The sequence below is a fragment of the Melitaea cinxia genome, chromosome 3 (assembly GCF_905220565.1).
Source record: "Melitaea cinxia chromosome 3, ilMelCinx1.1, whole genome shotgun sequence".
NCBI lineage: Eukaryota > Metazoa > Arthropoda > Insecta > Lepidoptera > Nymphalidae > Melitaea > Melitaea cinxia.
Genome location: NC_059396.1, coordinates 16686606 through 16790404, shown reverse-complemented (window position 1 = coordinate 16790404; position 103799 = coordinate 16686606). Strand labels below are relative to the sequence as shown.

The following is a 103799-nucleotide window of genomic DNA, read 5'->3' as shown; positions in this document are numbered from 1 at the left end:
TTTATTGAAATGAGTTAAAATTATATTAAATTTAATAAAAACGAAAAAAAACCGACTTCGATTACATCGACGAGTAGTACAACGTAGATCGACGAAAAAATAGTCAAGTCACTGCGCGTTATCAAAGATTACTCAAAAAGTGGTTATCAGATCTCAATTAAATTTATATGTGACCACATGACAAACATCAGCTTTCGATTAAATTAAAAATTATTAAAATCGGTACACCCAGTAAAAAGTTATTGCAGATTTTCAAGAAGTTTCCTCGATTTCTCTGGGATCCCATCATCAGATCCTAGTATCCTTATCATGGTACCAAACCAGGGATATCCCCTTTCCAACAAAAAAAAAAAATTATCAACATCGGTACATCCAGTAAAAAGTTATTGCGGATTTTCAAATATTTCCATCAATTTCTCTGGGATCCCATCATCAGATCCTAGTTTCCTTATCATGGTGCTAAACTTGGGATATCTCCTTTCCAACAAAAAAAAGAATTATCAAAATCGGCATATCCAGTAGAAAGTTATGTGGTATAATACAACGTAGGTCGACGAAAAAAGCGTCGAGTAAAAACGCATTATTAGATATAGCTCGAAAAGTAGTTGTTAGATCTCAAATAAATTTAAATGGGACCAATTGGCACACACCACCTTTCGATTAAAAGAAAAATTGTCGAAATCGGTCCACCCAGTCAAAAGTTCTGATGTAACATACATTAAAAAAAAAAAAAAAAAATACAGTCGAATTGAGAACCTCCTCCTTTTTTGGAAGTCGGTTAAAAAATAACACTATTTTTTTATTAAAATATCGATTAAAACATTTTTTTTATAACATTAGGGCCTGAATACTAATTTTCCGTACCTTGATTTTATAAGAAGCTAAAAAAATATGCTGGATTTAACCCAAGATCACATTGTGACTCTGGTACCAAGCAGCTGTTACATTGATGACCAAATAACATTTTTTTTTGTCTGTACTGAACTCTTTAAATGGCAGTTCGACTTGTCATATAATTTTTTTTTTATCATATTATATGAAATATTACCTAAATAAAAAAATGAATGTATAAAATGACTGAAGAACGCATGACTTCCAAACGAAAGAACAAAATCCGATAATTCTTTTTTTTTGTTTCTTATTGTCTGGACAAGGATTGTATAAAAGAAAGTTAAAAAAATAACTTTATAAACACGACAAATAAATTTGGTGTACGCCTAGTTTGGCAGGTCAGCTCATCAGATAGCTATGTCCTGTGGTTCCACCCTCGTTAATACGAGGAATACCGTTCTAAAATATTATATAGTCTTCCAATAGACTATCCAACACAAAAATAATGTTTCAATTTGAATTACTAGCGATATAAAACTACCAAACAAATTCTTCAGCTTTATCTATAGATCTATACAAATAAATAAAATTGGAGTGTCTGTTTGTAATATTAAAGAAACCGCTTTTTACTAAATGCATATGGATTTATACACGGTACATATACCAAAATAACATTTTTTATAATGTAGTTTGTCTGTCTGTTTGTTCCGGCTAATCTCTGAAACGGCTGGACCGATCTTGAGGGGAATTTCACTGGTAGATAGCTGATGTAATAAGGGGTAACTTCGGCTACTCTTATTTTACAAATTTATTCGCCTTATAACACTGCGAATTAAACAATAACTTTTTTGTTTAAATTTCACGCGGACGAAGTCGCGGGCACAGCTAGTATGTAATATAAGTATAGATAGTTTAGTTAGTATAGTTTATCTATGGACATCTTATATTTGTATAGATTGTTTATTTACAAGTATTAATGAATAAAAGTCGTAGATTCTTTGAATAATCATAACGATGAAAATCGAGTTTAAGAACCGGCGCAAGGTCGACGGGCTGCGATTACAAGCGTTTAAAATTATAAACGCACTTTGTATAGTGATCGTTTGCGGAAATATTTATCTATATACGTATAAACGATGTTAATATATTCATTTTAATGTCAGGTCTCTTCCGTTCGTAGTTATTTGTCATACTATTTACACAACTTTCTGAATATGCATGTTTACTTGTGTCAATATTAATGGTTATTTGTATTGTGTATTTTAAATTTCATATTTGCATCGTTATACAACACAAAAAAAAGCTGAAACTAAAAATTAAAAATAAAATATCGTCAAGAATTAAGAACGTTGAAGAAATTACCCACTTGAAAATATATATATACCTACAATAGATATACATAGACAAGCATATCATATATTAAAACTTATAAAAATAAATATTACAATATAATTTATATAGCATAGTGAATTCTGCTTGCATATAAAGTTTCAACTGACTTCAAAAGAGGAAGAGGTTTTCAATTGGACACTATTTTTTATCTGTGTTACATCTTAACTTTTTACTGGGCGCATCAATTTTGATCATTCTTTTTTTAATCTAAAGTTAGTGTTTGTGATGTGGTTCCATTTAAATTTAGAACAATTAATATATAATAATAAAGTAAAATTGAAGTCGTTTTTTTTTTATTGAGAGTAAACACAATTCTTACACTTACTTTAGTTACAAGATCCGTTGTCTTCACGAGACTGATGTGAAGCGATGTGTCAATAAAATTGTCAGCAGTCACTTGCAGTATCTCTATTCCGTTTATTTCTTTGTAGGCTTACCTTACTATTTATATCACATGTACTATATAAGTATTTAATTTTCTATTCCATTTTTTATTCATTTAAATTTTCCTTTTCTCTTTTAGTTTATTAATTTAAAATCACCTATAAAGAGAAATGATGTTAATTTTTTTTCTGTTACAAAATTCATAACATAGGTGCAGAAAAAATTATAAGTAAAAATAAATATTTCATTTGTAATTAATAAAAAAAGTTACACTTCTTCAAAAATATACCTGCGTTCCTTCAAAGTTGCTACACTAATCTGGTTTGAGGTATGTGAACAAAAGCTTTCGTTTCTAACACAAATTTCAAAGCTTTAAGCTAGCTATGAGAGTAACAAAATTTGTAAGCTCACAACCAGCTTTGAGTTCGAAAAAGGAAAGAATTGGAAATTTTCATTTTGAAATGTAATCTTCCTTAGTCAAAAGGAATTCTTCTCTTTGAATTTCTTCACATTTTAAAAAGTTACCCTTTATACTACTTCTCGTGTACAGTTTTACCTTTGTGCTCAAAAACAAAACAACTTAAGGGAATTATTTTCCCAGTTATATTTATGCTTTAACTTTAGGTCTATAGCCTTAATAAAAAAAAATCAATTATAATAGAAACAATCCTGAAAATATTAAATATAATAAGTTTGCAAATAATATTGGTCCAAATCAGAGTAGAAACGAATAAAAAAATAAAAAAATGTCGCTCCACTAGTTACCCAACTAGCTGATAGACCAATCCTCGATCGCCTAGTTGCCCGATTAATTGATGGTCTTCATGTTATTCTAGTTGTTTAAAAATTTTCTCAAACTGATGTAAATAGAAAATATAAGTAGTTTGACTAATTAAGTGACTGGTTGTCTGATAAGTTGTCCGACTAGTTGGCCTACTATTTGACTCACTGGATGTTTGACAATTCGTCATTGTCGGACAAATTGCTTACATATGTCGGATACCAATATTGACCTACGTACCATCAATTTCGATTCGAAATTTTACACAAACAATTTCTCATATCGATTTGGTAACTTCTTAACCAAGCTCTATGAAACAAACAAATTGTGTCTTTTCTAATGTTCTTTATCGTGCGCTAAGTATGTATTAATTTTTTATCACAATAGACAAAATTACAGTCGTACATACCTTATTTTTATAATTTTAACGTTTTTTAAGTATTTAGAATGCATCGCTGCTTTAGCTACGTTTATTGCACGGTCGGACAAGAAAGTGGTGTACCAGTAAGAGCAACCGTCACGTTACAAACAGTAATAATCGTTATCAATAATAAGATAAAGACGGCAATAGAAGTTGTTAGATTGATCTGCAAGCGAAACTAATCTTTATCACCTATGAATCTCCAAGCGGTATTCAACCATACACCATTTTTACAACACACACCATTGTACACCACTTTCTTGACCGACGGTACGAGGCGTATTTGATAGGTTTTGCTAAAAGTAAGATTTAAGATACCGAAGTTCCGGAACTATTGGACGAGAGTTTTAAAGTTGAAACCGTAATTTTAGTACGTGGTATAAAAATATCACATAGGTAAATTATTACAGGATTAAGAACTAATAGAATGACATAAATCTATGTAGAATGTATTCGCTAACGTATTTTTTTGTGGAAAATATTATTTAAAAGCAAACAAAATTTTAATAAAAGTAAATAGAATGTCATACTCACGTATCTTTACAAAAATAAAATTCAAACATACATGGCTGACAAATTCCAGCATCATATATATTAATAGGCTAAGGTTAAGATGTTTGCCTCCCTTTTTAGAAAATAACCTCACAATCACTTCACATAAATTATATATTATTTTAATGATAATTTCTTGCTCTACCAGCATCAATAACTAAAAAAATTATTATAGCTTTTGTTTTTGTAAATTAACTAATTATTTATTAATGGCTTTAGTTTTGAAACAAAGTCAACATGATTCACGGTCAGTAATTTTTTTCTTTGTAGTGCGTATTATTCGCACGGGTATTGCTAGTTTATTATTAATCTGTTAAACGTCTGTTTGATTAGTCACATTTACGAGTTTAGTGCCTAGTGCCCTACTGTTTGTCCCGTTCAAGGTTCAAAACTCATGCCTTGGTCTTAATAAGGCATTGTTAACACAGTCATTATGATAAATAATAACTGCATGGCTTCAACAAAAATAAGAAATGGACAATTAAATTCGCGACTATAGCATAAAACGTACTTACGCCTGCGTCAATATACTATTAAGACAAAATCCTATAAAAGGAGAATTTCAGATAAAAGAAAATGAAAATGTTCGGAGTTGAATAATTAAAGTAAAGTTAAACTTGAGTTAAGCTTAACTTTATTATTTTATTACCGCTAAACTTAGACCAACAAAATTTCCATCTACCTTACCTGCTTTAAAAAATAAAACAAAATGAGAAGTGCTATATCTATGACGAGTATACGACATTCTTGTTGTCCTTTGAGTAGTTATTCATTATCAACATTTAACTTTCTCTTTTAAGCTGTCAATGTAGAAAGATACCTTTTAATACATAATTATATATGCAAGTTGAACATTTAAATAAAGAGATGAAAAGTATTGTTTTTACGATTCATTCGCTGTCGTGCCATTTCGTGACTCCCGATGGATCCTTCCGTGATCCTTCTTTTACATGGACCAAGGGGCATATGCCAAGCAGTGGGACGTTACAGGCTAAATCGTATGGCTTTGACTCCCGCTTTTTCGGTGACACGACATTGCAGACGCCAAGGTCATATTAAGTGACACCCGTTAATACCGCGAGGTTAAAAATGATAGTCGTAGTTAATCCTGTAGAAGTTATTGTTCTTAGTAACTGTGAACGTTTAAAAACTTATAAAAAGGGTATAGATGAACAAAAAAAAAAAAATTTAAAGTTTTTTTGCGTTTTTATTACCTTTTTAATATGTATATGGAACATATTTGACTTTTGTAACCCACACATTAACTAAATTAATGGTAAATGAAACGGTATAATTTACATTTATTAAAAGAGAGATATAGTCAGCCTGTCTCTATGGTGTGTTTCATACCGGTTCTTACATACTACACAGAATTTATAAATTGAATCTGGTTGTCGCTCCACATTAACTTTAGCAATTATATTACAGTACCTACATTTTATAGTACCTACCATGTTGACGTAAAATGTCTTAAAAGCTTTCTCTAATGAAGTGAATTCAGATTTGATTAGATTAATATCATAATACATCAAAATGCTTACAATATATTTTTGTTTGTTTAAATCGATTTGATAATATTGTTTTTGCATTACGCAGTTGATACATAAGCTATAAGTTAAAATATAACATTCACCGTTCAAAAATTCTATCATGTAGGAACAGCTAGTAATAGATAGATAGATAGATAGATACTCTTTATTGTACACAACAACAATCAACACAATAACATATTACAAATAAATAAATAAAAATAAAACAGTGTACAAAGGCGGTCTTATCGCTAGAGTAGCGATCTCTTCCAGACAACCTTTGGGCATATAGGACACAGCGTAGTGAAAAAGCGGTAGGGAAGTGTATACACTTGAGACTTTACGCGTGAAAGAATCCCAACGTCGCAGGAGTAATTGAATTAAAATTATTTGCAAGTACATATTATGGTAACCACTGCTGTTCCTTACGTATTGTAATATAGTAATTGTTCTGCGAGGTTTTATTCGTTTTCATGTTAACTCTTCTTTTATTTTTGTCATTTCGTCGTAAGAGTCGTTTTAGCTTTTATAAACTATTATTTTTCTAGAAATTCAAGAGATTTAAGAGGATTCAGTATTTAAAATAATGGACAAGTAAGCTACTTTCGGAAAAGGTGTACAAGTTGCTCCCACTTAGAAAGAAGTGCTTGTAGTTTAGACAATTTATCAAGTTAATGTAGATTTCAAAGCGTTATGGGAGAGCAAATTTATCTGTCTACCTCGAAATATTAAATTTAATGGTCTTTTATTAAAAACAAATTACTATTTCGAAAACGCTACCAAAGGATCTCTTGTACTCCCCGGTCGAGCATGGGAAAGATCCCCTTAGATCAACTTGCCCGACAGTTGTAAGAATATGGACTTTTAGGTGTAGTAAATTAAAAGACCAATTTATTAGAGTTGACAATGTTTTTAATTTGTATAGAATATTACATATTACTTACCGCGTTGGCGCAACGGTTACAGCCATGGATTGTACCTGTTGCGCTGGCGGTTGCGGGTTCGATCCCCGCACACAACAAACATTTGTATTGGCCATACAGGTGTTTGCCGTGGTCTGGGTGTTTGTGCAGTCCTTGTGGGTCTCCCCACCGTGCCTCGGAGAGCACGTTAAGTCGTCGGTCCCGGTTGTTATCATGTACACCTGATAGCGATCGTTACTCATAGTAGGGAATATATCCGCCAACCCGCATTGGAACAGCGTGGTGGATTAAGCTCTGATCCTTCTCCTACATGGGGAAAGAGGCCTATGCCCAGTAGTGGGATATTACAGGCTGAAGCGAACATATTACTTACAAAATTACTGTGTGTATCGGTGACAAAAGACTACGAACTATCGCGAAGATCATCTCGTATACTCATTTCAGAACATCTTGCCCCAATTTCTATTTTTTTTTTTTAAATTTGTTCTATATCGTAATCTGTATATCTTCTGCTATATTAAACTGTTAAAAACATAAATATAGTTCATTAATAAGCTGCTAATAAAAAATCATTGTAATTGACTGCCTAAATAAAGGCTACCCAATCTTGGAAGCGACCTTACCTTTCAAACCGCACAATTTTGATATTTATTTTCACCAAAATACACTCGTCACCCATACTGTCATTACAAATTATCTGGTATCTGGAGCTACTAGTAGGTAGGTACATATATTACCGAAAATAACGGCTAGACGGAGTTTATAGTTTCGCTGCAATTGAAAAGGATCATCTTACCTTATAGAATCACCTCGTACACCTTTCTCTTATGGATATAAGGGAAAGGTGTACGAGGAATAATTCTATATTGATTTTATAAAGAGGCTAAATTTGAATTTTGGTTTTGTAATGGGCAAACTTACTACTGGACCGATTAAAAAAATATTGGCTATATTTAATGAGAAAAAATGCAACAGCCAAAACCGTGTAATCAACGCGAGCGAAACAGCGGACAGAAACTAGTATTATATAAAACGTCAATGGTCGTAGGCGTTTCTTGTAAGTTATTTTTAACTTCGCAATAAAAATTTTGTTATAAAAACATTTTTGACAGCAAAATCCTTAAGAGGAAAGGATACCGGCTCTTTCTCCATACAAGCGTAGTCGACTGTTTCCTCCCTGGAGAATGACACCAGATCAAATATTTTTGCAACATAAAACCTGCCCCTATATAGCAGAAGGTTTTTTTAGTTAGATTAAAAAAAATACCATTTTTTGGGGAGAAAATAGTCGATTACGAAATGCGGTTTTGGTCAATAGTTATCAACCTAAAACGGTCTAAGCTGCAGTTGTCACTTTCTTGGCGCGGGGTGCGGCGGCGGCATACAGTGAGACAGGAATATTTTATTCAATACCTATTTCTCAGAAGTCTCTCAGGTGCCCTTTCCTCTTAAGTGAGCGGTGAGCATAAGAGCATCCATACATCTATCCATCCATCCATCAGCCTTTAACGGGCCACTACTGGACATAGGCATCGCCTAATGTTCACCACTTTACCCCTTTAAATCCAGCAGCTTTCCGCTGGATTATGAGCGTAGTGGCTATGGCACCCTCCCCCCTTATGATAGGCACGATAAGAGCATATTTTAGACTCCCGTAAAAGTAGTATCGACATTCCCTAATAAAATGGGTTTTCTATTACTTTTACATCAAAGTTTTGCAGATAATACTTTTGGAATATTACGTAACAAAAATGTAATAGATACGAATCCTTAAATTGAAAAAATGTTCCCTGTGATTTTAGCGAAATTATGTCCGTCAATGATACAAAAAAAAGCCATGAAACGAAGTATTGAATTGAAGGGTATTATAATTTCAAATGACGTCTGTTGACCGCCTTTACTATGTGAATACATATGTATATTTACACACGCGCGTTCACACACGCGGTTTCACAGGAATGTCGGGATAAAAAGTAGCGTTTGTGTTACTTTAGATCTCCAGCTATTAATGTACCAAGTTTCATTAATACCGGTCCAGAAGGTATTGCGTGAATGAGTAACATACATACATATATATACACACACACACACACACTCGCATTTATAATTTTTTTTATGGTCCCGTAGTCATAAAATAGTACTATTTATTACGAATATATATAGTCATGTAGTATGAGTTTATCCTTGTGTTACAAAGTTTTCTTTTTAGAAGAATAATAAGCAGGTGTTTAATAATTGTCATAACGACGGTTGCTGTAACAAAATCTGATAGCTATGAAAATTAAAAACCATTTAGAACTTCATTAAAAAGGCGTATTTTTTTGACTAAATTCGACATTTTTTGTTTCTTATAATTAAAGGAAAAGATTGAAGTCTTTTCTTTACGAATCATATACCATAATATATGGATAGCATGCGATGTAGGTTAGGTTAGGTTAGTTAAAACTAATAACCAAAAAGTGTTAGTATTCTAAGGTACGTGTGTGTTGTAAGGTACTACAGAGCCCTAAACGGCCGAATCCGATTTGCACTTTGCCGTTTGTTGTTTTTTCTATCTACCCTCATGGTCGATTTTTCCATTCCCGACCAAGGCAAATATTTGTATAAACTGATTGGCGTGATAGATTGATTGGAGTTCAGGAAAATTATTTTTGCTTTCGTAGTTGCTGGATTGATTCTTGCTCGTTGTAAATATACATAATTATGTATGGGCAAAAAGTTTTTCATAATTATTTATTTGCACTAATTGTTTGATGTTGTTCTTGATAAGTTGATTTTTTATTACAATATTTTAGCCTTTTATGTAAAAAAAAAAATTGAAAATATGAATCTTTATTTCGAAAATATGAAAATAATTTTACATTGAATATACAAAGCTATCTATGTATGCGTAAATATACATATGTATTCACATATACTTGTATTAAGTGTTGATAGATAGGGACCAAAGGTTGGTATTAATAGCTGAATGTAAAAAATTGGCAATCATGTTCTAATTTTGTTTAGTCGTGTTATATATAACATTACCTGTGCTGTGTGGCTACGGCACTAAAGAATTTAGCCACCCTCATCATCATCATCTCTTCCCGTGGGTGTCGTAAGAGGCGACTAAGGGATAACACAGTTCCACTACCACCTTGGAACTTAAGAAGCCGACCGATGGCGGGATAACCATCCAACTGCTGGCTTTGAAATACACAGGTCGAAGACGGGCAGCAGCGTCTTTGGTGCGACAAAGCCAGTACTGCGGTCACCAACCACCATTTTTTCACCATTTCACGTTATTTTTGGCGTAAACTTGTGGAGGCCTATGTCCAGCAGTGGACTGTATAGGCTGTAATGATGATGATGATGATATAACATTACCTGATTACTCACTGATTGATTGTCAAGACATTTAGGACTTGTAAACTTGACGATACTACATTGTTATGCTGATGAACCTGCATTTGACAGTTGCCATTATGCAAGCTACCGATTATTATATCAGAATCTGCACTTCATATTATTTCAAGCTTCCTGTAATTTATATTACTCTGATATGTATACGATATTTTAAGAACAAAAAGATCTCTATATTTTACATTATACGTTACTAAAAAAATCTACAGCTATATTTATATATTATTATCATAGATCCATTGCAATTATAATCATTTTTGTAATCAATAAATAAATGGCGGTTTTGTATATTGTGATAATATTCCAAATGAAAAGTAAACGAATAAACGACCAATTATATGAAACGTTATTATGAATTGCATCGTAATTATGACCGTTTAGGCTCAGTTACTATTGAAGGTTGTTTAGACATTGAACAAAAGTTTGAGCGAATTTAGTATTAATTGCATCATAATATACCAGTGCATTTATTGCATCATATTTCATAAACATTTTTTAATATCATATCAAAAATCGACCGTCCCAGCGGGGATCGAACCTGCATCTCCAACTGACCGTGTCGGTGCTCTAGCCAATTAAGCTATGGAACGATGTACTCGATAGATCGAAATTTTTGATATGATGATTTTATATTCGGTCTAAGCAACCGTGGTGCTGTCTATAGTGAGTTCTTTACAGAAATCCGTACCTAACTATTCAAAGTTTCATATTACAATGAAAATCGTCGACAGGAGAAGACACCATGCTATTATATAAATTAGAATTTCTTAATGTGTGGGTAACACAAAAATAAAAATCGTACAAATCATATTTCATTTTTAGCTCATAGTATAATTTAGTCTACGTTTATTACAATTTTGTGTCATTTCCAGTGGATTAACTTGGACTTTGGTGTAGCAGTGCGAAGAAAATCTCAATTAATGACGTCCACGTCTAATTATATAACTATTTTACAAATTGTAATGGCGCTTAAACGATACTTTCCTTTTTAGGGTTTCGTACCTAAAGGGGAAAAACGGGACCCTACTACTAAGACTTCGCTGTCTGTCCGTCCGTCCGGTCATCTGTCTGTCACCAGGCTGTATTTCAAGAACCGCTATAGCTAGATAGTTGAAATTTTTATAAATTATGTATTTCTGTTGCCGCTATAACAACAAATACTAAAAACAAAATAAAATTCAAGGGGCTCCCATACAACAAACGCGTTTTTTTTGCCTATTTTTGCTCGATATCAATATGATCACAGGTAATCAAAATACTTAATTGTATATTTACTTTAATAATCAATAGTAAAATTATAATAAAAAAAATTTAGGGGGCTCTCATACAACAAAAGCGATTTTGCCGCTTTGACCCGATATTAAAATCAGCACTAGGTAAACGCTTGAAATATTCACAAAATATTTAATTTTATTTAACAATTTCATATTTTACAGAACAATTATTTATATTTAATTTAATCAATGGCACGGATCACCCTTCGTGCTCGAGTCCGACTCGCACTTGGCTGATTTTTCACTCTTCAATTCATTAATCAATATGGTGAAATGCCGTCTTTGTGGTATAACAACTACAAGAAATATCTTGATTGTGATGTTATGGCGTTTTAGAAACTTATTGTCTTAAAGTTAAATGATTTTATTGTAGAGCTTTCATCTTGGAACTAGTTAGGTTTAGTTCACTCTTAAATTTAAAGCTTATGAACTGTTAAAGCATTATCCATTATTAGTTATTTATCAAATACATTGTGGGTATAGGTCGGCTTTAGAATTTAAGACAGTGTTTCAAATTTAGATGTTGATCTTCAGAATTTTTTTCTATTTTTTTTATAATACGATATCATCATCATCATCATCATTATAATCATGCTGTCTACCATGTCATTATGGCTATATATCATTATACCATATTTTAATAATAATAATTAATAATGTTCTGTATTCATTTATATCGTGCTAAAACAAAACTTTTGATTATCTGTATAATAAATAATAATTTATATTAATGCTAATTTTAATAAGTTTACGTTTTTAAGTTTAATTAAGGTCGGTAACAACTTCGCTTTCCACTCGTTACTTTTGTTTGAATATCAAAACTATTCTTGCAAATTCCATCACTCATTACCGTTATAATTTTAATTTAAATTGATATTACTATTTCATAAAAGGTGTAGGAAGTTATAAAAACAAAGGTTTTTAATTTAACAGCTTATTCAAAATGTAATTATTCTAGCAATTTTAAACACCGTTGCAAAATATCATAAAAAAAAATATAAAAAGGATATCTTTAAATAAAAGTAAATCTTTACGCTCAAATATTTTATTTATTGTACTTTAAATTATATTTACATGAGTATTAGTTTGCCTCTTCAGTTGCTTAAATTAGATTCACTACTCCATCCCGTTTCGATAGGATCATTTGTCATTTATTATTTATTTGCTAAGATCGTCGATAAATTCACCATTTAAGACCTGCGGCGTAACCGAGTCCGTTGATGCCATAGCCGTAAGACTTGTAGGCAAGAGGAGCAGAGTAAGCGCCGTATCCGTAAGAGTTGTAGGCCAGAGGAGAGGCGATCGCGCTGTAGGCCAAGGGAGCGGCGGCGTACGACTTGTAGGCGAGAGGGGAGGCATAGGCGCCATAGGCTACGGGAGCAATACCAGTGGCGTATGTGGCGATGGGAGCGGCGTAGGAATGAGCGATGGGAGCAGCGTGGGCGACGATGGCAGGGTCTTTACGGACGATGGCGTTGAAACCGGAGTGAGCGTCAGCGGCGTAGTCGACGACGCGGCGGGTGCCGTCAGACTCCAAGAGCGAGTACTGGCCGACCACGTTATCGCCGACGCGGGTCTCGTGCTGGCTCTTCACATCGCCAGTGTGAGGATCAGCTACTCCGTAGGAGAAGCTGTTGTAGTTGCCGTGGATAGCGCTGCTTTGAGCCACTGCTACCAGCAAAGCGAAGATTGCAACCTAGAAAATAAATGTTTACATAAATAAACTAATATAAAATATTTACTCGCTGAAGCTGAATCTGCAACAATACCTCACTGTGGGTCGACGTTTTCTTTAAAAATAATTATTGCACCTGACTTAACATAATCGTCGAAGCAATGTGATTACTCGCAAGCTTTGTTACCCATAACATTACAGACATATAAAAATTATATAAAAAAATTAAATATATAAAACTTTTGAAAGAACAAATAGCTACTCTGGATGGGAATAGAACCCGAGACCATTTTTGTAAAAGTAGCTTTACCACCACAACAATCGTCACTTTGTAACGGTCAACTAAATATTTAATTTAATATTTATGTTTCGGTTACCTTGGAGAACATGTTGTATTGTTTGTTTGCTGTCTGTGAAACAACTGACGAATGTTGTAAAATTACAGCCTTTTTATAGTTCTAAATTTTAGAGATACGAGTGCGATCTGATAAAATTCGTAGCAGGAAATTGTGAAAGACTCACTGGCGGTGACCTACGCTTACAAGGAAACTACATTATTAAACACGTTACTATTCTATAATTAAGCGCGTCGATGTTTTGTATTGAAGAGGTTTTTATTTAAAAATATCAAAATTGTTTACGACATTGGCTACAATGAGCCTATGAGCTATTTTCGAGTGTCATTCTACAATCACGCGAATAAATGTTTCCATTGTTTTATTTCCGAAACTTTCCTTATTTTCTTTTTATTGCTGCTCGTTGAATAGAAAAATTAAAAAAAAAATCATAACACATGGGCAAAGACGCCTATGCCCAGTAGTGGAATATTACAGGCTGAAGCGTAAAAATTAATATAGGTATCTTGCATAGGTATTATTTATTTTATTACATAATTATTTGCTCACAAATGAGCAACATAAAATCGATACAATGATAACTTTTTTTACGAATAATTCATTTTTACCGTTAGATAGTACAACTTTTTACTGAAGTAATATTTTTTGTTCGGCGTCTAAGTACTTTATTATGGCGTTTAAACAAGCAATACACATATAGGTATATTAACAGTATATACATCTATCACACACTGTACATTGTGTGTTTGTACGTAATATTGTATGTAAGTACTATCAACTTACACCATCGTATAACTTATAAAAAAACTGATTTCTAAATTTAGCGGTAGCCCTATTAATAGTAGTTTATATCTTACGAATTGTAACAGTTGGATTTTTTTAAATTAATTTATTTACTTTTTTTAGATATGGTCCATAATTAGTCGTTATATGTTAGTATGACAAAGTAATCTTATATCTAGTGTTAGTAATAATAATTTATTTTAGCGAAGATATATTAGATAAATAAATACACTTCACTAACATTTGTCCCCAGGAGGATTAACTTCTACACGATAGACGTACCACAGAATCAAGTTAATATCCGGAATAGATGACGTCAACATATTATAAGTCCGGGAACAGTCACAAACGCCCAGACCACGAAAACATCCGCTTAGCCTATAATATGACGCCGCGTTGGCGCTACAGTCACAGCACTGGTTTGTGGCTGTTGCGCTGGCGGTTACGGGTTCGATCCCTGCGCATGACAAATATTTGTTTTGGCTATACAGATTGCCACGGTCTGGGTGTTTGTGCAGTCCTTGTGGATCTCCTCACCGTGCTTCGGAGACCACGTTAAGCCGTCGGTTCCGGTTGTTATCATGTACTCCTGATAGCGTTCGATACTCATAGTAGAGAATATATCCGCCAACCCGTATTGGAGTAGCGTGGTGGATGAAGCTCTGGTCCTTATTCTACATGGTTAAAGAGGCTTCTGCTCAGCAGTGGGACGTTACAGGCTAAAGCGAGCTTATAGTATTTGTCATGAGGGAGAATCGAATCTGTGAATGTCAAAGCCATATCAAAATCATAGCCCGTGCTGTGATCACTCAGTCTAGGCGTGTCATCAATAAGTAATAAATAAATATCTGTAAGATACACACGCGGTCATCTTTTTCTTGGGTAAGCTACATAAAAGCTTCTGATATGGTTAAATATATTTTTTACATAATAGGTACATGTATAAATAAATAATTAATAAATAATTCACCTAGACTCAGGCGGGAATGGAGCTCACAACCACCGGAGCAGAAAGCAGAATTACGGCAAACGGCTAGTTAAGGGAACGGGCTAGTCATAGGAAGGAAACAGAAAAAGTTAGTTTGGTCGAGGATATAGGAAATTAGTTTTATGCAACTTTTATTCCAACTTTAAGTCCATACGCTCTAAAATTAACAGTTGTTAATTTTTAATGACGACTTATTTTAGCTGTACTTATTGTCCTAGGTATTACTTTGTGTTAGTTATAGTGTTAGATTATACATTACACTAGATGACCGGCATGCAACCGCCACATTTTGATTATGTTCGTAGAAAAATATTTGTATGTATTTATCATGTCTCAGATGCAAGACAAACAGCCTGTATTATTACTATCATAACGTTTCTAACTAATAATAATATGCCTATTTTATTTTCATTAATATGCGATTAATTAAGTTCTTATTTACAACAATAGTTAGGTAATTTTTATCCTTAAAAACAATCTCGTTATAACGTTTTTTATAATAACGATTTTAAAATGTAAGTAATTTTAGTAAAAATATGCATAAAAGTATGAAGCAATTTTTACTTGAAAATAGAGTAATATTTTAAAAACTATGCTATTGTATGATATATTTCGTGGCCGCATCAACTGCCCGGAGCTTGCTGAACGCATTATACTAAACAACCCTTCACGACGCACAAGACACACTGCCTTATTTTATGTCCCGAAGTGCTCCACCAACTATGTATAGAATTCTATACTTACAAGATTACCTAACTCATACAATTTGAAATTTCAAGACGTAGATATTTTCAAAGGTTCAAAAAATATTTTTTTAAATAAAATAAAACAACAGTTCTTTAAAAAAAATAATCAAAACAACAACTAAATATATATAATTTACATATATTTCATAAATATTTACATAATCTTCACTATTATTATTATCAATATTATATTTCCTTCCAATAGAGTAAATTGTTTTTAATTTATACTTCCCATGGGTACTTATAGGTTAAATATAGAAATAAGTTTGTTTTTTTTTTTCTTTTTTTTTTCACCGTGTTAATGGTTTTGTGTTTCCTTTTTTTTTTTTTTTTTTACGTTTGTTAATTTAAATTTTAAACCGATGGATGGTCGTAATTGGCCTTTTTAATTATATTTAATCCTTGTTTGTTTTATAATTTTTTCTGTGCTGTGTACCATCCCTTGTATATAAATAAATAAATAAAAACAACTGACATTATGATTATTACTTTTTTGCTCTTACTTTGATACTACTATTTCTTCTTATGTTTCTCTGAAATTCTATGCAATAGTAGGCAGACTTCTACTCTTTCTGAGAAGTGAAGTTGTTTTGAGAGTAAAATAGTATTTTTTTTTGTTTTAAATTTTTCGTAGTTTTTCCATTTTAGGCAATTTTATATAATTACACCTTTTTTATAACACAACTAGCTGACCCGGCGAACTTCGTATCGCCTAGCAGTCGATTCTTTAATTTGATAATTTTTTTTTTCAGAATTTTTCTCTCCGTAAGAACCATCCTCGTACTTCAAGGAATATTTAAAAAAAAGAATTAGCGAAATCGGTCCAACCGTTCTCGAGTTTTGCGCTTAGCAACACATTCAGCGACTTATTTTTATATTATAGATGAGTTGCTATAGCTATCGTTTATATTATGTTTTATACATAGTTTATAATAGACTAGCCCGTTGGCGCAGTTTGTAGTGACCCTGCTTTCTGCTCCGAGGGTTGTGGGTTCGACCCCGAGTCTGGTTGTAATAAAAATATTTATTTCTATATATATTATTTATAAGTATGTTTATCGAAAAAAAAAATGTAGCTATATACCAGTGGGCTGTTACCTATAACATAAGCATTAAGTTGCTTACTTTAGGAACAGACGACCGTGTGTTCATTGTTTAAAAAAAACTTAGATGGTATAAATTCGTAAATAAAAACAAATTTAGAAAGGGCTTTAAAAGAAGATTTTACTATTTATATCAAATATAAAATCAGTAGTATTTTAATATTCTTTCAAAAGGTAAATAACAAAAAACAAGCTATTCCTTTTGCTTAAAATTGGATGTTAACTTTCAAAAAATGTATCTTGCATTAATATAAACCATTTAAAAGTAATACATACAATGAGTATATATTAAATAAACTTTTTTATTTTTAAATTAAAATAGGTACCTATTTTGTTGGGATGACCCAATTTTATGAACCGTAACGATTTTATTTGTTACTAGCTGTACCCTGCGCGCGTTGCTACGCTTTTTTTTCATTTTTTTTGTCACACCAACTCTGAAACCTTTGTGGGCTCATGCACAACACTATGCTAAAGATCATGACATGATTAAATGTATAGTTTACGATTCTATAAAGGACATACAGACAAACATTCATTTATATATATACAGATATTTTCAAGTACTTTCTTTTTAAAACCAAATATGGATGTAAATATTAATGCTTAAATATTTTTATTATTATTTTATTTTTGTGTGATCACTAATGCCGTAAGCAAAGAACTTGTTATATTATTTACTATATTAATATATAAACGGATTATTAGGTATATTATAGTCCTATATCATATCTAATTTTTAAAAAGTATTAAATAAAATAAAATGTTATGACTAGTTTTTGTACGTTTATTTTCTTTTACATTAAATCACAGGTTTTTTGATAAAATTGGTAACAATATATTATTCTTTACCATTTAGCGTAACCGAGACCGTTGATGCCGTAGCCATTAAGACTTGTAGGCAAGAGGAGCAGAGTAGGCGCCGTATCCGTAAGAGTTGTAGGCCAGAGGAGAGGCGATCGCCTCTCTCTCTATGGTATAAATATAATCCGATAAGAACTAGTGAAAGACTCGTACGTTCGTTGCGCTCACACGGAAACGGAATTTCGTTAATCATATTAATGTTTTAGTAATTATTTTTTATTGAAACGTTCAAATTCGAAAATAATTAATTACCTGTGACTTACATCATTGATAATTTTAAATACGTTTATTTCTATTATTAATGAGTACAAATTGCAAAAAAAAAGTTAAAATATAGGTGATAAATAATTTTTAAGTAAATGTTAAAATTTTATTTATAGACCAGTATTGTTAACCTGCCGCGTCCACAAAAAATATTATTACATTCATAGGTAATTAAATAAAGTTTGCCGTAAGCTGGGATAGAACCTACGACCGCCAGCGCAAGCAGCCAGGGTTGCAACCGCAGCACCAAAGCAACGTCTCAAATAATTTTTGTTTATTTTTTTTGCTTCTAAATAAATATTAAATATATTAATTATACTAATGTTTTACTTTTTTTTACTTGTCAGAATCCAAGTGTATTATCACCAGTTATTATTACTTGATTAAACGGTCTTTACGTAATTATCACCACTTTTACGATGAGATTTCATTCTTTAAGCACGCTTGACTTGGTTGCGTTACGAAAAGTGTGATCGGGCGAGGCGAACGGAAGTTGAGAAGGAGATAATAAGTGAGTGAGAATAGAAAAAGGAAGAGTTACGTTTCGTATACTACTGATGTGGCAACTAAAGAAGATTTACTTCGGTCGTGTGGTTTCACTCGTTTTTAATTAAACGCAGAATTTTAAATATAATGGCATATTGAAATGAATATGATGAGTTTTAACGCATGCTATTTAATTATTAGATATACGTGAGTGACAATTTAATACTGCAACTTAAAGTGACAATTTCGAATACAGATTAAAATAGATGAATTTTTTATCCCGATATTCCCAAGAGATTGGAAATTACACAAGTGGTTCTAACTAATCTTAACTTACTTGATTTTATATTTGATAATTATTTAATTATGTCTATGTGTTTTATTATGTATGATGTGTGGCTTCGGCATTAAAGAATATAGCCACCCCCTCTCTTCCCGTGGGTATCGTAAGAGGCGACTAAGTGATAACACAGTTCCACTACCACCTTGGACCTAAAAAGCCGACCGATGGCGGGATAACCATCCAACTGCTCGCTTTGAAATACATAGGCCGAAGACGGTCAGCAGCGTCTTCGGTGCGACAAAGCCAGCCTTGCGGTCACCAACCCGCCTGCCCAGCGTGGTGACTATGGGCAAAACACACGAGTTCACGCCATTTTTGGTGCTAGCTTGTTGAGGCCTATGTCCAGGAGTGGACTGCAATAGGCTGAAATGATGATGATGATGATGATTTAATTATGTCGCTTAGAACTCGAGCTATAAAAGTTTAATTACGTACAAATGATGTAATTTCATACACCGATCAATCTCCTTTTTCATCTCGTTTTTTTTATAACTCTACGTAAAATCATCTGATGGACTATATAGTATAATGAAACGACTTTTTCGAAGGGCGGACTCCCGTGACTATAGTTATTGTAAAGTATCCGAAACGTCGGGCATTTAAAAAACTTAATAAACAGCTATAAAAATTCGACAAAGTTGTTACATTATAATGACTGAAATTCGCGTAAACACTAGAAAATAATTTTAATAATAAATAATTTTTTTTTGTCACTAAACTTCAGTTTGAATTTGAATGCCTTTAAATGATAAATAATTGTTAATCCTCTTCAGAAACATTTAAAGTAGGAATTTATCATACAAATAAATTTCGAAATGTTTATTTGTTATATTTGAAATTCTATTTTTACAATTTTTGCTACCGAAATTGTTGTCACATTGGGTTCTTAAATCTATTATAGTCGAAATTATTACCCTGGATCATATTCTAAAATTATGACTAAGGCACCTAGGGTAATCAAAATCGTTGATGCCACAAGAAAAAGATATATGTATACTTGATATATATTTATATATTTATACTGTGCAAAAAGATTTTAGACGGAGATGTCTATACGTAGTAAGATAAGAAATAATTACGAGTGAGTTACAGTTGGTAGTATGTATTATCTGTACAAATACAATTAATACAAATACTCTTTATTGTACACTATCAGAGAAAAATATTTACATAGAAAGAAAGAAAAAAAGTAAAGGGTTAAATGAAATAAAATGCTATGACTAGATTTTTAGTTTTTACGTATATTTGCTTTTACATTAAATAACAGATTTTTAATGACTTCGATAACAACATGTTCTTCACCATTTTGCGTAACCGAGACCGTTGATGCCGTAGCCGTAAGACTTGTAGGCAAGAGGAGCAGAGTAGGCGCCGTATCCGTAAGAGTTGTAGGCCAGAGGAGAGGCGATCGCGCTGTAGGCCAAGGGAGCGGCGGCGTACGACTTGTAGGCGAGAGGGGAGGCATAGGCGCCATAGGCTACGGGTGCAACACCAGCGGCGTATGTGGCGATGGGAGCGGCGTAGGATTGAACGATGGGAGCGGCGTGGGCGATGATGGCGGGGTCTTTGCGGACGATGGCGTTGAAACCAGAGTGGGCGTCAGCGGCGTAGTCGACGACGCGGCGGGTGCCGTCAGACTCCAAGAGCGAGTACTGGCCGACCACGTTGTCGCCGACGCGGGTCTCGTGCTGGCTCTTCACATCGCCGGTGTGGGGGTCAGCTACTCCGTAGGAGAAGCTGTTGTAGTTACCAGCACTGCACTGGGCCACTGCTACTAGCAGAGCGAAGATTGCGACCTGAAATTTTACATCAATGCCATCATTGTAATTAATCTAAGCTTTTTAATAAATTTCAATTCGAGATTTATATTATTTTTATCAATATTTAAAGCATCAGTTACCTTGGAGAACATATTGTACTGTTTGACTGCTGTCTGTGAAACAACTGATGATTGTAGAAGTATTGCAGTGTTTATATAGTGCCTAAAAGGTTATGTTATAAATATAATCTGATAAGAACTTGTGAAAGACTCGCATGACGCTTACACGGAAACAGCATTTTTGTTAATTATGTTTGTATATTCTGTTTTGAACTTTTCGGTATTTTTTTTTGTATTTATATTCTTTTTTAAAAAATATAGACAGTTTGTGGTGTCTTTTAACATACTCGTAACTCGTACATAATATTGAAGCAGTCTCTAACTATTAGATTGAACATTGTGGAAAAAAAATCAATCAATTAAAACATTATACAAGTAAATTTTACGTTATGATTAGAAAAGATGACAATATTTATGTCTATACAAATAATTTTGTATCATTACATAGTAGTGTCAACAGACTTTGATGCGGTTTTCTTTAGTAAATAGACTAATTCCAGTGGAAGGTTTATATGTATAATACATGCATAGTATAGTAGAGAAACCCTGATAGTTTTTGCAACCGTGCGAAGCCGGGGCGGGTCGCTAACTCGCTGGTATAAACCACAAGCATGTAATAGAGAGGCGGCTTTATTGAGACACAAAATGTAAAAAATATATATTATTGTGAGAAAAAAAAATGTTCACGATTCACGTAGGTTCTTGACTCTTGAAATTTAGTTAAAAAATACCATTCATAAATAAATTTACTTTTAAGACTAAAATATAATATATTTTTATATAATCCAAATAAAAAATATGTTGTTTAAAAAAGTATTTTTTTTTAATTATAGATGATTAGCCTTTCGATGTGCTTTCTTTACTGCTTTTTTACTTAGATACACAAAATGTCATACTGATGAGTAAAGAAATTTCTGTAAGTGCATTATTTTTCCTAATAAGGTTAATAGTATTTAGTTTAATCAAAATTATATTTTACAAAATTTTTAAATATTCATAGAAATAAAATGTGGTTGAGCTGCATATTAAATTTATATTTATAACCTCATTGCTGTGTAGTTACGGCAGTAAAGATATATTAGCCACCCCTTCTCTTCCCGTGCGTGTCGCTTACGACTAGAGGCGACTAAGGGATAACACAGTTCCACTACTATCTTGGAACTGTTAAAGCCGACCGGTGGCGTGATAACCATGAAACTTCTGGCTTCCAAATACACAGGTCGAAGACGAGCAGCAGCGTCTTCGGTGCGACAAGTCAGCCTTGCGGTCATAAACCCGCCTGCCTAGCGTGGTGACTATGGGCAAAACACATGAGTTCACGCCATTTTTGACGCAAACTTGTGGAGGCCTATTTCCAGCAGTGGACTGCGATAAGTTGAAGTGATGATGATGATGAAGTGATTATAAATAAATAAATAAATAAATAAATATCTTATAACATACAGACAGGGTCGTTTATTCTTATGATACGCAACTTAATGCTTGTGTTACAGGTAACAGCCGACTGGTATAGCTAATTTTTTTTAAATATACATAGAAATAATACGTATATAAATATATAGATACAAATATTACACCCAGACTCAGGCGGGAATCGAACCCGCAACCCGCGGAACAGAAAGCAGAGCCACTTATAAACTGCGCCAACAGGCTAGTCAAAAAGTAATAACATAAAATTTAATAAATACTTGTCTAAAGATGTATAATTATTTTATGAGGTCCTCCCGGTATCGCCAGATGTTGCGATTTTTTATTACACTTCTTTAAATGTTAGTGTTTGCATGTTGGAAAGTGATTTTGATTCTCTGAACATTCCACTCTCTGAGAACGAACCGGCCTTCTTGTTTACAGTGAAGGCTATCATTTACTGACTTAAATCTAATTGAAAATTTTTGGCATTGCTATTCCGAGGTTCAAGTGCTTTGATTGTTAACGACACAAAAATATATTTTAAATTGAGTATGGAATGATTGCGCTATCTATTGGATTTTATTTTTCAAATGGACTTCAGTATCAGTATGTCCACATAAAATGTTACTTTTAAAAACACTTACATTTTTTGAAGGACATAATAATACATATATCAGAAAGAATTATTATATTCGTAATCTATTAGATCTTTTGTTACTATGATTATTTATTTCAGTAATCCCAATAAGAGCAGGAACTTCGAAGGTTACTATATAACTTTCTTCTTTTTTAAAGTTTCGTCTAGGAAATTATGGTTCGACATCCTACACGAACTTTTTCCAAAAAAGGAGAATTTATTTTTATTTCTGAACATCTGTATCCATAAGAGTTGTAGGCCATAGGAGAGGTGATATTGTTGTTGGTCAGGGCAGTGGTGGCGTATGACTTGTAGCCTAACCCGGTTTTTGAAGCTTAGATTTTGCCATATGTGTTTGAGTGTAATAATATGAACTAGTGCTGCATTTTTAAAATTATGGTTATTTAAATTCTTTAGATGTTTTAACCAGTACAAACCCATTTTCCAGTTTTATATTGTCTCTGGAATCAGAGTAGTTAATTTTCAATTTTCTTTTCACAAATCTCCATTTTTCATTTGGTCATAAATCTCCGACATTATAAACTAAAACGAGAATTTTCAAGATTTATTTTAGAGAATTTTAAGAGAGAAAAATATTAAAAAAAAAATACTTAAGTAAATTATAAGTTGGATCTAAGTGAACAACGAACATAAAACTTCTGATAAAAATGCAATATCTGTTTCAAATTATGTGCCTACTTCTTAAGTGCTCGCAAAAAATGTTTTTTACATCTAAAATTGACCTCGTACCTTCGTCGCATTGACGTATTTAACGTATTATTATATTTATCGTGAAATTGACGTATTTTGGTTATTTAGTACATTAAATTGAAGTATTATTTAAATAAGGTGCAGTTTTAGTTAATAAATATTTCGGTAAACAAGATTTTAATAGATCCGTTAAACAGCTTTGCTGCATTAATGGGCAAATCTACATCACCAACTTGTTTAGAATGCGATAAAATAGAAGATGTGCTGCACAGATGGCTGAATGCGTCCGGAACGAAGCAGAAAGGGCAGAATTTCTTGTAAGAATTAATGTAAATACTTTTGATACTGGCATATGGAATAGTATTCTTGCCTTTCCAACGTCTGGAGAGGCAAGGATGCTATACAGATTAGTATTAATAGGATTAAGACGTCGATATTTGTAGATTACTTTAGAAATTAATTGTATAGTAGCTCACATAGGGGTGACATGATCACTTCGTGATCAAACTCCTTAAAAAAATAAAGATTAAAAAAAAAAAGATTTTAATAGATAAAAAAGTCAAAAATTGTTAAAAAATACATGGATACTATTTTCTAATGATGATTTAAAAGGTTCTTCCATTTTAATATGAAGAACTCATAATTCCATCATATATTGCTGCGTTCTAGCACTCACAGCCAGCTTAAATGTTTGTCTGGCCCGGGATTGGAACTGTCAAAACTATTTGGCTACCGAGGAAATATCTCCTAATAGCTCGAGAAACATATGAAACGTAGCTATTATATTATGACGTAAGATAAGTTACAAAAGTTAAGGTCTGGTTATAGGTTTTCACTATGCAGTGTCTGGCAATTTTTGACGTGGTTTCTAATATTACTTTAAACAAAATATATAAAAAAATATACGTTTAATGAAACAACGAAAGTGGAATTTTGTATACCTTTGCTACCGGGTATCTGCCAAAGCCACTATAAGTCATACTTCCTTATTGGCTATTGCTTGTACCTATGTAAAATTTTTAGCTGTTACAAAATGACGAAAGTCTAGCCCTCAAGGACCGTTAGGATTTAATGCTGAATTTTATTATAATAGGTTATAACATATTTTCTTTTTTTTTTACTATAAAACTATAAAACAATTTTGAAAGGGTACTAAAAGTTAAAATAAAATTAGGTAACTATTGATTCTCAGACACTTTATTCATTGTAATTTAAATAATATTTACATCAGTTACTACACTATCTCGTTTCGTTAGGATAACTTTTAATTTAAACTATTGCCATTGACTGTTTGCTAAAGTCGTCGATGATTTACCATTTAAGACCTGCGGCGTAACCGAGTCCGTTGATGCCATAGCCGTAAGACTTGTAGGCAAGAGGAGCAGAGTAGGCGCCGTATCCGTAAGAGTTGTAGGCTAGAGGAGAGGCGATCGCGCTGTAGGCCAAGGGAGCGGCGGCGTACGACTTGTAGGCGAGAGGGGAGGCATAGGCGCCATAGGCTACGGGTGCAACACCAGCGGCGTATGTGGCGATGGGAGCGGCGTAGGATTGAACGATGGGAGCGGCGTGGGCGATGATGGCGGGGTCTTTGCGGACGACGGCGTTGAAACCGGAGTGAGCGTCAGCGGCGTAGTCGACGACGCGGCGGGTGCCGTCAGACTCCAAGAGCGAGTACTGGCCGACCACGTTATCGCCGACGCGGGTCTCGTGCTGGCCCTTCACATCACCGGTGTAAGGGTCAGATACTCCGTAGGAGAAGCTGTTGTAGTTACCAGCACTGCACTGAGCCACTGCTACCAGCAGAGCGAAGATTGCGACCTGAAATTTTATCAAAATTACATGATATGAAACTTAAGTCTTTATCAGTCTAATAAAATTAGCGTCAATGTATTGAAACCAATATTTTATTTATCTTTAAAGATTCGGTTACCTTGGAGAGCATATTGTATTGTTAATTTGCTGTCTATGAAACAACTGACGACTGTTGAAAAATAACAGCCTTTATATAGTGCTTAAGTTTTTAAGATTTAAATTGAATCTGATAATAACTTCATAAAGACACGCGTATTGATTTGCTCTCACTAGGAAATGGCATTTTCGTTAATTATATTTGTATCGTATGTTTTAGCATTTAATATCGTCGCTTTTTTTAATATGAGAATATTAAAGCTATTGTAGTGTATGAGCTCATTATAGCGTATTATATTATATTACCGTATATACATACACACTACACTATCTTTGCAGGTGTTAAAATTATTTTTTTAAGTTCACGTCTTTGGATAAAACGATTATTGTTAATCGATGGAAATTTATGGACCGTTATCGTAAATTATTTAATATAATTACGTTTCAGAAATGTAAAGGCATTTACTTAATAAGGTATGAACATACGTGTAAGCTTTGCAATTTTGTTGTGTAATGAGAGACACGCGAACTGTTTAGTAACAACTAACAAGGCAATGTGCGATCACAAAAAAAGCCTTATATCGATCGTACAATACATCCGATTATGTGATAATATTTTTTATATATTACTAGCTATTTTAGAAGGAAAGTTAACATAATAACAAACAATCAAATAATGAGACTGTAACTTTTTCATATAATAAAATTTTGACGACGCGTTGGCACAGCGGTCACAAGCTGTTTGTTGCTCTTGCAATCGAGAGATCGATCGCTCATGACAAATATTTGTATTGGGCATATAGATGTTCGTCGTAATCTTGGGTATTGTGTATATTTCTGGACCCCCACACAGCAGAAAATCCTACTGGTGCTATCACTATAATTTTTTTGTGTGTTTTTTGTTTCTTTTGTACATGTCTTGTCCTAACAAAGAACACAGAAAATAATTATCAAAATTGGTACATTCCTTTGGAAGTTCGGAGGTCATATAAATTTTTGAGACTATTATTTATTTTTATAGATTAAATACTTAATTATTTCGAAGTATCGAATCAACACTTTAATCATATTAAATGGAATAAGGTATAAGATTAAATATAAAGAACGAAGTAAAACATAGATCCGAATACAATTGACCTTGTGTTTAATTAAATGGATATGAATATTAATGCGTATTTACGTACACGCCTTTCATATTTGCTTTATTATATTTTCACGTTGTATGTATCATTTCCTGTTTCGTTTCCAAACTTATGACTTGGGCCATTATAAATAGTAAACTCTACTGGGGTTGAATCAGTTGCACTCATTAGTCGAGTTAAACACACGTAAAATGGCTTCTAAGGTAATTTAATTATTATTATTATATACTTTATTGCACTAAAAATAATGTACAGAAAAATTATACAAAAAGTTGATGGCAAAGGTGGACTTATCTCTAGAAGAGATCTCTTCCAGTCAACCAATGTTCATGAGAGAGAGTGTCATATAGCGGGGAACACAGTGCAAGAATTAATAACGTAATAGCTAAATAACTGTAATATATTACATACTTACAGGTATAAATACATACACTTACATAGATACATATAGATATAATACATATACATATACACATATATCATGCATATACATATACACACACACTACTTACATATATATATATATATATATATATATACATACATACATACATACGTACACACACAAAAATACAAATATATGATATAATATTATAGGTAATTATATACTTACATATTCATTAAGTAGATGATTGTAAATTGAGTATTGATTATTGTATTAATATACAAAGAATTTCTAATATAACTAATGTGAGACAGATATTGATATAAAATACATATATATATTTTCAGTTCGTCGTTCTTGCTCTGTTGGTGGCGGCTGCTCAAGGCAGTGCTCTCCACGGTAACTACAACAGCTTCTCCTACGGAGTAGCTGACCCCCACACCGGCGATGTGAAGAGCCAGCACGAGACCCGCGTCGGCGACAACGTGGTCGGCCAGTACTCGCTCTTGGAGTCTGACGGCACCCGCCGCGTCGTCGACTACGCCGCTGACGATCACTCCGGTTTCAACGCCATCGTCCGCAAAGACCCCGCCATCATCGCCCACGCCGCTCCCATCGTTCAATCCTACGCCGCTCCCATCGCCACATACGCCGCTGGCGTTGCTCCCGTAGCCTATGGCGCCTATGCCTCCCCTCTCGCCTACAAGTCGTACGCCGCCGCTCCATTGGCCTACAGCGCGATCGCCTCTCCTCTGGCCTACAACTCTTACGGATACGGCGCCTACTCTGCTCCTCTTGCCTACAAGTCTTACGGCTATGGCATCAACGGTCTCGGTTACGCTAAATGGTAAAGAATACGTCGTTGTTACCAAAGTTATCAAATATGCTGTGATTTAATGTAAAAGCAAATAAAACTAAAATAAACTAGCCACAATTTTTTTATTTGATCTCTTCTTGTTGATAATTTCTAATATACCCACTATCTAAATTCGTAAATATATAAGCAGATGTTAATTATTGTGTTTGCTAGCAAACTAAAAACCAACTTCAATTACATAAGTAATTACGCTTCAGCCTGTAATATCCCACTACTGGGCATAGGCCTCTTTCCCCATGTAGGAGAAGGATTAGAGCTTAATCCACCACGCTGCTCCAATGCGGGTTGGCGGATATATTCCCTACTATGAGTAACGATCGCTATCAGGTGTACATGATAATAACCGGGACCGACGGCTTAACGTGCTCTCCGAGGCACGGTGGGGAGACCCCACAAGGACTGCACAAACACCCAGACCACGGCAAACACCTGTATGGCCAATACAGATGTTTGTCATGTGCGGGGATCGAACCCGCAACCGCCAGCGCAACAGGTACAATCCATGGCTGTAACCGTTGCGCCAAATCGGTGCCTACGTCGGTACATAAGTAATACAACGTATATATTTTGTACTAAAATATTTACTTATTTATATAAGTTTTTTTAAATATATTTATGTAAGTCTATCACATCGTAGTTTATATCTACGTATGTCTGATAAGGCCTCGTATTTTTTAGTTTAAGCACGTAAACAATTTGTTTAACGTTATTTATTATTGATTTTTCCTCCCTAATATGTGCACACTTCTAACCGTTGCTTCTGTATCGTGTCCAGTACCCAAAGGTAATCTGGAAAAAATCGCTATGTAGCGATAAGATCGCCTTTGTATATCTTGTATTGTATCTTTCTTTATATGTGTCTTTATTTCTGTGTACATTAAGAATAAATAAATAAATAAACGTAAGTACACGAAACAAAATTAACAAACACACTAGTCACCACTTCGATTTCTCTGAAATGCCATCATTAGATCCTGGTTTTCTTATCACGGTACCATCCTTGGGATATCACCTTTCAAACAAAAAAAGAATTATTAAAATCGGTTAATAAAGGACGAAGTTTTTCGCGAACACAAATATTTTCTTTATATACGGTCGAATTGAGAAACCTCCTTTCATTTGAAGTCGGTTTAAAAATTATTATCAGATATACTAAATGTATATTTATTTATTAAATTAAGAAAAATAAATTAATTAAAATATTAGACTTACTTTAAAAATTTACTTTTAAAAGCACATTAGTACAGATATTTTTAATCATAATTAATGCTAATCTACTAATTATAAATTTTTCTGTTTTACTTAATACAATTTTTTTTATTGCTTGCTAATTTACGTTAATGCTACATCAGGAGGTCACTGATATAAATTACAAAAGATTCTAACATTTTAGTGTACAGTATTGTATCATACTATGACAATCTGTTATTTGACTACTGTTTGTACGAACTGTTTGTAAATGTGACCACATGATAAACATCGGCTTTCGATTAAATTAAAAATCATCAAAATCGGTACACCCAATAAAAAGTTATGCGGATTTTCGAGGGTTTCCCTCGATTCCCGGGCTTGTTTGTTGGTGGAGTTGTTTTCTATTATACGCGGAACAAATCACGGCTACTTCAACCTGGAGTACATAGATAACGGTCCGAAATTAGCTTACAAAACCATTTATACTTCCAACCAAAAAAAAAATTATATCTATGCGTATATTATATTGTCTGTTATTATATAAACACCTACAGATTTTAGTAACTGTATTTTTTTTAAAACATATAGAATTTTTTCTTGTTTCGGAAATGATATTACCATAATTATGTGCACCATTTCGTCACTACGGGACCACTAAGCTTTTGGTACCTAATTATAAACTTAGCTGAGTCAGACGTCCTACGGATTGCTGGACCGGACGACCTATGTAAGGTTGCTGGCGGCTGAATGAAGATTGCGGGGAACTGGGACGTTTAGTGTGAACTTGGGATGGCCTATGTCCAGCAGTGGATTGTGATAGACTAAAGCGCGAAGTGCTATGACAGTATGACTCATAGTGTGAAATAGTATATAAATGTGGATGATTTCGTATGGTATGACCGGTTCGTAGTAGATAGAACGTTGTTTAAGAACGTTGCATTTGACGAAAGTTTGAGCGATCATAGCAACAAGCTATGCTACTGTACCGCGGCAAAAGAAACTAATTGTGAGTTCATTGCATCTATCATGACATAAAGGATTTGATATCCACACGTTTGTCGCTGTCTGGGCCTTTGTGCTTATGTTGTGTATGTTTCCAGAAAGCCGACGCAAGATTTTTATCATTGCACCTGAGCGGTGGCGTAACATACATAACTTATTAAACGAATTTCACGACAAGCAGCAGAAACGAAGTACAATATATGACGTACGTTTGTTAACGATTAGCGTTTCTTAATTGAATTTGAACAGCAACGGCTTCACGCGTCAGAGAGAATCTGGTCTAGATGTTGTTGTTTTTCATTTTATCACCTTTCGGGACAGGCAAAGATCTAAGACCATACAGCCTATTCAGACGTGTTTATTTTCAAGTTTTCGGTATAATTTTTTATATGAAGGCAAAGCCTAATCAGTCGTATTTGTTTAAAATATAAATACTTATATATATATTTCTATTAGGTAATTTCTGAGGATATATGTATCTGAACGTATCTTTCTCTTCTTTTTTTATATTTAATATTTTTAAAATATTATGTCAAATCCGGTGGTCTAATTCAGGACTAATTTTACATTAAAATTTTCAGTCTTTAATATTTTTATATTTATTGTCGTCAAATCTCTTGTACAGTATTCGTTATGAATTTGTACAAATATTTATAATTCAAAGGATTCTTCAATAAATTCTTTAAAGAGCGCGGTACGTCTTCAATCTTCTTATATACATTACTTAAGTCATAAAATAACACAAGGCGCTGAATGCCAAAAGATGAAAAAGAAAAGAAAATGTGATCCAGTGTTTGCGGTTTATTGGCGTTGCAAAAATTACATGACGGCGAGTATCTTATTATATTCATTCTATGTAAATGTGAATTAAGTCGGCAATGTCCAAATTGTAAGCGGCAAATAACTGTATAATATTTCCGATTACTATTAATCTTCTCTTTACAAGAATCTGGTCGAAGAGTTTTCGACCACCGGCGGGTGTCACAGATCTATGCATCGCTCCACAGATAAAAATACGTCATACATGACAGTGATCTTCAACTGCTATAATCGTATGTACGTACTTGCATAAACATCGTTACTTTTAGTTGATCAATTCGATTATTTTGGTAACAGAACAATGTGTTACATTTATTTATATAAAATGTATATTTTTTGGAATTCATACAAATGTGTAAAATGCATTGAATGTTTAATTTTGCTCCTAATTAATGTATGACTCATTAATTCGCTGTATTGTATTTAATTTTTTTTAATGAGGTATGTAATAAATTATTACTTGAAGTTCTAACAATATAAAAATAGGTTGTTATTTTTGGTTATTAGTGCATATAATTTTAAATAACGAAAACTTAGATATAAGTAGATGATAACATTTATAATTATTTTCGAAAGTTATTTTGAAACTAGATATAAATACTGATGAATGAAATAATTATTGTTCTGTTCAAAAACTAATCCTGATACGTTTCGTTTGTAAGTAAAATAATATTATATATATATATATATATTATTTATAATTATCGAATAATTGTAAGTAATATCTAATTGTCGAAAGTATAAATATTCGGTAATTAAATCAAATTTATTCTAAGAAATGGTGATGATTTTTTTTTGTAAAGAAGAATATTTAGCTAACTGTTACTACTTTTCAAGACAAAAATTGTCTATATATATATATATATATATAAATGTTTGTCTGTATGTCCTTTATAGAATCGTAAGCTTTGGTCATGTCATCATGTTCAGCAAAGTGTTGTGCATGAGCCTACAAAGGTTTCTGAGTTGGTACGACCAAAAAATAAATAAAAAAAGCGTAGCAACGCGCGCAGGGTACAGCTAGTAAACAATAAAATACATGAACTGTGTAGACAGTATATGAACACATACGTTTGACAATTTTTCACCTTATCTAAAGTGTGTAATTATGAAAAATTATAATCGCAGTGACCTAAGCAGACTCTAAGCCTCGACTTATCTAGTAGAGAGCTTTCAAATACAACATGGTCATAACTCTTAACGTCGAGTAAAACCAGTTTGGTCGTTTTATAATATATAAAACTCATAACAAATGTGTTATTTTTTTCTCATGGTTTAAAGCAATACGCAGACGCAAAAAATCTTTAATAAGTGTTTACGCGGAAGCAATCGAGAGCATGATATAATGATCTTTTGTTATTTATATTATTGTTTCCTTTATATCTATTTCCTTCAGTAAATGCTTGTTTGTTTTCCTTAAATGTTAAAATTAGCTTTAGCAAGATTAAGTTTTTAGAGTAGGCGTTTGAAGTCAATAGCCTTCTCGATGATTTCATAGAACTGTCTTATTACCTATTTTGTGCAGAAAGGTATTTTACTAAGCTTCAAGGTTACGGGTGAAGTGGAAGTCAAACTCCGACAAACATTTTGTAATTGCATAATATCCTCAATTTATGAGTAAATACTGGCTTTGCTGTAAAGTTAAACATTTGAATTGATCGTAATTATGTTTTTACAACCACAGCAAATGAAAGGCTTTAACTAATTTAAAATTACAATACTTATACACCCATGTATTTATACATTTGGTTTAGACATTTAATTTAAATGACACTAAGGAAATTAAATGTAGTAAGTAAAGAATCAGACACTTGTAAAAAGATTTTATTTGATCACAGCATGTTCACCATTCATCATTCATAACCATCGTCGAAATTAATAATTAGGTAGGTACATAAATAAATTCTTATATCAACGCTTAGTAGTGGCCGAGACCATGGACGCCAAGACCATGGACGCCAAGACCATGGACACCAAGACCATGCACACCGTATGCACCTTGGGCTAAAGGTGCGGCGTATGCGACAGGACCAGCGATACCATGGCCCAGAGGACCAGCAATTGCACCATGAGCCAAGGGAGTGGCGTACGCCGCGTGAGCCAAGGGAGCAGCAACTCCTCCGTGAGCTACTGAGGTAGAGAATGCGGAGTAGGATACGCCAGGGCCAGCAGCGTACGCGATTGGGGCAGCATGGGCTAAAGGGGCAACACCGGCGGCGTATGCGAGAGGCGCAGCGTGAGCCAAGGGGGCGGCAGCGACGACAGCAGGAGCGACATGTCCGATAAGAGCAGGGTCTTTGCGTACGATAGCATTGAATCCAGTGTGAGAGTTAGCGGCGTAGTCAACTGTACGGCGGGTGCCATCAGATTCCAAAAGCGAATACTGGCCGACCACGTTGTCGCCGACACGGGTCTCGTGCTGGCTCTTCACATCACCGGTGTGGGGGTCAGCTACTCCATAGGAGAAGCTGTTGTAGTTACCGTGGATAGCACTGCCTTGAGCAGCCGCCACCAACAGAGCAAGAACAACAAACTGAAAAAAGTGATGTAATGATTTAGTTAGAAACACAAAATAATTTTAAATACGGTGTAAAAATGATAAACGTAAGAATCAAAATATTGTTTTTGTTGTTGTTGGGTTGGAATTGTAATAAATGATTGGTTCAATTACCTTAGATGCCATTTCGATACGTTTGTTTTTGTTACACAGTAAACTGAGAATGATAAGTCCTGGTCACAGCAGAGCTTTTATACAAGTCCTGTACAATCATTCGGCTCTATTAATAGGAAATAAATGACAGGTATGCCTTCTAGGTCACACGAAGTGAATGTTTTTCAGAGTTCAATTTCGTTAGTAAACAATTATCGGCTACGCGGAACTTAGTTGGTCAGTTCGCTTACCGGGCTATGCCGACGGATACAAGTACCTTAACAATTGAACGCATAATGTTGAAAGGAAACTAATCCATATTAACGTCATTGACCGTAACAATGTCCGTTTCTAAACCATTGACCTTCAATAATAACTAGATTTATTAAATTTTTGTACGATGTTAATTGAGGTTGTTATTGCATATTATTTAAGATATTAGAGATAATTTAAAATAAAAGAATTTTTTAATTAGTGGAATGTTTATTATGTACAGTATTTACACGGTAGTTAAAGGCCGACTGAAAAAAGACGTGGTGATGGAAAGTTAGTCTTTACATCTTGGAAAACTTCTTCTCCGAATTAATAGTAACGTGCAAAGGGGTAAGAGTAAGGGTAGCCGAATCTCTGGTAGGCGAAGGGTGCAGCGTATCCATAGGCAGTAGAAATTGGCAGAGAAGCGATCAGAGCGGGGTCCTTCCTGACTACGGCGTTAAAACCTTCAGTACCAGCAGCATAGTCGACGGTGCGGCGAGTTCCATCAGATTCCAGCAGAGAGTACTGTCCAAGTACATTGTCTCCAGCGCGGCTTTCCACTTGGTGCTTGAAGTCACCAGTGTAAGGGTCAGCTACACCGTACGAGAAACCAGAGAAATCAGCGCCGACAGCGGCTATCAGAGCGATGAGGACGACGAACTGAAACAAAAAATTCAGTCAAATTTATCATAAAAACGTCAAATTACGAGTTCGAATCTTTTGCTATTATTTGGTTTATAGAGTCAATGATAGAAAATATTTTTATTTTATTTTCATTCGATTATTTATATTAATTAATAGTTATTGGAAAAAAGGTAATTGGAAAAGGTGATTGAAAAAATGCTATAATTTGATAACAATTTTATAAATTACCTTCGTAAGCATTTTGTATGATAAATGGTGTGATTACGTTGATGAGTCCTGAGAATGTGATGCTGTCGTACTCGTTTCTTAGGCCTTATATATCCACATTTTGATCCAGTTCTACTTTGACTTGTTTATTAAAAAAGAAATTCAGGAAACGTCTAAAAGTCAAGATCATACGGGCGATGCACTCAATGAAATATCTCAGTAAGATGTTCGATTGTATGTTTACGATGCTACAGTTTCTGTCTTACTCGATTACTACTGGTCTGACCTTGGACATAAGCGTACGTTATTTATATCATACCTGCATTGTGTACCTTGCAAGAATTATGGGATACTTACTCAATATAAAAAATGTGATAAAAAAGTAATAATATCATCATAGTTTGCATAGCCTTTAATACAGTCTGTTATTTACTTGATATAAAATATGATGAAGAAATATATATAGCATATGTCAGTTTTAAGACATCATTATGCATTTTTAATGAACTAGAAGTTCTAAAACTTAGTTATTTAAAAATATTGCAAAAACCGCTTGTAATTATTTTCGAAATAATCTCGATGAACAGTTGAATTTAACGAGACAAATATATTTATGATAATATTATTGTTTTAAAGACAAAAGTAATACAATGTTTAATGATTACAATCATTCAATTTAGTATTGTTAACATGACGATAACGGAAAAGTGGGAAAAGAAGCCAAGCTTTCATTGCATACATTTATTTATAAATATTTACTAACAAACAAACTTTAATAAACAGTGGCTATAATAAATACGCGATTGTCGTTCAGTATCGGTTTAACCATAAGTTACAATTCAATTTATTTGCTATTACAACATAACAAGATTTTCCACAATCGAATACGACGAATTATTAACATCTGCGAATATATCTAAACTTCTTGTCTTTTACTTCCACTACATTACAATTGTAATTATAAATACACATTTATGTGTATCAATCACGATTAAAGGGAGATGAGAAAAATCTGATAAGGTGATGATTCGTTCCCTCGCTAGCAGTCAATACTCGGTTCGAGAAACACAATGAAACGTGTTCGACGGTTTATGACAAGACCGTTTTAATTTATCCGCAGCTAATATTCGTTGTACAGAGACCACTTAGAAAATAAATGCAAATTAAATTGAAATTAAAACCTATTTTGGGTCCGCTTATAGCCGAGTTCAATATTTAATCGAGCAAGTTATTTAGAAGTAGTTGACTGGATTGTGACCGTTGTGGAATGTAGGGTGGATGACGGAAGTCCTGATGTTGGTGACGGGAGCGACCGTGACGCTTTGGCTTGGTACGTTTTCAGGCCAGGCCTGAGTGCTGTAAGAAGCGGTGCTTGCTGTGTTGTATTGCCTTTCCTGGGCCTTGTTTGGGGATCGAGTAGTTTCTTCCTGTACATTGTACTGTCTGTTTGATTCCTGGTTAGCTTGGCTGTCTTGGTTGTTAACAGACGCTAAGAAACCAGTATGGTCGTTGGCGCTGTAGTCAACAGTTCTTTTAACTCCGTCAGGTTGGACAAGAGAGTACTGGCCAATGACAATGTCTCCGCGTCTGCTCTCGTGTTGGCTCTTTACATCTCCAGTATGTGCGTCGTTGACCTCATAAGCGAAACTGTAATTGGGTTCCGGGTAGTGTCTGAAGAATAATGGAGCAGGCGCTGGATGCAAGAACATGCACTGAGCCGCCATGATCACAACGCAGAGAAGTACAATCTGGAATTGTAAATGTTATTTTATCTTTACGACGGTACGTGTAAAGTACCAAACAATAATTTAATGAAAACAGAGATCTTTACGATCGAAAAAGCGATCCGATGTTGTATACGATGACAACAATTTAAAGCATGGGTAGCCAATAAATAGGAATTTCCATTGTAAATTTGCAGATAAACGCCTATAATTCTGTAGCAATTTTTTAAAATCCGATAGTTACTGGTGTATAGTAAAAATGGTCTCTACGTCAAATGCATAAGGATTACATTTATCTGTCATGCGCATGATACTGTACACCCATAGTCATGCTATACTGTTGAGAGTGAAAGGGTTGACCTTTGTCGACATAAGTATATTATTTTTACAACAACTTAATATAGATTTATAGGATCAAAATTTACGATTTGATTGGAATATACTTGCCCCTTTTTATGATTCGAAGTAGTAAAATTGTACTTTCATGTTTTTAAACTGCACAGAGGGGACAAAAAGTAACGTGTTATCAAATATGAAACAAGTACACGTCACTGTCATATATCACGGTGAAATATTTTGTTAATATCTAACTTTTCATCTTTTTATTCAAAAAAAAAAAAAACATTTTTACAGACGATATAATACTAGAGAAATGATAAACAAAATTAATAATGTAATAATGGATTATGATATGTTGATATATTGAAACAAATGTAATATTATAGTTCAGTACCTGTTGCATCATTTTGTAGAGTTGGTTGATTGATGCTTGTTGGTTCTAATGCAGATGTCAAGTGTGACTACAGAACGAATATTCCACAATTTATACATGAAGAAATGAAAAATAATACCATATTTTGTAATGAGGATTAGATGTCTGAAGGAAGTAGAGCGACCGTCAGACCTATTCGGAGTCTAGATACAGGTAATCCAATAGGCCAGGTTTAATTATAGTAGCTAAAGTAAAATTGAATCGATTTTTTATGGCTTCTGACGTTACATCGGATTAATTACATTGTGAAGTTCAAGTAATTTGGTTGTCTAATCGAAGGTTACGTATTGATATATCTTAAAGTAAAATTATTGTTTGCTAGCAAATGAAAAAAAAACGACTTCAATTATATCGATAAGTAATACAATGTAAGTAGAAGAAAAAAAAATTAACAAACACACTAGTCATCATTACAATTTTCGAGAGTTTCCCTCGATTTATCTGGGATTTCATCATCAGGTCCTAATTTTCTTATTATGGTACCACCTTTGGGATACCTCCTTTCTAATAAAAAAAGAATTTTCAAAATCGGATCATAAACGACGAAGTTATCCCTGAACATACCTGTTATATGATGTCAATGAAACATACACGGTCTAATTAAATAAACTTCTCCTTTTTTCAAGTCGGTTAAAAAAGGCAGCTTTTGCTGAACAGTAATAATATACCTATATAAATTATAAAATTTCAAAGGACATACAAGCATTAAATAATAATATAATACCGTTTTACCGTTTAACAAGAAACACCTTAAAACAAAATATAAAGAGGTTCGAACATCTTAAAATATAACAACCTCTCAGAGCGTAAAGATTCGTACCGATGATGCAACATCTTATGCAACACTTAATGATGCCACTGAACTTGTTCTTTAAAATAACTTGACCGTAGCAATGAACTTGATTACTGCAAGTATGCCTCCAGCTATCGAAAAAAATCTGACCTCCTAACAGTATCGCTACATTTTATTATTCGTTCACAGCAAAATAATTTGTAAGACATTGTGATAAATGTTACTTTTCTTTGTATTTTATGAAGATGCTCGTTTTTAAGTTGTTTTGAGTACAAGTTTTAAGTGACAGCGTTTGTAGACTTTCGTTGTTGTATAATGTAACTACTCTATTACTAGACAGTTTCATTGATTATTTTATTTATTTACAATATTTTTAACAGATTACTGATATTTATTTATTTTTGACAGACAATTGCAAATGTGAGTAGTTTATGAACTAGTAGATATATTATCTATAGTAGTGTGTACTTCTACATAGATTTTTACATTAGCTTAAAATGCCAACACGACAATGCTTTTTACGTTTAAGTGTGTACATATCCACTTTGTTAACTATATGAATTTGCACGATGAGACCTGAAACCAGCATTGTATTCGTCGAGATACAAAATATTCTGAGACAGAACCATTTATTAAGCATAAAGTAGCGAGTAAGGTTTTTTGAAAAATGTTAATTACTGGACGTCTAGCGGTTTTTTTTTATCTTTATGAGTTTTGATGATGTTGACATTACAATACTTAATGACCCTAATTAACCTTCTTTACTAAACAGATCATTTGTACGAATATTATTTTGTACATTCATTAATTTGGATTAAGATTGTGAGTATTCAATTTATTTCTGTTTTTGAATAATGAATATAATTACGTTCACTTATCATTATATCCTCACGATATATTGTATGAACATTACTACAAAAAATCATTTAACTTGGACCATACAAGATATTTATATGTAAGCATCAGTATAATTAGAATATTTCACATCTGTTTCACGGCATATGATGAATGCGATAATTAAAATTGATACATGTTATTATAGCTTTGTATGCTCAAATTAATTCTGGTTATAGCATCAATTCAAATTATAATAGTGGATGCGATTAAACCAAAAAAAAAAACTGTGTGATAATTTGATTTTTTATAGGTTTAAGTTCTTTCTGATGTCCATTAATTACTTGATTTTCTTATTATTGAAGTATTTATTAGTAAATTCGGAGTAACTGCAGAATTTCTTGCCGATTCTTCTCTGCAGAATTTCCTTTCCGAATAGGTGGTAGCTTTACTTTTACAAAAATAATAAACACCCTAAAATTTTAATTTGTAAAATGACGATTCGAAAATGCTCTTGGGGCCTATTTAAATAAAGTTATTTTTGATTTTGAATTCTAATTCTTAAAGGAAATAAATTTATCTGCTATTATTTAGCAAAATAAAGCAGGGAATTACACATATATAACAAGAAAATTACTTTTTTATTGTTTGTAAACTTTATAATATTAACCAAATCGAAAGTTAGTGGCTTATAAAAATAAAATACAAGTCTAGTAATAAGTCTTTTCTCATATTGTTACCGCAACCGGTCCTGCATCGGTCAGACTAAGTGCATCAGTAAAAGATTGAAAGGCAAACAACCAAAAAGTCAAGGCTATGCTAACTTTTTGTTTTACAGTCAAAGAAATAAGACGTAACGTTATATATTCGATACTATGAAACTGAAGCTTAATAGTTATCTTTTGTGTTTTAAAATTGCGGCATATGAAACATTTTTAGGAATACGCCTGTACAGTTTATAAGAATATATAACTATTTATCTGTAATTGTAGGATTATCTGTGGCTTTTGTAAATTAAATACCTGGTCAAAAATTAATTATTTGAAAATAGAATAGTTTAAATATGAAAAAGGTTCGTTTCATAACTTTCATATAATATTCATCTGTTGTTAAAACATCCGGATTATTCTTGCGGTAGTCTCTCTCACGTATAGGTTTCGAATTCAATAACGAAATATTTTTATAGAAACATAATTTAACGTATTATTTACCCTGCCTCCTTCCTACAATAATAATAAAAACCTTTTTTAAATCATTAATCATTTTTAATAATGTTTAGGACTATTTATAGAATATTCTGATTCTGATTTAAACTTCATCTAACGTGGTGATTTGTTTAACATCAATTTTATCATACGGTCATACACGTACTCGAGATAATTTGTCAATTAGTCCAAATTGGGACATATTTTAAAAACACGCTAAATTTTTAATACTTCAACTTCACAGTATATTTATGGCTATTTGTTCTGATTTATTTATATTGCATACATCAGAAATATTGTTGAAGTAGAAAGAAAATATTTAATAATTGAATAACAACTGTACTTAGATATATTAATACAATACAATCTTTTTCTTTGGGCTATTTTCAAAAATATTAAAACATTTTTAACTAGCATTGTCGTATATCGTATGATATAAAAAGTTTTCTTCGTCGTTTTCTCGGTCGTTATAAATAAATAAATAACAAAAAAAAAATACCGTTCATCGTCAATTGTATAAGATTATTCATTTCTGATACTTATTCGTTGTCTTAAAGGACATTACTATTTTAAATTCATAACAATATCATATACGAGTATTGCATCACTGACTCATATTATGGAAACTAGATTTTATTTTCCCACGCGTATATACAAGGTTATGTCTAAATGTCTTGTTCTTTATATATATAAATTAATAGTCCAGTTTGCATGATATTCTTGAGACTGTGACATTGTTTGATTATATTTGACAAAACTAAATAGGTACAAATTTATCGCATTTCTCACTTAATATTGTGACTCTTGCTAGATTTTTAATAAAGTTTGAAGGTTATTGTATAGTTAGATGGCTGTTTGTTACTGTTACCATTGGTTTAGTTATTAGGTTTTTAGGTGGCGAATGCTAGCGCGACCCCATCTTGCCCCATCCAGGCAGACGATGTGTTCATGTTATGCAACCGCTTTCCAAAAAAGCACTGCGTTATATCTTTGGTGCCAGAAAAGTTTGAAAAGCATTTTTATTATTAATGAAATGTACTTTTTGTCATAAATTAAATATGTACAATATTGATAAATATCGCTACTAAACTTGCGAATTTTTTTCGCATTAAATAATTTTTGGTTTACTCCTTGTAATTGTTTATGTGACCTCGATCTATCTTGATGGAGCTCATGGTTTGTCTTATTACCACTTTTAGGCTTCAATCAAAAATCATCTCTGTGACAAGCATGATATAATACATTTTAACACAACATTTTTATTTAATTTTTCAATGATTTTTAACGTGTTTATTTCATACTTTTAAAGTATTTTAAACACGGTAGTCTGTACTGAAAGTTTGTAGCTAATATATGTTCTAGTAGCTAATTATGTTTTTAGCCTATTTTTTATTTTCCTGTCTTAAAAATAAATATGTTGTGTGATTACGGCAGTATGCTGTTTGGTTATGGCAGTAAAAATAGAGCCACCCCCTCTCTTCCCGTGGGTGTCGTAAGAGGCGACTAAGGGATAACAATGTTCCACTATCACCGTGGAACTTATAAAGCCGACCGATGGAGGGATAACCATCTAACTGCTGGCTTTGAAAAACATAACGCAGAAGCGTCTTCGGTGCAACAAAGCCTGCGGTCACTAGCCCGTCTGCCCAGGGTGGTGACTATGGCAAAACACATGAGTTTGCGCCATAATATCTGGAGCGAACTCAGGGAGGCCAATGTCCAGCAGTGGACTGCGATAGGCTAAAATGTATACATAAATATCTCATAGCAAAACTCAGGGAATCGAAACCACAAATATTTAGCAAAAAAAATAAAATAGGTTAATGCCAATTATGCTAACGAGTCGAGTGAATTGTAATTGTTAAAATATTGTTACTTTATATAGCTCTTCCTCCAAAAATTAATAATTTTCAACTAATCAAATAATTTTGCTTAAAAGCAGCATAACGTCAAAACTTGTTCATTCAGAGGCTATTACATACTATATAGTAAAATTTTAATACTAAAAAATGGAATTTCAATTACCTACGGACCGAATAATTTGTTGATCTCAGAAATGGAGATCAGAACCATACACACAACCCGGTAATTATTGCTCTATTATATATCCTTTTCATTCTTTAAAAAAAAAACTGCAGTTTATCTAAGGAGGAAAAATAAATGATCTAATATGCGTATAATACAGGTAGGCATTTGCTACAATATAGACAAAATTAGCTTTCAGAAAATACCTGTTGATTAAACGTATCTAGTGCACTGATAAACAGTTTCTATATTACGTTTACCAACGAGTATCTCCACAAGTCAATATATGGTATTTACAGAGGCTGTGATTGGGTTCTCATAGTGGTTAATTAGTAAATATAATTATAAATGTCACAATATATTATACCTACTATTCAACTTCGCAGTTCTTAAGGACTACCTGAACTTCGATATAGGTGAAGATTTCATTACAAATTATACTTTTTTTTGATTGGTTATACTGCGAATACTACTGAATCGATCGGAATAATACTTATACCATGAAATGCAGCGTGTTTCGGAAAATGTATTAGTATATGATATGTTGGTGATTACTTATCTTGTAAAAATATGGACGGATAGAGGTCACTAGTATATTTATAATTTATTTTGATTTCCTGTATCCGATCTCAAGTGATAGAGGTACTCTGGAGCTGATAACTTTCGTCAGTTCAAAGTTTTCTGACTGTTAATATTTCACTTCAGTCTATCGCAGTCCGCTGCTGGACATAGGCTCCTCAAATTCGCGCCAAAATTGAGGTAAAATCATCTGTGTTGCCTATAGTCACCACGCTGGGCAGGCGGGTCGGTGACCGCAGGGCCGGATTTGTCGCACAGAAGACGCTGCTGCCCGTTTTCGGCCTGTGTATTTCAAAGCCAGCAGTTGGATGGTTATCCCGCTATCCATTGGCTTTTTAAGTTAAACTTTGTATGATATTTAAATCGTAACTCATATAAATAGTTATTAATATTATGTGATTACAAAAAGAACCAGACCTAGAATTTATTGCTATGAAAATATATTGTAAGCGAATCTACAAAATTTAGATTGAGTTTACATTTGCCGCAAATGTCAAAGTTACAAATAACTAGTTGCTATAAAACAGGAAAGCTATTAAAAGTAATACGTTAATAATTGGGATAAAGTTATTTTGGACTAACGTACATACTACTACCTCTTAATATGTTTAATTAAAATGTAACGTACTTATTTTAGATGAAGCCTTCTCTATAATATACTAACATCAAAAACAGGAAAAATTAATATTTTTCAATTCTTGTAAGGGATGGACCGATTTTCGAAATCTTTTTAACATGAAAATATTACGTAATCACCGAGTGGTACGGGCTATATTTTAACATGAGAAAATGCTACATCTAAAACCGTGTAAACCATGCGAGCAAAGCTGTGAGCGAAAAGCTAGTAAACAATAACAATAAAATACGCTTCAATTTCAACGACCCTAGTGGGTTATGATCGAAAATGCCCAGATCAAAACGAACATTGTTCGCGTGCGGGGATCGTAACCACAACCGCTAAAGCTTTAGCCAGTTGCTGTGACAACTGCACCGGCTCTTCGGTAAACAATCACTAAGAAGCTATCACCGGATATCTGGTTCTGTTTGGAAGAACTAAATGAAAGTTTACAGTTGCTGTTACAAATAACAATTTTAATTTTGTTTTTATTAAGGAAAGAATCATTTGAGAACATTTCCATTAATCAATTTACATAAATATTTCTGTCACTTTATGTAATTTAGAGGGCGCCACATCCAATATAATATGACAACATATTATTATAGCCTGTAACTAGCGGACAATTAAGATGCTTCTAATCATACCTAATTTGTTTAAATATGACAAGTGGTTTGGGAGATATGAGGGAATAGATGTTCATACGTACATACATTGTTACATATATAGACTGCTAAAATTATAACCCTCCTTTTGGCTTTGCCGTAGTCGGGCAATATTATCAAAAAAAAAAATGAAACTTACTGATAGAGCTAGTTTCGTAAAAAGTAGCAATTTGACAGAAATTATAGAGCGTTAACTGTGAAATAATGTAGGCTTATCGTTACAGTACAGCATGTTAATGTTGGTTAAGTAATTACGAGACCCTTGATATCACCTATTTACATATTGGACTACTGCCAGTCTATATATCGAATAACATCATAACAGATAAACGTATAATTCAATATTTTGTCACGTTTAGTATACGAATTAATAATACGGATTTAAGATTTTAATAGTAATAATTGTCCTAGCTTTTAATATTTGTTGAAAATCATAGCTGACACGGCGAAATTCGCACTGGCATACTTTTTCCATTAATGTACTGATTTTTTCTTAATTGTATTTTATACAAAACTAGTTCTAATAATAACGACCACAAAAAAATTTATCCAATTTAATTTTTTTTTCAATTTTGTGTTATAAATTCTAAAGATATAAAAGTTTAGTAAAAGACTATAAAATATCATTTTACGGTTCGTAGAATTGAAACAGAAATCAACAACGCGAGTAAAAGCGCACGAATCTGTTAGCAACGCTAAATTATTCTAATTTTTATTTGTCCTATTAAATTTTTTATAGATTATATAATAGTAATAAAAAAAAACGCTGACTTTTTATCATAAAACGACTCTTAATCTAAATCGGGTTATCTGGAACATTACTAAGCAAAGTTAGAAGTTTAATGGCGAATAAATTTTTTGCATAAATTATTATGACTGTAATTAAATTAATTATTCAAAACGACCATTCTTTATTTGATATAAAAATTGACCATTAGCTGATATAAAAACTAATTAAATCGTTACTTTTTATTACAAGCCAGTTACAATATGATAATGAATTTATTGTATAATAATCGTTGCTTTTTTATATTTATACAAGAATGAATGATGTTGAGACCGGTTGTGCATCGGGTCGTTGACACGATGCGCAATATGAATGGAAGTGAATGAACGTATCGAGTTAGAGTGACATTGAAAATCCGAACATCAATTGGATGTTTACATATGCAGAGCTTAAGTGCCGCGCTTGCGTAACCGACCGCAAGCAGGTATACTATATACTACTTCCCCTTATAATCGATATAATATGGCCTAACTCGAATATAATCATATCGCAGATGTTATTTTGAATAACTATGTTGGCAGATATGACTATTATCTATTATAAATACAAAGGATTCTACCCGAAAAATGTTGTTATAGGATATTACAATATCCACTAAAATAAGTGTTGTGGTGCAACTAACTGGTATAGGGAGTATTTTCTTTGGCCAAATTTTATTAATACAGGTATAGTAAATAATAATTACTTTGTAATTATATGCTACTAAATACGAGCAAACGATAAAAACGCGTATGTAATCTTAATTTTATATTTTAAATTGTTGATAATAATTAAAAAAATTAATATTGATAAAAAAAGTTGAACATGGAGAACGTTGAATCAGGTTCTATCACATTTTAAAACTAGCTGTTCCCACGACTTTGCCCGCGTGGAATTTAACAAAAAAAAAATTATTGTTCAGTTCGCAGAGTTATAAAATAAATAAATTTCTAAAATAAAAGTAGCCTAAGTTACTCCTTATTATATCAGCTATCTGTCAGTGAAAGTCCCGTGAAAATCAGTTCAGCCGTTTTAGAGATTAAGCCGGAACAAACAGACAGACAAAAATTGTAAAAAACGTTATTTTGGTTTACGTACCGTATGCATATGCATTTAGTAAAAAGCGGTAAATATTTAATATTACAAACAGACTTCCATTTTATTTATTTGTATAGATGAAAAAAAAAAAACTGCCGCCATCGACATCGCATTGTACCGTATATTTGTAATTTTTAACAAGATGTTATTAAAATAAAAAAATCTTAGTTCTGCGTGCTTTGTTTTTAAATTGATTTAATTTTTAAGCGGAAATAGCAGTATTGAAATTTCGTAAAAGTTTCAATTATGCTTGACATTTAATATTATAGTTTTATTACAATTTTAAAGATAGCTTGTGATAGAACGGACGTAAAAATTGACAACGAAGATAATATCACTAAAACAGTGGAGTCTTAGTATTCAAAACAAGAATTTCGAATTAAGGATGTTTTGACATCCTTAAAAAATGCTACATCAAAGAGTGCATATATGTACAAATTTTGTGGATACTACTCAAAGTATACCATGATACACTTGAACTTATGCTAGTTCATAGAATATAAGCATGATTCTTAATGTGCATCATAAACTTGTGAGCGAGGTTATAAATTGCGCGCAGAAAATTACTGTGTTATATTACGATGCTCGAAGTGGACGGTCCGTTTGAATTATTTCCTAGTTTGTGACTCAGTCCTTATATAGATATTTAAAAATAATTCTAGAACGTTCTGGTAAATTTTAGGTTTTTCGGGCATATTCCACTTAAGGAAATGACAAACCACACAAATCTGTCTTGGTGTGGACGTTTGTTCATTTGTAAAAATATTGTTTTATTAGACGCCATCACAGGACTATTCTGACGCAGCTTATGACGACGGACGATAGCTTTTTTCTCTTATTTTTGTTAAGTATAATTTTTTACTTTAATGTATAACTACAAAAGAAAAGTCCATTAATTTATTTCTATGTAAATCAATACATTAGTACAGAACTTAAGCTTCCTTAACGCCATTTTTAATATTACCCTATAATATTAAATCAATGAAATTATGTGCCGAGTGTTATTTAATAATATTCAGCGTTAAACGTTTGTTTATCTGTGAAATCATATATATCGATTTATAAATGGAAATGCGATAACAATGCTATGCACAGCCGTATCGATATTTTACCGACTCTCATAAAAATATCACCCTTAATCTACTATTTTTTAATTTATTTAGTTCGTCGTGTTGATGAATAATAAGAGGCTTATTGTCATTGATACTACAGTTTGTTTATGGATAAATTTGGATTCAAAACTTCAGTGAAATTCCCATTTGACATCCGTGAATTGAAGACGACTCAGCATCGCAGCATTCGCAGTTAGAAAAGTTCTGCAACTGAGTGTCGTTGCTAATGGTACTAATGGTGTAAATGGTACTGTGCATTTATATAGTTTTTAAAGAGTAGCTGTAGAGTTTTTTGCCGGTTCTTCCCTGCAGAATCTGCATTCCAAACCGGTGGTAGCATAACTTTTAAAAATAATTAAAATTTTAATTTGTTATATTACGATTCGAATGAGCTTTTGAAGCATATGTAAATAAAAATATTTTTGATTTTGATTTTGATGTGTGTCAAAATTAAGGATTAATTTCAAGTTTCTGAAGTAAGTATCTTTTTCAATGCTAAATAGCTAAATGCATCATTGACGACGCGTTGGCGCAGCGGTCACTGCAGCATCCTCGCTCGCGATAGACATTTGTATTGGCATACAGGTTGTCTGTCGTAGTCTGGGCGTTTTTGCTTGTGTATTGTGTGTGTCTCCGGACTTACGACACGAAAAAATCTTACTGGGGGCCGTTGAGTGTAAAGCGTTTATTTTTATTATTAAATGTGTTTTGTTAAATATTAATGTCGTTTTGAATCTTTTGTATTGATTTTGACTCAAATTTGACCAAAATTTAATAGTACAAAGCTAAAATCCCTATTAAGACGAAGATAATTGTACTCGTGCGTGTACAAAAATACACTTTTGATAATAAAGAAAAAGAATTTAAAAAAAAAGCATTGTTGACGTTACTTTTTATCATAATTTAAATTAGAACAAGGCTACGTCTAGTACATATAATTTCTATATCAAAGAATAATTATATTATAAGTACATTAATTTTTAATTGAAAGCTAAATTGGTTTTAATATTGCGATGAAATTCAATTACTCCTCAGTAAATTATATTTTGGTACGAGTAGCCTTACAAGTGACTTTGGTTGGAATGCGGATCACGACACAGTAACGTTGAAAAAAAAAAAACAAACAAGTTTAGCTGTAGTTGTTACATACATTTTTTATAAGGCATGTTATACAGCATCCTGATTAAATGCACTCAAAACTGGGTTAAAGGGATGATAATGATTATGACTTTGATAAAACATGTACTTATAAACATATAATTGTCGTTTTACAAGTGTGCACTTAGATGATGAGTATGCATGCGTGTGTATGTGTGTGTGTTTGTGACAGCATGACTGTGTTTGTGTGTATTTTTTACAATTTTTTTATTTTGTGTTTGTTTTTTGAGGATACCTTTATGGTAACCTTTTTTATTGCTTTCCTAATAATGTACATAAGAACGAATAATTGAAACGAAATAATTGTGTTTGCTCGCAAACGAAAAAAAAAAACCGACTTCAATTACATCGACGAGTAGTACAATGTAGATCGACGAAAAAATAGTCAAGTAACTGCGCGTTATCAAAGATTACTCAAAAAGTAGTTATCAGATCTCAATAAAATTTATATGTGACCACATGACAAACATCAGCTTTCGATTAAATTAAAAATTATTAAAATCGGTACACCCAGTAAAAAATTATTGCGGATTTTCAAGAAGTTCCCTCGATTTCTCTGGAACCCCATCATCAGATCCTGGTTTCCTTATCATGGTACTAAACTAGAGATATCTTCGTTCCAACAAAAAAAGAATTATCAAAATCGGTACACCCAGTAAAAAGTTATTGCGGATTTTCAAGAATTTCCATCAATTTCTCTGGGATCCCATCATCAGATCCTGGTTTCCTTATCATGGTACTAAACTTGGGATATTTCCTTTCCAACAAAAAAAGAATTATCAAAATCGGTACATTCAGTAAAAAGTTATGTGGTATAATACAACGTAAGTCGACGAAAAAAGCGTCAAGTAAAAACGCATTATTAGATATAGCTCGAAAAGTAGTTATTAGATCTCAAATAAATTTAAATGGGACCAATCGGCACACACCACCTTTCGATTAAAAGAAAATTTGTCGAAATCGCTCCACCCAGTCAAAAGTTCAGATGTAACATACATAAAAAAAAAAATAAAAAAAAAATACAGTCGAATTGAGAACCTCCTCCTTTTTTGGAAGTCGGTTAAAAAACCAACTTCAATTACATTGACAAGCAATACAACGTAAGTAGACGAAAAAAAATTAACAAACGCACTAGTCATCACTACGATTTTTGAAGGTTCCCTTTGATTTCTCTGGGATGCCATCATCAGATCCTGTTTTCTTATCATGGTGCCACCCTTAGGATATCTCCTTTCCAACAATAAAAGAATCATCAAAATCGGTTAATAAAAGACAAAGTTATCCGCGAAACACATAACATAATATATATACGGTCGAGTTGAGAGACCTCCTTTTTTGAAGTGGGTTAAATATCATCGCTCTATTATTATGCGCATATTATAAGCTAGTTGATTTCATTACATTATTTACATAATTTAAATAAAACTGGATAAAATCGTAAACAGTACAATTAAAATATCGATAATGTTATAGTTATACGAAGTAAAATATCTAAGACATTTGATTTTAAAGAATCTGATACATATACAACTTTTATATGTATTTAAATTTGTTTGTCGGTAGTTATGAAAGAACTGAATTGATTAATTTTTATCCACCTAAAGAAGCTATTTAGAAGTAACATAAGCTAAAATACAGCACAAAACATAAAAAAGTTTATTTATTTAATTTTTTTTCACATAATCCGTTTTGCTCAAGGTCTCTCGACCACATGCTTTGTTTTCAATTCAATAAAAAAAATTACTTCTCATTATCTCCGACCAGTTTATTATTTGACATTTACTCCAGAAATTACTAGTTTATATGTATAAATTAATTATACGTCCACAGATAGTTTATACCGTCCTTGGTGGTTAAATTACTTTGGGTAATTATAGCCTTTATTATTTAGGTCATAAGAACTAAAAAGTGAATGGTCCTTTGTCTGTAGGTCATTCGATTTGAATTAGAGCGCCGGTTGGCATTTTATACAAATGAGTCAGGGCGTTAGCTTGTTGTGTAATTATTGTTTTACGAACTGTGGCCACAATTGACTTATATAGTTGATACTAACATTTAATATGCTTGTAATATCATCTAGTTTATCTTTAAGTTTTAATGTGTTATGTTGTTCTGTAGTCTGTAGTATTATTGCACCATTTTTTCTATGGTATTATATATCGACAACTCCAAGGATTTTTTTTCTGATATTTATTTTTGTTTGTAGATATTTTTTTTGGAATAGTTTTATTTTTGATTCTAAATTATTAAGCTGTTAACTAAACTAAAAATAAAATTCTTTAACAAAATTTTAGGTATATATAATGTTAATGGTAGGTATGAAATTTAAGTACAATAATATGTTATAAAAAATTATGTAATAATTGAAGGAGTAAATATCCTGTATGCTGGTCGAGCACTGAATAAGGGTTAGTTATAAAAGTTATAATACTGCTACGAATTGTTACAATTCTCATATTTAACACATTAAATGTTAACATGACATTAAATCGCCCATGACTATTAAAAACGTCGGATGTGAAAAACAGCAACTTTACAGGAGAGCGATTCAAAGTGTAAATTGCGTGTATCTTTTTACTCATTTTAAGCAGGGTCATAAAATTTTAGAGTAATGCTGTACAGGCTATTTATATTTTGGATAATATTATTACTAGCCGGTATTTAATGTGTAAATATGAGAAAAGTCACTTGTTACATTTTTAACGGGTTAAGACTAATACTGATTTGTCAGAAGTACCACAACCGACATTGTTGCTTGTACGAAATTGATGATTGCTTGTCGGAAGTTCCATTTACGTCATTGTTCATTGTTAGTATTTATAACAAATGTATGTCGTATGTAAATATTACTAAAAAACAAACACCAAAAATTTAAAAAAGTGAATATATTTATTTAGAAATAACAAAGAAAAATTTGTTGAATAAAGGAAATCGTCAAAATAAATACAAAATATTTCTTTTGACTTAAATAACTCAACCACCCTCTCACCCTAGCCCTCTTCCCGGGGATGTCGTAAGAGGCGACTAAGGGATAACACAGTTCCACTACTACCTTGGAACTAACAAAGCCGACCGATGGCGGGATAACCATCCAACTGCTGGCTTTGAAATACACAGGCCGAAGACGGGCAGCAGCGTCTTCGGTGCGACAAAGCCAGCCCTGCGGTCACCAACTCCCTGCCCAGCGTGGTGACTATGGGCAAAACACACGAGTTCACATATTTGGCGTGAACTTATGGATGCCTATGTCCAGCAGTGGACTGTGATCGGCTGAGATGATGAAATAACTCAACAAATACTTACAGCTTTTGTTTTTTTTTTTAAGTAATATTCAGATTAACTAAATCAAATCAATCTTCTTATTGACAATCAACAATTGGTGGCATAACTAAAATCCACTAAACAAAACACAAAATCTTCTATAATAATTATCTAGATTTAATAAGACACTTGGGTAGTAATCAAAGATTTGGTTAAATCTAAGACTTATATTAATATGTTTTAGATTAATCAATGAAAATCAGTCTTCTTCATCGAAGAAGATTCCTTCCGATACATTATAGAATTCTAATAAAAATTGTGATATCTTTTGGGGATTAGTCACTTAAATGCGTCCTAAAAATTATATTTATATTAAATTCTGTCAAAACTGTGTCATAACTGTTACATATTTCATATGTGTCCAGTGTAATTAATATAATTCAAAGCAAGGATTTAAAATCCAATATTTCTGGAGTTGTTATCACTTTAACTTCATTAGGTTCACCTTCAGCTTTGGCCCAGCGAACGAGACAGCACCATTCCTCTGGTATATAATATAGCATCTTGCGTTCACTACGCGCTCGATGATTGAATGCACACTATCCCCTTCATTTTGAGTATGACCCTTCTCCATGAAACAGTGAGTAATCGTGACTCCAAATTCTTTTACTGCAAGCAAGTATAGAGAAAAAACCTTCCTTCCGTTCCTGTTCTGACCCGGGCTATAGTCGGACCAAAATTTCTGCCTAGACTATATGCGTTTTCTTATATATATATTGATAAAGTCAACCTGAAACTTCATTTGCACAACGTTTTGCAATAGCTTCGTGGCACATAAAACATGTAGCTATTTTGTTAGACAAATTATAGAACGTAAAGTTTAAGGTAGACAATTTCATTTTGTAGTAAAACACGCTTATGTGGTGTTATCAAAACTTTTTCAAAATCAAAAGTAGCTGCTAATAATTCTTCATTCGACTTAGCTTCATCTTTATGTACTGATTACTTTTCATTTGTAGGTAATTCTTTACTGTCGTATATGTGTGACAAGTATCATAGAGATCTTTTTTTAGGCTTATGATAGCCAATATTAAAATTTGCGTTAAGTATATTCCTATTTATTTGCTTTGTCACTATATTTTTTTAGAATCAAATCATTCCGTGTATATGCTATACATTCGAGAAGCACTATCCACACCTTCTAAATATATAGTTTCTTTGAATTTTTGCTGACACAATATGATACAATCAATGAAAACGATTTGACATCATCACACACACTTCTCGTCATCTCTTTATCTATAATTCAGTTCTTGTGCTAATATTTGCCACGTTGATCTACTAAAACTGAAATTCGTTCCTCAAATTTTTTCCATTATGTAGTGAGATGATGCGCTTACCTGCAGATATTGTAGTTAAGAACATTACATACTATAACTTTTTATGGTCTGGATGGAAATAATAAAATTTTATGACCATACTTAGTAGTTATTGAGGTAAGGCAGGGCAAGAAATATCCTGCTCAAAATATGGAGCAGCCCGACTGGGGAAGTTCCTCGACCTTACAGGAGATCAAAGCTAAATAACGCTGCTTTCAAGCAGTTTTGTGTTCCTGTTAGTGAGTAGGTTGCAGACGTCTTTAAGCTACGGTAATTGCTTACCACCAAGTGAGCCTTACGCTTGTTGGGTGATCTAGTTATATATAAAAAAAAATTGAGTTCACTCATCTTGAAAAGTTCTCGGTATTAGAAACTCAATAGGAAATAATAAAAAAAAACAGTTAAAATTAACTATTTTATATGTTTGGGTGTTATATTTGGTACTAAAGACATTTTAAGTCATCTGCATAACCTCAAAGAACTTTAAATGTAATATATCCGACATTTAATTAAAAAAAACGTTGAAAACGTCGGATATGGTACTACCGTCATTGAATCCATTTGATAAACCGATAAACAACGTCAGATGTGGTACTAATGACATTTAACTCATATTGAAAACCGATTAACAACGTCGGATATGGTCCTAACGACATTTAACTCCTTTCAAAAACCGGTTAACAAAGTTGGATGAGGTACATCCTACAATTTTAAATTACTTACTGTAAATGTCTCGTGTAATTTCTATTATCTATTATTAAATTTGCAAAAGTATTAAACTATGAACTTTATTGTTAGAAATCGTAAAAGTAATATAATAAGTAAAAATTAATACCTGTTTCTCACTAGGTTTTGCTTTGCTCAAAATGTTTTCATCGGCATTTTTACTTCTATTACTATGTTTTTGTTTACCACGTCCAGTAGCTAGTTTGATTAAACGTGCTTATCTACTAGACATTGTGAACGGTGTTATAAAGTAAAGGATTAACAATAAAATGTCCTAAAAAAACAAGTGTCATAGCAACATCAGTTAGTCCCGCTAACATAGTCTGAAGTGGGAGATCGTGCGCACTCACCCGCTCCTGCGCACCGCTAACAACGTTGGTAGTTATCATCTGACATTGTTAGCGAGCTAGCCAGGTAATATCCGACATTTTTAAATTAAGTAATTCAAAAACTATGCATAAAATAAAAAATTTCTCTTCAGCTGATGATAGACTTGGTCATTTGGGAACGTTTTATGAAATAAACAAAAAAATGCAATTTTGCAGTTCCGACTATGTTAATAGTCACTAGCGAAATGTAACAACAACTTCGCAACCTTGTTGATTTCCTGGTATTGGAAAACGTATGACGTATAATGTAACGAGTCCTTAGTGACTCAAACGTAGTTCTTTTTCTTTTACACTTTTTTAGTTTTCAATAAAAACTATATTACTTAATTGTTATAAAAGGTGCCAATTACACCATCATTGATACAAAAAATTCATTAATTAATATACTTTTAATAAAAAATGGATTGGACTAAAATATCTTATTAAAAATACTTTTAATTAACACATATCGAAACTCTTTTTATATACACTTTTATTTAAAAATGGAACAATGGTGTAAAATATTGTTTTTACACCCAATGTAAGTCGAGGTTCTATATTTAAAATCGCGCAGTATCGAGCAGAGCTCTTGAAATATCTATTTCAGAACACTCGTGGCAGCACGTTCTATTTCTACACCTGAGCTTCGAACTCCGTTGGTCTTATATTCTCCTAGTACTTTGGGGCGTAATGTGACGTTCGTGACGTAATGGATGTGTACCCGTCACTGTCAGGTTTGTCAGCTCGTTGTCAAAGTCAATTACGATGTACTTTAGAATTTAAAATCAAAAAACAACAAAATAAATACTTATTTAGTTAATTTTTTATAATTAATTTAAAAAATTTCAGTTACACACTTCTCTTTTTTTAATTTCACATATGTATCGCAGAAAATTGCATTGTAATCAATATATTTCAATTATTTTTATTTATTTTTATAATTTACTTTGTATATATATATATATATATATATATATATATATATATATATATATATATATATATATATATTATTATATTATATTATATTAACTGTATACTATATATATATATATATATATAGTATACAGTTAATTAATATTTAAAGATTATTTTTATTACATAAACGTAACGTATAAAATTATTATTCTTATGCATTACGTTTTTTTATGTACCTATGTAATGAATGAATAAACTGTTGAAAAATGAGTAAATTAAATGAATGGCATTAAGTTAAAAGAGCCACTTGCTAAAATAATAAAAAAAAATTAAAATAATAATTCATTATAAAATCATCCCTATTAAACATATAAAAATTTAAATTATATTAAAAAATGCTTTAGGCAAAAAATCCTATCACAAACTTTTAATTGCATTTGTTTTTGCATGATTTATTTAATGTAGAGGTAAAGTTTTATGAATTTTATTTTTGTAAAATATATGTAAAACTAGAATGCTTAGAAAATATTTCAGAAACATTTTCTAAATCAGAGTTATTTTGGAAGTTAGTAATAAGGTTAGAAATACCAGGGTAACAGAAGGTATTAGAAGCGTTCCATTGTGATTCTACATTACACACCTGTAGATATACACGTGCAGTTGATTAGATAAGTTATGCATGGGGATAGGAATCTCTACAATATATTACATACAAAGGTTAAGTTATTAAATGTGAAATATGCAGTTATAATCTGTACATAATGTTATTTTCTACTTGGTCGTTTCTAATTTCACCATACGGAAGAACATGCAGAAGGAAAGAGAAAAAATATTTACGCAAATTTGAACTATATTGTCCACGTAAGTGTTATGATTTGAGTAACTAAGTTCCAAATGAAATGAGCGTAGTGTGCGGCTGAAACCAAAAGCTAAATCCGTGTTAACTTTTCAGACTGCTTGGCGCTTCCCAAATTAGATTTCCGTCGTCGCGTTCACACCCCTATTTTTAGAATATCTCCATCCCTTTCACGCCGCTTTCCCCCAGCTTTCCTCGTTCTGAGCATGCGCAGTGCGTGTGTTTACACGTGCTCGGATAACTCCTGGTACGCTATGATTGCCTGGTATCGGGCGCGCCTAGGGCGGCCGTCGCGCCGCCGCCCAGCGCCGAAACCGCCCTAGGGAAGGTTTTCCTCCCCAGAAGCTCAGACGAACGCCTCCGACACGGTCCGTTCCGAAGCATAGCCGGAGAGATTTTACACGTGCACAGCTCTATGCGCGGATGCACTTATTTTTTATTATTTTTATGAAGGATTTTGAGAATCAGTGATTTATTGTAAAGTTTTGTCGTAAAATGTATTTGCGTTTTTAAAATAAATTGAAATAATTTAATAGTTTTTTTTTTTTTTAAATCAGTTTGAAGGTTTCTTAGTCAAAGTTGTTTTTAGTGTTAAGTTTTGGTGTTTACAGTGCATCTTCAGGCGTTCCCGCCAGTATATTGCCAACCCTGAATTCAGCTTCAGTCCAGACTTCCAAAATGAGAAGGCAGATATCAATGCCAGGTAAGTTACTAAAGGTTATAAATTTATCAAAAACTCAAAATTTACTGTTTTATAATGAGTTCTATAATTGAAAATAATAATATTTCTAAATAGAAACGCCTTGAGAAATCTGTAACTAATTATATACTTTAATCGTTTGAGACATCCGTTGCAATAAATTTCACGTAGGCGCTCTAAATAAAATTATACTTATGGCTTGATAATAATAATAAATTAGATATTTTATAACTGTTCAATTTAATATAATTACAATTTTTTTATGTATTTTGTTGTTAATATATGCATTAGTAATGTAGTAATACTCAAATTACAAAACAATAGTAGAATATCAAACAATTTGCTTAGCAAGTATATTTGGATATTCATTTCTAAAGTCAAACATGTGTAATGTTAACGAAAGCAAACAACTTATCATTATGACGATTCTGAATATTTGATCTTGTTTAAGCGTTATTGGTGTTGTGATTCTAGAATTTCAAAAACTTTTTACTTTCGTAACACGTAAGTTGAGAGTCAATATTAACAGAAGTAATGGACAAAGTTTAATGATTTATTGACAAACATGACGTAAAAAATATTATTACTAATTAAATTCTTTGGTTTATTTTTTGTATGCTATGAAAATAAATGCATTGTTTTTAATTTGTTTATTAAAAAATTAAAACTACGTTAATATTACATTACTTGAATGCTAAATATTAAAATAGGAATAAATCTGTTTTTTTTTTAAACATAGTTTTAATATTAATTAATATATGGGCTCTTAAGTGCCCATGCCTTTTTTCTTTACATTTTAATTTTCAAAGCGTTGAGGCGTATTATTTTCAACACTGCATGCTTCAAATTACGAACTAAAGCTTATTTTCTCTAATTCGATGATATACATATATATTTATTAGGTTAATAATTAAGATAATTATTTACGACTACGGTTTTTTTTTCATGCTACAATACACTATGCATTATTATTTTATAACTCACTACATGCTTTAACATTACATGTGTAACTCTACAATGTTAATTTACCGATTGTTGAAGGCCACACTCATTTTTCTAAAACAATAAATCTATGTGGATAAAATCGTAAACAATTTGTATTCTATGATATCTAAAAGCAATAACAAAATATTCTTGAACAACTTGAAAACAGTCTTGTAAAATGGCGCTGCTAAATCAGTATAATACTAAAATTACTACAATTTTTGCTAACGAAATAGATACTACTTACAGAGGCGGTATATGAAATTATCTCGTTTCGGCGCATCGCTGTCTAAAGTTAATCCTTTTAGGTCAATCGGATTGTACTGTACACGAATGGTACCTTCATTTTCTTCTATCGATTGATACGTATATATTGTAATGAAGAACTCTTGACAAGAAAGGAAATCATTTAATTGGTATTAACACTAAACAAAATACACTCAATGGTGTCTATTCAGATGCTTAACTTAGCAGTATGGCCTATAGGCAGATATTTGTCCTGTACAGCGATTGTGCTCTCAGTGATCAGAGACTAACTGTCCATCAGCCAGTTGATAAGATCACTGTGTCAATACTTTGCACACTAAATTTTTTTTAAGGATTTTTTCATGTTAAAAATTTTGATACAGTAGAGTTTGTAAAATGCTATAAAATAGCATTTTACAAGCTCTTAACTTTCACGACACAAATAAAAAAAAAAAAAATACAATCGAATTGAGATACTCTTCTTTTATTGAAATAGATTAAAAAAGGTCAAAAGCGTGCGCCTAGAATAATATAATATATAATATTATAATAATATTTTATCTACACTAATGTTGTAACATTCTACTTATGTTTCCAATACTTGACTTATAATTACTACTGTTATAGCGCAGACAACAAAACACTCAATTTAAGCAATTTCACATGATGGTATAATATCCACATCGATATCGTAAAATCTCATTATAACATCGCGCGCATGCGCGCAGCTGCGCTCTCATTGGTTAGATTTTAATGGCGGCAAAATCACTGTGACAATACACGTACGCGTGAATTTAATTTAATAAATTAAAAGTTAAAAATGGATAGCGACGATGATATTTGTACGCCTCCGGATATTCTAGAATTGGCAACAAAATTAACTCACAATCTTTTGCCAGAAAAATCTAGAAAATTATATGAAAAAGAATATAATAACTTATTCCGACTCCGTCTACGAGCTCTACTGCTTGCCCCGCGACCGCTACAGCTGCTGGATCAATAATTAACATTAACTTTCAAAATTGTACCATCCAAAATTTGAACAATTATTATAAATAAACTATTGTCAGATTTACTCTTGTTGTTTGATTAATTGCATTAGTGAAGATAAAGTAGTGTATGCAACTGCATATAACACGGGTATTAAAACACTCGTTACTATTATGAAACTCGCTGCGCTCGTTTCATAAACTCACACTCGTGTTTTAATACCCTTCATTATATGACAGTTGCATAAACTACTATAATATGATGTTATTTGATATATTAAGAGTGTAAGATGTTTTTGATAAAATTTTCTTTAAAGGTACTCAAACTAAGTATGTCACCTGCAACTACAGCCGCTCGGTATATCACTTCCTTACATATTCTGTACTCCGTATTATAGCGCATGTGTTCCCCTAGGAAATAAACTATATCCATATTAAGTATCAAGTCTTTGATCTGTTCATAAAAGTGTAATAGGCAACGATACATACTTATTTCATCAATAACTCTAGTCTTAAAAATGAAATTACCAAACATATAAACAAGGGAATAAGGATAACAGTTTCATAATTATGACATTTTAAAACATTTTAAAACATAGAGCAATTTCTTTCAGGGAACGTTTGGATGGAAACTTTTGAAAACAACAGCTTAGTAAATGAAACTGAAACAAAAGAAATAGGTATGGATTCACTTCAGTCTATCGCAGTCCACTGCTGGACACAGGTCCCCATAAGTTCACGCCAAAAACGGCGTGAACTCATATGTCCTGCCCATAGTCACCACGCTGGGCAGGCGGATTGGTGACCGCAGGGCTGGCTTTGTCACACGGAAGACGCTGCTGCCCGTCTTCGGCTTGTGTGTTCAAAGCCAGCAGTTGGATAGTTATCCCGCCACCGGTCGGCTTTTCAAGTGCCAAGGTGGTGGTGGAACTGTGTTATGCCTAATCGCCTCTTACGGCACCTACGGAAAGGGAGGGGGTAGCTATACGAGTATTCTTTACTGCCGTAACCACACAGCAGACAGACATGTATGCCATAAATAATTTTAATAAATTAATAATACCTATTATTATAATAAAACAAAATTTTCGTATTTTATCGCGGTTTATTTAGTTTTTTAAATGCCCGATGTTTCGGTGGAAATGAGCGAAATTCGCGTAAACATTAGAAAATCACTATTAAGTTAAAACTATACATACATCGCTTATTACAGCTGCTTTTGTTAAATATAATTAGGGTTTAAAATAAATACAATAAATTTCTACAAATATAATAATTTATTTTTAAAGTTTAATTTTTAAAATAACGATTCGAAAGTGTTCTTGGAGCCTATTGAATAAAGCTGTTTTTAATTTTGAAAATAAAACAAAAAAAGAATATATATGGCAGTAAGAAATTCACCGCGCCAGCTAGTTTGAAATAAATTTACCTTTTTATTATGCCTTATTATCAACACGAGAAAGACTTTGAAAGAAAGGCCGTTAAAACAGATTGCACGGTTGTGAGTTGAATTGCTGGATTGGGCTTTTTAAAAGTTAGAACAATGTATCACACCAGCTTTGTTACCAGTTTTTTTTTATACCTGAAGAACGTATTTTGTTTTCTCTAACGCAATTACGTCCGAAAGAAAACAAATTCGTTGGGAGATCTTAACAGAGGATTTCGATAATGGCCTTCAAATCCACACAGGATTTATATGGCTTACATTCATCTTAAGTTAATCTGTCACTTTGCTAATAAGTAAATGGATGAGTTTCTAAATTACACGACTAGTTTTTTTTCCGTTTCTTCATTGGACAAATTTGCTTAAAAAAAGTTTGTGTAGTTTTGTGTACTTATGTACGCACGCATGAAGTTATACTTAATTGACTTGCTAACTTTTTCTTTGTTGACTAGCTAACTTCAGGGTGTCGGTTTTTTGTGACAAAAAAAAAACTCTCATCATTTTTCGCTAACCCGCCAAAAGAAGTATAACTTCAATATTATTTGTATAAGATATTTTTTTAGAATCATTTATCAAACGCCATTTTATGGCACTTTCAGTGACTTCAATTAGAATTAAGTATATATATATATATATATATATATGTAATGGTTATTACTCGGACGACAAAGGATTAAATTTACCATAATCTATCTGACTTCAGAAAGGGGCCGTTTATAGGCATAATTCCGTTACAAAAAAACCCTGACCTATCTAATTTAAAAATTACACCGTTTATAGACATATTTTTGTTACATAAAAAAAAAAAAAAAAAAATAGCCCTAACCTATCTAATTTAAAAATTACACCGTTTATAGACATAGTTTTGTTACTAAAAAAAATAACCCTTACCTATCTAATTTAAAAATTACACCGTTTATAGACATAGTTTTGTTACTAAAAAAAAATAACCCTAACCTATCTAATTTAAAAATTACACTGTTTATCGACATAGTTTTGTTACAAAAAAAAAAACATAACCCTAACCTATCTAATTTAAAAATTACACCGTTTATAGACATAGTTTTGTTACAAAAAAAAAAATAATCCTAAACTATCTAATTTAAAAATTACACCGTTTATCGACGTAATTTTATAACAGTAAATAAAAATAAAATATATTTAATTAAAAAATATAACATGAAACAAGGCTGTATGGTCTAAGACCTTTGCCTTTACAGTTATTTAAACAAAAACAATGAATTTATGCTTACATTGCTTTGGAGTGAAACGATAAGTGGCGCGCCATTTTTTTTAAAGCATCTATATCTCAGTCATTAAACATCCGTTGTATCGTTTGTTAAAAAACCGTGTGAAAACAATAACTTAACGTCTGAAATGTTAATATCAAGTGCGAAATGTGAATATAACATCTGAAAGCTACGGAACTAAGCATGGTTACCGCAAGTTGTATCGTTTGTTGATCTTGGAGTCGAGATCGTTTTTACGTACTTCTGTTCGAAAATAACTTATAAAGTTACGAAACGGCGCATGGATTGCACTGCCCGCAGCGCCGGAGCTAAGGTGAAGTCAGACGCGGAGCTCAAAGGTATTATTATAGCTTTAAAGCTATTTATATTATTATTTTTCTATTCTTCCTCTAATCTCAAAACTGTAACCATGGATATCTTCATAACCATGGGGTTTCGAAGTGTGGCAGTGTTACCTTGTATATCTTCCCCGACATCCTCCACACCCAAAAACCCCATAATTCGGTTTTTCCTAGTCTAGAGCTTAGCCCAACCTCCAACTCCTATTGCTAATTCCTTCTCACTCCTCAAGTCGTTATTCATCTTTATTTACCGTCCACGCAGCAAGGTTATGAAATTCATTGCTGTCACACGTTCGTACTTGCACGACTATTTACATTTAAAAAAAAAAATCAAAAGAGCATTTTCTTTCCTTAGCATAACTTTTTTTACGTATATATTATTATTATAATAATATATGTAAAATAACGTATATTATATTTTTATTAGTTTCAGTAATTTTAATATTGCTTGTATCACATGATTTTTATCGTACATTTACTATTTTACTTTTCGAGAGTGCTGGAAAAAATATCTTTAAGTGATAAGCTCACCTTTATACATGAGTTTCAATGACGAATACATGTATAAAATTCTGTACGTTTTGTATGTATAAATAAAAAAAAAATGATGAAGTTTTTGCCATCAACGTAGCCCGTTTTAATTACACATGGAATATAAAATATTTTATATAATCCCGCTGTGCGTTTATAGTCTATATAAAATTCCATACGTAAGTGTCTACGGATTTATCGGAATTTTATGGCAGTCATTAAAATAGCTTTGTGTTTAATTCTTGCAAAGTGATAGAGTACCTATTTCGTGCGGTCGTCAACTGATGTGCTCGTACTCTGTGAGATTGGTTTTATTGCTCAAAAAGTATTTAAAAGCCATTATTTCAAAACGTTATTTAAAGCACCGCACTTGTCTCTGTGTTGCACTCTTTAATGTGTATGAAGACCCAGTTACTAATACAATTGGATATAGGAGTAAGCTTTCAGTGCTACTAGATTATATTCTAAATATTACCTATTTATTTTTCGAAATATTTATATTTATATTTTTTTCCAACATTAATAGGTACAATCTTTGATTTTGGACGACGAATTGGCGCAGCGGTCACAGTACTGACTATTGCGCTGGCAGTTGCGGGTTCGATCCCCGCTTACGACAGATATTTGTATTGGCCATAGAGATGTTTGTAGTGGTCTGGGCGTTTGTGCTTGTGTATTGTGTGTGTTTCCGGACCCCCGACACAGGAGAAAATCCTACTGGGGGCCATTGAGTGTGAAGCGAATATTTATTTATTTATTTATATTTATCTTTTATATCAACTTTTAAACCTGTCCTAAATATTCCTAATCCCTTGAAAATTGATAAACACGGGGTGTGTTCATCCTTTTGTCGTTTTAAATAACCTCTCTCCTAAATTGAATTTTTGATTGTTTCTAGGATAATTGTGTTTGTTTGCGAACGAAAAAAACCGATTTCAATTAACATTAACATATAATATAACGTAGACCAACGTTCCAACATAGATACCTAACTCACATGACAAACACCAGATTTCGATTAAAAAAGAACCATCAAAATTGGTACTCCCTATAAAAAGCTATAAGGTACAAAAAAATACAGTCAAATTGAAAACCTTCTTTTTTAAAGTCGGTTAAAAAGAAGCGTAGGTATTACCTGTAAATCATCTTTTTTAGCGATAAGGCCGCTCTTTGTACCTAATGAATATATGGTTAAAAAAATTCTTTTTTTGCTATGTATTATTTCTGTTTTTGGTGTAAAATAAATTGCATTATTATTTACTTAAGCTACTCAGAACTGCTATATTGTAAAAGTATCTTTTAATCTTTTGAATAAAATCTCCCTCGTCAGTCATTTACACATTCCAGAAAATGTAGAGTAGGTACGTATAATATCGCATATTGATCGCAAAAGTTTACCGAGAAACCGCGATGAAATCCTTTTCTTCCGGGCGTTCTGCTGAGGGATAAGAATTTTTTTATTAATAAATTCGAGACGACCTTATTTGACAGGTTATATTATTTCACGACCGACAAACATTTTCAAGGAAATTTGCAAAAGTTATAATACGAAAACATAGTTAACAACTGAATACATAAATCTAAACAAAAAATTGAAATTTATTACTTTATTGTGTGTTCAACATATTATAAAATAAAGGTGATTTCATAAACCTCCACGTGCACTACACTGTAGGTATATTCTGGACTATTTTGAGTTTTTTCCTTTATACAGCTAGATCAGCAAACAAGCGTACGGCTCACCTGATAGTCAGCGATAACCATATGTTATAAACGCCTGCCACACCCGATTCTACCCCAGTCCCCCCACAGGGGCTCTGGTCACCTTACTCACCACAGGAATACAACACTGCTTGGGAGCAGTTTTATTTAGCTGTGATCTTCTGTAGAGTCGAGGTACTTTCTCAGTAGGGCTGCTCCAGGTTTTGAGGAGGATATTTTCTGCTGTAACCTACCTTAGTTTGTTTAATTTTTAAATCTAATACTAACCTCATTACAACTATGGAAGAGTAGTTCAAAATTATAACCATAGTATGTGCTATTATATTAATTACTCGTTAATAAATTACTTTTCAATTTATAGTGACTATGAGGTTATTGTACACTGTATAGTAATCATTGATACGATGCTATATTGTATTCAATTAATCGCCTGGCCAATCACTATTGGCAGTAAAACGTAAGTTTATTTTGCTAATAAATAAGCCATAGGCGCCAATAGCCTTTTACTAATATTGGTTTTATGGTCTTTGATAATATTTATTTACTATAAATTTCTAAATAATAGTAGCGGCTAAGTTATTGTATTTTTATCGTAAGTATTTTTCTTTCAAGCCTATAAAAATTTCAAGGTAATTGAAGAAATAATTGACGTTAAATAATTGGTAATAATTAATTATTCATTCCGGATATTTAAAGTTATTAAAACGAGTGAAATAGTAATGGATGTATTGATAGACTAGATGTTACATTCAACATTTTGACTAGCCCATTTGCGTAGTTTGTAGTGAGGCTGCTTTCTGCTCTGGTTGTTGGTTCGATTCCCACAACGACTCTTAGTGTAATATACATATATATAAATAAAATAAATTTTAATAAAATAATATTTTTCAGAACAAATACTTTACAATTTCTTGACCTTTTTTATTTCTTATATTTATTTATATCCTTACATTTATATGTTGGGTATATCGAAAAAAAAAAAAACTATAACACAAGCATTAGGTTATTTACTATAGGAACAGACGACCGTGTGTATGTTATTATATAAGATATTCATTTTTATTATTCTTTGACGGTTCGCAGGAAAGTGGACATAAGGTGCCAATCAAACCACTAATTGCAAATTTATGCGACGTTTCGATCCTTTATTGGATCATCATCAGGCATCTAAAATATGTATACAAATTGAAGAAAGTTGTACAACATTAAAAACTTTGAACCGTCAAAGAATACTTATAACAAATGGACACAACGATAAATAATTCATTTTTATTATTTATCTTATTTAATTTGATGTTAAAAAGAAGAAAGTATATTTTTCTATGAACTCCATTTAAATATTCATTCAATTTATTATACTTAAGTTAGGTTTTATGTAAATTTTTAGAAATTTTTAAAATGTATATAATATTCACTTAAAATATTCACTTCGAAAGATTAAAAAGTATAGATAAAAATAAACTGTTAATAAATTTTCTACGAATGGTATTCAACTATTGAGTATTATAGCGTATTATATAATTTCTTTCAGTGATTTTTAATCTCGCGAGCATTCTTTCTTATAAATAAAAAGAAAATCATAATTTAGAAAATAAACCCTACTTAAAAAATATACATCTTTTTTAACTCAAATTTATCGTTATACAATACTGACACAACTATGACATTTTTTATACAACAACGTAAGCTACGAATGAGGGTAGCTGAAGAAATGAGCCGTAAACGTAAGAAGCTAAAGTGATGACGTAACGTGGGACTAATGACAATCAAGCTACCAACATCGTTAAGGCGTGACGGGCTTTTCATTAGGACGTGAACAGACATTTTCCTATACATACTCTTTATATCCTGATTAAAGGGACAAGTCCTTTTACAGTAGTAACTTTAATAAGTAAAATAAAAGATTTTAAGATTTAAACGGTCATTATTAACCCTTGATTTTACGTAACTTACCGTGATTGCTATTTTGAAACTCCCTTTGGCGACGTTGCAAACGGGTGAAAGAGTGACATTCGCGGTAGGTTTCGCAAAATTAAAAGAGAAAATATTATTGTGTCCATGTGTTAAGTTGTAATTGTATTTTTCGAAGATGTAGAAATTTCAAGACAGGCTGTTATAAATTTTAAGCCTGTCATAAACTGCTATATCGCCTTTGGCTTACATGACACCGCACTTATTATGAGAGGTTCATTTGCATATTTTGCCACTATAGGTTCTAGTAATATTACTCTATCAATGAGGAATTGAAAACAAAATTAAAAAATAAATTTTGAGGTTAGAAAATAGTATTACCGTAGTTAGTAATTTGACTTCTTTTAGCATGCGCTTTAGCCTCTAATATCCCACAGCACAAGCCTCTATCCCCAATATGATGATCATGATGATGATAATGACTATGAGCAATGATCATCATCATCATATCAGGTGTACATGATAACAGCTAGCATCCACAGCTTAACGTGCTCTCCGAGGCATAGTTGGGAGACCCACGTGGACTAACAATCAGACCGGAAATAAATATTTGTATAAACTCAAATATCGACTTCGAACGGGAATAGTACAGTCAGCACCATTACACCAGAGCGGTCGTCTTTTAGTATAGCATTTAATCTTGTATATATAAAATAATCTCTCTCTCTCTTCCGTGCTGCAGCTTCGAAGATTAAGATAGCCATGATGGTCGCCAACCTTCGTAGAGAAGAGGCACCGTAAGAAGAAGAAGATATAAAATAAAATTCTCGTGTCACAATGTTAGTTAAAATACTCTTCCGAAACGGCTGGACAGATTTTCATGAAATGTTGTGTGCAGTAGGTCTGAGAATCGGCTAACGTCTATTTTTCATACTCCTAAGTTATAAGGGGGGGGGGGGGATTAAGGGGGTTTATAACATATATGGCAAAACAACGTTTGCGGGGTCAGCAAGAAATACTTAAAAATTTTATCACACCTAATCGATATTATTGAGTAATCGGGTTATTCGTCAAGAATAATCATGACATTTCCAACGAAAACTTTATGTATACATAAAGTTTTCGTTGGAAATGTCATCATCTAATCGATTTAAGATTTTAGGCCTTGACGAAATTGATGTTCAAGCCAAACCATTGTGTAGATCAAAAAATATAGATATATTCTAGCGACAAACATAATTTTAGCGGCGTTTGTTATCTGTAAAGCTATACGCATATAAGCCTATACATACAAATACGAAAAGGGCAAATAGATCACCCGCCTTCGCATAACAGTCGTCGGATAAACAATATGAGCCCTCGTGTAATGACAGACGGTCTAATTGATGCGGGGTGATTAACCTTTGTGGTACATTATACGTGAAAAAGTTGGCGTAATGTTCCTATTTGAATGACTGTTTTTGTAGTAATTAATTGTTTTAGTTTTTTTTATTAGCTATTGATTTTCATTAAAGCTGATTATATAAATGGTTTATATTACGTAATAAAAATATGTAATCAAATTCAAACATATCCCGATTTGTACGTCCGTTTCTCTTCCGAGTAATTTTTCGTTTTGTTGTTTTTAAAGTAATAAACTACTTATTGTAGTTAACATCTTCTCAAAGTTAAAATATAAAAATCGCCCAGAGGAGTTCTTTTTGGATTTCAATCAAAAATCTCAAATAAATATGTTTCAATTTTCAAATCAAAAGATTCGATATAAAATTTTATGCTCAAATTTAACCCTTCAAGAACAGATTATCTAAGCCAATATTTTAAAACATAAGAGTTTTTATATTTTTTTATTATTTATAAGTGGTGAAATGGGGATCTACCAATTTGGTACACAAAATAATTTGATGTTTGATAGTAAACTAGCTTAGAACTCATAACAACGCGCAACGACATAAGCACGGCGGCTAAGTGTCAACTAACAAGTATTAAAACTTGGGCAACGTTGTCAGGGACTCCTAATTCAACTATAGTACCTCATTTATAGCTAAAATAAATGTTTGGAGAAAAGCATAATACTTATTTTAAACTCTGCCTAGAGAAGGGACATTAAAAATCATGTATCTTTTAGCGCCAATCAGCTTATACTCCGTACGGACACATTTTACATAGTGTTTTTTTTTTCGATACGAAAAGTTGTATTACTCTTTTTTCGAATGCAATCAATTAGTTAAAATGGTATCGTATTTCTTGTATATAATATACAACTACACATACTTCTGTTGACCACGACTTCGTTCGCATACAAATGTTCATATTATCTCCATTTTATGTCGTTGAAAGGAATTTTTTAAGAAGCTTTTCTCTGTTTCTGCAGCATTTTCAGTGATTTTTCATTCCCATTTTGTATCTATGTTGTTTCTATGTTGTATAGTTTATATACTTTTAGATAAATGGTCTTTTAAAAGTACAGTACAACAGTACAGTTGGGGAAGTACCTGGACCTTACAGAGGATCACAGCTTAATAATACAGCTTTGAAGCAGTCTTGTGTTCACGAGGTGAGTAAGGTGACCACAGCTTCTGGGGGGGTTGGCAGCGTGCCAATTGCGATGTTTCTAGTGTTGCAGGTTTCTATAATCTACAGTAACCGTTTACCATCAGGTAAGCTGTACGCTTGTTTGCGGACCTAATTATAAATTTTAAAAAAATATCATCAAATTAACTCTTACGAAATAAAAATATAATTTTATTTATGTACACTTTCGCACAACAACAGATTGCATAATAACAATACATTACATTCGGAAAATTGAATTAAAACATGCACTAAATAGTCTGTCATAAAATTAGGCGTAAATAGATGTTTAAAAATATCAATTTCAACCATGGTTGCTGTAAAGTATCCCAAACGTTGTGTTTGTAAAAAACTTAATAAACCGCGATAAAATCCGAAAAAGTATTTTCATTATAATATCAAAATTTTAGAGAATGCTAACATGGTCGTAAAATAAATATTTTGTTGAAGTTTCAAAATTTTCGTATCTCATATTAGCGGATATATACAAACGTTTTACCATTTTCACATGGGTAACGAAAATAAACCACGTTATAGGCGTCAGAAACTTTGTGTAACTCTTAATACAAATATTTATTTTGAGTTAAGGTTAAATATTTTAAGATTTACACAGGATTTGCGAACCCCGCCTGAGCTTCGCTTGGAGATAATGTACTTTACACAGCTTTCATGCATCCTTACAAACTTTATAATTAAATATCGTAAAACAAATGAAAAAATCTGTACAAAATACGAAAATTAATAATTGCAAAAAATTTATATTTAAGGAGTACATTATTTTAAAACTTTTAATACAAAGAAGTCCCAAAAGCCTTGTGTATCAATTTGATCATATATAGAGGCAGTACAAAGGTCCGTTCAATCAAAGTCACTGGAGCCACTTACAGGACGTGAGGTATCATATATCTTAAATATTACATATATTATATATAGGTATACAGCAACCATATAACATGAGCTATTTCCTGTAATTCACCCGTGTAGAACTAATTTATTACTCTCCTTACCTATTGATACAAAAGACTTTCTTGTTCAATGTCCGTTGCAAGATTTTGCTTTTGAATTTTTGTCATCAAATCAACGAGGCTACTATAGATTTTTTACTTCTTTTCATTTGTACGTTAAAATAAAATTTAATTTTTTATTTTGTACGTTATACATATCTATAAGGTAAATTTTAATAAAAAGTATGAAAAACCACCGTTCTGGTGTAGTCATGTGGCATGTCTGTGCCATGTATGCTCCTAACAACCACCGGTTACGGGTTCGATTTCCGCTCGGGATGGATATCTGTTGTCTATTTCAATCGCAATTACTGTATTTATTGTTCACCCTAAACTGGTTGTACTAGGAAGACACAAAGTATACGCAGGGAATGAAAGTGATATCCTAAACAAAGGTTTCTAGAAAGGAGTCAGTCCCTACCTTCGTTTGCAAATAGCCAATAATAATTTGTTTTGTGGTGTGAGTTTGTGATTTTCAACTAAAAACTATACTTTATATTTTAAGTGCTGTTGATTGTATAGAAATAAATAAATAAAAAATGAAAAATATTTGTACAAGGTTACGCTCGGATCCTTCTTTTATATAAAGGGCTAAAAATTTTAGTTTAAAGCTAAATCGTGAAAAAAATGTTAACTAATATAAACGTGTTCCATGTATTTTTATTTTATAACTTTATTTCACTATGTTTAAGTATAAAAATGGGACTATTTGCATAGGTCATCCCAATGTCACAAATTTGTAACTTTCGCAAATACTGGACAAACATACCGTTTTAATATTGATATTTTATGGTACTCGTTTATTTTATGGAGTATTATATTTTTATTTGAACACGAATTGCGTATTATCAACTCTTTACGGAATTGTCGGATGTCTATGTGCGCAGACTTCTCTAAGCCTTTTCACAAAGTCATTTAAGGTGTGTATGTTCTGTTCAACGTTTCGTTTTTCATTGTGATTGTTACATATTGCTTATTATCGCAAACCTTACATTTTGTCTGATTTTAATTACTTAAGGAATCCCTCAGGGATCATATTCAGGCCCTTTATTCTTCATAATATTTATTAATGAACTATATCGACAATTAATTCTTTTTTCTAATTTTCTGCTAATGATTTCATAATATTCATTGTATTTTTTAAATTCTCTTTATAAGACATAACAAAATCTCGAGGGTATGACTTCGTTGACGAGTTTAACACTAAAGAATCAAATAGCAATTTAAATTGCTACCTTAATGAAATTTGCTCATTGGACCTCAAATCAAGGTTTATGAGTAACTTTTAACAAGATAACAATCTTTAAGGACTACAACGAGACCGTAGTAAGCAAAGAAAAAATGAACGACAAGGCCGTATACCTATTTAGACCTATTATGAATTTCAACAAATCATCTGGTCTCATACAATCTCACTATAAAGATGAATGTGAGATAATTCAGATTATATCTCAGTAATATTTTGAGTCTGTCGAAACTTTATAAAAGTGTCCTAAAGAAATTCACGAGACTATTTTAATAAAGCTAAGAATGTCTTTTTATTACTGTGATAATCTCACGTACCCGAGTAGGAAGTTTGAGTACGATTGATATTTAAAAAATTTGATTACCTATAAAATTTTCTATTTGTGGCTATAGCGCAATTTAGTCTGTGAATGTGAATTTTAAATAATAGAATAGATAGATAGATAGAATATGCTTTATTGCGCAAAACTGAGAAAAGATTTACATAAAACACTTATTTACATATAGAGATAGTAATGTACAAAGGCAGTCTTATCGCTTAGTAGCGATCTCTTCCAGACAACATTTAGAAATAGAAAAATATGTATTGAAAACGTACATGCAGCAGCGTAAATATAATAATAAAGAAACAGTATGTGTAGATTTTAATAGCATACTTCGTATATCTGTTAGCAAATATTTTTATATTATATTACTTTGACCACTAAAACGTAAATATTTTGTGCTTATAACATTCATTGAATATATTATGTTACTACATAAACGACTTTCAAATAAACTTTTTTTTGCTAACTACTTTGCTCTAAAAATTTTTATCAAGAACAGGGACAGAACTATAATGGACAATCAAAAACTTTTATATAACCTTATTAGAAAAGCCCCGGTAGTAGCATATTTTAAAGCTAAGTATTTATAACTTTTAAATTAAAAGAAAAAATACGTTAGCTTTAACTCAATTTCTTCGTTACAACAACTTTCCTAAAAAACCGTTTAAGCCTCCACCAAAGAAAGGAGTGGTTAAAATTTGTTTATACGATTTAAAGAAATTGAAAAAAATATTTTAGTCAGTATATCTGTAACAATGCCAGCCATTGTTTTTTTTTTGCTTTTATATATTGTTTTTTAGTATTTTATATTAATTCTTCGTAAAAAAAATTTACGCACGCTTGACTTGGGTAGTAATCTGGCGGATGCGTAATGAGAATGTCACGAAAAGTGAACATAGAGAAAGATAAGAGAGAGAGAGAGATAAGAGAAAGTTACCTTTTATTTTTTCATTTTGCATGTTAGTTTTTTTTACTTGTTTAGAAAAACGACGATTACTAGCAATTTTAAGTTATACAAAGTATGCGCATGCTTATAACCTTATCTTCTTTCAGGAAAACAATTGAATAGATTTTCTTTTCATTTTACTTTCTTTTTTTTATTTGAAAAATATTTTTTTAGGTCAAATGAGAATATTCTTTTAATAATGTCATATGGAATGGAAAAGATGTTGAGATAGTACGAGTTACTTTATTATTTAGTTGAACGGAGTATTAATTTTAAAACAGGCTTTATATCGGTTTAATAACTTAAGTTTAGTGGACTTTTGATAATAATCATCAAAAAAATTAGTCCAACCGACTTGAAATCGATTTTCAGTTCACATTGTAAAAAGTTTATAGTTCCATCGATTCTAGTAAAATAGCTTATATTTATTTATAACGAAACAGTTAGTAAAGCTTAAAAAGAATAAGTGGCAGACTAACGGCTAATTTTTGTATGGTAGATCAGCGTAAAAATTAACTCTAACTAATTAAATCAATGGTTTATTGAATATTTTCGAAACAATGACTCTCTAGCAAATGCCATGTTAATAGTGGCAAGAAAATTTACGACCATTTTCCGGAAAGCTGATCAAACAGTCTTTTCTATCAGCGTTGTCAATGATGTTCAATAGTTAATTTTGATCTGATTGCAGGAACTTGATTTTGATGAAATAACGCAATTTACGATCATTGTTAGTGGATCAATGATTGGTGCTAAATTTATGGTTTCATTGTGTTGTTCATTGCTCATCTCATTTTATCTGTAAATTTGTCTCACTTATGTATAGGTATATAGGACCTAAAGAAATAATTTTCGTGTTTTACTAAACAATAAATAGGTTGGGAAAAAAGTCTTTTCATATTTTTTAGTAAAAAGGTTGCAATTAAATCTCTTTGTTTGTAACCGTCTGTTTGATACCATGCAAAGGTGACATTTTAAAAATAAAATTAAAAAGTAAAAAACAGTTTCCCGCCACTTTTTATTTGTTTTTCTGTCCGCCAAAATGGGTAAATCCAATAGAGATATAAGAGAAGATATTTGGTAAATTTTAAAGTTTTACGTAAAAAAAGAGAAAAATGCGACTTAAGCCGTGAAAACAGTTTTCACCCGTTTGAAAAAGGCTGGCTATATAAAAAGATCGATATATGGGTGCCATCAACTCACTTAAAGAAACCTAACGGACCGCGTACTCATTTACGGTTCTCTCTTTATGATGTAATGGTATCGAACCATTTTTGAAAGCTCGATCACTGGTGATGAAAAGTTAAGACGATAAGAGTGTACGAAAGAGGTCGTAGTCAAAGGTCGGTTAAAATGCACAGACTATCGCGAAAGCCTGGTTGACACGCAATAAGGTGATGTTGAGTGTATGGTGGGATTAGAAATTAGATATCATTAATTATAAACTTACACCACCGAAAAAAGTCGTTCAACATGCAATGGAACGAGCTACGCCTGGGGTCTCTCTCAAAGATAGAATTAGAAATGAGACAGTCCACGAGAGAACAAAAGTAACCGACACACCGACATTCGACCTGTCGAATAAGCAAATTGAAGTGGCAGTGGGTTGGTCACTTTTGTTGCAGGACCAATGGCTATTGGAGCAGACATCTCCTGGAGTGGAGACCGCGTGTGGGACGCCCTCCGGCCTGCTGGACCGATGATCTATGTAAAATCAACAGTGGGGGCTGGATGAGGACTGCCGGCAACCGGGAAACTTGGCGCGAACTTACCTGACCAAAAACTATGTCCAAACTACGATAGGCTGATGTGTTAGGTGTCTGATGAACACTTATACATTAAAAAAATATTAACAGTAAAACAAATCTATTAAAGATATTTATACAAAAAATATTTACTTAATTGAGGTAGCACAGAAGAAAATTTCCTGCTCAAAATATGGAGCAGCCAGACTGGAGTAGTACCTCGACCTTACAAGATCACGACTAAATGATACTGATTTCAAGCAGTATTGTGTTGCTGAGTAAGGTTACCTGCTCCTGGGATTGATTGGAGATAGGGTCGGCAACGCGCGTTGTATAGTACATTTATTTTTTAAATTTAATTTTAATAAATATATAATATGACCTTTATGAACTAATTCCAGATGAAAGCGTTTTCCAAATAAGAACTTCACTAAGATAATTATTAAAGGTTTCTTAGGTTTCTGTACACAGGAAATAATAGATATACTCAGAATGAAACCTAGTCAATTCAAAATTCAATATAACTTTGTGTAGAGCAGGGCAATACGATCTAATCTCAGAACTCAGCTGCAGAATCAGTGCAAACAATTTACAACTTTACTCTGAGGGTCATTGTACAATGACGTCATTCCTATTATATATAGAGATATATTATCATAAATAGAGAAATAATAATCTATTTATATAAATAAATATCTTATAACATACACACACAGACCATACTCTCTATAATATTAGTATAGATATACAATTTTATGGCAGATATAAGCAAATTAATATTTTGTTTAAGGAAAACAAGTTATTTAAGGTCAGTAAAGGTAAAATAATAAATAATAATAATAAAATAGTTTTATTTGCTCAAATTATGTGGTTTACATTATCTAGAAGCCCTGCGACCTGTGCTAGCTTAAGAGAAGCTGTGTTACAGGCCACAGTGTCTTCCCCAAATATTTGTTTATTGTTACATAATCAGACTTTGCGTTCAGATATCGAAAACATAATTGAAACTGTAGACAAGAATGACAATAACACAATAATATAACAAAAATTAAAATTTAAAATTATAAACGCAGAATTTAAAAACGAAAAAGGTTGACAATTATTAAAGTATGGAAAAAAAAAATTCATTAGTGTGTGTTTAGTTGTGATTGAATATGTGTGTGTGTGTGTGTGTGTGTGTGTGTGTGGATATGTGTGCGTGTGAGTGTGCGTGTGTTGTATGTGTATGTGTTTGCGTATGAGTATGTAAATAAGTGTCTGCGTTTAGCTGTGATTTGGAGTGAGTTTGACCTATTATTTTATTGGTACGAATAGATTTTCAATACTTTCATAGTCTTGTGTTTTAAGCCAATTAGTTACTATCTTTTTTAAATCACGGGATCCCAATTCTTTAATTTCAATTTTATCATTTATAATGTTGTTTGTGCTCTTTCGGCTTCTAAGAAGTATGTTTTTGAAGCTCCACCCCACGAACTGATACAATACATAATTAAACTTTCTGCAAGTGCCTTGTATATACGCATCATGAGTTTTTCGTGTATATTTTCTCTCAAGTTCTTAAACACGTATATTAATTTCCGTATTCTATTTGAAAGATTAGATATTAGCAGTTCCCAAGTTAACTTATAATCTAATATTATTCCAAGGTATTTGATTTTATCACTTTTTGACAGGTATGGACAGTTACATAACTTAGGGCTTAGTAAATCTCTATTGCATGGGTAGGTATGTATTTTCAGCTTAAGATTATTACAAGGTTTTGTAGCATCAGTTTTACAAAATGTAATATAATGAGTTTTGTTAATATTTAAACTCAAGAGATTGTCTTCTAGCCAAACAGAAATTTTCTTTAGACCTCTTTCAGCATATTCGAATACTGTCTCCCAATCATTTCCTCTAAAAAGAAAAACTGTATCATCTGCAAACATAACAGTATCAGTTCCATGACATAGTAAATTGCATAGATCATTAAAATACAATATAAATAATGTCGGTCCCAGCGTACTGCCTTGCGGTACGCCATAGGTGCACACTGAAATATTACTATAGTGTTGTTCTATTTTAACTCTCTGACTCCTGTTTGTCAAGTAATCCCGAAACCAGTTGAGTGAAACACCTCTTATACCGTATCCTTCCATGCGTGCTAACAGTATAGGGATAGATATTGTGTCAAAAGCCTTCTGCAGGTCCAAGAAGACGCCTAAACATTTCAGCCCTTTATCAAGATACTGAACAATTTTTGAAGTTAAGCAAAGAACAGCATCATCAGTGGATTTATTGCGCCTAAATCCAAATTGGAATTGAGATAAAAGATTGTATTTCTCCATATATTGTGTAAGTCTTTTATGAACAACCTTCTCTATTATTTTACTGAGTGGTGTTATGAGTGAGATAGGCCTATAGTTAGAGGGCAAAGATTCATTACCATTTTTGTATATAGGTATTATTATAGCAATTTTGAATATCTTAGGAAAGATACCCGTCTCAAAGCTTAAGTTACAGAGATGAGCTATAGGTCCCGCTAGGACATCTTTGCATACATTTAATATTCTAGTAGAAATACCATCCTATCCGGGAGCACTGTCCCTGTTAAGACCACTTATTATGTCACGGATTTCCAAGGGATCAGTTGGAACCATAGAATAAGAATTAGGTAGGTTACTGCGAGATTTCACTTTAGCAGCCAAAAGTATGTCTGTAGTTTTTAGTTTTTCTAAAATGTTACCGGTCAGATTTATACCAACAGAAGCAAAATATGTGTTAACGTCATTAAGAGATTCATTGTAGTTTTCTTTAAGATTTAGAAGTGAGCTCGCCAATTTTGGTTGCTCAGTAAGATTCCCAACCTCTTTGATGAGCTTCCATGTCATTTTATTATTACCTGAAAATTTAGTAAACTGTGTTTCATAATATTTCTTTTTTACATTTTTAATTACTTTATTACATAGATTCCTATAATTTATATAATGTTTTTTAATAGAGTGCTGTGTGGCTACGGCACTAAAGAATTTAGCCACCCCCTCCCTTCCAGTGGGTGTCGTAAGAGGCGACTAAGGGATAACAAGGTTCCAAACCACCTTGGAACTTAAGAAGCCGACCGATGGCGGGATAACCATCCAACTGCTGGCTTTGAATTACACAGGCCGAAGACGGGCAGCAGCGTCTTCGGTGCGACAAAGCCAGTACTGCGGTCACCAACCCGCCTGCCCAGCGTGGTGACTATGGGCAAAACACATGAGTTCACGTTATTTTTGGCGTAAACTTGTGGAGACCTATGTCCAGCAGTGGACTGTATAGGCTGTAATGATTTTTAATAGAATCACTATCCGGACTCATTTTGAGCTTTTTATGTAACTTATCTCTATTGCGTATTGATCTTATTAGTCCTTGTGTTATCCATGGCTTCAAAGGTTTTCTTCTATTGGGTATTTTTTTAATATTCTGGTATTGTTCTATTATTGTTTTTAGCTTACGTATTAAAAATTCTGCAGCGTTGTTGGTATCTGTTATTCTATAAAATTCGTCCCATGTAGTGATAGATAATGCATTCTTAATACTTTCATAATCAATTTTTGTTTTAATATGAAAATTTATTTCTGTCGTAGTCGTTTTAGAGTTATCTATGGTGATCAAAATTGGAGAATGGTCAGTTAACTCATCAAATACAAAAGATTGCCATTGTTTGCGTGTTTTTAACATGAAGTGATCTATACACGTTTTCTGTTTTCTAGTCGGTTTGTCGATTGCTGGTATAAGACCATAGTACGCCAGTTGTGATAAATAGATATTAGTGTACCGATCATTTGTTTGTTTAGGTAATATGTTAATATTAATATCGCCAACTAGTAGTATATTTTTTTGTTTTTATATTACTTAAGATGCTATTTAAGGAATCAATAAAAAAGATAGGGTTAGTAAAAGAGGGAGGTCTATATGTACATATAATAGTAAAGTTTTCTATTATAACAATTAAGCAGTTGCCATCCTGTATTAATTCTTCACGTACGGTTACATTAATAGTTTTACGAACGTATACCACGACCCCATCATTCTTATTTAATTTTCGTTTTGTGTAAAACAATTTATAGTTTGTTATTTCAGGAGGTTCTTTGAGTTCTCCTGTCCAGCATTCTGTTAATACTAGAATATCAATTGCTTCTTTCAGACTTTCCAAAAAGACCAAAAATCGATCAATATTGCAATTAATGCTACAAATATTTAACGTTAAGACTGTTAAAGGGTTAGTATATTGCAAGCCTTTAATAATATTAGTATACTGTTTTGTATCAAATATGTATTTACATGTAATGTTAGTGCTATTATCTACATTTTGTATGTTGATAGGTGTGAATTTTTTTTAATTATATAAACCAACGACTTATCCAAGTGTTTTTTGTATATGTGAAAAAACATTATATCTAGTGTGAATAGTTTAGATGAGATTTGGTTTGTGTGTATATAAGTTTTTATGTGTGTTTTATGTTTAGTGTAATTAAAATACAATATTATAAATATAACTGTATACGTTTTTAAGAGGATGTATGTAAGAGCCATCATTATAATTTCAATTATATCTTTATAATTATAACAAACGACAGCTAGTAGTCAATCTTCATCTGTATGGAGGTTCTTTAGATCTTGCTCTGTATTAATGGAGATGAGGGGTAGTCCTTCATCTCTCCTTAAGAACACTTTTCCACCAGATGTCCAACAAAATTTAAATTTATTGCGTGCGGCAAACCCTCTTGCCAGGAAGAGCAATCGTCTACTCTTTGGAGTTAAGCTTTCACTGACATATATATTTTGAATTGGAATATTACTCATTTGTATGTGCTTCGTGTTTAGTTTTTCGTTATTATGTTCTCTATTAAATTGCTTAGTCATTCTCAAAACTCTTTCCCTAATAATAGTCGTGTTGAATTCGACTACAATAGGATGTTGCTTAACTGAGGGTAGGCGGTAAATTTCCCTTACGTCCGTCGCTTGCAAAGGAGATTTAATGACATCACTCAATTGCATTACAACATTGATTAGGTCTTCTTTAGTTTCAGTAGAATTTAGAAATAAAGGCTTTAACTATTTTATTTTAATATTCAAGAACCCTTATTGCAAGCTGATGTATCGCTGTCGTAAGGATTTTTGTATTGGCTGTTAACAAAACAATGGTTATTATTTACGATTGAAATTCGTTTTATCGTTTTGAATTTTTTTGGCTGGTGGTGTTTGCTATTATTTCAGTGTAGACAGAAACGAACTTATACATTTTTTTAAAACTTAATTTCATTTTAGATTATTCGATTTTTTTATATCATTTATTTTCACTTTTGAATTTATTAGTGTTTTTGAATTTTAATTTATTTATTATTGTATAAACCTACCTCAACGCTATTTTTTAATTGTCGTACGTCTTAAGGCTGTATGGCTTTACGTCCGCCTTTTGCGTAATATGTTATTTTAAGTTGTGTAATGAAGTCAAAGAATATATTACCTCGTGACAACACAACGTAAGCCTAAGTGTCGTGAAAGTTTTTTATCATATATACTATCAGCTGTGAGTTGAACACTTAATATATTAGTACCTAGTATTAGTATCAAACAATGACATGAATACTTGCTTTAGATCTGCTTTACATCCAATATTTTTCATACCATTTGGATGGTAAACAAGCTTACGATACGTTTGATGATCAGCTGATGTCGTAGTTTGTTGTTGTTAACAGCGTATATCTAAGAGCTCTGGCTATTTTACTTTCTACTATTCTCTTACTATACAAGTCCGAAAAATATTACTTGACTGATTTAAGTATTATCATAAAATGCGTTCACTCAAATATATTTAAAGTTTATTTTAATTTTACAGAACATATCGTTTATTAACTACACAATTTCTATTAAGTTTAGTATCTAAATGCTAATTCATATTAATTAATTGTGATAACCACCAAGTTGACACATAATTATTGCCTATTTAACATCAATAACTCAATCAATATATATATATATATATATATATATATATATATACCAAATCTATCACAGGCTGATAAAATTAAACCCTTCATTTTATATATTCATACACACGAAAATACTTTTTTCCCTTTATCTTAGGGAAGGCGAGTTCCATTCTTTAGTCCAGGTACTATGTACGGGAAGAATTTAATAATTCAAGCTATGAACTGGTTTGGTCGACCTTAATATTTCTTATCAATATTATGTAACATATATTAAATTTACAAATATGATTTGCTAATATAAATTTTTATTATTATTGAAATTTACTTCTTAATTTATTTATTTTATTCCTAGTACCTGGGTGACCGAGCTCCGCTCGGTATTTTTAGTAAATCGTGAAGGATTAGTAGTAGAAAAGAGTTAAAATGATTCGCTGCCAGTTTGGATGAAGTCTTTTTTAACCAACTTCAAAAAAAGGAAGAGGTTTCTCAATTCGGCTGAAGGAAACTCAATATATATATATCGCACCTTCGGTGCAACAAAGTCACAATTCAGGACACTTTTTTTGTTATGTCTTTTATTAGGACTTTTTGATAATTTAATAAAAGATTTTTAAACTATAGCAAAGAAAGTAAACTATTAATTTTATAAAGATTTCAAACCTACCATAAATAATAATCCAGAAAAGAGGAAGTAAAAGCGAAAAAAATAAAATAAAAGTCCTCTCCTGTAAAATTAAGAAATAAGCTGTTGTGACTTTGTTGCACCGAAGTTGCGATATATATATCACTACATAGCATAAAACAAAGTCGCTTTGTCTGTCCCTATGTCCCTATGTATGCTTAAATCTTTAAAACTTCGCAACGAATTTTGATGAGGTTTTTTTTAATAGATAGAGTGATTGAAGAGGAAGGTTTATATCTATAATAACATCCATTAAATAGTGGAGATATACTGTTATTTTTGAGGTTTCTATTGTGATGTCGTAAATAATTACAATTTTACCGCTTACATTGCAAACGCAGCCTGAACCCTACGAGATTTATCAAAATAATGTACTAAGTATTATACACATTGAAAAGTTCTACAGAAAACTCCGCTATGGTATATATGTCTATCTCTTATGAATATCCCACAATAAAAAATTTTTGTCATTTACTTTTTACGACAAATAATGGCTAATTTTCAAAGCGATTTTAATCAATACAGCATTAATCCTTATCTAATTAAATACCTTAAATACATTGTTGATTTAATATAGATCTATATGGCCCTTTACAGTATATGATTTAAATAAATATTTTTGAAGATATTGTAGATTTAAAAATTGCGGTACGTAGCGTTTGCGGCAGCTCCTGCCGGCTTTTACTCTAAAGTTAACGCGTGCGGACCACAGGCAGTAATGAGTAAATCAAAACTACTGGATCGATATTAATCGTTTTTTTTCAGTGAATGACATAGGCTATAATTATATTTTATACCCGTGCGAAGCCGGAGCGGGTCGCTAGTATATATATTAATGTATGTTCAGGGATAACTTCGTCGTTTATGAAAAGATTTTGATAATTCTTTTTTTGGTGGAAAGAAGATATCCCTGGTGTGGTAGCATGATAATGAAACCAGGATCTGATGATGGGCTCCTAGAGAAATCGAGGGAAACTCTCGAAAATCCACATAACTTTACATTAACTACATAATACTTAACATACTACTTAACATACTACTGGGTGTACTGATTTTGATGATTTGTAACTTAATCGAAAGCCGATGTTTATCATGTGTATATTTCATCGAGATCTGATTACAACTTTTGGAGTAATCTTTGATAATGCGTATTTCTCGACTATTTTTCCGTGTACCTACATTGTATTACCTGTCGATGTAATTGAAGTCGATTTTTTTTTCGTTTGCCTGCAAACACAATTACTAATAATTAATTAACACAAAATAAAAATAAAAAATAACGATGAATTAAAAATTGATATAAAATACACAATTACAAGATTGAGAGTAATTGCTTCTCAAAACTGATAGGCGCTCCAACAAATCGTTTTTTTTTTTGAAAATCATATTTACGAATTACATATTTATAAAATATGAATAATATTTTTTTTTTTTTTACCGACAATAATAAAAACTATAAATAAAAATAAAAAATCAAAAATCAAAAATAAAAAATAATTAAAAAATAATAATGATAAAATATGAATAATATTTTTCGATTTTACCGACATATAAATAAATAAAAAGGAACAGCCTATTTAAATAAAAAATAACCAGTGCAATTAGAAAAAGAAAAAGAAAAAATAATTGACCAGGGACATGGGGATTTGAACCATGATCTTCTCGGTTGGTCCCGACCGACCGATTTCCCACCGAGCTATTGCAACTAACTTGACAAATGCGAAATTTACTTTCGCATTCTAACGATATTTTTTTCGCTCCCTAAAAACAGGGATAAAACGACATTTTCTGAAAATGAATCCTAGCTAGATAGATTTATCTCCCCCGAAACCCCCTATATACTAAATTTTATGAAAATCGTTGGAGCCGTTTCCGAGATCCAGATTCTATATATATATATATACAAGAATTGCTCGTTTAATAGTATAAGATATCTATATAAATAAAATAAAATTTGCTTGCTTGCGCAAAACATCGAAAAATTAAAAAGTTATAGTCTAAGATTTGAACTAGACGTGATCTTCACCCATTTGCTTAATGGATAAAAATTAAATAATTATCTTTTTTACTGTCTTAAAGATAAATCCCAAAAGGGTTGGCTGAAATATTCTTGACCAGGCTATAACCGAATACATCGGCATTTAAACCAGACTTTTAGCAGGCAACTCTATGTCATCATATTCGCAAGCGCAAGCGCTCATTTTGATGTAAGATTTATTTATTAAACGTATGGGTAAAAGTGACTAGTATAATATATGTATTAATATACTACATGTTAATACCTACCGACCTGGTAGTTATGACAGGAAAAATGATAGACAACACAACGTTTGCATTTTCTACCGGCTACATACTGTCGGTACCTATTACATTTTTTAAGAGCTAGTTGCCCAAAAGTCTCCATACGTCACCACTAGTGAAAAGTGAGGGTCGTATAGTATATAATGCCCTTATTTCCGTTTTAAGTATAGGGAGTGATATATTATATTCTTTATTGCACTTTAAAAAACATACTTATAAATCATTTTTACAAAGGATGTTGGCAAGAGCGAACTTATCTATATAAGAGGTCTTTACCAGTCTACCCATGGTGGTGTGAAATGATGTTACCGCATGAGGAGCTTTAGTGTGTTATATAACATAGTAAAGCTCTGCCTAAAGTATGGAAGCTTCTTTCTGTCGACGGAACGTATTTGTAGCTTATTTACCAGACTGTTTCAAGGTTGCTTCAATTTATATCCACGAATTCGAGTCTCAACGAAATTTATCACGGTGCCACTTTAATATACGAGGATCACTAAAGACTGAATACATTCATCATTGCATTGCATTCATCTTAAACATTTTATTGGAAACTATTTTGTACTCAAAATCAAAGAAAAATCGAAAATTCTTTATTCAAGCATGCTTCAAAAAGCACTGCTGAATTGATTTATAAAATTAATTTTAATATAATATAATAAATTTAAATTGAATTAAACATTAATATAAAACGACCGTGGCGCCGTCTATAGTGAGTTCTTTACAGAAACTCGTAACTATTCAAAGTTTCATATTACAATGAAAATCTTTAACAGGAGATGACACCATGCTATTTTTAATTTGTACGATTTTTTTTTGTGTTACCCACACATTCGACAATTCAAAATCGACCGTTCCAGCGGGGATCGAATCGTCGCTTAGACCGAATATAAAATCATCATATCAAAAGTTTCAATCTAGCGGCTACATCGTTCCATAGATTAATATAAAAATTAATGATTATATTTACGAGAAACAACTATAATAATCTAATTATGGTTGATGAAAAGTAGCCATCGATTTGGAATGTACTAAGAAGAATCTTTATAAAAATCAGCAATTAATTTTTCGTATTAGACCCTGCCCCGATATGGTCGCCCCGAGATGGGTCGGGAGATTGTGGTGACAAATTGGATGTTACCGGCTGAATTAATCAAAAACTCTATTTAATTATATTATTGAAGTATAAGTTCTTTACGCACGCTTGAATTGGGGAGTGTGGTGGTAAATGCGTGACGGGAGCTGAGATGGGATCTTACTTATGTTAGATGGAGCTAAACAAATTTTACTTCAGTCGTGTATTTTAAAGCACACGTTTTTTTTTTGGACTGAAGAGTCAATTTAGTAATGATATATCTTTGACTTAAACTGTCTTCTAATAAGGAAGAGGCTGTGAAATACTCACGCTGTTTCTTATAAGATAAATAAAAGAAAGAGCAGTAAGTCAAATTTTTACTATTCTGACTTGTTGAAACAAGTCATGGTTAAAATCTTATTTTTGGTTCTATATAAAAATTATTATAACGAAAACATTTTTTTTTTACAATATAAACAGATTAAATACCCCTCGAGAACCCTCGTTTGTTATTAGCCTTAAGGTTGGAATGTGTTCAAATGATTTTTGAGTTAATTTGCTTTCATTTGTTTCCCCATTCATTCAAAGAAACATAAGCTGTAATCTTCATCCTTTTATTGTTTACCCTTAAGAATACTTCCTTCAAACATAATAGGGGAAACAAAACGGGGATGTAACAAAATTAATAAAAAAATGGAATTAGTCCCTGTTGAACTGCGACCGATGAATTGTCTCTTTCATACGAGGTACAAGTCAATAAATACTGTTATCGGGTTTCAGTATGCTGAAATCCATTAGTATTTCTCACGATTTGATGAATTGTGTAAACGACATGATTGACATGTTTTCAGAATTTAGGTTTTTAATTGACCTTTATTGGCTATACATAATTTATATAATTATATCACATAAATAGGAAATAAGAAAAAAATTCAATGAATACTGCTTCGTTTTCAATATCACTGACAAAAGACGTGTTCATTCAGTATGTAATTCAAGCTCGAGAATTGACTCAGCTATTTCTTACGTACAGGCTATAATATATTTGCAAATAAGTGTACTTCTTGTTTGTGATGAACTTATAAAAGGTTAATAATATATTGGATTTCTTGGTGCTAACTAAAAAAGTTGTGAAGGGGTCAAAAGTAATTCGAAACGGGTCGTGTAATATTGGCGCATGGTGCAATACACTTGGCGGGTTACCAGTTCCTTTTTTCATCTTGGCTGGAACCGCTGCCTCGCGTCTAGACAATAATATGTCTATGACTACCTCTGTGTGCTTAATGTAAATGATTGACATTTATTATAATAATGCTAATAATGCTTTATTTTTTTGTTTCAGGTAATTCATGATTAAGAAGTTAGCTTATTTTGTAAGGTTTTAATGAATAAGTTTGTAAAAAAAATATTTGTTTTATTTTTACAGATTATAAAAAATATTTTGTTTATAATTGCATATATTTTACACACATAAACACAAGTTTTTAAATATTTAGATAAACCTGCATTGTTTCTTTTACTACAAAGTACAATTTATGGCATACAATGTAGGAGATAATTTTGAACATTACATAATAAATGGCAATCGAAGAATTATCCAACCTTAAAACCTCATTGTTCCCTCCTTTTACGTCAAAGACGATTATTTGCGATAAAATAATGTAATAAACATTTTAATATTGCAACATTTTCAATATTATTCATCTTTGTACGTTAGTGCATATTATATATGTCTTTAAAATGTATTTGTGAGCTTATATTTTATATTTCAAGATTTTATGACAACGACTAAATTTTTATGATGGATGCGATACACAGAATGCATGGAGTAGTTTAAATACTGCACTGCGGTAAAATGTTTTAAGTCTATAATCAATCTTATTCCAGTTTTGAAAAATAATGTTTGAAAATTATTATACGCGCTCATGTGTATATACTATACTGAAATGTAAAATTTACGTAAGAGTTCTTTGATGTGTGTATAGGTAAAAGGGGTTGTTTCGTTTTGGGCCAGGTCTTTGTACAGTATTCGAAAAAATAGTATAAAATCATAGAAGTTAAAATAAAATATGCATTTAAGTAGTTTTACAGTGATTTAGAGGTAGTTTATAAAATTGATAATTGGGTACATACGTAGAATGGTAACTCTCGAAGTGCATCCACGCCATCTACCTATTTATTTTTGTTATCTATGTTAGATGAAATGTCACTATTTAAATAAATAAGACAGACAGCTCCTTTTCACAACCCATTACTAGACACAGGCAAAGAGTAAAATAACTTGCTTATACAAGACACAGGTCTCCTCAGAATCGACTTGTTGTTGGATGCGTAGGTACCAATTATTTTAGTTATTTACAATTATGTAAAATGTCATCATGACATTTGTGTACATGTCATTGTCAAAAAGGATGCCAAGTGGTTGCGATTTTAATTCTTAAAATAAAAACTACCTCGTAAAAAAGGCCTTTTAATGAGAAATAATGAAGAAATAATTACTATTTCATGAACCTGAACATTTTAAAATACTGTACAAATACCTAGCCCAGACTCCATATAAATTTGAAACAACCCCTTTAATGTATAGGTATAACGAAATGGGACTTTATTTAATTTCTTAATATTATTCTAATTTTATTATATACACATTATAATATTTATATACACATGTTTATAAATAACTGTTTACTCCTTTAAATATGAGATGAATGAATGAATGAATGAATTGATGAATTTCTCTCAACTCAATCATCAATAAAAATTGTATTAAAATTGTTATCGCAAATCTTCAGATCGTAAAAATCATGTATTAAAACATTTGGCAAATTATTATAATAATATCTTCAATCTATACTTTTTCTAAGTCATTGTTATTAACGTCATACATTCAAGGACAAGGTGAACATTCCCACTAGGAAAACTTTTGTTAAAATTAAATCTATGGAATATCTCAATCATCTTGTATCTGAACAATTTACGCTTACATAAACAATGCAAGCTAGTCTTCTAAGTTCCTAAACTCGCCTCTTAATTATGTACGTTCCGATTAATACTCGAGTAGATATTTTAGGAATGAAACCCACGATAATGCGAAGTATTACAGCCGACATAATTTGTGTATTATAATGTTTAAAGTAATATTACGAAATGAGTTGAGAACTCTGTGTTGTGTGAGAATAATTTCCGATAGTAATGTGTCTTTACGTAAATTGTTTTACGAGTCCTTTTGAGAATTAGGCATTATGTAGAGTGCCATGTATGACATAGAGACATACATAGAGACACACGTAAAGATAATGAGACAATATATGAGAATATTGAAATTACGAAAGTAGTTGGTTATAATTTTTGTTTTATTTGATGTCAAATCAATGATTTTGTAGACTTTGAATATTAATGAATTTCAAAATTCATGGAAGGTGTAATTTCGATTACGTCTTCGCTATAATATATAACAAATTAACGCAAGTGAAAATTAAAAGTTTTTTCAGTCAGTCAGTCAGTAAGTTCAGCCTATAGCTGTCCACTGTTAGACATATGCCTCCCCAAGTTCGCCATTATTTTTTCCCGTGCCCTCAGATTTTCATTTATGATTAATTTCATACGTCTAACTTATATGTGAAGCTTTAACAAGTTCATTATTACAAATTACCCACTGAAAACGCCTATAGACACCTTACTTCAGTACTCGTTTAGAGTCTCTAAATATGTAATATCTTCATGAGTTCTTTTCAAGGTTAAGCAAAATTTCCTTTGTAATTAATAAAATAATTTCCTCTCAATTACTCTAGAGATATTTAAGTTCCGGAGTGATTATTATATTTTCGCATGACTTGTAATACAAAAAGGTACTTTGAAAATGATGGTAAATAAATAATTAAAGCCGATAATTTATTACGCTCTTTATGACTTTAAATATTTTCGTATGATATCTTTGCTGTGTGGTGACGGCAGTAAAGAATATAGCCACCCCCTCTCTTCCCGTGGGTGTCGTAAGAGGCGACTAAGGAATAACACAGTTCCAATACCACCTTGGAGCTTAAAAAGCCGACCGATGGCGGAATAATCATGTGCAGGCTTTGAAATACACATGCTGAAGATGGGCAACAGCGTCTTCAGAGCGACAAAGCAAGCCCTGCGATCACCAACCCGCCTACCCAGCGTGGTGACTATGGGCAACACACATGAGTTCACGCCATTTTTGGCGCAAACTTGTGGAGGCCTATGTCCAGCAGTGGATTGCGATAGGCTGAATTGAGTATGATATCTTTAATATAAAGTGTTAAATTAATATATTCTCAAATTTCTTTCACGATTTCTTTATTTCACATATTATGTAGAAATAACTGCATTCGCTTATAAACTATTAAGATGCACGTAATGTAACTATGGTAATAAATATGACTATGAATGTAATAAGGAGTTTGGTTGTAATTTTTGTTTTGTTTGATGTTAAATCAATGTTTTTGTAGACGTCGAATATTTTTTTCTATGCTTAAGAAAATATTCGACTGTGTTTGTTATTTTTATAGGATCACAGCAACAGATTAGTTCCCTCATGTTAATTCAAAGACGCTATAAGTCTAATAAATTAGTAGTGATAGCAAAAAAAAACGAACATTACTAATAAATAAGTAGTGATAGCAAAAATAAAACGGTCATTACTTAGGCATAGGATGTTTACAAATTATTACAGAAAAATACAGTAATAGTGTTTACATTTATTCAGAATAATATCATAACGCTGAGATTGTATTCGTTTGACTGCTCTAATGTCTAAATTCCTTAGCTTTATTTTAAAAAATCTTTTTCCGGATACAGTTGCTTGTTCTCTGATCAGATAAATAAAATTTTCATTTCGATTTAACAGTGGAAAAACGTAAACATAAACGTATTTAAAGACAAAAATATGACTATAAATATAACCTTTCACATGACTGGTCCTTTGGCGCGGTTTGCAGATCCCTGCTATCTGCTCCAGGCGTTGTGGGTATATGTTTATTTATAGCAGAAAATTAAAATTGTACCTGCATCAGTCAGCTGTTATTTATTACATAGGCATTAGGTTACTTACCTTAGAAACCGACGTCCGTGTGTGTATTATTGTGCTCCTTGATTTATATAAAATCCACCCATATAATTTTGTTAGCTTTATGGAAATCCGTTCAATATATTATTGCAACTTTTATTGTAACTAACAATACCCAGTAAAGTTGACTGACATTTATAAAAAAAAAACCGTACTAAAAAAAGAGAAAAGGTGTTCCTCGCTCCCCATCAAAGGACTGACCCTCATTATAGTCTGTTGCACACTTAATTTGACCTCTTTACTTTTTTATTTTTATAGATGCCATTTCATAGATAAATGTTCTTAATGACCTGTTAAATAGGTCCACGAAGGTGTCTATTTTTACTAGGTATTCGGTAGAGGTTTTAGATAATAAGCATCATTACGGGTTATTACGTTTTATTTAAGCATACTCGTAAGGTTTACAGTTCAATAATGATCCCGTAAATATGTGTTTCCTTTCCTTCATGAAAGAGTTTGCAGCATATAACAATTACATGCTAATTGCTATTACCGTTCCTTACAATACAGTACAACGCTGAAATTATTGTAAAAAAATTCACGAACAACGAGTTGTCGGGATTTCGGAAACATAGGCAATATTAATGCAAATAGTAATTAAAGAAAAAAACATTTGAGGGCATAAAAATATAAATATTAAAACCAAAAGAAGATATATCACATCAATACAATATATAAATTCCCGTCTTAAAAAACTTAATATAATTGAGATGAGTAACTAATATTCACTAATATCAATTGACCAAAACAATGCCACTCTAACAACTTCTTTGAAGTTGGTACTTTGCGTCTTTGAAAATGCTACTATAACACTTTTTGACTTTAAAGAAGTATAGTCATAAAATTCCTAAGGCATATAATTCACGAGTGTCACTAATTGTGAACCCGAAAGTGATGCAATGCCTAGAGGGCACTATCTGTGAAGTTAAGACTGTTAAATTGACGAATATTAATGTAAAAAGTTTTAAACTGAAATATTCCTACATTTTTAGGCTTTGGAATATTTTATTGTTACAAATTATAACCGTTATACGCAGCTTGGATTTCGTTGGATCATATAAAACATATATATTTTTAACTAGCGACCCGGCCCGACGGGTGCAATGCTGATAGTAAATATACAACAGAATGTCTTTATTTATAGTGTGAAGCTAGCTTATAGTATGGTTATTAACATAATAATAACAACATTCAAATATGCGTCGTTTGATAATACGTTGTTACAGGATGCGTTGAAGAAATAAAGGTTAACTGCTCGTTTCCCGTAGGTGATATCGTGATAATATGTAGCCTATATGTTGACCTGACTTCTTAATAATATTCGTGCCAAATTTGAAGTAAATCCATGCGGTACCTTTTGAGTTTATCCCGGACATACATACAGACAAACAGACAAAAATTCTAAAAACTATATTTTTGGCTCCGGTATCGATTGTAGATCACAGCCCAAGTTTATTATATGTATAGGTAAAAAAATTATTTTTAAGAACTAAGCAACGCGTTATATGTGAAGTTAGCTAGCCAATGAAGTATAATTTCTTAGGTGCGCAAATAGCACACACTTTTTTATTAAAAAAAAAAAAAAAAAAATTGATACCACTATGATGGTAAATAAGTAAGCGGTTACCATAAATCATTGCAAGGGCAGAACACATGAGCACCATATCACCGGTTTTTCCCGTAGTCACAGCATAATTTGAGCGATTAATTTCATTGTCATAAATAAACTTACCGATTTAATTTACCCTTATTTGTATAGTTATTTCATACTTTGTGAAAGGCTGTCATGGAATAAAAGAAAAAGGATAATTGCACAGAAAATTAGGAAATATCCGAAAACTTAACTCTATGCGTTTGACTATTCACAAAACAGGACGACCTCTTTGAGGTCAGCTATTAATTTAAAATGATGAAAATGTCTATATTTCACGATGAATATTTTTCTCAGCAAAACTAGTAGCTTATTAAGGTTGCAAAGCGATTTAATCGTAGACCAATACTTTCTGGGTGAATTTTAGCGTAATATATGTGCGAGAAAAATTGTATTCAGAGATTTTTTAACGCTGATATTGACAGCGAAATAAATTGTCTACGATCTATTTTCCTTTTCACATTTACTACATTGTGCTCGAAAAATACATGAATTATATTCTAACATAGACATTACCAATATAAGCAATATTTGCTTAAGAATGTACCTTAATAATTTTTGTATTGTATTAAAAATTAAATGCTTTAAATAATATTTACACTATAGACTTTTCAAGGTCATTGAATTTCAATTACACGGTTAATTATGCTTAAATTAGAAGATGTTTACATAAAAACAACTCAACGCCTTAATAAAGAATTGTTTTTTAAGCGACTTCATAAAAGGAGGAGGTTACTCAATTCGACCGTATATATTTTGTTATGTATTTTTACGGATAACTTCGTCGTTTATGAACCGATTTTGATAACTGTTTTTTTGTTGGAAAGGAGATGTCCCAAGTGTGGTACCATGATAAGGAAACCAGGATCTGATGATGGAATCACAGAGAAATCGAGAGAAACCCTCGAAAATCGTAGTGATGACTAGTGCGTTTGTTAATTTTTTTCGTTTACTTACGTTGTATTACTTATCCATGTAATTGAAGTCGGTTTTTTCGTTTGCGACCGAACACAATTATTCAAGTTACATCTACTAATAGGTGTTGACTTGAATATTTTTTCGGTGACCTACGTTGTACTATACCGCATAACTTTTCACTGGATATACCGATTTTGATGATTCTTATTCTATAATCGAAAGCTGATACTTGTCTTATAGTACAATTTAAATTTGATCGAGATCTGATGACTACTTCTCGAGTAATGATAATGCGTATTTACTTGAATATTATTTCGTCTACTTACGGTGTATTACTTGTCGGTGTAAATGAAGTCGATTTTTTTTTCGTTTGCTAGGAAGCACAATGATATACCTAGAGTAAAACATTCTCTTTCAATATGCATTTGTTTTTTGGGTAAATATTTATTTGAAAGTATATTTTTTCACAATTATGAAGTGTAACTATGTATATAACTATGTTATCTTGTACAGTTAAATTACTTTCCTGTCCTGCAGTGCTACTAAGCTGCAGTACTAATGCGCTGCTGTGCTGCAGTGCTGCTGTGTTGTAGTACTACTGTGCTGCAGTGCTGCTGTGCTGCAGTGCTGCTGTGATGCAGTCCTGTTGTGATGCAGTGCTGCAGTGCTGCTGTGCTGTAATGCTTCTTCTTCTTATTATCATCAGCCATGATGAAATAATTTGAAAAAAAAGTAATAATCTAAAATTAGCGTTTGGCACAGTTTAATAACAACAAAAAAATATCTGGCAATATATAATATAGATTCGTGTTGCAAAAAGTTCAGTTAATAAAAATATAAGAAACCTTATTGAAATGTTTTGATATATTACCTGGACAGATACGATGCTCACTGATGAACGCAACCTCTACCGCCAGCCAGACAGCCCGTATAATGTCCGGGAGAGTATGACAGATAACATATTATCTAAAAACTGTCACACCTGAATTTATTGTTTTCCCGACGTTGCTAGCTCTCGTACCATTAATATATGATCACAATTAAAGATATTTTAAGTATTATTTTGCTATAGTCCTACCTTTTTAACCGACTTCCAAAAAAGGAAGAGGTTCTCAATTCGATTGTATTATTTATTTTTATGTAGGTTACATCAGAACTTTTGAATGTGTGGACCGATTTCGATGAATTTTATTTTAATTGAAAGGTGATGCGTGTCATGTGGTCTCATTTAAATATAGTAAATTGATATCAGACAAGTAGTTTTTGAGTTATATCTAATAATGCGTATTTACATAATTGCTTTTTCGTCACCCGACGTTGCATTAAACCGCATAACTTTTCTCGTAGTTTTGTTAAATTTGATCGATTTAATGACTACTTCTTTGATAACGAGTATTTACTTGACTATTTTTTATATCATAACTTTTTACTTCGTGTACCGATATTGATGTTTCTTTTATAAATCAAAAGCTAATACTTGTCACGTGGTCTTATGTAAATATGACTGAGATATAATGAGCACTTTTTGAGTAATCTTTGATGACGCGTACTTATGAGACGGTGCAAGGCGACGCTACGCTAACGCCATCTATCTGACATCATTAAAACTACTTCAGTGAAAAATCGATCCAAGGATGCATCTACTCGTAGTGAGTTATATTATCAATTAGGGTAGCGGTTTATTCTTTATAAATAATTTAGTTGATTCTTGTTTTAATCGAAAGCGGATGCTTGGTTTGTGTCACATTTGATGGAGATCTGATGATGACTTTTTGAGTAATTTTTGATAACACGTACCTATTTACTTGACTATTTTTACGTCTACTTATGTTATATTACTTGTTAATGTAATTGAAGTCGGTTTTTTTTGTTTGCGGGTAGACACAATTGTGAATAATTACCATTCTGTGTAAGTCGGTACAATGAAGGTATTTTAAAAAATATTTTGATAAACATGCTTAAGAGTTAGAAATATATTTTTGTTCGATTTTGTCTCTCTCTATCTAAGTCGCAAAACTATTAAATTGCAAAATTTGATAATATAACTGATGTTATATAATGAAATTCGATATAATTGAAATTCATAACACGAGATCAAACCAAAAGGAACTTTTCCAAATACCAGCATTAGGTATCGCTTTCTTGGTAGAGTAAATGAAAGTTGAAACGAAGTAGCAGCTTGTTATCAAATATTTCTTTTGCATATAATAATAATGTTAACATCAAAAGTACTAAAATTAATTAAAAAAACTTGAAAAATTGAGAAAATAGAAAAGGGCGAAGGGATTAAGGAATTGCTTATCACCGTCAGAATTGAAACTTTGAGAGTTACATAATTGTTAACATTGTTTCATTATTTCAATAAATATGTTCTTTATTAATAGTTCTAACTTTTTAAATTATATATTTATTTTATTAAGTAACCTAAATTTAAAAGAAACTTTATGCTTTTTATGCAACTGCAACCTTCTTGCTTGCTTCAACCAATCAATTCTTCAAAATTCAAATAGGTCCCGGCTGTTATTCTTTCTATTTTCCAAAGAACTTACTGTTGATTTATTTATGTATGTTCAATATTATTTTAACAGCGTTCTAAACTACTGGGTTCAATATTTTATTTTAAATTGTTTAAGCCGATTTAAAAGAAGCCAAAGTAAGAGCCAAAGTAGTAAGAGCCAAAGTAGTAAGAGCCAAAGTAAAAGAAGAAAAAGAAGAGTTAAGACTATATTTTTGTTCGATTTTGTCTGTCTCTATCTAAGCCGCAAAACTATAAACTTGCAAAACATGATAATGAACATGGTAAATATCTCTCTCTACCAGGGTAAAGTCTTTTCTCCTAATACAAGGAGGCTTACGGCTCAATCCGTCTCGATATTCCATCGAGCAAACTGTGTCGTAATTACGTGTTTATGTTAAGAAGTGGCTCCGATAGCTTTACGTAGCCTCCGAGACAGTGTTCATTGAAAGACGACTTCTCAGATTAGAAATTGGTATTCGTAGAAATATATACATATCCGATTAGAGTGGTAATAGAAGCCTTGTGGCGTTAGTGGCAGATGATTTGTGATCAGATTATTTGGAGATTTTGGCTGAACAAAGGCTATTTAGTCAAATTTAGTTATATTTTCTATGTAAACGTAATTTCATTTAGTTTGTATTGTTTTAGTTACTCGTCACTTTAAAGTTACTATTCAAAGAAATATTAATAATTATTTTAAATAAATATTTAATTAAAATAATTATTAATATATAAAGACTAAATTATCAAGCCTAAATAAAGTAGTTTGATGTAAAATAAGAGAAAAGATAGAGTTCGATTGATCGCTCCATTTTGCCTGTAACGTCCCACAGCTGGGCATAGGCCTCTTTCTTCACGTAGGAGAAAAATCGGATCTTATTCCACAACGCTGCTCCACTGCGGGTAACATAGAGTTAAATGAACCAAAATGATACGTATATATAATAAAGGGCATTGAATAATACACGTTGAACCGTATCAGATGACAGTTCAAGAATTCTCAGAAAGATTTTCTATCTAGATGACTGTGGATAATAAAACAATTCCATAGCTCATTGACATTCAGGGTCGATCTCGTTCAACCTTAATAGGACCGAGTGCTCCGTGAACATTTCATTCGAGCGCATCGATATTATTTTATTTCCATTAATATAATTGTTCCTTTTAGTTCGCTTTTCGATAACAATAGAGTAAAGTTGCTGAGTATTTAATTGATTGTAAATAAAATAGTGGGTCTCGAAGTGTATACGATATGGTGAAAATATATGTTTAATATATTATTTTTTAGACAAACACAGTATAATACACCACACGTTTAAAAATTATATAATATTACGTTGATAGTTTACTAGAAATAAAAATAAATGTAAAATAACGATAACAGCGCGTCGTTTTCGTTTCCGAGCAAACATAATTATCAAAGTAATATTATATTCTATATTCTATTATATGCAAGAAAAAAAATTAAAATATATCTGGCGGACGATGTTCAGTACTTCCATTAAATGGAAATAGGAATGGGGGAATACCACAAGTGCGCTCTATTCGAGTACAATGGTAATAATTCAAATCGTTCATTGAATGAGCGGTTTGTTAATTGAAATACTGAAAGAGATTTAAAACGAAATGGAATTAAAAACGATTATTTCTACTTTAAGCACTTTAACTTTTACTTAAAAATTTAATACATTTTTATTATAAGCAATGTCTAATTTCTTATCGTATTCAATGTTTCAGTTTTTTTTTTTGGAAGAAACTATATATTGTATATTTACTTTTATATTACTGTACTTACAATAGTGTTAAATAAATTTAAAAAAAATAGAATAAATTAAATTAATGATCAGGTATTTTACTCGAATGGCTTTTATTCGAGGGTTTTTGAACTTCGAAATACAAAATTGTAAACAGCTTCGTAAAAACAAAACGCAGATTATTTTATTTAATAAAGTGTGAATATTTCTTGACAGATGCTATAATTTTTTAAATCATGTGTCGTTTTGCTATTTATATGTATGTATGCATATACGTGGGTATATATGTATATATGTCAGTATGTATGTATGTATTTATGTATTTATTTATGTATGTATGTATGTATGTATGTATGTATGTATGTATGTATATGTTTAATTATTTGAATATTTATAATAAATTTGTTGTAACTTGTACACCTATGCTGACGCTAGACCATTTCCTTTGCCCTAAGGTTGCCTGGAAGAGATCGCTTTTTAGCGATAAGGCCGCCCTTTGTACCTAATGAATATATTGTCAATATTTTTTTTTTCTTTCTTTGATATGTACTATTTCTGTTTTTGGTGTACAATAAAGTGTATTATTATTATTATTATTTCACTGAATGTCACTCCGCCCGCCCAATACATAATAGATACATATATTATAATAATTACTTATATAAATAATATAGTAAATTTACTTATACTTACATATATAAATATAAGCGGGTGGAGGAATACGCCCCGGCAGGGAGATCAAACGGCCGGGGGTTAGGGCTGTAGGGTGAGAAACCGGCGGACAATCCTAGCCGAGTCAAGTAACACCGCCTTCTGCATCCTGGCTGCGAGCGAACCGTCCCGGATCCCCAGTTGCCTCAGATGGTGAGCGAGGCTAACCGGGATCAAACCATTGGCAGATATTACGATAGGGATTATTTCAGCAGACCCCACACCCCACATGTCGACAATCTCGTGCGCCAGATCCAGATATTTACGTTTTTTCTCAGTCTCGGCTTTCACGAGGTTCTCGTCATGCGGGACGGTGATGTCCACTAAAAATACCCTCGACCGTGCCCTGTCCATCACCACGATATCAGGCTTGTTCGCCAGTATCGTCCTGTCTGTGGCGATAGGCAGGTCCCAGTAGAGCCGGACTCCGTCGCGTTCGAGTACTGGCACCGGTGAGTATTGGTAATACGGCATCCTCTGTTCCAGGAGACCGTACATAAGAGCAAGCTCTTGGTGGAGAATCTTGGCCACTTGGTTGTGTCTGTGCAAGTACTCAGTATTAGCAAGCGCGGAACAACCCGAAAGCACATGCCTGAGTGACTCACCGGGATGACGACAGGCTCGACAAAAGTCGGGAGTGCCATCCTTCAGGACGTGCTTTCGGTAGTTGTTCGTCTTGACCACCTGATCTTGTATTACACAGACAAAACCTTCGGTTTCCCCAAAGAGGTCGCCGAATCGCAGCCACTGCACGGAGGCCTTACTGTCCACGTGAGGCGCGTGAAGCGCCTTGTAGAACCGTCCATGCAGTTCCTTCTCCATCCATACGGTCTCCCGGTCAGAGGTGCTCAGTACGACCGGTTTCTGCCAGTTCTCTTTGGCCAAGGCTAGGGGGGTTAGTCCTTTGTCACACATTGAAGCGTCGCCATGCAAAGCGCTGTCCCGTCTCGTCTCAAAGTAGGCCCTGAGGCTGCACACCTCGCGGTTATGCATGGTCTTAGCGCTTAACATGCCTCGACCACCACACTTCCGCGGGATGTACAGTCTCATGACCGACGACTTAGGGTGATGCACGCGATGGTACGTCATAGTTGTGCGGACTCTTCTGTCCAGGGCGTCAAGTTCGGTCTGAGTCCATCTGAGTATGCCAAAGGTGTACAAGAGAGTGGGCATGACCCAAGCGTTATAGGCTCGGACCTTGTTGGCTCCAGACAAGTAGCTCCGAAGAACTTTTGTCAGCCGTCCAAAAAAGATTTCACAAACTGCCTGTTTCATGTCCACTTCCCTCACCCCTATGCATTGTGACATGCCCAGATACCGGTAAGATTCAGCTTCGGAAAGGGTCTTGAATGATGTTAATTCGAGACTAAGCTGCGACGATTGAGTCACCTGACCCCTGTCCACATGCACGACCGCACACTTATCCACTCCAAGCTGCATCCTGATGGAACTGCTGAACTCCGTAGTGATTTTCAGCAGTTCCTGCAGGCGTGCAGCGTTAGGTGCCAGCAATTTGAGGTCGTCCATGTAGAGAAAGTGGGAGACTTTAGTACCTCCTCTCCGAAACTGAAAGCCTGTCCCCGAACGCTCCAGCAGGGTGCTTAGAGGGTTCAAGGACAAGCAGAACCATAGCGGACTCAGGCAATCACCCTGGAAAATACCCCTCCGTATCCTGATTGGGTCATCCGCACCCGTCAGCCGCTCGCCCTGGAGACATAGGATCGTGCTCCATTGCCCCATACATACTCCGAGGAAGTCTCGAACTGCCTCGTCAATCTTGTACAGCTCGAGGACCCTCAGGAGCCATGAATGAGGTACCGAGTCGAAAGCCTTTTTGTAGTCGATCCAGGCGGCCGAAAAGTTCCGACGGCTGCGTCTGACAAGCTGGCCCGCCACAGAGTCAATGAAAAGGAGCTCCTTTGTACCGCGACCGCCTCCACGACATCCGTTCTGAGCTGCAGACAAGACATTAAACTCACCAATATGTCGTGAGATCTTACAGCTCAGAACGGACGTCGGTGTCTTGTAGATGGAGGTCAGACACGTTATGGGGCGGTAGTTGGTGGGATCTGCGGTGTTGGTGGACTTTGGAGCTAAGTGAGTGATCCCGGTAGTGAAAAGGTTCGGGAGTGTCTTCCGATCTATTGCCTCTTGGTACTGTCGAGCCAAGGTCGCATGGCAGACCGACAGTCCTTTCAGCTAGTAGTGATGCAGACCGTCGGCCCCCGGACTTTTCCAGTTCGGAGCCCGCCGGACCGCACCACTGACGTCCTCCGTAGAGATGGCGATTAGGTTCATCGGTTTGATTTTAGCACATGCGTCCTGAACCGCCGCAATCCAAGGGCCCTCCTCGTGCTCCACCTCCCCTGACCATATGTTGCGCCAGAAGGCGACGAGGTCAACCGTACTCGGTTTTAGGGAAGCAGAGCCCGATATCGGGTTCTCCAGCTTTCTATAGAACCTTTTCTGATCACTCACGAAGAGGCGATTTTGTCGAAAGCGCTCAACTCTCTCAGAGTACCTGCGAATGCGCTTTCCCCATGCCGCGATTCTCTGCTTCAGGCCGTCGATGCGCTCCGTTAGTTTATCGGCTATGTCAGGCTGATCGAGGCTGATGCCTAGCCCGTTGAAGGCCATTCTAACAGAGCGCACAATCCTTGGCCTTGTGTTGCCCGACCTGAAAGCTAGCAGCCTACCAATGAGGGCCCTGGCCATGTTGATACGGCGTTCTATTCTCCTCTTCCAGGCTGGTACGTCGCTATTCTTATGAGTAGCGCGTCCAGACTCCTGGGTCTTGGCTCCGACAAGGCGGTGCACCGCTAGAGCGGCGCCGAAGAGAATAGAACCCGTATCCTCCAAGCTGAGGCTGCCTTCCAAATAGGGAGGCAACAGTCTGTTGGCTGCCTCAATGGCATTCCGCGTCGCGGCATTGAGGGGGAGGCGAGAGAGTCGCGGTCTCATTTCCAGAGGAGCGCCTCGAGTCTCGGAAATCGCCTCTTGCAAGATCCCTCTCATCTGTTCTACTTTTTGGGCGACTGCTCCCTCAGTGATCACCTCCACAGGCGCTTCGCTACGAACGCCTTCCTGTTGCGTTGACATTTCGTTGCGCACCGTGGACACGGGTTCGACTTCAGGAGCAGCCTCACGTCGAAATCGTTCGAGCTCGGTTCTGTTCCGTAACAGTTAGCGTAGGCTCAAGCAGTAGAAACTCGCGGTGCATTACTGCCCGGTAGCCAGTCCGCCCGGTCTCTCGTCCTACAGCCCTATAGTACGCACGCATGACATTCTCATTCATCTTCGGTGTCCATCTCATGCGACGTACTCCACCAGCGGCGGGCAACGAATGCTGAGTCCCTTGGGACTCTGTCGTCGCCAAGCCAACTGGTGGGGATGGTGGATAAGCCGACTGGTCAGGTGGTGGTGCCGGTCGGCGGGGTTGGCTGGCGGCCCGCATGCTGCCACGTCCAGCGCCAGCTCCAGACGCGCCCTGGCGTCCCCCAGCCAGCGGCCCTATGCGCCTTTCTAAATTATCCTCCATCATTGTAGTTTTTTGAGTGCTAATATACTCACTTGGAGAGGCACTCACGCTCTCCGAGGAGGCTGCGCGGGTGTTATGCAGCTTTTGTTGGCCTTAGTCGCCTTTTACGACACCCTAGGCGTAGGAAGGGGTGGTCCTATTCTACTCTGCCGGGAACCACACGGCTAGTTATTATTATTATTATGTTATTAAATTATAATTAATATTACTTTAAAATTTTAATCAAATATAAATTTAGTGCATAAGTAGTCTAATTGAAAGTTAATTAAAAAAAACAGAATGAGTTTGAAGTAATGTTGTCGGCCTGCCACTAATTAGGGCCACTGGTGCGCCGAATGACCTCAGCTTGGTTAATTAGCGCAAAAAAGTGTAACTAAGCGAAAACTTTTTTTTATAAACCTACACCGTAATTTCGGTCGAAATATTATTTTTGAAACAAAAATACTCTTACAGCGTAGGACAAGAATCTCAAATTATTTTTTTGTGATCAAAAGTTTTTTTCTTTAGCAGGTTTTCGTTAAAAATAGTTATTAGCCAGTCTTGATGATTTATAAATGTGTATATCCCACTTTGTCAAACTTTCTTCTTGAGAAGATAAAGCGCAAATGGACGGATTCGCTACTCCATAGTTTAGAGATAACAACGAAATTGATATCGAAATATGATAATTTCCTCTTGATGTTTTCCATTACCTAATTACCATACCATTACATACATTACCATAAAACCTGCTACGAATCGTGTTTTGAAGATAAATTAAGGATTTATTCCAAAATTGCATTTTTGAACACAGTCAGTAATTTACGTGTTCCACAGGTCTATCTTATTTTTATGTCTTCAATAAATTTCATTCGGTGATAAGACCATAAAAGTTTTTCATTTGAACATGTATAGGTAATAGATCAATCTTAAGTCGTAAGATTTAACTTTTGTTAGACATTAGTTGATTTCATGCGTTTAAATAATCTATAATTATGCAAAACTTAATCAAGACTAGTTGTGTAGTTTTTGAAATTATCATGTTCACCTAAACAAATAAAAAAAATCAAGTGAATATTATGGACACGGGGCATAAGTGCGCTCACTTAATAAACATTGTTATGAAAAAATATTTTACGTACGGCATACCTCGTTATGGTTTTATGCGTTAGATGATAAGCGCACTTAGTTTGTAACGGTGATGGGTTGTAAATGGTGATACTTTTATAGCACTTGTTACGCCTTTTTATCACAGCATCTCAGAATGTTCAAAATAATGACGTTTCTAAAATTAAAAAAAAAAGTTATGGCGCGTTTCTGTCCTTAACGCTTAATAAAATATGTGATTATAGCAAAAGTACATTTTATGTAGGTATGTATAGTTGCTAAATATTATTAGTTCAAAATTTATTAAGGGAAATTAGCGCAAGATTTATGAAATCTGAAACTTTCTCGGCGCATGCTTCCAATACCGGTAGAAGCAAAGACAAATATGAAGTTAAACTTTGTGGCTTTGGCAGATACGAGGTAACATAGAGACATTGATCTATTATCAAGAATGTGAGAGAAGGTATAAAGCCACGAGATCTCATACCTTCATTTCAGTACATGATCTTTATATATTGTAAGTTTTGTATACTTTAAATATATTTATTTTTTAAAACTAATTTATATAATTATGTATTTTGAAGACATCAATAGTTTTAATTGTTCTCTGCACTACCCTTCTGATATTAATAGAATCTAAATTCTGATTATTCTGAGCTGAAAATATCACATTAAATTTAATTTTTTTTAAATAAAAGATATAAAATAAAAATACATTTCGCTCAGTATTTTATTTATTTTTCATAGGCTACATGTATAAAATTGTAGAAATCTGTATTGTGGTTTAGTTTTCATTAACAATGTAGGTACATACTTGGCAACGTACTTTTTACCACAAAGCCACGAACATTATTTGGCTCGGCTTTATAGCAGGTATTAATATAAAAGATACGAAACCATGATTATTATATTAGAATATGGAATTCAGAGTATGTAATGAAAAGTAAGCGGGCGTTTTTGAAAAAAATGTTTTGATATACTTGTGCAATTTCAGTTTCTTTGAAATATGAATTAAATCTCGTTACAGTACTGTCATATAAATATACAGGAAACAACTAATCCCTGGAAGGATATTTATAATCTTACTAAGTAGAACGATTGAATCTAACTTCGTCATATGCTCTACAGATTTGTGCACGTACATTTTAGATTTACACCCAAGGCGTAGATTTAGACGTAGATTTTCAGACGACGGGTTAGCGTAGCAGTCACAGCACTAGCTGTTGCGCTGGCGGTCGGGGGTATGATTTCCGCTCACGATGGACATTTATATTGGCCATGTAGATGTTTGTCGTGATCCGGGCGTTAGTGCTTGTGTATTGTGTGTGTTTCCGGACAAAATTATTCTTCACTAGTCGATACGAGGTTTTTTTTCTAAATTTTCTAAATAAACACACTGAATAATAATTATGATGCTTTAAAACAGTGACATTTAGGTTAGGACAAAAAGGTTCTCTTTGACTCTATTAACAAGGTCGTGTCGTCTAGACGATGGTCGAGGGGTTTTAAAGTACCTCGAAACAAAACAGATGTTATAAAGTTTTTTTATATACCGCAAGGATAGGTTAAGCAACGAGTACTGTCTACTGTCTGTACTGTCCGCGTGAGGTTTTACACGGACCCCGCAACCTATGGACGCCTGAAATACGTTGCAAGTGTGTTGTCAACCTTAGCTCCAACCATTTTTAAAAGATCTGACGCCTTACTCAGCACAAAAACGTGACACCTCTTGAGAATACTATTATTTCATCATCATCACATAAGCCTGTTGCAGTCCACTGCTGGACATAGGCCTCCACAAGCTCGCGCCAAAACTACATTATTTCATTAGATTCTGACAAACAACTTTTCAATTGTTAATTAACTGTAACTAGAAAGCGTATGTTTAATGACTCCTTAATCAAACGATATGCCCGCAATAATTAACGCGATTAATTACAGCGCATTGATTGAACACGTTTTTCTGTCAATGGGGTGTTTATTGAAATGTCGTGAGTGGTTTGTACGTGATTTTTCATTATGTATTTTACGAGCGAAGTGAGTTTAATGTAAAGTTATACTAATACGAATTCAAAATTTGATAATTGTAGTTATGGTTATAGCGTAAGCCAAAAAATAACTTTGGAAGTGATATAAACATTATTAAAAACTAGCGACCTGCTCCGGCTTCGCACGGGTATAATAATTTTTACTTATTTTTTTTTACATTATTTATTTGTCTAAATATATTGTATATGTTTAGGTAAAACTGTACACCTAAACTGTCTACATATATACCATTTCCTTTACCCAAAGGTTGCCTGGAAGAGATCGCTCATTAGCGATAAGGCCGCCTTTTGTACTTAACTCCTGTTTTTATTTTTGTATTCTTGCTCACTTTTGGTGTACAATAAAGAGTTTTTATTATTATTATTATTATTATGTCATTCACTGAAAAAATGATTAAAATCGATCCAGTAGTTTTGATTTATTCATTACTGCCCGTGGCCCGCACGCGTTAACTTAGAGTAACATAAAAGCCGAATGGAACCGCCGCAAACGCTACGTACCGCGATTTTTAAATCTGTAATATCTTCGAAAATATTCATTTAAATCATATGCTGTAAAAGGCCATATAGATCTATATTAAATAAATAACATATTTAAGGTATTTAATTGGATAAGGATTAATGCTGTATTGGTTAAAATCGCTTCGAAAATTAGCCATTATTTGTCGTGAAAAGTAAATGACAAAAAAATGTTATTGTGGGATATCCATAACAGATAGGTATATACCATCGCGGAGTTTTCTGTAGACCTTTTCAATGTGTACAATACTTAGTACATTATTTTGATAAATCTCGTAGGGTTCAGCCTGCGTTTGCAATTTAAGCGAAAAAAAAAAAAATTATTATTTA

General features: G+C 32.9%; 7 protein-coding genes and 1 long non-coding RNA gene across 9 annotated transcripts; 2 read left to right on the top strand and 6 right to left on the bottom strand.

Moving 5' to 3' along the window:
* Positions 1-12521: 12521 nt before the first annotated feature.
* On the bottom strand, positions 12522-13584 carry LOC123669624 (larval/pupal rigid cuticle protein 66-like). Its single transcript, XM_045603223.1, has 2 exons — positions 13542-13584; positions 12522-13185 (listed from the first exon to the last, which is right to left on the bottom strand). Exons 1-2 carry the CDS (start codon positions 13551-13553, stop codon positions 12673-12675), a joined length of 525 nt encoding a protein of 174 aa, XP_045459179.1. The 5' UTR covers positions 13554-13584; the 3' UTR covers positions 12522-12672.
* Positions 13585-17915: 4331 nt separating this feature from the next.
* On the bottom strand, positions 17916-21046 carry LOC123669627 (larval/pupal rigid cuticle protein 66-like). 2 transcript variants are annotated; one of them, XM_045603227.1, is made up of 3 exons: positions 20998-21046; positions 20510-20893; positions 17916-18103 (listed from the first exon to the last, which is right to left on the bottom strand). In XM_045603227.1, exons 1-3 carry the CDS (start codon positions 21007-21009, stop codon positions 18029-18031), a joined length of 471 nt encoding a protein of 156 aa, XP_045459183.1. In that variant the 5' UTR covers positions 21010-21046; the 3' UTR covers positions 17916-18028. The 2 variants fall into 2 exon arrangements, with proteins under 2 accessions (XP_045459183.1, XP_045459182.1); XM_045603226.1 differs by lacking the exon at positions 17916-18103 and having other exon boundaries at positions 20319-20893.
* Positions 21047-24913: 3867 nt separating this feature from the next.
* Positions 24914-25713, bottom strand: LOC123669625 (larval/pupal rigid cuticle protein 66-like). Its single transcript, XM_045603224.1, has 2 exons — positions 25665-25713; positions 24914-25552 (listed from the first exon to the last, which is right to left on the bottom strand). Exons 1-2 carry the CDS (start codon positions 25674-25676, stop codon positions 25046-25048), a joined length of 519 nt encoding a protein of 172 aa, XP_045459180.1. The 5' UTR covers positions 25677-25713; the 3' UTR covers positions 24914-25045.
* Positions 25714-26916: 1203 nt separating this feature from the next.
* Positions 26917-28096, top strand: LOC123669626 (larval/pupal rigid cuticle protein 66-like). Its single transcript, XM_045603225.1, has 2 exons — positions 26917-26987; positions 27517-28096. Exons 1-2 carry the CDS (start codon positions 26976-26978, stop codon positions 28018-28020), a joined length of 516 nt encoding a protein of 171 aa, XP_045459181.1. The 5' UTR covers positions 26917-26975; the 3' UTR covers positions 28021-28096.
* A 4770-nt stretch (positions 28097-32866) lies between these two features.
* LOC123669620 (larval/pupal rigid cuticle protein 66-like) lies at positions 32867-33835 on the bottom strand. Its single transcript, XM_045603216.1, has 2 exons — positions 33730-33835; positions 32867-33591 (listed from the first exon to the last, which is right to left on the bottom strand). Exons 1-2 carry the CDS (start codon positions 33739-33741, stop codon positions 32977-32979), a joined length of 627 nt encoding a protein of 208 aa, XP_045459172.1. The 5' UTR covers positions 33742-33835; the 3' UTR covers positions 32867-32976.
* A 336-nt stretch (positions 33836-34171) lies between these two features.
* On the bottom strand, positions 34172-35048 carry LOC123669629 (larval/pupal rigid cuticle protein 66-like). The gene is made up of 2 exons (XM_045603228.1): positions 34837-35048; positions 34172-34623 (listed from the first exon to the last, which is right to left on the bottom strand). Exons 1-2 carry the CDS (start codon positions 34846-34848, stop codon positions 34291-34293), a joined length of 345 nt encoding a protein of 114 aa, XP_045459184.1. The 5' UTR covers positions 34849-35048; the 3' UTR covers positions 34172-34290.
* A 493-nt stretch (positions 35049-35541) lies between these two features.
* Positions 35542-36539, bottom strand: LOC123669240 (pupal cuticle protein Edg-84A-like). The gene has a single exon (XM_045602862.1). It carries the CDS (start codon positions 36537-36539, stop codon positions 36048-36050), a length of 492 nt encoding a protein of 163 aa, XP_045458818.1. The 3' UTR covers positions 35542-36047.
* A 9918-nt stretch (positions 36540-46457) lies between these two features.
* LOC123669616 lies at positions 46458-85052 on the top strand. The gene is made up of 3 exons (XR_006745779.1): positions 46458-46489; positions 47140-47233; positions 84980-85052. It is a non-coding gene; the product is annotated as an uncharacterized LOC123669616 (long non-coding RNA).
* Positions 85053-103799: the final 18747 nt, after the last annotated feature.

Coding starts and splice junctions, on each gene's coding strand:
- LOC123669240 (XM_045602862.1), bottom strand. CDS start 36,539: ATGGCGGCTCAGTGCATGTTCTTGCATCCAGCGCCTGCTCCATTATTC.